The sequence below is a fragment of the Myxine glutinosa genome, chromosome 2 (assembly GCF_964187855.1).
Source record: "Myxine glutinosa chromosome 2, kmMyxGlut1.1, whole genome shotgun sequence".
NCBI classification, from domain to species: domain Eukaryota; kingdom Metazoa; phylum Chordata; class Myxini; order Myxiniformes; family Myxinidae; genus Myxine; species Myxine glutinosa.
This window is the reverse complement of record NC_136262.1, coordinates 225,794,182-225,938,360: the sequence shown is the minus strand read 5'-3', so window position 1 is coordinate 225,938,360 and position 144,179 is coordinate 225,794,182. Positions and strand designations below refer to the sequence as shown.

Here is a 144,179-nt window from a genome sequence, read left to right as displayed (position 1 = left end):
CAATCTCAAAAAGGTCGTGGACAGATTCGGACGAAATTTGGTGGAAAAGGTTGGTGTGTGACAAGGACGAAATGATTCCATTTTGGTGAAGATCCAGATCAGATCATATTTTTTCAGTGATTCTTCACCATTGAGTTATAGGGCCAAAAACGAGACATAGCATGATATTTAAAAAAGTAGTGGACCAGTTATGACGAATCTTGGTGAATGTGTTAGGTAGGCGACAAGAACAAGCCGATTCGATTTTGGTCCAGGTCCGTGTTGTTACTTGCTCCTCCCCAAACCCTGGTCACGGTGTACCTCCGAGCCCCAAAAGGAGTCACGGCAGAAAGATGTGTTATTATGTGTGCCAATGACCAATGGTGAAACCATACCAATCAGTTGATACCAAAAACCAAGTATTGTATTAAGATCACACAATAATAACAACTTGCACAAGTACAATATAACAACAAAATACCATATAATTCCTTTGATGATACCACCAGTTTCTTAACTCAATAACTCACGGTGCTCCATGTGACCGAAATGTAACACCCCCAAAGTCACTGTCCCGGCACCAGGCCAAAGTCGATCCACGCTCCGGTGATCACAAGAAAAAGGTCGTATTGAGACCAGAATCCAGGACGGCTGACAGTCGACGCTGCCGAAGAGCCGCTGGGTGGGTGTCGGGCCGACGTCGGTCAGGCAAATGTGCACCCAAAAGGCGACTGGGAATTCACACCTTCGGTTCACCAGACAATGACGCTGATATGAACAAGCAGCGGCTCCCCAAGCGGAAAACCACGAATTCCCCAAACGAAATCCACGACACACACGCGAACCAGGCTAACGGCTGGGGCGTGGTGAAATGGCTGGAGCGAGGTGAAATGGCGGACGGGCCCGTAATTAAGGCGTACCTGCTCTCCAACAACGATTCACTTTTGGAATCAACCGCAAAACCCGTCACGCAGGTTTATCTGCCACAGCAATATCGACTCTGTCACAGGAATCCCTTTCCAGGGGAAACCAATATTCGCTCGTGACCAACGTTCGCCAGCATCTGCTCGATACCTCAAAGCAGATCGGCCTTTCTCTCCCGACCTCACTTGCTCCACTTCCGCCTCCTCCTCTTCTTCTTCCAGTTTCTCCCGATCCATTTCGTTTTTCTTTTAAAACACTAGTTTTTACCTTTGAAGACAGTTATCTCCATTTTACTCAAACTATAACAATAATAGTACAAGGAACTAAAAATGTTTCCAGTGGATGAAAACCACAAAGACGGAAGTGACGAATCCGTAACAGTGTCCAGATCCGACCTATCACTATCAGTATCAGTGGGATACAAAACGTAAACTGGTCAGCCTGGTGGAGGTATTTGGCTTTACCGAGCCGAGTACCATTCTCGTGCTTCCCTGTTTGTGAAGTTTCACTATTTTTCGAAAACCTGCAAAAAAATTTTTTTACATCTCTGCACTGTCTATCAAATCACAGGAAAGCTGACGTTGGAAGGGACAAAAAAAGAAAACAATCAAAACTAATGAAGCATTTTGATATTTAAAAGCATACTCTTTGTTATACAGAATGACAGGAGCTGCATCTAATGACGCTTTTCCATTGCACAGTACGGTTCGGTACGGCACTGCTCGGTTCGGTACGGTACGGTAATCCCTGTGTCGTTTTTCCATCGCACAATAGAACAGTGAAAATAGGCGGAGTTATCCGAAGTGACGAAAACAAAAACGCGACCGCTGTGGTGACGTAATTACATCCGTCACCAAAGGTAGATGGAGGTTATGTTTTCACCCGTCTGTATGTTTGTCTGTCTGTGAACAAAATATGTCAAAGTTGTGGATGGATTCGGACGAAGTTTGGCAGAAATGTAGCGTATGTCACAAGGACGAAATGATGAGATTTTGGTGAAGATTCGGATCCGGATCTGGCCAATATAATTTTTTAAGTGATTCTTCACCATTGGGAGAAAGGGCCAAAAACAATAAAAAGCAGGATATCCCAAAAAGTTGTGGATGGATGATTTTGATTCAATGTGATTCTGTATTGTGATTTTCTGGGATACAAAACGTAAACTGTTCATTTGGCGGAGGTATTCTCTCTACTGAGTGACGTTCTAGTTTCTCATGCGACACTAAACTGTAAACAGCTCCGCAACTATGGAGGAACTTGAAGCTGTGTTTTACTTCTTCGTCGGGTTTTGGTTTTATCTGAACATGTTTTTTTTAGCGAAATGCAAAAAGAGAGGACGTGTTTGAGAAGAAGCTGAAAGACGCCAAAACCTCAGATATTTACAACTTTGAGGTTGTGGGTCCATTGATGTTGAGTAATCTACTGATGATGGCAGGAACCAAATTTATCACGGGTACTTAGGTGGTGCTTTTGGCCATTACTGCGCTTTTCTACCGCGGTACCGTACCGTACCGTACTGTAACCAAAAATCCGCTTTTACCTTTTTCCATTGCCAAGTGAACCGTACCTAAGTCTAAGTACCTGTGATAAATTTGGTTCCTGCTATTGATAGGTACCAAGCGAGCCGAACCCGGACCTATGGGTGGAGCTAGCAATACTGCAGACTGTTGATTGGTCAATCGCAATCGTCACAAAACCGTTTCAGCCCAGAACTCAGAACACCTCCAAACGGCAGATCCACAACCCTGACTGTAGGTCCACATGAGTAGATTATTCAACATCAATGGACCCACAACCTCAAAGATGTAAATATCTGAGGTAAATTCAGGAAGAAAATGAAAGGTAGTCGTAATGTTACTAGCTATGTATGAAGGCTAACGTTACATACTGTACCTGTATTCTTTGTTTGCTCCGACGAGCAAGGTCCAAATCTTCGTTGTCGGTCTTCATAATTGTCTGCAAAAGCTTCTTTCTCTTTTTTGGCGTCTTTCAGCTTCTTCTCAAACACTTCCTTTCTCTTTTTGCATTTCGCTAAAAAACTCAAGTTCAGATAAAACCAAAACCCGACGAAGAGGTAAAACACAGCTTCAAGTTCCTCCATAGTTGCGGAGCTGTTTACAGTTTAGTGTCGCATGAGAAACTAGATGGTATTTATAGAATACTATCGCGTGGATGGCTCTATTAAAATGGAGCACACCAGGAATTACCAATTGAGCGTTAACTGGAGCGTTAATGGCGGATTTCACTCGACAAGTACGGGAGGAAAAGAGAAGAAGAAGAGGCGGAAAGCTTTTACCTGTAGCGATCTCGCCAGGCAGTTTTCAAAGCCTGCAGGAAATAAACTCAAAGGGGAATCCGGGTTCAAAATGTACAGTGAAAATAAATAAGGCTTTATTGCCACGGATGCCAATAATGGAACACGCCGGTAACTTAAACCCCCTAATGAGCGCTCCTACACACAGACGTTCAACACACAGACGAAGGGAAGATAAACGAAAAGAAATGTTGTGTTTGTGTTTGTGTTGGGCTTAGCTCTGTCTGGCTGAGGTGTGTTAGGGATCATCAGGCTCCTTTGGCGGGAAGAAGCCCTCGACTCGCACCCGTTCACGAGGCCTCGACAAGGCTTCCCGCGTGAAACGGGCGGGCGTGCGTGCGTGCAACCCGCTTCCCCCAGCCGTGCAATGTCCTCACGGATTTGGCACGGAACTGCGATGCACCCAACGTTCAGGTCAGAAGGGAGAGATTGTCGAGGGTGAAGGAAGGCGTGAGGGCAAGAGGTCGAGGTAGAGGAATCGCGAGGGCAGCAGGGAACAAGGTCCAGGTACCAAGGTCTCCAACAACAAGAGAGGAAGAAAAGAGAAAATGTCGGCCTCCTCTAACCTTTAACGTCAGCTCGTGATGTCCCGGCGCTTCTCCTCCAATCAGCGCATCGCTTCTTGCTCGCCCTTCACGTCCTCCAATCCGATGGACGCTTCTTGCCCTGCCCCTGGCCAATCACGAGCTTCATCCTGCCTCGTCTCCCTATTGATGGTGTCTTGTCCAATGGTGTTATCTCCCCCATCAAACCCTTCGACCAATCCTTCGCGAGGTGGGCGTGGCCTCAGCCCGCCTGAGCAATGTGTGTCTGCCAAGTCAGGGTTTTCAGCCCAAGTGCGTCATCTGGGTTCCGGTTAGTTTTATTGTTGGGGGATTTAATTAGTGTGTGTGCTAATGGGCCTAACTACTCTACGTGTCTGTGTGCGTTGACATACGGGATAATGGATAGATCACAGGTTTCACACACGGGAATTAGCATAATCCCTACTCTATTTAACACAAGGTCATCCTTGTATGACCACAAATATACTGTTGCGGATATGAGGACTGTAAAATTTTTTTGATTGTGTGAATTATTATTATTGTTTATTCTGCGCCTCCTGCCTCCGGAGCTGTGTAAAGGTCAAAGGGCATCCCATAATTAGTCCATAAAGCATCCACACCACAGCCAATCATAGAATACCCCTGTTCAATAGTTATATCTTATTATGTGTTTTAGGGTAAGGCTGTGTCTCCCATTAATTGAAATACTCCATTGCACCAGTGAAAGAGATAAATTCCCTTCATTCCCACTCCCAACACTTCCATTCCCCCCTTTTCGTCAATTGCAATTCGCATTGCCAACTGCATGTTGGGCGGTTTTCCCTTCATCCGCCATTGACCACGAGGCAGGGTTGGGGAAGAAAGGCGGGTCCCCACCTCGTCATAGAGGGGAGGAGTGAGTCAGCCCCACTCAACCAACCACGAACAAGGGGTTGGACTTGGAGAGGGTGTGGAGAGAAACATCGAGGAGGTTCGCGAAGATTGAGGGGCGGGGCCTATATAACCCGCAGGCAGGGCGTGTCCAAGGCAGATGAGCTTTGACGGGATGAGCTACGACAAGAGCGGAGTGTGTGGTTTTTTTGGTCAGAGCTGGGTTGGTCGTCAGTGGTGGTCAGTGTTTGCAGAGAGTGGAGGGGTTGCGTTGAGTTGTCGGTGGTGAGGAAGAGTTGGACTAAGCAAGAGAGAAAGAGTCCTGGAGTTAGTAAGAGAGAGAACCCGTCACGCGAGAGAACCCGTCACGCCAGACCCCCCACCAGCAGCGTTGGCTTGGCTCCACCAAGCAGCTCCGACCCGCTACCCCGCGCACACGACAGGATCGGTGGCATTGGCGGCCGTCGAGGTCCAGCCCGACGTCCCGTGCGAGATCAAACTCCAGCCAGCTCCGGGCCTTCCTCCAGCCACCCACCTCCTGTCATTCCTGCCTGCAATTTCCATCCATTTGCGTACGTGAGTTTGTTTTGTTCGTGCTGTCCTGGGTAGTAACAATAAGTCTGTATAAGCTAAAGATTGCACTGTGTCACCTGCGTCTCATGTCCCTGTAAATAAACGTGACTGCTTGCTTCCTACTTATATGTGTAAATAATAAATCCAATTACTCTTCTGTCCGTCTTCTCGTCTTATTCCTTTTCCTCTTTGCATTCGGTCGTTTTAGAGTTTTCCAGATTGGGCAGCCGCGGTGCGATACGGCCAAAGTTTGGGTGGAATCGGGTTCTAGTCGGGGAATAACTTCGGTCGCGGTCATACCAACCGCTCGGTCAAAATAACATCTTAACCGCGTCCGCAACAATACATTTAATCCGACATCCGGGCTAGACAGGTCCCTGCTTATGTACATCGAGATAGTTCTTCTTCTTCATGACAGTTGGAGCATGATACCTACACAGATCTACCTGATCTACATATCACTACCCCAAAATTCATAACAATACTTACCCTGCGCAGTCAACTTGTTGCGAGCCAACTCTTCTGTTTTTGTACATTTTTTTTCTCTTTGATCTAATATGGCTGCCAGAGCACGTGAGCGATGATATCATTGAAATATCTATAAAGCTCAGTTGACATTTTGCTCCACCAAATAACAGCGAAACGGAGTTGAGTAAAAGGGTGAAAATTCTACAGATGCTGTGATAAATAACTACCTCTGTCAGTTTGAATGTTTGAAAGAGAATAGACGTCTGGATCAATTTTTGAATTAAATTTAAATCCCGATTTATATATATATATATATATATATATATATATATATATATATATATATATATATATCTGTGAGAAATAGTAGAAACTCCACAGTACGAGCAGGGCATCTCATTTGCATTAAATAAATAATTGGGAGATTCAATCGGACGCGGACGTAGCTTCAGGACGTCGATCTTTAATTTCCGACAAGCTTTCGACCAACAAAGGTCTTCTTAGTCGTCCCCAAGTTCAACTTCCGTAGCCTGGTGGAACTTACTTGTCTTTACTGGGCCTGGCGGAACCGAGACTTATTACGTCCCTCCCGGGCACACGCGGCGTAGGGTTTCGGGATGACTTTTCGCTCGTAACTAAGTCCCCGCGCTGCCCTGGGAGTGAGGAAACAAGCCTCGCACGAACCACGTGTGGTTTGGTACGCCGAGCGGATTGCGTACACGTGGTCCGCGCAGTCTTACTTAGTGGAACCCGATTGGAGCGATCTTATTCGTGCCACGCTTAGTCAATGGAGGAAACCACAGGAACAATTGAATCAGAAAGAAAGAACAAGGGTTTAATTATTCCCACACATATTTACAAGTTCAAGGACGAAGAGACACAGAATAGCCTTATACAGTCTTAACTTATCCCTGGGACAACGGGCCTGTCTCACTCACACTCACACAGGGGATTGCAGATGGGCAGGTGTTCCCCACGCGTCGATGTCGTCGTCCAGAGACGGCCTCCGTCCAGCTCTCCACGGCCCCCGGCACGTCCCGCGAAGATGGTGTCAGGCGAAGGCAGGGACTCGTGGCGCGTCTCTCGTACAAAGCAGATGTTGGGGCGAAACGGCAGAGGGCGGACTTAAGCGCGGCTGGCGGTTACTCAGCCTCGTTCACTCGCATGGCTGAAATGCGCTATAATCGTTATCAGCGCTTCTGGCTGCGCCCGCGTATATGTAGCGACCAACCCCTCTTCTTCAATACACTTGGTGTTGGTTAGCGCGCGTTCTCGTGCAATGGTCAAGTTCATCAGGCAGTACAACGCGAGTCCTTTTATCTCCCTCTCTCCTCTGTGAGTCAAGTCCTGTCGAAGGCTTTGCGCAGCGGGTTTTATAGCTACGCCCCCCGAACCTTCTGGAACTCACCCGACTATTCTCACCACGCCCTCTGACACCACGCCGCCGCCACCACCCTCGAGCTCTAATTGGCGGCTCGTGCTTACCGTCATCGCTTCTGCCGCTCTGCCTTGACTCCGCCCCGATCCTTCCTAGGCCTACCTCATGTTAACTCGGCCAATGATCACCCAATGCTTAACAAACTGGATCGAGGCTAGGGTGGCTGGGAAATCGGTGGCAAGTAGGGCCTATTTCCCTGGCTCCTACTCAACGCAGAATTAACACTGGAAGGGAACTAAGCTCACAAATACTAAGACATAACTATACTATTGCGAGGCTTCATGTTGCTTGTGTGACTAACTATGGGGGACAGACTTTAACCTTTATTACACTCACTTACTTTACTAAAACTTACTTTACTCACTTACTATTACTAAAAAATAAAAAAAAATTAAAAAACTTTACAGACAAAACCACAACAATATATATATTGTTGCGGATCTCAGCGCCGGCCTTTCCCCTTACCAAGGGGGGGTTAGTCCCCTTGTCTTTTAGGAGCCGACGGGACCCGGGACCTATGACGTCCTTCCCGGACAGCGTTAAATAGGGTTTTAGGACTATGACTTCGCTATTACCTAAGTACTAACGCTGACCATAAACGAGGAAATAAGCCCCGCCTGAATCACGGGTGTTAGTGGAAACGCCGAGCAGTTGCGACCCGTGACCCGAGCCGTTATCAAGGACTAAACCCGATCCAAGTGGTTCTTAATCGTGCCATGCTTACCCAATGGAGGAAATGACTGAAACGGTCGAATTTGGGAAGAAAAGGAATAACAGATTTATTTACACTTTGTACAATGAAGAAGAAGAATACACAGTGCAGCCTTAAACAGTCTTAACTTATCCCTGGACAAACAGGCCCGTCACACTCAGACACACTCACACGGGGTTGCAGACGAACAAGTCGATGGTCCAAGGATGACGTCCAGGCAGCTCGTTCTCCGGTCCCCAACTCGCACCGCGAAGCAGATGAAACAGACGGCAGCGGCCAGGAGCCATCCATGTGTCGTTTGGCGCGCACGGGATTATTACAGGGCAACGGTAGGCTGGCTTTGGCGGTTACACTCGTGGCTCAACCGCATACGTAATAAGCGGACAGTTCGTACAGGTTCAATAAACGCGAGCAATGCGCTTCTCGCGTCTCAACTCCGCGTCCTTTTCCAACCAGTCCTCTTGATACCAGCGCTTGGCTCCCGTCCTCATCAAGTCCTTTGTAAGCGCCTCTCCCTTCTCCTCTCTCAACCTCAACACCGCGCATCCCTTTCTCAGCTGAGGTGGGGGCCTCGCGCCAAGGATTTTATTGCCACGCCCTTGGAACCCGCTCGAACTCACCAGACGTTTCTTGCCACGCCCTATCAAGCCATGCCCACCGAGCTCTGGTTGGTTGTTGCCCTTACCGTCACCGCCTTCTGACACACTGCTTGACGCTGCCATGCCTCGTCCTCACGCTCCTCCCTCTTTCCAGGCCTACCTCGTGTCATTGGACTAGTTTCGAGCGAAACCAAGGGCAGCGAACGCTGCTGGCGGCCAAAGCGTAACAAACTGCTGCGGGTAGCCCAAAGCGTAACAAATTGAGGGATGCCAAATGGGGCGCGGGATCGATTATGCCCATGATGGAAATTGGAGGGTGGCCGCAAAATGAAAAGGACCTAACCTTATTATTTCTTTACACAACGCAGATGTTTACTCGTGAAAGTGGCCTACTCTAACACATACTATGACATAACTAATTCTAATAGGCCTACGTGTTGCTTGTGGACTAACTATGGGGCAAACCTTTAACCTTTAATGATGTTATATGTGCACTCTCAAAACCGCAACAATATATATAAATGCGAGTTGTCTGTGTGTGTGTGTCCACATTTTATTCAGAGATGGCTGAACGGATCTTCATCAAACTTTCAGAGGTTGATCAGTGAGTGCCTGAGAGTGTTTTAGGGGGGAAAAAATTTTGTGAAAAAAAAAGTTCGTTTTTTTGGAGTTTAACAAAATAAAACAAAATTAAAAATCGCTCGATAGTGCCGAAGCCTTTTTAAATGAATGACAGTTAAATACATGTGCAAATTCGCATAAATAAAAACAAAACAATTACCAGACATTTGAATACAAATAAATCAAACAATTCCGGAAGTGTACGAATTTGGTAGTATGGCTTCTTTTCTTCCTGATCGGCAACACACTTAACTCAGAAACGTGAGCCACATTCACTCAGAAACGTGAGCCACTCCCCTTCCTCTCCTGCCTACCCCCTCCCATCCCCTTCCCTCCCCCTCCTCCCTCCTCCCCCCCTCTCCCCACCTTCCCCCTCCTTCCCTCTTCCTTCCCCCATCCCCTTCCCCCCTCCCCTCCCCACCCCTTCCCCCCCCCCCCCCACTCTCATCCCCTTTAAGATAAAAATTCTCCATAAAAGTTTCCACTTCTGACTGCTCCCCTTCCCCCCATCTGCTCCCCTTCCCCCCCCTCTGCTCCCCTTCCACCCCTCCTCTCCCCTTCCCCCCCCCCCCCTGTTCCCCTCCCCCGCCCCATTCCCTTCCCCTCCCCTGCTTGGCAACGCCGGGTACTTCTGCTAGTAAATTTATATTCTCTAATATAATTGTTGCATTGTTGCATTGTTCTGGCGTCAGGAAGGGCATCCGGCCATAAAAACATTGCCTCAAAAAGAGAACCATGACAATTACAAGTACCAATGGGCAGGGTACAGCCCGAAGTGGAGATCGGTTTCTGAGGTTTGGGACATGGAATGTAGGAACAATGACAGGGAGATCAGGAGAAGTGGTGGAAGTATTGGTCAGAAGAAGAGTGTACATATGTTGTGTGCAAGAGACGAGATGGAAGGGAAGTGGTGTGAGAATGGTGAAGGGTAGGCAGGGACAGAAATACAAGTTTGTGTGGCAAGGGTGCCTGGAGGGCGTGAATGGTGCTGGTGTCCTGTTTTCTGAGGAGTTTGTAGACAGTGTGGTGAGTGTGACTAGAGTGAGTGATAGGTTGATGATAGTGAAAATGATGATTGGAAAGCTCTTGGTGAACGTCATCTCGGAATATGCTCCGCAGGCTGGTCGGAGTGATGAAGAGAAGGACAAGTTCTGGTGTGCGATAGAGAAGCTGATGGAAAACGTGAAAAATGAGGAGGTTGTTGTGGTAGGAGGAGACCTAAATGGACATGTGGGAAGGAGTATGGATGGTTTTGAGGGAGTTCATGGGGGTTATGGATATGGTGTGAGAAATGGAGAAGGTGAAAGGATTTTGGAGTTTGCTGATGGAGCTGATTTGTTGATTTGTAATACTCAGTTCCAGAAAGAGGATAATAAGCTTGTTACATACATGTCAGGTGGGTCGACGACAACCGTTGACTACCTGATGGTACGTAGGCGAGATAGGGGGCACCTCCGGGACACAAAGGTGATCCCGGGGGAGGAGGCTGTTTCACAGCACCACTTGGTTGTCTGCGACATAAGGGTGAAAGGTGCGAGGAGAGCTCGGCGGGTGAAGTACCAACCGAGAATGAAGGTGTGGAGGTTGAAAGAGGTGAAAGTAAGGGAGGCATCAAAAAAGAGGCTGAGTAGGGTAGAGGATGATGTGGTTGAGCTTGAAAGTGGTTGGATGTCAATGAAAGCTAGTCTGTTGGGAGCCGTTGGTGAGGTATGTGGATGGACAAAATGACCACCGAGGCACTCGGAAACATGGTGGTGGGATGATGAAGTTGGAAAGAGGATTGACGAGTGGGAGGAAGAAGTTCAAGGAGTGGCAGAAGGCGAAGGGTACGGGAGCAGAAACAGCAGAGCATGAAAGTCATAAGACAGCCAAGAAGGCTGCAAAGAAAGAGGTAGCAAAGGCGCAGGAGGCATGTAGGAAAATATTCGGAGAACGCTTGGATTCGGAAGAGGGTCAGAGAGCAGTATTCAGGATTGCAAAGCAGATAGCGAAAGAGAGGTGTGATGTGATGGGGGTGAGCTGCTTGAAGGATGACGTGGGACAAATCGTTGTGGACCCAGATGGAATTAAAGGAAAATGGAAAAGATATATGGAAATGCTGTTGAATACAGAGAATGAATGGGATGGCAACATAGAGAGTAACCCAGTTTTAGGACCGGCAGAGAAGATAACTGAGAAGGAAGTTGAGGAAGCGATAAAAGCAATGAAGAGTAGAAAAGCGGGAGGGCCGACAGGAGTTGTGGGAGATATGTTGAAGGCAGCAGGAAGTTGGGGTGTGAAGAGAATGACAGAGTTCTGTAATCTGGTGGTGAAAGAAGGCCCCATTCCAGTGGATTGGGCACTGAGTACCCTCGTCCCTCTATACAAGGGGAAAGGTGACCTTATAGAGTGTGGCTCGTACCGAGCGATAAAGTTATTGGAGCATGGAATGAAGGTATTGGAAAGGGTGTTGGAGAGGAGGATAAGGAAGAAAATAAAGATCGACGAAATGCAGTTTGGATTTATGCCAGGAAGAGGAACGACAGATGCGCTTTTTATTGTGAGGCAGTTGCAGGAGAAGGACATGGCGAAGAGGAAGAGGTTGTTTCTTGGGTTTGTTGATCTGGAGAAAGCATTCGATAGGGTTCCACGCAAAGTATTGACATGGGCAATGAGGAAGTTAGGAGTGGAGGAATGGTTGATCAGAGTGGTGATGGCAATGTACAAAAGAGCGCGCACAGCTGTAAGGACGAAAGACGGGAACAGTGGTGAGTTTGAGGTGAAGGTGGGAGTGCATCAGGGGTCGGTACTAAGTCCACTACTATTTGTAGCTGTGATGGAGGTGCTGGCTCAGAACGTAAAGGAGGGTTTACCGTGGGAGTTGTTTTATGCAGATGATCTGGTGTTGATTGCGGAAAGTATGGATGGACTGAAGGAAAAGATGAACAAATGGAAGGAATGTATGGAGACAAAAGGTCTGAAGGTGAATATCGGAAAGACCAAGGTGATGGCAAGTGGTAAAGCATGTGGTGAGGTGGAAAGAACTGGGAAGTGGCCCTGTGCTGTGTGCAGGAAGGGTGTCGGAGTGAACTCCATTCAATGTACAATGTGCGCTGAGTGGGTTCATCAAAAATGTAGTGGTCTGAGATGGTCATTAACCAGTGTGGCAGCTACATTCAAATGTAAGGTGTGCACAGAGGGAGCTGCAAATGGAGGAAAAGTTGAGTTGGATCTTGGAGACGGCGTGAAGCTGGAAGGTGTGAAAACATTTTGCTACCTCGGAGACATGCTGAATGGAGAAGGTGGATCAGACTCGGCAACGGTTGCTCGAGTGAGATGTGCATGGAAGAAGTTTCGGGAACTGAGTGGCATGCTAATGAGGAGGGGAGTGTCGTTGAAGCTGAAGGGAAAGGTGTATGCTGCATGTGTTAGAAGTGTTATGATTTTTGGGAGCGAGACATGGGTAATGAACGTAGAGCAGCAACGAAGGTTGGAAAGGGTGGAAATGCGAATGGTTCGATGGATGTGCGAAGTATCGTTGAGAGAGAGGAAGACAAATGATGAATTGCGAAAGATGATGGGAATAGAGCCTGTGATTGATGCTGTGAAGAGGAACAGGTTGAGATGGTTTGGTCATGTGTTGAGGAAGGATGAAAGTGACTGGTTGAGATGAGTGATGGAAATGAATGTAGAAGGAAGTAGAGGACGGGGAATACCGAGAAAGACTTGGCTAAAGATGGTGGAAGAAGAAATGCGGGCAAGGGGGTTAACAAGGAGCGATGCAGAAAATAGGGCAAGATGGAGAAGATTGTCATGGGGACCGCAAGGCTAACCCCCGCTCTAGCAGGGAAAATGACCTTAAAATGCATGTTGTGTTGTGGTTGTATAATTGTTGCATAGATCACTATTTTTTCTTTTTTTCCATTCAGCGGATTTGGAGATATAGAGGTGCAACATTTTTTGGTTTTTCCATTATGGCGCCTGTACCACATGACCTATGACATGATTATCATTAAAATATTCTACAGGAGGAGGCGCTCCTATGGTGAAAATTTTGTGCCCATCAGACCAACAGTTGCTGAGAAAAAAATTTCACAATGATCAGATAAGTGTTGTGCTTGTCGAATTATGACGACATAACGAAGGCACCGGTGACATCATCATTAACCTAACTTATTCCACAAGGGCAGTACTTGACAATGAGCCATGTTTCCATTTTTTCCATGGAGCGGTTTCGGAGATATAGAGGTGCAACTTTTTCGATTTTTTCCAAGATGGTGCCTGTACCACGTGACTTATGACGTTATAATTATCATTATCAAATTCTACAGGAGGAGCCGCACATATTCTGAAAATTTCGTGTCCATCGGACTAACAGTTGCAGAGTAATTTTTGTTTTATTCATACTGATCAGATGAAGCATTGTACTTGTCGAATTATGACGTCATAATTAAGGCATGAATGACATCACCATCAACATATCTTAATCCCCATTGTGAGTACTTGACAATGAGCCATGTTTCAATTTTTCCATTGAGTGGTTTGGGAGATATAGAGGTGTAACGTTTGTCCAAGATGGCGTCCATACCACGTGACCTATGACGTCATAATTATGAATAAAAAAATTATACAGGCAGAGGTGCTTCTATGGTAAAATTTCATGCCATCGGACCAACGTTGCCAAGAAAATGAATTTTTAAAATGCAGACACGTACGGCACACACACGTATGGCACATGGCACAGGTATGCACCTGAATGCTTAACCCCGCTTTTCGCTTCGAGAGCGCAAGGTAATTATAACAGCACTCAGTGGAGAGCATACCTTTGCCTGGTTGGCCATATCACTCAATGGTGAAGAATCACTTTCAAATTAAATAATTCTCATATCCGAATCCATATTAAGATCTTCACCAAAATCGAATCTATTTGTCTTGTAACACACCCAACCGGTCCACCAAGTTTCGTCCAAATCCATCCACAACTTTTTGAGATATCCTGCTATGTATCGTTTTTGGACCTATCTCCCAATGGTGAAGAATCACTTTAAAAATTCTAGGAGCCAGATCCGAATCCGGATCTTCACCAAGATCTTATCATTTCGTCCTCGTCATGACGTCACATGCGCTACATCTCTGCCAAATTTCGTCTGAATCCGTCCACAACTTTTTGAGATATTTTGTTCACAAACAGACAGACAGACAAATGAAAAATCGGTCAAAGACCGAGGACTTGCCAGAATGTACTTTTTTATCGGCCATTTTGGGCAAATATGGCGGCCGAACCACGTGACCGATGACGTCATCATTATTTGTTTTTTAAACTAATTTATTCCGAGATTATGCTCAAGAAATTTCATCTTGATCGGATGAAGTTTTGTACTTGTCGAATTATGACGTCATAATGGAGGCACCTATGATATCATCAATGACATATTTTATTCCCCATGGAGAGTTCTTTACAATGAGCCATGTCTCAATTTTTTCTATTCAGCAATTGAGAGATATAGAAGGGCAAAATTTTTCGTTTTTTCAAAGATGGCGGCCGAACCACGTGACCGGTGACGTCATCAGTTTGTTTTTTTTCTCCACCAGTTTATGCCGACATGGCGCTCAAGCAATTGCATCTTGATTAGATGAAGTTTTGTACTTGTCGAAATATGACTTCATAATAGAGGCCTTGGCCTAGAGAGTTAAAAATTTGGCACAGTCTGTTCCAGGGCAAGGCAAATATGTGTGTAAAGTATGGCGATGCTATGTGCAACGATGTAGACGTAGTACTGCGCACAAACAGACAGACAGATGGACAGACAAACCAACCAACAAACATATTTGCTGGAATCCATTCTGGCAAGTAACAAACAGACAAACCAACCAACCAACATACTTGCCGGAATCTTTTTCGGCAAGTACAAATGAAGAATCACTCATAGAGCGACACTTGGCAAAACAGAACAAAGTAGAATGGCACTCAGTAGAGTCGAGTAATAGTTGGTGGTTGAATTCAGTTCGTCAACATGGGCCAAAAATTGGAAATCCTATTGAAATTTCAATTCAATTGGATGAAAATTGAGGATTTTAGAAATTTGAAAAAAGTGGTTGACCTTTGCCCTATGTTGACCTTTTGGCCTCTGCTGATCTCAAAAATAGTTGGTGGTTGAATTCAGTTTTCCGATATGTAAATCCCATTCAAATTTCAAGTCAATCGGATGAAAATTGAGGATTTTAGAGATTCGAAAAAAAGTGGTTAACCTTTGGCCTATGTTGACGTTTTGGCCTACACTGTTTCAAAAATAGTTGGTGTTTGAATTCAGTTTGCCCATATGTAAATCCTATTCAAATTTCAAGTCAATCAGATGAAAATTGAGGATTTTAGAAATTTTTAAAAAAGTGGTTGACCTTTGACCTTTGGCCTATGTTGCCCTTGTGACCTATGTTGACCTCAAAAATAGTCGTTGGTTGAATTCAGTTAACTGATATGTAAATCCCATTCAATTTTCAAGTCTATCTGATGAAAATTGAGGATTTTAGGAATTCTAAATAGTTGATGACCTTTGGCCTATGTTGACCTTTTGGCCTACGGTGATCTCAAACATAGTTACTGGTTGAATTCAGTTAACTGACATGTAAATCCCATTCAAATTTCAAGTGAATTGGATGAAAATTGAGGATTTTAGAAATTCGAAAAAAGTGGTTGACCCTTTGGCCTATGTTGACCTTTTAGCCTATGTTGACCTTTTGGCCTATGGTGATCTCAAAAATAGTTAGTGGTTGAATTCAGTTCGCTGATATGAAAATCCCATTCAAATTTCAAGTCAATCGGATGAAAATTGATGATTTTAGAAATTCGAAAAAAAGTGGTTGACCTTTGGCCTATGTTCACCTTTTGACCTTTTGACCTCATAAATATCTAGGATTTTGTCTGACCACAAACTCTACCGTTTGGTGAAGTTTCGTAAAGATCTGTTTAAAATTGTAACCTGTAGGCAAGTATAAGTGAGCAGACAGACAAACACACAAATGAAAAATCACTCATAGAGTGACACTTGGCAAAAGAGAACAAAGTAGCATGGCACTCAGTGGAGCATCCTTTTGACCTCAAAAATAATTAGTGGTTGAATTCAGTGACCTGATATGCAAACCGTCTTCAAAGTTTAGGTTAATCGGATGAAAATTGACAATTTTAGAAATTCGGCCTATGTTGACCTTTTGGCCTATATTGACGTCAAAAATAGTTGGGGGTTGAATTCAGTGACCAGATATGCAAAGCCTCTTAAATATCATGGCAATCAGATGAAAATTGAGGATTTTAGAAACTTGGCCGATGTTGAGACCTCAAAATAGTTTGTGGTTGAATTCAGTGACCATATTTGCAAATCGTCTTCAAATTTCAAGTCAATCGGATGAAAATTGAGGATTTTAGAAATGCCAAAAAAGTGGTTGACCTTTGGCCTACATTTACCTTTTGGCCTACGCTGATCTCAAAAATAGTTGGTGGTTGAATTCAGTAAGCCGATATGTAAATCATATTCAAATTTCAAGTCATTCGGATGAAAATTGAGGATTTTAGAAATTTGAAATGGTTGTTGACCTTTGGCCTATGTTGACCTTTTGGCTTATGCTGATATCAAAAATAGTTGGTGTTTGAATTCAGTTTGTCGATATGTATATCCTATTCAAATTTCAAGTTAATCGGATGAAAATTTAGGATTTTAGAAATTTGAAAAAAGTGGTTGACCGTTGGCCTATGTTGACCTTTTGACCTTTCGACCCCAAGAATATAAAGGATTTTGTCTGACCACGAACTCTACCATTTGGTAAAGATTCGTGAAGATCGGTTCAAAATTGTGACCTGTAGGCAAGTATAAGTGAGCGGACAGACAAACACACACACAAACAAACAAACACACACACACATACACACACACACACACACACACACACACACACACACACACACACACACACACACACACACACACACACTGTGTGAGCAACATACTTGCAAAAAAAAAAAAACAAAAATCCCAAGTAATGAGAAATCATTCATAGAGTGACACTTGGCAAAACAGCACAAAGTGGAATGGCAGTCAGTAAAGCATCCTTTTGACCTCAAAAATAATTAGTGGTTGAATTCAGTGACCTGATGTGCAAATCGTCTTCAAAGTTTAAGTTAATTGGATGAAAATTGATAATTTTAGAAATTTGGCCTATGTTGACCTTTTGGCCTATGTTGACCTAAAATAGTTGGTGGTTGGTTTCAGTTCACTGATATGTAAATCCTATTCAAATTTCCTGTCAAATGGATAAAAATTGAGGATTTTAGAAGTTTGAAATTGTTTCTGACCTTTGGCCTATGTTGACCTTTTGGCCTATGCTGATGTCAAAAATAGTTGGTGGTTGAATTCAGTTAGCTGATATGACAATCCAATTCAAATTTCAAGTCAATCGGTTGAGAATTGAGGATTTTAGAAATTCGAAAAAAGTGGTTGATCTTTGGCCTATATTGACCTTTTCGCCTATGTTGATCGCAAAAATAGCTGGTGGTTGAATTCAGTTCACTGATATGAAAATCCCATTCAAATTCCTAGTCAATCGGATGAAAATTGAGGATTTTATAAATTTGAAATTGTTTTTGACCTTTGGCCTATGTTGACCTTTTGGCCCATGCTGATCTCACAAATAGTTTGTGGTTGAATTCAGTTAGCTGATATGAAAACTCTATTCAAATATCAAGTCCATCGAATGAAAATTGAGGATTTTAGAAAGTCGAAAAAAAGTCGATGACGTTTGGCCTATGTTGACCTTTTGACCTCAAAATATATATCTCCCGTTTGGTGAAGTTTCGTGAAGATCGGTTTAAAATTGTGACCCATAGGCAAGTATAAGTGAGCGGACACACAAACACACAAACACACAAACAGGTGATCAACATACTGTACTTGCAAAAAAATAAATAAATAAATTTTGCTAAGTAACAAACAGACAGGGATGAAAACATAACCTCCATCTGCCTTTGGTGACGGATGTAATTACGTCACCACAGTGGGCGAGTTTTTGTTTTCGTCACTTCAGATAACTCCGCCTATTTTCACGGTTCTGTTGTGTGATGGAAAAACGACACAGGGATTACCGTACCGTACCGTACCGTGCAGTGCCGTACCGTACCGTGCAATGGAAACGCGCCATAAGAGCACAAAGATTACATTCGCATGCATACTCCTGTACTGCTTCGGAACGGTAAATTTGTACAGTACTGCTGTACAACGTCTCACAAGGTTTAAGCGGTGTTGTAATCCCTGACAGTATAAGCTGTTTCAGTATTAAGGTCGTTACGCCCACGGAAATGTTCAGTGCCACGCGAATCAACTGAAGTTCAAAAACGGCCAAATAATTCACATTATTTTACTTGGTTTTTATTTGAATTGTATATTTGATGTGCGAACAATTTAATATTGACATTCTGTGGCATTGCGTCACTTCCGTTGTTGGACAGATGTACCTCCCCAGCTTGTAAGATCATATAAACCAAACGATTTTTGCATACATAACCGGATAACTTCACTGTGAATAAGGAAGCGTTATCGGGGGGCACGGAGGGGTGTCCATAAATTTGTGAAACACCCTTTTGAAATACAGTTACTCAGTATATTTACAGTATAGGCGGTGTATAATCAAATGCCCTTAAAATTTAATTTTTGGGCTTCTACATTTTTTGTGTTAAAATATTCGGATTTGTCAGCAAAGTTTTAAAATGTTTAATCTAATAGTTTTTAATTCATGGATTTTGTTTAATCAAGGGAAGAAGCAACCGTCTTCGACCCGAGGAAAGGAACATGGCGGCTTTTCGGTTACCGCATCTGGTAAGCACTTTGCACACTTGCCATTCGGCTTCGGCAATATGATTTGATGTGTTGTGTTTATCCTTCAGATATCGGTTCATAACTGGCTAGGTAGGTTTGTTTTACGCATTTATTTAAGAAATGTTAAAGCTTTATTTGATATTTTCCTGAAGTGACCGGGATATGAAGCCTGAGGTGACCTTTCGTCGTCGTGTAGTTAGGTCAAAGACGATCGGTTGTGAATGCTACAAACAAACCCATTCACCGTTATCATGGCGCAATTGTCAGATTACATCATGACGAAGTGATTGTTCTGTGAAGTTAATGTTGGATTGTAGCAAAACGTCAGTAACACGTTAATGAGATGTTTCATAACAAATTGGTGTATTCGGTGTAAAGTAAAATGTACCTCGATTACCTTGCTTTCTCGTACCCAGGTTATCGTAGTTTTAATCTCAAGACGCTTTGTTCGGGTAGAAGGAAGAGTTAAACTGTGCACTGTATAACTGCCATCCATGTCTCACCTGTTCCCTTTTCACCTTTACCTGTATTCCTCCATCCTGTTGCTTCCTTCCAGGCTCGCAGCTTTACTACCTCTGCTTCCGTCTGCAAATTGGTTCGGGTGAGCTGCATCGTTTGAAACTCCATGTAAAGTCTGGAATTTCCTTTTTTGCGTTTGTCCACATGATGGATTTGATGTCTTCAAAAACGATGATGACACTTAAGATTCCCTCCTTCTTGTGATTTATTAGTCGTACGAAGCCTGGTTTTGGTTTAACAGTTAGGCCCCAGTCACACCGGGCCTGCGACCAGGTTACGACATAGCTGCGACCGAAAAATGTTGGAATCGCCGGCAAATCGTAGAAAGAGCGCGCGACTGGTCGCAGAGGTCGTGGGTGATCGCCAGAGCAAAATCAGTCGCAGCAAGGTCGATGGTCATGTTCAAAACTTCTGACCTGCGATTCCAAATCGTAAGAGGTCGCAGACAGGTCTTACATGGTCGCACCACCAGTCGTGCATGATCGCGGGTCAAGTAGTCGCACGATTGGTCGTGCTACTGGTCCTGCCACCTGACGATTGGTGGTGCCACCTGTCGTACGACCTCACGATCGGTAGTGCGACCAGTCACGACCTGTCCCGACTGGTTGCACGACCTTACGATTGGTGGTACCACCAGTCTATAGCTAGCAGCTCGCAGTCTTTAGCTCGCCAAGGCTGTGTGCGTTTACCTCAAGCACTACTACAACAACGTCGGCAGTGTCCCATGGCAGGATAACATGATCTCAGAACTGTTGTGTGAATGTTGGAATTTTGATATATTTTTTGAGATGTGTATCATATTATATGCTATGTGTATGATCTATTTTTGCATATCTATTTTGCAATGAACTTGTACAATAAACATGCTATTTCATGGTATGTCAGGAGAAAAAGTAATAATTAGTTGTCTTGTGTGTGTATGGTCTGAGTAATAAATGACTGGTTTATATTACAATGGAAAAAATTATTATTTTAAATACAAATTAAATCAATACATGTATACACAAACAAAGTTCTTTGTCAAAGTAAAATCTTTAACACAATAAAATAATGTGCAGAACTAAGCTGCCAGGCCACAGCTCCCTTCTTGAGAGGCATAGCGAATTATAGTTTCAGTTGAAAAGTTCGACGAAGTGTACTCCTTGAGAGGTAGGTGACTACTGATGCACGATCGCGAGCCTTTAGATCTGATCGAGCGACCCATCTCACGACTGGCTGCGACTGGCTGCGATTGGCTGCGATCGATCGTGCGAGTGGTCGCAGGTCGCCACGATTGATCGTACGATCGGTCGCTGATCGCCACCACTAGTCGCACGATTACCTACGATTGATCTTGCGATCGATCTTCTCCAATCGTTGGTGATCGCACGACCACGCATACCACCAATCGTACGATGACCTACCACCAGTCTTAAGAGCAATCGCAGTATGCGATCGCAAATGGAGATCGTAGCAAACATTGCCGATTGGTCGTACCTCGGCCAAATTGCCACCAATCGCACGATCCAGAAAACGTATGATCCAGTGTGACTGAGGCCTTAAGGTGGCTGGCTTGAGATCTTAGGCCTTGGGTCTTGAGTTCGAGCCCCTGTCGATCCGTTGCAATAACACCAGGTGGGTCGACGCAGCCTGTCGTCCTTCCAAGGTCGGCAAAAATGAGTACCAGCTTACTGGTAACGGGGGCACTGCATCAGCAGCACAGCTGGCTCCCAGTGATGCAACCAGCTGCATATGAAATAATAATCAGTTGTATGGTGTGTCCCAGAATTCACTGTGGAATATTTTTTTTTAAACATTAAAGATTCCATTTAATGTTATTAATAACAGGTAATATGATTTGTTAAATCAATTAATGAAATAATTCGACACTTTCACGACACCAATCAAGTGACGAAATAATTCGTCACTTGATTGGTTGACAGCGTTTTCAATACAATTTTTTTTTTACTACTTTTACATTGCATAGCGATTTCTGGAACATTTTTGGGACATCTGGGACAACTCTGGTATTTGTATTACTATAGATAAATACCATGTGCCATTTCCTGGTATGTTGCAGCCTCCATTGCAAGTTTATGGAGTGGAAGGACGCTATGCCACGGCCCTGTATTCTGCGGGCAGCAAGCAGAAACAGCTCCCACAGCTGGAGAATCAGATTAACAACTTGATGGTAAGAGGGTAACGGATGGGCACTTGGAATCTTTCTAGTCTCGGAGAGCAGGGGTTATGGGTAGAGTTGTGAGCGGAGGTAGCGAACCAGGATGGTTTAGCAAGATGGTTAATTAAACTCGGAAGGCCTTTGTAGTTATGGAGGTTGAATATTTTCAACCAAAGCAAGATTTTTTTTTCTGCTTTTAAAAAGAATAAGCGTTACGCCTAGGTCCTCTGTCGGTGAAGTGATGTGAGTTGACAAAGTGGAAGACGCAAGGCGGCCATCTTGGATTTTGACGTGGCGACCCAATTTTCAATAGCGTTCTTCCTTATGCGTAGATACACCCACACACCAGATTAGAAGTTAGTAGTTCGTTTATTTTTCAAGATATTTCGCTCACAGGGTTCAGACATTTACTTTTCAAGCTATCGCGCTCACAAGGTTTAGATATGGTGACAGCCATCTTGTATTTTGACGTGGCGACTTAATTTTCAATAGGGTTCTTCCATATGCCGAGTTGCACCCACACACCAAATTATAATTCGGTCCTTCCCTTACGCACAGACGGACGGACGGACACACGCACGGACGGACGGATGCACACACGGACGGAGGGGAAAACCATAGTCCCCCTTTCGCTCCGCAGTGTGACGGGGGACAAAAATGGATGTTTTTTTCCCCAAATCCGAACCTACACTCTGTTAAATTGATGCCTTCCACAATATTGTAATGTTGAAATATCTTCCTCAGTTTTTTTATCATTATTAATTAATTTCGCTTTTTTTTTTTTTTTTAATACAGTTAAATCTGGATCTCTGCACAACACCAGAATGGTTGCAATTCAAAAAATTAAATAAAACCAGTCTAGTTCCTTCAATCAATTTTCATGTAAAACCACCAAATCTGGTATTTATTTTGAACATGATCTCTTAAACCTAAATGGGGCAAGGGAGGCGCTGTGAGGACAGCCTCAAGGTAGTCGCGCTCGCTTCTGAGCTATCTCATTTGGGTTCGAATCTCGGCCTAGCTATAAACTGTCACCCTGGTTTTTTTCAGAGGCAGGGCGAGGCATTGGTGTATGTGCCGTCCTTCGGACGGACGTAAAGCTTGGATGGTCCCCTCTGCTAGTATTAGTTGATGGATCTTAAAGATCCTACAGTGTCTTCTGTGAGGAGTTGGCGAGCTATCGCCGGCACTGTGAACAAATTACAAATCCCTGCCCTGATTAACTCAGAGGAGGCAACGGCAAACCACCGAGCATAACCCATGCCAATAAACTGAGTATGGTACATCTCATCTCGGTTGGAAGTTACAATTTTAAATGTGCATTGCAGGTTTCACTGAAGAGTTCTCAGCTGTCTTACCTTGTAATGAATCCACATATCAAAAAGAATCAGAAGATACAGGCTTTCAGCCAATTGTTGACGAAGGATAAAGCTTCTCCTCTGCTTGTCAACCTTGTTTGTGAGTCTTCTGAGTTCTACCAACATACCTGAAAAATTTTCATTTGATGTGCCCTGGATTTTTGATGCAATCTATGTTTGATACATTTTGCCTCTTTATAAGGTTTCTTAACGTTGCTCGTTTCCTTTCTGATTCCCCAACACCCAAACAACTTCAGCTCTTCTTGGAGAAAATAGTCGTCTCCCTCTACTTCCACAAGTTGCTTCAGCTTTTGCAAAAATCATGGCTGCCCATCGTGGTGAAATATCATGTATAGTCACCACTGCGCAGGTAATGAGATTGCAAATATCGTCATCTATTCTTTTTTTCTTTTTTTCCTGCACAAGAGTGAGGTGACAAAGAAAGGGCAATGCACTGACCAAATGGGATAGCGGGTCCAAAGTTGGTACAGAAAAGTATAGAACTCAGGACTCAATTGTACTGGGGGAGCTTTGGAGGATCGGAAGGCTGAGAAAGCAGATCGAGTTAAGACCAGAGAAACAGTTAAAAAAAAAAAAAAACAGAAACAGAGGCCACCGACCTGCCGGCGATCTATGAGCATCGGCCTTGTGCTTCGGCCTCATTCCAGAATTTCCAATAATGTTGATTGGTTTTGATTGTACAGATTCCATGAGAGTGATTTGAAATGATTGTACAGATGAGATGCTTGGCCACCAGCCCATTAGCACTTTGACGTCCCATCAATTTTACACTTAGGAACTGAGACAGCGAACCTCTCAGTGTTTGCTTATTGTCATATTTTCCAGCCTTTGGAGAAGACAATTCAGACAGAACTTCAGACTGTGCTGGAAGGCTTCTTGGAAAAAGGCCAGGTGATAAAAATGGAAATGAAGGTTTGTGATACTTAACTCTTCTGCTGTATTTGTTACTTTTTCATTCAATTATTTTTTGTCACGTGCATGTGTTTAGAGCAATTTCTTACCTGAAGAGCACATCACGTGATCTCAAAAAAAAAAAAATTCCTCGGCTGACGGTCTCCCAGAGGCTTCACGTCTTCGGATTGACCGTCTCTCCATGAATCCTTGATAGGTTTACATTACCACGATAACTTGAGAAAGGCTGAAGGGACCCAAGTCAAACTTGGTACAAGTATGTATAATGATGTAAAGATGAACTGATTAGATTATGGGGTCAAAGGTCAGATGTCCTGTTGAGTAGAAATTCTGTTAACGAGCCAACTTGTGAACCAGTCATGGGATTTTGACCAAACTGGATATAAGTATATATTATGATGCAAAGATGAACTGATTAGATTTTAGCATCAAGAGATCAAAGGTCAGATAACATGTAATCGAGGTATGGATTTGAACTAAACTCTGCATGTATTATGATACAGATTACATATTGAAGTGAAATGGTCTTGAGGTTTTAGGTCAAATTAGAGTAAGCAAAAACCTGATGTGCGTGGAGGCATATCGGTCGACATCACGATGGTGAATTATGTGTTTTTTTTGTCTATGGAAATGAATGGGCGTTTGGTAAATATATTTTGATTTTTTTTTTTTTGATTTTTTTGAACAGTCACCAGCTTATCTATTTATTATAACACTCGATAAAATCCACTTTCCTGACTTTAAATCGCTGATGCAGAGCATTTCCAAAGGTATGTTTTTATGTATCATGGTTGCTATGATGTAAATCTTTCATTTTCACAAAGTACTATGATAAAACCTGGGAGCCTGATCCCAGGAATATGGAGTTTCTGCTGACCTTTTATTTCCGGTTTCTGCCAAGGATCTTGTGACACCTGTCACATCTTCCAGAGAAGCGGTTTAAAAAAATTAATAAACAGAAACCACTGATCTGCCTGTGATCTATGAGCATCAGACCTTGTGCTTCGGCCTCATTCTGGAATTCCCAATGATGTTGATTGCTTTCGATTGGACAGATTTCAGGAGAGATTAATGTGATGCTTTCAATACTGGGCCTCTCGCTCTCCCCACTCTCTCACCCACCCTTAATTTCCTTGCTATATTTGTCCGTCATGAGCCAATTTATAGATCACCTCTTCCAACTTGTTGTACACCTCCTCCTCCATATCATTCCTTGCCTTATCCACAGCTCTCCTTGCTGCTTTCCTCTTCTGCCCATACAGGTGCAGCAACCCTGCATCCGGCTGTCTCCCTCTATCCTTGATCTTCTCTATCCTCTTCTAAACATCCTTTTCACCAACTCCCTTAGCTGCTTCCTCCATCCACCATACCTGGTTTATACCCCTCAACAATGCACCTTTTCCTGACGTCCTTCCGCACAACACTTCTACAATTCCCCTAAATGCCTCTCCGTACTTCTTGCACTCCCTCTCCAAGCCTTCCGCCTCTTCGCTAAGTTGCTCATACCTGGCCCTCACCCTCTCCTTGTACTCAACGGCGACGTTTCCCCAACATTTACCCCACATATTAATTCAGCTTCTGACCTCTGCTTTTAATTATAAAATTTACATTTTAAAAATTAATTATAATTTTTCATTGTTGTTTCCATTGAGTTTAGTTTGAGTACAAAGTGGCTGCGGATGGGCTTTGCTTTTTGAGATGCTTTCTTGTTTTATTGTGGCTCGGCATGGCACTGCACCTGTGCATGTGGTTGATGAAGGTGTGCAGTACAAACGTTTGGTGTACTCTTCCTGGTTGAGATCATTTCAGAAGGCAGGTCATGCTTGACTTGTTATGGATAAAGCACTTGCCTCAATGTTTTGCTTGAAACACAATATCTGTCCTTGATTATTACGTTTTTGTGACAGTATTGGGTCATCATTAAATTTTTCTGTTTCTTTCCACAAAGCCCTCATTCTCACCAATCCCCGTTTGCAGATCGATTCCTCCATTCTTGGTGGGATGGTGGTGAGCCTGGGAGATCGTTACGTAGACATGTCTACTAAAAGCAAAGTGCACAAATTGACCTCCGTACTCAGGCAGGCCGCTTGAACGGTTTTGCAAACAGCATGTGTTCCTCCTCTTACGAGCAATCTCCTCGTTTATACCGGCTGTTGTTCTGACAGTAATGTTGCAGTTTTATTGAAAATAAAACCTCCAAACATTTTTTTGTTGTATTTACAAACTTTTCTGCACATTTATTCTGACTGGATCTGTTTTCCTTCCTGAACCCTCAATGTGCCCTCTGGTGTAGCCATTTGATTTGTTCCAATAATATGGCTGTGCTTTACTTGTATCCGTTCTGGGTGTCCCACCGCTTGTGTAAAATATGACGAATGAAGCATCACTGCTTGCATTATTTATTACTTGCAAAATCGAAGATTTTTCAAGTATACACAAAGAATTAAGTTAAGCACCCCTACACAACGAATTAAGGTAAGCACCCCCTAATATATATTCTTTGTGTATATGTATACATTGGCATATATTCTAAGGTATGTGAGATCAAATAATGATTGGTATGACAATAACCTGCCACAGCAACGCATACGACGGCTTACAGGGTCTATGAGACGTAGGGTTGAGTCAGTGATCCGATCACGTGGGTCCTACACACGTTATTGACGCAAAGATCGCTAGAGGTCTTCTCAGAACAATGACTGTACATTAGAAAACATAAACGTCATCCACACTGTCCGTGATGGACCTATAGCTCCATACTTAAATTGAGGTGAACATATGCCTAAAATTCCCAAAAAATTTCACCTTAAATTATTCAGAATAAAATATTGAAAACGGCATGATTGTTATGTTTTTATGTGACCATAATATCACTTCTCCAGAAAATATAGCAATATCATGGGTATATTACACTGTTTTGACGACAACAAACTTGTAATGTGCGAGGTTGTAAAAAAACGGGGGGGGTGCTTAACTTAATTCTTTGTGTATATATTGGTCGGTTGTGTTTGTGACTCTGTCTGTCTGTTTGTTTGTTTGCTTGTTACTTGCAAAATCGAAGATTTTTCAAGTATATTGGTCGGTTGTGTTTGTGACTCTTGTTTGTTTGTTTGTTTGTTTGTTTGTTACTTGCAAAATCGAAGATTTTACAAGTATATTGGTCGGTTGTGTTTGTGACTCTGTCTGTCTGTCTGTTTGTTTGTTTGTTTGTCACCGGCCGACAGGTCACAATTTTCAACCGATCTTCACCAAACTTCACCAAGTGGTAGAGTTGGTCAAATGCCAGAAGCCTATTGTTTTTGGGGTCAATAGGTCAAAAGGTCAACATAGGCCAAAGGTCACCAACTTTGCTAAATTTCTAAAATCCTCAATTTTCATCCGATTGACTTGAAATTTGAAGACCACTTGCATATCTGGTCATTGAATTCAACCACCAAGAATTTTTGAGGTCAACATAGGCCAAATGGTCAACATAGGCCAAATTTCTAAAATCCTCAATTTTCATCCAATTGACTTGAAATTTGGAGAGGACTTGCATTGAATTCAACCACCAAGTATTCTTGAGGTCAACATAGGCCAAATGGTCAACATAGGCCAAATTTCTAAAATCCTCAATTTTCATCCAATTGACTTGAAATTTGAAAAGGACTTGCATATCTCGTCACAGAATTCAACCACAAATTATATTTTAGGTGAACATAGGTCAAAAGGTCAACATAGGCCAAATTTCTAAAATCCTCAATTTTCATCCAATTGACTTGAAATTTGAAGAGGACTTGCATATCTGGTCAGTGAATTCAACCACCAAGTATCTTTGAGGTCAACATAGGCCAAAAGGTCAACATAGGCCAAATTTCTAAAATCCTCAATTTTCATCCAATTGACATGAAATTTGAAGAGGACTTGCATATCTGGTCACTGAATTCAACCACCAAGTATTTTTGAGGTCACCATAGGCCATCATGTCACATTGAAAACTTTTGGGGGAGGGCGTATTTTGCAATTATCGTGCTACGCATGACGTTTTCTTGTTTGTTTGTCACCGGCCTACAGGTCACAATTTTCAACCGATCTTCACCAAACTTCCCCAAATGGTAGAGTTGGTCAAAAGCCAGAAGCCTATTGTTTTGGGGTCAATAGGTCAAAAGGTCAACATAGGCCAAAGGTCACCAAATTTGCAAAATTTCTAAAATCCCCAATTTTTCATCCGATTGACTTGAAATTTGAAGACCACTTGCATATCTGGTCACTGAATTCAACCACCAAGTATTTTTGAGGTCAATATCGGCCAAATGGTCAACATAGGCCAAATTTCTAAAATCCTCAATTTTCATCCGATTGGCTTGAAATTTGAAGAGGACTTGCATATCTCGTCACTGAATTCAACCACCAAGTATTCTTGAGGTCAACTTCGGCCAAAAGGTCAACAGGCCAAATTTCTAAAATCCTCAATTCTCATTCAATTGACTTGAAATTTGAAAAGGACTTGCATATCTGTTCACTGAATTCAACCACAAATTATATTTTAGGTGAACATAGGCCAAAAGGTCAACATAGGCCAAATTTCTAAAATCCTCAATTTTCATCTGATTGACTTGAAATTTGAAGAGGACTTGCATATCTGGTCACTGAATTCAACCACGAATTATATTATAGGTGAAGATAGGCCAAAAGGTCAACATAGGCCAAAAGGTCAACATGGGCCAAATTTCTAAAATCCTCATTTTTCATCTGAAAAATGGTCACTTTTCATCCTGTTGACCCGAGCTTTGATCAAGATTGTAAATTTAAATCTTCATGAAATGGACAATTTGCTGTATCAATGGTAAACTTTTGGGGGGGTGGGGGAGGGCGTATTTTGCAAGTATCGTGCTACGCATGACGTTTTCTTGTTTGTTACTTGCAAAATCGAAGATTTTTCAAGTATATTGGTCGGTTGTGTTTGTGACTATCTGTTTGTTTGTTACTTGCAAAATCGAAGATTTTTCAAGTATATTGGTCGGTTGTGTTTGTGACTCTGTCTGTCTGTTTGTTTGTTTGTTTGTCACCGGCCTACAGGTCACAATTTTCAACCGATCTTCACCAAACTTCACCAAGTGGTAGAGTTGGTCAAATACCAGAAGCCTATTGTTTTTGGGGTCAATAAGTCAAAAGGTCAACATAGGCCAAAGGTCACCAGCTTTGCTAAATTTCTAAAATCCTCAATTTTCATCCGATTGACTTGAAATTTGAAGACCACTTGCATATCTGGTCATTGAATTCAACCACCAAGAATTTTTAGGTCAACATAGGCCAAATGGTCAACATAGGCCAAATTTCTAAAATCCTCAATTTTCATCCAATTGACTTGAAATTTGGAGAGGACTTGCACATCTGGTCGCTGAATTCAACCACCAAGTATTCTTGAGGTCAACATAGGCCAAATGGTCAACATAGGCCAAATTTCTAAAATCCTCAATTTTCATCCAATTGACTTGAAATTTGGAGAGGACTTGCACATCTGGTCGCTGAATTCAACCACCAAGTATTCTTGAGGTCAACATAGGCCAAATGGTCAACATAGGCCAAATTTCTAAAATCCTCAATTTTCATCCAATTGACTTGAAATTTGGAGAGGACTTGCACATCTGGTCGCTGAATTCAACCACCAAGTATTTTTGAGGTCACCATAGGCCATCATGTCACATTGAAAACTCTTGGGGGAGGGCGTATTTTGCAAGTATTGTGCTACGCATGACGTTTTCTTGTTTGTTTGCTTGTTTGTTTGTCACTGGCCTACAGGTCACAATTTTCAACCGATCTTCACCAAACTTCACCAAATGGTAGAGTTGGTCAAATGCCAGAAGCCTGTTATTTTGGGGTCAATAGGTCAAAGGGTCAACATAGGCCAAAGGTCACCAAATTTGCTAAATTTCTAAAATCCCCAATTTTCATCCGATTGACTTGACATTTGAAGACCACTTGCATATCTGGTCACTGAATTCAACCACTAAGTAATTTTGAGGTCAACATAGGCCAAATGGTCAACATAGGCCAAATTTCTAAAATCCTCAATTTTCATCCAATTGACTTGAAATTTGAAAAGGACTTGCATATCTCGTCACTGAATTCAACCACAAATTATATTTTAGGTGAACATAGGTCAAAAGGTCAACATAGGCCAAATTTCTAAAATCCTCAATTTTCATCCAATTGACTTGAAATTTGAAGAGGACTTGCATATCTGGTCAGTGAATTCAACCACCAAGTATCTTTGAGGTCAACATAGGCCAAAAGGTCAACATAGGCCAAATTTCTAAAATCCTCAATTTTCATCCAATTGACATGAAATTTGAAGAGGACTTGCATATCTGGTCACTGAATTCAACCACCAAGTATTTTTGAGGTCACCATAGGCCATCATGTCACATTGAAAACTTTTGGGGGAGGGCGTATTTTGCAAGTATCGTGCTACGCATGACGTTTTCTTGTTTGTTTGTTTGCTTGTTTGTTTGTCACCGGCCTACAGGTCACAATTTTCAACCGATCTTCACCAAACTTCACCAAATGGTAGAGTTGGTCAAATGCCAGAAGCCTATTGTTTTGGGGTCAATAGGTCAAAGGGTCAACATAGGCCAAAGGTCACCAAATTTGCTAAATTTCTAAAATCCCCAATTTTCATCCGATTGACTTGACATTTGAAGACCACTTGCATATCTGGTCACTGAATTCAACCACTAAGTAATTTTGAGGTCAACATAGGCCAAATGGTCAACATAGGCCAAATTTCTAAAATCCTCAATTTTCATCCAATTGACTTGAAATTTGAAAAGGACTTGCATATCTCGTCACTGAATTCAACCACAAATTTTATTTTAGGTGAACATAGGTCAAAAGGTCAACATAGGCCAAATTTCTAAAATCCTCAATTTTCATCCAATTGACTTGAAATTTGAAGAGGACTTGCATATCTGGTCACTGAATTCAACCACCAAGTATCTTTGAGGTCAACAGGCCAAAAGGTCAACATAGGCCAAATTTCTAAAATCCTCAAATTTCATCCAATTGACTTGAAATTTGAAAAGGACTTACATATCTGGTCACTGAATTCAACCACCAAGTATTCTTGGTCAACTTAGGCCAAAAGGTCAACATAGGCCAAATTTCTAAAATCCTCAATTTTCATCCAATTGACTTGAAATTTGAAGAGGACTTGCATATCTGGTCACTGACTTCAACCACCAAGTGTTCTTGAGGTCAACATAGGCCAAAAGGTCAACATGGGCCAAATTTCTAAAATCGTCAATTTTCATCCGATTGGCTTGAAATTTGAGGAGGACTTGCATATCTCGTCACTGAATTCAACCACCAAGTATTCTTGAGGTCAACTTCGGCCAAAAGGTCAACAGGCCAAATTTCTAAAATCCTCAATTCTCATTCAATTGACTTGAAATTTGAAAAGGACTTGCAAAGCTGTTCACTGAATTCAACCACAAATTATATTTTAGGTGAACATAGGCCAAAAGGTCAACATAGGCCAAATTTCTAAAATCCTCAATTTTCATCTGATTGACTTGAAATTTGAAGAGGACTTGCATATCTGGTCACTGAATTCAACCACGAATTATATTATAGGTGAAGATAGGCCGAAAGGTCAACATAGGCCAAATTTCTAAAATCCTCAATTTTCATCCAATTGACTTGAAATTTGGAGAGGACTTGCACATCTGGTCGCTGAATTCAACTACCAAGTATTCTTGAGGTCAACATCGGCCAAATGGTCAACATAGGCCAAATTTCTAAAATCCTCAATTTTCATCCAATTGACTTGAAATTTGGAGAGGACTTGCACATCTGGTCGCTGAATTCAACCACCAAGTATTCTTGAGGTCAACATAGGCCAAATGGTCAACATAGGCCAAATTTCTAAAATCCTCAATTTTCATCCAATTGACTTGAAATTTGAAGAGGACTTACATATCTGGTCACTGAATTCAACCACCAAGTATTCTTGGTCAACTTAGGCCAAAAGGTCAACATAGGCCAAATTTCTAAAATCCTCAATTTTCATCCAATTGACTTGAAATTTGAAGAGGACTTGCATATCTGGTCACTGACTTCAACCACCAAGTGTTCTTGAGGTCAACATAGGCCAAAAGGTCAACATGGGCCAAATTTCTAAAATCGTCAATTTTCATCCGATTGGCTTGAAATTTGAAGAGGACTTGCATATCTCGTCACTGAATTCAACCACCAAGTATTCTTGAGGTCAACTTCGGCCAAAAGGTCAACAGGCCAAATTTCTAAAATCCTCAATTCTCATTCAATTGACTTGAAATTTGAAAAGGACTTGCATATCTGTTCACTGAATTCAACCACAAATTATATTTTAGGTGAACATAGGCCAAAAGGTCAACATAGGCCAAATTTCTAAAATCCTCAATTTTCATCTGATTGACTTGAAATTTGAAGAGGACTTGCATATCTGGTCACTGAATTCAACCACGAATTATATTATAGGTGAAGATAGGCCGAAAGGTCAACATAGGCCAAAAGGTCAACATGGGCCAAATTTCTAAAATCCTCATTTTTCATCTGAAAAATGGTCACTTTTCATCCTGTTGACCCGAGCTTTGATCAAGATTGTAAATTTAAATCATGAAATGGACAATTTGCTGTATCAATGGTAAACTTTTGGGGGGGTGGGGGAGGGCGTATTTTGCAAGTATCGTGCTACGCATGACGTTTTCTTGTTTGTTACTTGCAAAATCGAAGATTTTTCAAGTATATTGGTCGGTTGTGTTTGTGACTATCTGTTTGTTTGTTACTTGCAAAATCGAAGATTTTTCAAGTATATTGGTCGGTTGTGTTTGTGACTCTGTCTGTCTGTTTGTTTGTTTGTTTGTCACCGGCCTACAGGTCACAATTTTCAACCGATCTTCACCAAACTTCACCAAGTGGTAGAGTTGGTCAAATACCAGAAGCCTATTGTTTTGGGGTCAATAGGTCAAAAGGTCAACATAGGCCAAAGGTCACCAGCTTTGCTAAATTTCTAAAATCCTCAATTTTCATCCGATTGACTTGAAATTTGAAGACCACTTGCATATCTGGTCATTGAATTCAACCACCAAGAATTTTTAGGTCAACATAGGCCAAATGGTCAACATAGGCCAAATTTCTAAAATCCTCAATTTTCATCCAATTGACTTGAAATTTGGAGAGGACTTGCACATCTGGTCGCTGAATTCAACCACCAAGTATTCTTGAGGTCAACATAGGCCAAATGGTCAACATAGGCCAAATTTCTAAAATCCTCAAATTTCATCCAATTGACTTGAAATTTGAAAAGGACTTACATATCTGGTCACTGAATTCAACCACCAAGTATTCTTGGTCAACTTAGGCCAAAAGGTCAACATAGGCCAAATTTCTAAAATCCTCAATTTTCATCCAATTGACTTGAAATTTGAAGAGGACTTACATATCTGGTCACTGAATTCAACCACCAAGTATTCTTGGTCAACTTAGGCCAAAAGGTCAACATAGGCCAAATTTCTAAAATCCTCAATTTTCATCCAATTGACTTGAAATTTGAAGACCACTTGCATATCTGGTCACTGAATTCAACCACCAAGTATTTTTGAGGTCAACATAGGCCAAATTTCTAAAATCCTCAATTTTCATCCAATTGACTTGAAATTTGAAGAGGACTTGCATATCTGGTCACTGACTTCAACCACCAAGTGTTCTTGAGGTCAACATAGGCCAAAAGGTCAACATGGGCCAAATTTCTAAAATCGTCACTTTTCATCCTGTTGACCCGAGCTTTGATCAAGATTGTAAATTTAAATCTTCATGAAATGGACAATTTGCGGTATCAATGGTAAACTTTTGGGGGAGGGCGTATTTTGCAAGTATCGTGCTACGCATGACGTTTTCTTGTTTGTTTGTTTGTTTGTCACCGGTCACAATGTGTTTGTGTGTTTGTGTTTGTCACAGGTCACAATTTTCAACCGATCTTCACCAAACTTCACCAAGTGGTAGAGTTGGTCAAATGCCAGAAGCCTATTGTTTTTGGGGTCAATAGGTCAAAAGGTCAACATAGGCCAAAGGTCACCAACTTTGCTAAATTTCTAAAATCCTCAATTTTCATCCAATTGACTTGAAATTTGAAGACCACTTGCATATCTGGTCATTGAATTCAACCACCAAGAATTTTTGAGGTCAACATAGGCCAAATGGTCAACATAGGCCAAATTTCTAAAATCCTCAATTTTCATCCGATTGACTTGAAATTTGAAGACCACCTGCATATCTGGTCACTGAATTCAACCACCAAGCATTTTTGAGGTCAACATAGGCCAAATTTCTAAAATCCTCAATTTTCATCCAATTGACTTGAAATTTGGAGAGGACTTGCATTGAATTCAACCACCAAGTACTCTTGAGGTCAACATAGGCCAAATTTCTAAAATCCTCAATTTTCATCCAATTGACTTGAAATTTGAAAAGGACTTGCATATCTCGTCACTGAATTCAACCACCAAGTATTCTTGAGGTCAACATAGGCCAAAAGGTCAACATAGGCCAAATTTCTAAAAGCCTCTATTTTCATCGAATTGACTTGAAAATTGAACAGCATTTGCACATTGAGTCACTAAATAGGGAAACTAACTATTTTTGAGGTCAAAAGGTCAAAGGTCAACCTTCCAAAATCATCATTTTTCATCTGAAAAATCGTCACTTTTCATCCTGTTGACCCGAGCTTTGATCAAGATTGTAAATTTTAAACTTCATGAAATGGACAATTTGCTGTATCAATGGTAAACTTTTGGGGGAGGGCGTATTTTGCAAGTATCGTGCTACGCATGACGTTTTCTTGTTTGTTTGTTTGTTTGTCACCGGCCTACAGGTCACAATTTTCAACCGACCTTCACCAAACTTCACCAAGTGGTAGAGTTAGTCAAATGCCAGAAGCCTATTGTTTTGGGGCCAATAGGTCAAAAGGTCAACATAGGCCAAAGGTCACCAACTTTGCTAAATTTCTAAAATCCTCAATTTTCATCCGATTGACTTGAAATTTGAAGACCACTTGCATATCTGGTCATTTAATTCAACCACCAAGAATTTTTGAGGTCAACATCGGCCAAATTTCTAAAATCCTCAATTTTCATCCAATTGACTTGAAATTTGAAAAGGACTTGCATATCTCGTCACTGAATTCAACCACAAATTATATTTTCGGTGAACATAGGTCAAAAGGTCAACATAGGCCAAATTTCTAAAATCCTCAATTTTCATCCAATTGACTTGAAATTTGAAGAGGACTTGCATATCTGGTCAGTGAATTCAACCACCAAGTATCTTTGAGGTCAACATAGGCCAAAAGGTCAACATAGGCCAAATTTCTAAAATCCTCAATTTTCATCCAATTGACATGAAATTTGAAGAGGACATGCATATCTGGTCACTGAATTCAACCACCAAGTATTTTTGAGGTCACCATAGGCCATCATGTCACATTGAAAACTCTTGGGGGAGGGCGTATTTTGCAAGTATCGTGCTACGCATGACGTTTTCTTGTTTGTTTGCTTGTTTGTTTGTCACTGGCCTACAGGTCACAATTTTCAACCGATCTTCACCAAACTTCACCAAATGGTAGAGTTGGTCAAATGCCAGAAGCCTGTTATTTTGGGGTCAATAGGTCAAAGGGTCAACATAGGCCAAAGGTCACCAAATTTGCTAAATTTCTAAAATCCCCAATTTTCATCCGATTGACTTGACATTTGAAGACCACTTGCATATCTGGTCACTGAATTCAACCACTAAGTAATTTTGAGGTCAACATAGGCCAAATGGTCAACATAGGCCAAATTTCTAAAATCCTCAATTTTCATCCAATTGACTTGAAATTTGAAAAGGACTTGCATATCTCGTCACTGAATTCAACCACAAATTATATTTTAGGTGAACATAGGTCAAAAGGTCAACATAGGCCAAATTTCTAAAATCCTCAATTTTCATCCAATTGACTTGAAATTTGAAGAGGACTTGCATATCTGGTCAGTGAATTCAACCACCAAGTATCTTTGAGGTCAACATAGGCCAAAAGGTCAACATAGGCCAAATTTCTAAAATCCTCAATTTTCATCCAATTGACATGAAATTTGAAGAGGACTTGCATATCTGGTCACTGAATTCAACCACCAAGTATTTTTGAGGTCACCATAGGCCATCATGTCACATTGAAAACTTTTGGGGGAGGGCGTATTTTGCAAGTATCGTGCTACGCATGACGTTTTCTTGTTTGTTTGTTTGCTTGTTTGTTTGTCACCGGCCTACAGGTCACAATTTTCAACCGATCTTCACCAAACTTCACCAAATGGTAGAGTTGGTCAAATGCCAGAAGCCTATTGTTTTGGGGTCAATAGGTCAAAGGGTCAACATAGGCCAAAGGTCACCAAATTTGCTAAATTTCTAAAATCCCCAATTTTCATCCGATTGACTTGACATTTGAAGACCACTTGCATATCTGGTCACTGAATTCAACCACTAAGTAATTTTGAGGTCAACATAGGCCAAATGGTCAACATAGGCCAAATTTCTAAAATCCTCAATTTTCATCCAATTGACTTGAAATTTGAAAAGGACTTGCATATCTCGTCACTGAATTCAACCACAAATTTTATTTTAGGTGAACATAGGTCAAAAGGTCAACATAGGCCAAATTTCTAAAATCCTCAATTTTCATCCAATTGACTTGAAATTTGAAGAGGACTTGCATATCTGGTCACTGAATTCAACCACCAAGTATCTTTGAGGTCAACATAGGCCAAAAGGTCAACATAGGCCAAATTTCTAAAATCCTCAAATTTCATCCAATTGACTTGAAATTTGAAAAGGACTTACATATCTGGTCACTGAATTCAACCACCAAGTATTCTTGGTCAACTTAGGCCAAAAGGTCAACATAGGCCAAATTTCTAAAATCCTCAATTTTCATCCAATTGACTTGAAATTTGAAGAGGACTTGCATATCTGTTCACTGAATTCAACCACAAATTCAACCCCACACACTTCCCCTGCCTGGATATGCACGCACGTGCTCCATGAAGGGACGTTCTGGAACTAGGACCTTCTAATCATGAAGTTGTGATCATCATGTTCGTCCTACACTGAAAGCAGCTCGTGCAGGTGGGGGCCATTGTGGAGGTTTGGATACTTAAGGAGAAACTCGTGGAACAAATTTGGGTTTCTAACAATGATGAAATACAGTATATGAGGACCGAGGCCCTCACTTTTTTTTTTTTCTTCCGACCTCACTTTTTCACCTTTATTTGCTTTTAAAGTCGTTTTCTCTGCAAACGCGTGAGCGATTGACATGGAACTTTCAATATAGGAACGCCCACCCATGGAAAATGTGGCCGGCATTCCAAAAAAAGTCTTTTGTGCAGACATGGGTGTTCCATGTACCAGGAATAATCGACCTCGCTTCACTCGGCCTCTGCGGAATTATTTTTCCAGTCGAAGTGAATGAATGGAAGAGCTGCTGCTGACTTTGTGTTCTATTCAGTACAAGATGATGGATAAATCAACATATGGGGTGGCTCAAATTGCCTAAGATTATCCTTATTTTGGGGGATCAGACAACTATGGCATCATCCTGGCCTTTCACTGGCACAGTGATTCATGGACGTGTATGTCTACACGCTCGATTTGAGTATGCAGACATTGCATCGCAATTCATACTCGATTCGGGATTCGAACGTCGTCTGGACAGGTGAAAAGGTAAGTGTGCTACCTCTGCGCCAAACTGTCGGTCCATTCTGTCGTTGCGGACTGAGACGTCGGTCCTGGAAATTCAAGATGGAAATTGTCCGCGATTTTCCTGCAAGGTGAGTGAGTCCAAGGATTTTGTTTCGTTTTCACGTCGCAATTGCTGAGTTTAAGAGAGCTTATCTGACCTCGTTACGTTACTGACCGCACTAATGGTGTCCCAAACCAATCAGAGACTCGATTATGGGAGAGAATGTTAACTCAGATTAAAACCATGCCTCCGCTAGAGACCCAGCCAAGTTTGATTTATTGGAAGATGACAAATCAAACACATGATACCATATACAACTCCAACACTGGAAGAGCACGGGATGGAGCGCATACCTCCTCTAGTCTGAAAAGTTTATGTTTTGTATCCCAGTGATAGGCAGGATCTGGATTCGGACCTGAACCAAAATCAAATCGTTTCCTCCTTGTCACACACCCATCCTGTCCACTAAACTTCGTCCGAATCTGTCCATAACTTTGAGATATCCTGTTCACAGAGAGACAAGCAAGCAGGGAGGCAGACAGACACAGACATGGAGGCAGGTAGACAGGTGTGAAAACACAACCTCCCCCCACCTTCGATGGTGGAGGTAACAAGTACACAACTACTTATAAATCACGGCTCAGTTTAAGTGCACCTGCTACTTGTTCTGTTCCCCCTTATTACCCTGCGCTCACGAAGAGAAAAGTAGGGTTAGGTGTTCGGGTGCGTACGTGTCTGCATTTTTAAAATGCATTTTCTCGGCAACCGTTGGTCAGATTGACACAAAGTTTTACCATAGGAGGGCCTCCTGTAGATTTCTTTATTCATAATTATGACGTCATAGGTCACGTGATACGGGCGCCATCTTGGAAAAAACTTCGCACCTCTATATATCTGAAACCGCTACATGGAAAAAATTGAAATGTGTCTGTAAACATCTTTCACTCACTCACCGCAGGCAGGTAGGTGGTCTTTCTGTCTTCTACCGACTCCTCTCCGGCCTTGCTCCCCCAGCTCTCTCTGTGCTCTGTCCCCCAAATATTCCTACAGGTCGCACAAGATCTGCCAGCAAGCCTCTGATGGTTAAACTGCCGAAATCTCGGCTCTCTGCTCACCTTCACTCTTTCATTCCTCTTTTCTCCCGCCTCTGGAACAAACTCCCACACTCCCTTCAATCCCTCTCCTCCCTCCAGGTCTTTAAAACAGCTGTTCACCACCATCTCTTATCTTCCCCCATCCAAAACCTTGATCTTTTCTACCCCCACTAATTCACCCCAGATCCACCTTGTTTGAAATTCCAACTTCTTTCCTGGAAATCCTGGCAGTGTCCATATGTTCATACCTCTCCCACACACCCCCCCCCCCCTTCACATGCCTCCCCCCCAAAGCCCTCTCCCTCCCACAGATCTCTCGATGTCTCCATGTCTCTCGGTCCCTGCTCTCAAATGTTGTGTTTGTGTCCTTCCCCCTCTCTCCCCATCTTGTCTACCGCTCCCGATGTTATTTGTTTTATGTGTCTGTTTGTCTTTCTGTGTGATTTATGTTCGCTCTTCCACGAGCCTCGATCTTGTATACAAAAAAAAAAACAAAAAAAAAAAACTACGCATGGGGAATAAGTGTTGTTAACGATGATGTCATTGGTGCCTCAATTATGACGTCATAATTCTGCAGGGACAACCCTTAATCTGATCAGATTGAAATTTATTGAGCGTGACCTACACAACAATTATATTAGAGAATATAAATGTATGATGTCTGCTCACGTGGTCTGGCAGCCATATTGGATGAAAGAAAAAACTTCAAAAACAGAGGAGTTAATCGATATGTGTGTGCAAGGTGTATAGATAGCCGGACAGGGATGGACGGGTTGGAGACGAGGTCATTCAAAACCCGAGTCCAGATATCATTATCACGTGCTTTGTCAATACAGATTCCGGGAATATGAAAAAGCTCCGGAATCGGCACGTGTTCTTAATTGATACGGTTATTATATCCACCAAAGTGGAAGTTTTCTTTGTCGAATCACAAATAATGGACATGACCCGATCGATGCAATATTAATTGCCCTCTTGGTCTGGAGAAAGGCACGAAACTTCACCCAAAGATCCTTCAGTTAGTACAAGGGAGTCGCTCGACTCATTAAGGGGCGGAGTTTACGCTGGAGCTCATGTTTATTAATTAACTGATAGCCAATCAGCGCTCTGCTCGGCGTATACAGGGCGTTGCTGCGGTTGCACTGCTCGGCTGGGGGGAGGAACGGCAGAAATGGCGACTGATGCGGCTGTGGCCGATACGCGGCGCCTGATGAGCAAGCGCCAGGATCTGACGGATGCTTATGGTCCTCCCAGCAATTTCCTCGAGATCGATGTGTGTGACCCGCAGACTGTGGGGATCGGACGCGGACGGCACACAACTTATGAGATCCGGATGCGGGTAGGCATTGGGCGCTACCACAGCTAGGCCGGGACAAACTACTTCCGGTCGATGTGACTGGCGTCTAGACGGCTCTATTCTTTCGCACCTTGTAATTATACGTTTAGAGTGTTTGTACCTTTTTATCTCGTATTAGGAGTTTCATGTTCGTCTCCCGAGTGAACTCTCACCGACATTATTTATATTTGCACAATTGATGTTTCTTCTATAACTATTAACTATAATTTATAGTTAATAGTTATAGAATTAGAAGAAACATCAATTGTGCAAATGCAGGTAGGTGCAGGCGTGACCTGAGCCCCTACCTGACGCATCGCCCCTGGACCCCCACCCACCTGACACATCGCCCTGGACTCTCACCCACCTGACGCATCGCCTTGGACCCCCACCCACCTGACGCGTCGCCTTGGACCCCCACCCACCTGACTCATCGCCCTGGACCCCCACCCACCTGACGCATCGCCTTGGACCCCCACCCACCTGACTCATCGCCCTGGACCCCCACCCACCTGACATCTCCCTGGACCCCCACCCACCTGACATCTCCCTGGACCCCCACCCACCTGCCATCTCCCTGGACCCCCACCCACCTGACATCTCCCTGGACCCCCACCCACCTGACTCATCGCCCCTGGACCCCCACCCACCTGACTCATCGCCCCTGGACCCCCACCCACCTGACACATCGCCCCTGGACCCCCACCCACCTGACAGATCACCCTGGACCCCCACACACCACTCACTTCCCCTGCCTGGATACCTACCCCACACCACTCCCTTCCCCTACCTGGACACCTACCCCACACCACATCCTTCCCCTACCTGGACACCTACCCCACACCACATCCTTCCCCTACCTGGACACCTACCCCACACCACTCCCTTCCCCTACCTGGACACCTACTCCATGCCACTTCCTTCCCCCACCTGGACACCACCACCCCACTCCCTTACTTGACCACCTACCCTACCCCACACTCCTACCTGGATACCTACCCCACACCACTCCTCACCCTCGATTCCCACACCACCCCATGCACCTGTCGGCGGCACCATTTTGTCTTTTGTATGTAATGTGTAAATACGTTGCATCTCGAGTTTCCTGATCCGGTTGCAACCAGGAGTGATGATCAGGAAGAGCTGGAATTGCTTGGGTGGAAAATAAAGGACTGACACGGATCCCGAAGGTCTCGGGCGTCTTTTACTTGCGTGCTAAACACCTTTTCATACTTTTCTATTAACAAGCAATGTGGAACCCCTGGCCCTCCCTCTTCCACCATTACATTGGGTTATTGGCCTTCTGTTTGTGAATGTGTTGCTCTCCCGCATTCATTGGTGAGCGTTAAAGACTCCATGGTGTCCATCAAGAGTAGACGAGCTATTACCGGTGCTGTGATCGAATTCTAAATTCCTGCCCGATCCGGCAGGGGGCACTGCATCAGCAGCACAGCCGCACCCTCGGCCAATGATGCTACCCCACAACCTTGTGCTGCATGCAAACAAATAAGTTTAGTCACATGTGAGTCCTTTAACTTTGTTCGACAATGGAACGATGAAGAAAATGGCAATTGTTCATTGCAAGTGTCTTGTCTTTCTGAGAAGCCAAACGGAATGACGAACAGAAGAACTTGTCCCCTGTTTTCAAGTTTGTCTGATTTCTGTTTTTGTTTGGTTTCTTTTCCCTAACCCTAGTAAGGGTGGAAAGCACCACTGACTTGTACTTCGAAATTCTACTTTCTCACCTTTCACGACCTGGTTGTTTCAACCAACGAAAGCCTTTTAAAATGTCCCTTGGTATGAGGGGCTTGGACACGGCCATTTGGCCCCATCGTGTTTATTCCTTGTCGATGCATCATTGATTTCGTCTTGGTTTATTTAATTTGGGAGGTGTGTGATTAATAGCTGCCAACAGCACATTTCATTCGTCCTTTGATCTTTCCTAGACATAATGATCATTAAACATGTATGCAATAACTCATACATTCGTCATCTGCCTACCAGTCTCTCTCGCCCCCAATCCTTGTATAACCTACCAGTCCTCTCGCCCCCAATCCTTGTATAACCTACCAGTCCTCTCGCCCCCAATCCTTGTATAACCTACCAGTCCTCTCGCCCCCAATCCTTGTATAACCTACCAGTCCTCTCGCCCCCAATCCTTGTATAACCGACCAGTCTCTCTCGCCCCCAATGCTTGTATAACCTACCAGTCTCTCTCTCCCCCAATCCTTGTATAACCTACCAGTCTCTCTCGCCCCCAATCCTTGTATAACCTACCAGTCTCTCTCGCCCCCAATCCTTGTATAACCTACCAGTCTCTCGCCCCCAATCCTTGTATAACCTACCAGTCCTCTCGCCCCCAATCCTTGTATAACCTACCAGTCTCTCTCGCCCCCAATCCTTGTATAACCTACCAGTCTCTCTCGCCCCCAATCCTTGTATAACCTACCAGTCCTCTCGCCCCCAATCCTTGCATAACCTACCAGTCTCTCTCGCCTCCAATCCTTGTATAACCTACCAGTCCTCTCGCCCCCAATCCTTGTATAACCTACCAGTCCTCTCGCCCCCAATCCTTGTATAACCTACCAGTCTCTCTCGCCCCCAATCCTTGTATAACCTACCAGTCTCTCTCGCCCCCAATCCTTGTATAACCTACCAGTCTCTCTCTCCCCCAATCCTTGTATGACCTACCAGTCTCTCTCGCCCCCAATCCTTGTATGACCTACCACTCTCTCTCTCGCCCCCAATCCTTGTATAACCTACCACTCTCTCACCCCCAATCCTTGTATAACCTACCAGTCTCTCTCGCCCCCAATCCTTGTATAACCTACCAGTCTCTCTCGCCCCCAATCCTTGTATAACCTACCAGTCTCTCTCGCCCCCAATCCTTGTATGACCTACCACTCTCTTGCCCCCAATCCTTGTATGACCTACCACTCTCTCGCCCCCAATCCTTGTATGACCTACCAGTCTCTCTCGCCCCCAATCCTTGTATGACCTACCACTCTCTCGCCCCCAATCCTTGTATGACCTACCACTCTCTCGCCCCCAATCCTTGTATAACCTACCACTCTCTCGCCCCCAATCCTTGTATAACCTACCAGTCTCTCTAGCCCCCAATCCTTGTATAACCGACCAGTCCTCTAGCCCCCAATCCTTGTATAACCGACCAGACCTCTAGCCCCCAATCCTTGTATAACCTACCAGTCTCTCTAGCCCCCAATCCTTGTATAACCGACCAGTCCTCTAGCCCCCAATCCTTGTATAACCTACCAGTCTCTCTTGTCCCCAATCCTTGTATAACCTACCAGTCTCTCTAGCCCCCAATCCTTGTATAACCTACCAGTCTCTCTTGCCCCCAATCCTTGTATAACCTACCAGTCTCTCTAGCTCCCAATTCTTGTAGAACGTACCAGTCATGTAGCGTCCAATCCTTGTGGAACCTACCAATCGTGTAGCGTCCAATCCTTGTGGAACCTACCAGTCATGTAGCGTCCAATCCTTGTAGAACCTACCAATCATGTAGCGTCCAATCCTTGTGCAACCTACCAATCATGTAGCGTCCAATCCTTGTGGAACCTCCCAATCCATGTAGAAACTACCAGTCCTGCAGCTCACAATCCTTGTAGAACCTCCCAATCATGTAGCGTCCAATCCTTGTGGAACCTACCAATCATGTAGCGTCCAATCCTTGTAGAACCTACCAATCATGTAGCGTCCAATCCTTGTGGAACCTACCAATCATGTAGCGTCCAATCCTTGTGGAACCTACCAATCATGTAGCGTCCAATCCTTGTGGAACCTACCAATCATGTAGCGTCCAATCCTTGTGGAACCTCCCAATCCGTGTAGAACCTACCAGTTATGTAGCGTCCAATCCTTGTAGAACCTACCAATCATGTAGCGTCCAATCCTTGTGGAACCTCCCAATCCGTGTAGAAACTACCAGTCCTGCAGCTCCCAATTCTTGTAGATGCCTACCAGTCTTCTAGCTCCCAATCCTTGTATAAACTACCAGTCTTCTAGCTCCCAATCCTTGTATAAACTACCAGTCTTCTAGCTCCCAATCCTTGTAGAAACTACCAGTCTTCTAGCTCCCAATCCTTGTATAAACTACCAGTCTTCTAGCTCCCAATCCTTGTATAAACTACCAGTCTTCTAGCTCCCAATCCTTGTATAAACTACCAGTCTTCTAGCTCCCAATCCTTGTATAAACTACCAGTCTTCTAGCTCCCAATCCTTGTAGATGCTTGTATAATTCCCATTTATGCTGCCACTATCTTTCCTGGGAGACAATCTCGTGCATTAACTGAGTGAAACACCCCTACCTCACTCCAATCCTGCCACCTCTTCACTGCGACTGACGCCTCGTCCATTTCTGTATTTTGTCTGTAGTCTTGATAGGTTAAAATTATCAGATCCCCTTCTAATCTGCTTTATAACAGTCATGCTTCCTGAGCTGCTGCTCATAACTTAGCTGCACCCAGATTCAATTCGGTGGGTCTATGCCGAATCGTGTCTGGTTGCCGTCCTTCCTCAGATGTGATTAAAACTGAACACTTTTCTGGGTGAAGCTTCACTAAAATCCTGTACAGTTTTAACACCACTGTGATCATTCATTCCCCGATAAATAAAACCTTAAATCCATATCGGCTCTACTTGTGGCGGTGGTGGCACTGCCGTGTCCATACCCCCTCTCACCTCTAACCCCCAGGTATCAGTGACATTCTCTGATACTATCCCTTGCATTATAAAGCCCCTATTGTCTTTACCATTACTATCCATTTGCATCCCCGGAACCTTGCATTTCCCAATGTTAAACTGTATCTGTTCATCATTTGCTTTGACATCTAGTTTTCATCAAGTTTGGGTGATGGATTCTCAAAGCCTGTGCCACAAACTTTAGTCGTGTTCTTTACTGTGCTCTGCTGTGAAATTTGCATGCAAGGTGGCAAACGTCTCCTTGATCCACGAGGAGGGTCTAAAGGAGTATGCATGTGACTGCGGATTGGTCATCCAGTTTTGCTTTGCATTGCGATGAAGTTTGCAAGTCCAGATGTCAGCTGAATAACAGTTTGCAGCTGGTAGATTTGCTTGCAGCAGGATAAAGGGGGACAGTTCATGTTATTCATGCATTAGTTATTATTGGTTATTTTGAACTTTGTATTGTTCATCAACTTTGAACTTGCAACCTTTATTGTGGTGAGCTGACTTGTGGACCCTGAAGTGGCATTTTAAGACTTGCTGCGTTTTTACAACATCCTCGCACCAAACTCTGCTTGTCGCAGCACATTAATTATTGGGTGTGATTAGGCTGTCCTGATTTAGAAATGTTTTTTATTTACTAGTACACCCGCACACTACGGGAGCTGCAGAAAGTGTCATTCCTCTTTGGGGTATATAGATTACATTCGATCTATGGACGGATCTCAAGAACATTGTGTGTGTGTTCATTTGCCAAGTTTCTTGTGGAGAGAATGCCAAGTGGTTTAAGCATTTGAGCAAGCACTCAATTCAAAACCGTTAAGGAACAGCTGGCTTGGCAAGCGCTAGCTAGCTGCTTGGTAAATGAGCACATCCCGGTCTTCCTCTTTGTTTCGTATTAAACAGTGGGAGCGAGTTTCAAAAGTTCGCTACAAAAAATGCCACGGCAGTGGTAGGAAGGATCATGTTATGAACTCGACATTTGTGGGTTATATAGAGTACCATAAATCTTCGCTCGGTAAACCTTACTTCATGGATGTCGGGATTCCTCCAAATTTCTTCATTTAGTGTTATAAACAGCATTAGCGACTGCTTAAAAAGCAAATCATACGTGTTTGTGGTTTATAATATTTTTTTCTTCCTGCAGAAGCCGTTGCTCACACGGAAACGCCATTATAAAGATAAGCTATTTAAACGTTATCACTGCAGGAAAAACACCTTGGGGAAGTCGGACATTATTAGTATTAATATTGTTTTGTAATAACATTAACAATATGTGTATCAATTTTGTTATTCAAAGCATCTTTGGAAAAACGCCACGATAAATCTTCTTTGGACAAACGGCATGATAAAGCTAACTTAATACAGCTATACACCTCAACATGCAACCCATTGCCGGCAACGGTGGAGAAAACCCCCTTGAAGGGGGGCAAATGAATGTGGTACAACCTTCATTATGTCGTCCTTGGTCATCCTGTCAAGTTTGGTTGAGTTTGGATAAGTAAGGACGGAATGTATTGGCATCAAAAAAAAATTCATCAGACGGACAGGCACAAATGGTGTATTTTAGTATGATTTTTAGTTTTATTTATTTTGTCTCCTACAATATCCCATTTGTTCCTCGTCCTTTACGTAACCCTCTTATTCGTCCCCTATGCGGAAGGGACTATAGGTTTGCTCTCCATCTGTTTTGTGCCCTTTTTCCCCATACCCTTTAACGTATTCAACTGAAACTTGGTATATAGCTTTGTTGTGATAAGTTGCAGGAGAAGTTTGAGTTTTGGGGTGTTTTGCCATTTTATTATTTTTTTGTTTTCATGGAGTTATGCCCTCTTTTGACTTGCAAAGTACCACATATTACACATGGGTTCGTTTTCCAGACTTTTCCTTACCCATTTACCCTGTGTTTAACTGAAACTTGGTAGGGTCATGTATTGCAAAGCGATTCTCGTGTTTTATTTATTTATTTTCAAACAATGAGTGCAAGGTGGAGGCCTGCTGCCATCCAGGATCCTCGTACAGTCGTGACCAAAAATAATGGCATCCTTGTACTTTTTTCAAATAATGCACCAATTCCTCTGGAAAATTGTTCAAATTAATAAAATATTTTGGTATCCACATATGTATTTCTTTGGTTTACAGTGGAACAAAACAATAAAAAGCTGAAAAACAATACTAAATCTTGGCTTGTTCCACACAGAACTCCTAAAATGGCCCAGACAATATTGTTGGCACCTTTTGGAAGTTGTTAGAAATAATTAGATTTCAAGCAGGTGATTGATTCTCCTTTACTTTGGAATTGAACTCACCTGTGGTAAGTTGCAGATGCCTACAATATAAACTATAACGGCACTCAGTAAGCATACCTCCGCCAGGTGAACAGTTTACGTTTTGTATCCCAGTCGATCAGAAAATCGCAATACAAAATCACATTTAATCAAAATCATCTGTCCATAACATTTTGAGATATCCTATCTTCCAATGGTGAAGAATCACTTAAAACATTCTCCTAGCCGGATCCGGATGTTCACCAAAATCTAATAATTTCGTCCTTGTCACATACGCTACCTCTGCCAAATTTCGTCAGAATCTGTCAACTTTTTGAGATCTTATTCACAAACGGAGACAGACATACGGAGAAACAGACAGGGGTGAAAAGATAACCTCCATCTACCTTTGGTGGTGGAGGTAAAAATCACTTATTCAACCGGTTTGAATAGAGAAAAGGAGTCATTCTGCTGTTTTGTGTCACTGTACCACAATGTGCATGGAGAAAAAGAAAACTAGATAATTGTCTGAGGAGGTCAGACAAGATTGTAGCCAAGCATGGACAATCTCCAGAGACCTTGATGTTCCTGGGTCCACCGTACGCAATGTTATCAGGAAGTTGAAGGCCCATGGTCATGTAGCCAACCTCACTGTACGTGGCCACAAGAGAACTTGATCGAAGATTGCAGCGAAGGATTGTTTGAATGGTGGAGAAAGCACCTCGATAAATTGCCAAACCGATTCAAGCTTGCCTTTAGACAACGTACGACAGTTTCAACGCTCACCATCCGTCACCAACTCAATTAAGGGGGGGTTTAATGAGGAGACCCAGGAAGACCCCACTGATAAAGCCCTACTGGAGTTTGTCAAAATCCTTCTGGGAGAATGTCCTGTGGACAGATGTGACAAAATTAAAGCTTTTCAGTAAAGCACATCATCTGTTTACAGAAAACAAAATGAAGCCTTCAATGAAAAGAACACCTTCCCTACAGTCAAACTTGGAGGAGGTTCAGTGATGTTGTGGGGTTGTTGTGCTGCCTCTAGCACTAGGTACCTTGAATGTGTGCATGGCATCATGAAATGAGATTACCAAGGCATTTTGGAGTGCAATGTTGAACCCAGTGTCAGAAAGCTGTGTCTCCGTCGAAGGTCATGCGTCTTGCAGCAGGACAGACCCCAAACACACTTCAAAAAACACCCAGGAATGGTTCAAAACAAAATGCTGGACTGTTCTGAAGTGGCCAGCAATGAGTCCAGATATAAATACCATTGAACACATGTGGGGAGATCTGAAAACAGCAGTTGGGAGAAGGCACCCTTCAAATCTGGGAGAACTGGAGCAGTTTGCACAAGAAGAGTGGGCCAAACTGCCAGTAGAGAGGTGTAGGAAGCTCATTCATGGCTATAGGAAGCGCTTGACTGCAGTTATTTTGTCCAAAGGCTGAGCTACCAAATATTAAGTGTTGGGTGTCAATAATTTTGTCAATGCCATTTTTCTATTTTCTCATTTAAAAGGATATATGTATTAAGTTCTGAATCAAAAACAAAGGTTCTGTAATAACGGTGAAATAAAGAATTGTGGAGACCAAATACTTTTGTCAATTTAAACTTGTTTTCGAGAAATTTGTGAGTCATTTGAAAACGGTGCAAGTGTGCCAATATTTTTGGCCACGACTGTACATTCCGACGATCCCTTGTCTTGATTCTTGCATATTTTCCTACAAACCTTTTTATTTGTATCGATTGGACCGAGTACATGGGAGACAGTACGTCGCCAGAAAGTTTTGTCCTTGCACACGTGCAATAGGCATTTCGACCCAGCTGTGCGGTGAGATGAAAAATTACAATGGGGAATGATCAGGAATGCCAGACAGATGCCAGGGTGCCAATGGGCTTTCCAAACACCTTCTGGTGATCACTTTTCACTTGTTTACAAAATGCATATCCTGACTGATTATGACATCATTAATTGATAATTTATTACCCCTTCCCTTCAAACTCTGTTATAACTGCACACAAGGATGTAGGCTTGATGTGCTATTTTTCCTACATTGCATAGTGTTTTATCTGTGCAAGCAAACTGTCAACGTGTGGTTTCTGAGCAATTGGTTTCAAAGTGCATATTTTTATGTTAACTTTGACTGGCAATGGGAAAACAAACAATTGGTAACTTGTAATGAATGCTAATAGTGCAGTTCTAAACTCCATGGAGTCTGATTTCTGTTGGATTTTCCTTGATGGCAGTAACATTTTAGTGAATATAAAGGTAGTTTTCATCTGTTTGCTGCAAGAAGCAGCCATCGTGTTTGTACCATGAAAGGCTTCCAAGTTGCCTGGAATGAGGCAAACTAAACCGGATGTTTGAGATGCTGTGTGACCATTTCTCTCTGTGTGAGGGGGCTGTGCACAAAATGACTATTTGGGGCATTGGGGGGGTGGATTTTGACATTTCCCCTCCCCATGCCACTGCTGTTCTGCAAGTTGTTAATATTTGGCATCCAACTGCTCGGTCAATAAGATTGTGTTTTCCTTCTGCTCTCTCCAAATTTTACAAGCTTGTAGTTAAAGTTCCTGCTATATATATATATATTTTTTTTTTTTTTTTTTTTTTTTTTTTTTGAATTGCCCTCTCCGTCATTTCAAATTGATCTTAACAGCACCTCTGATGTTTTGGGACTACCAGTAATTCAACTGAAAGCAGTAGTTTGAAAAATGACACGTCCTGTTGTGGTGAAGGGAAATCTAAAATGACTGCACCCATGAAGATTGTCATGTGACCCCTCCCCTTTCTTTCCACTCCAAAAAATGTCGTTTTTTTTTTTTTTAAGTATGCCCCATACCTAACTGTAGTGCTGGGCAGGACTTGAACTGAACATTCAACTAAATCATCCATGTTTTTGCACCAGAGGCGGGTCTCTTACTGTCTGATTCAACACGGACAGTTTAATCAAGTCTAACCGGACACAATGTCTGTCTGGCTTCTGTAATGTCATGCTGGTGATTAGGGTGCCACTTTTCTACCTTTAATAAATGCTGCTTTGAGCGATTCACCTTTAAAATCCATTTTATTTTTTTATTTTTGCAGTGTCGTGCCATCGGATGTTGTTTTTTACTAATCATTGGTGCAGTTTTAAACGAGGTGGTTAAAGCCTTTTAACAAACTTGTAATTTATTTTTTTTTGTGCTTTGTTTTATTTATAGTTAACACCACGGGTCCTAAAGTAGTTTACTTTTTAAAGCCAGCATCACGAGTGTCCACCAGTTCATCTTTGGCTTTGTGTATTTTATTGGTTTGTGTGAAGCTTCAATGAACATGTCCTGTTGTGGTGAAGGGAAATTTTAACTGTACACCTTCCAACCTGCCCTGAGGATCCACATGACCATGTGGTGTTCAGGCAATTTTGAAAAGGGAACCAAAGTGAATTAAATGGCATGTCATGTGGGGGTAAAGACAATGTGTCTTTTGAGAATGCTAAAGTACATATATAACGATATATTGTAATGAATGTTGGGGTAGGGACATATAGTTAGGTAGATCTGCATCGGTAGGTTCTCCGACTGTCAAGAAGAAGAACCATCTCTGAAAATAAGTAGAGGACCTGTCTAGCCCATATGTCGGATTAAGTATCTTTGTGGTCATACGAGGATGGCTTTGTGATAGAGTAGGGATTATGTTGATTCCCTTGTACGTTGTTCCCTCTGTGATCATTCCTTTGTCCTGTATGGCAACGCACCATAGACATTAGTTAGGCCCATTAATTTCACCACACACACACTACTTGAATTCCCATCCGCCACAATGACAATAAAACTCACCGGAAGCCAGTTCGGGGCACTGCCGATAGAACTGCAGCCAACTACATCACAAACCTGCATTGCAACACTCATTGCTCAGGCAGGCTGAGGCCACTCCCACCTTGCGAAGGATTGGTCGAGGAAGGGCCAGTGACATCAGGCGACGAGCGATAAAACAACTCGCGAGCCGACATTTTGCCCCTTCTCTCTTCTGATTCTGGACACCATAGCGAACGGTCGCATTTTGACTGTCGGCATCGACGTCCCCTTCTTGTTTCTGGATTCCTTTGTGCCTGGATGTCCTTCCCCTCGCTGTTGACACTTTTCTTTGGTTCTCCTGCTGCCCTCACGTCTTCCTTCACCCTCGACTCTCTTCCTTCGGATCCGAACATTGGGTGCAACGCCGTTCCATGCCGAATCCGTGAGGACATTGCACGGCTGGGGGAACGGGTTGCACGCCCGCTCGCTTGGCACTAGAGGCCTTATCGAGGCCGAGTGAACGGGGGCACGTCGGGACCTTGTTCCCGCCTACCGGAGCCGCGCCGGGCGACTGACCTCGGAGCCTGACGATCCCTGGACGACTACAGACAAGAACACTCCAGCGAGGAGAGCTAAACCAGCACAAACACACACCCGACGCGTTTCTTTTATTATCTCCCCATTTGTCCGTGTTCTAAGTCTGTGTGAAGGAACGCTCATTAGGGAGTTTAGTAACCGTCACGTCGTGAAATCAGCCATTGAATAACGCCTCAAAGTAAGCTCAATTGGTCATCCGTGGGTGCTCCGTCTTAACAGCCATCCACAGGACGATATATATATATATATATATATATATATATATATATATATATATATATATATATATATATATATATATATATATATATATATATACTAGTGGGGTCACCCGTGGGAATCCCACGGGCATGGATGTGTGTGACGAATTTTAAATATATGTCAACTTATTTTCGGCGGTGTATTTTCGTTTATCATGGCGCAATTTTAAAATATATATCTCTGCATTTTCCTCTCCAATACCTCCTCACACTTTACACACACACACCGGCCCATGTTTACATGCACACGCACACACATACATATATATATATATATATATATATATATATATATATATATATATATATATATACACACAGACATATATATATATATATACACATACAACAACAACATGCATTTTAAGGCCATTTTCCCTGCTAGAGCGGGGGTTAGCCCACACACACACACACACACACACACACACACACACACACACACACACACACACACACACACACACACACACACACACACACACACACACACACACACACACACACACACACACACACACACGTCGCACATGTATATACATGTTTAAAGTGTACGTGCCCTTCCCCCCTCCCCCGCCCGCCAACGCTGGGTACTTCGGCTGGTAACTAATAAAATAAAAACGAAGAAATATCTCTCGGTAATTTCATGAAATTCGGTGGAATTGGATGACATTCGCTCGGTGAATTCACTCGGTTTATTCAGTTCGGCTCGGTTCACTCAGTTTAAAGAAAAAGCGATAATGTCGACATGTTGCCGTCTGTCATGTTGGGCGGTGTATGATACTTGTGGGCGGTGATGTGGTGTATTTTTAAAAATATATCTCTGCGGTTTCCCACGTTGCTGACACCGAGTCTAAAACCATCAATAAAAATGAAATCAGATGGTGAGTTAGATTGGAGATAAAGGCGTGAGAGAGACTCAAGATCCGAAGGATCGGATTTTCTTCCCGTTTTTTTTCAACCGAGTCTAAAACTATGTTAGCGACTGCGAAAAATGAAATGATATATCGAATTAGAATTGAAATAAACCTGTGTGAGAGAGACAGCACGGGCCTAACTAAACAGGCCTCAAAGCTATTCGAGAAGGAGTGGCTGGAGCTACTCTGCAAACTGAGTAAGCCACACCCCCGGACAGACGTCCAACAGACACTCACCTCCGGCTAATATTATATATATATATATATATATATATATATATATATATATATATATATATTCAACAAGTTTGCAGTGATTTAACTGTACACAATCCAACAATGTGTGACCCGCTGCCCCCCTGTGTGACGGATGAGGGCGGGTACAGAGGATTTGAGCTCTTGAAGTCACATTTTACATAAGGTGTAATGACACATTTAAAACTATTTCCCATGTGCACACGAGGGTGGCCAATTTTTATATAGTATTTTATTTTTAATTTTATATTGCACACCCTCTCATTTTAGGGGGTTAGATGAAAAATAAAGCAGTAAAATTTTTAGGGCAATCCAACAAGATTAAGATACCTCTATTAAGAATTAAGATTAAGATAAGATTAAGAACTAAGATTAAGATTAAGAACCCTCTCCCAGAACCCTCTAAAAGTACTCTGTGACAGCATTCGGTGAAATTTCTGGTGTCCATAACTGTTTCTTCTCGGACAATTCTTGTCAAATTTACACCAGCCTCAATGAAGACCAAGATCTTACTTTCCACATAGAATTCCACTATGTGGAGCACTCGTTCAATCGATGGCTGCTCTTTCTCGCATGCCATCACCATATGTTTGAGATATATGCAGCCGCTGTGTTCGATACTTTGTTTACCTCAAAGGGACCAGAGATTGAGCTTTTTCGTCTCAAGTCACAGTGGGATGTTATCGACAAGTCGAAGTTTGATGCTCTTGATAGCGATGAGGCTGGTGCATGTAGTTTGAGTGCATCAGAGAAAGCATGGCTGGAATCTCGCCGTCCTCTTGTTGTCCATAACCTTCAACAACACCTGGAGACTGTCCAACCTCGTGAAGACTACCTAGAGTTCTCGAGACTCGCACTTTGGCTCCTGGGAGAGGATATGATATGGACATTGGTACAGGATTTTGTGCTCCTGGTGCTTATCACCGCATGAGATGGATGGCAAAAGGGATTTATTGTCTTAAAATCTTTGGATTTCGCCATCAATTCCACATGAGCAAGCACGAGATGGACTCATTGCGACGAATTTGCTTGTTTGTTAGTACAATCTATGCAATCTTCTGGTTTGCAGCACCTTTGGCGACAGCTGCTCCTACAAATGACTTGTTAATGCTTCAGCTGATCGAAGATTACCAAGAAGTTGACAGCAAAATTGCCAGTCGCAGAAAATAAAATGCAGCTGCACTTGTGGTACCTAAGTGAGGACCTTGCAACACTGCATTTGCTCAGCGATGACAGCACTGATGAAGATAAGGGGGCTATCGTCGATGCGCTGCAGAGATCCACTCCCAGAAGATGTTTGACGTATGGCTCCAAACAAGATCCCTGAGTTCCGGAACCTTTCCGTGGCGCAGTTTGTCACACAGCGCTCGCTCAACCTCTGAGTCACTTCATTTGTCACAGGAGTTCCTGACGGCCGCAGTCGACACATGGTTCGAGCGTGATGACTACATTGCAGCGTTCAAGACTGTTCGTGCGTTGAAGGTGGTGAACGACTGTGCAGAACGTGCAGTCAAATTGGCTACTGACTTTAATCAAGTCCTTACCAAGTATGACCAGCAGCGCCAGCTCCTCTACCAGGTCGTTGAGCATCACCGGAAGCTTCTGCCAACCAGTGCCACTAAAAATCAACTGGTCAAGAGCACCAAGTAACACTGATGGCCTGACTGCCCTGGCACCATTGTTTTGTTACTAAACAGATTTTGTTTTTAAACACTGTTTTTGTTTGTGTTAAAATAATGCAGTTCCACATTCACAATTATTTAAATTAAGTGTTTGGTTTTGGACTCGATGATGTTGTTCATGGGGGACTTTGGGGGCCATTTGTGGGTCAATGGGGATGTTTTTTTAAATATGAAAGGACTTATTAGATCAAGCTAAAATTTGGGTCCACATGGAGGCTGGTGTAGATTTGAAAATAATTGGCCCAGAGAGAAAAAAGTTATGGACACCAGAAATATCAACGAATCCGGTCTTGCAGAGTACTTTTAGAGGGTTGTGGGAGACTGCTTACTCTTGTTGGATTGCCCTAAGATTTTTACTGGGCTATTTTTCCATCAGGCCACCTCAAATGAGCACGTGTGCAATATAAAATTCAAAAATCTAATTTTTCGGGCCACCCTGGTGCACACACATGCATTCACATGTTATCAGAAGTAAATATATTGTGCAGATTACATCATTTGTGGATCTGATAAATTGCCAGTAACCATTTTGTAAAACTGAATGTGCAGCATCGAAATGAAGATGTCCAAATGTCACACACATCCATTCCCGTGGGATTCCCACGCGTGCGCCCACTGGTATTATCTATCTATAATTCCAGTAATCTCTGTGTGTCTGTCTGTGTGTCTGTGTGTCTGTGTGTTTGTCTGTGACCGCTGTTTCTCGACAACCACGGGTCCGATATACTTGAAACTTGCCAGGTATATTGCTGGGGACCCGAGGATGTGCCTTTTCAAGGTTTGAAATTAATCGGACAAGTACCTACCGAGCTATGTCCAAAAAACGCTTCAACCAATCAGAGAGCAGCGAGCTATCACGTGTGCCGAACCGTTAATGCAATGCAAGCGTTAATGCGTTAATGCAAGGCTTTTCTTTTTTTCCCTCTTCTCTTTCTACTTTTCCTTGCGATTAAATTGCAAACAGCCAAAATACGTTGGCGCTAATTGAATAATTGGCCATTAACACTAAAATAATCGTAACTGCGATATGCCAACTTCCGGACAGTGCAGCCTTCCCTGTTGTTGTTGTTTGCAGCAGCTGTTTGCAGCAAGGCAAGGCTTTTCTTTTTTTCCCTCTTCTCTTTCTACTTTGCCTTGCGATTAAATTGCAAACAGCCAAAATACGTTGGCGCTAATTGAATAATTGGGCATTATGTTTTACAACTAATAAAAACGAATTTGCGATTCATTCGCTTTCCTGCGCGTTTGTGTACGCGATGGCGATTTCTTTACCAAACTCCGGAAGCCGTTCGCTTTGGACCGAACCATTGCATGTAAATAGAGGGGGGGGGATTGTCACCACTCGCAAGCCGTTCGCTTTGGACCAAACCATTTCATGTAAATAGGGGGGGGGGATATAATTTTAGATATATATATAGTACGGGCATGCCCTAGTATAGTTAAATGAATTATTAATGCTCTGTGTCCATTTCAGACAAACCTGCCCATTTTCAAGCAGAAAGAATCTATGATTCGTCGGAGGTATTCTGATTTTGAATGGCTGAAGAATGAGCTTGAGAGGGAAAGCAAGGTATTTTTCTCTTGTTTTGTAGTTCCGAGTATTCCCTGGTGTTCGCCACCTTTCCCCTCATTGAAATACTTGATCTATATGGCACGCACTCGTGACACACGAACGACTAACCCATTCCCAACCATGTTTTTCAGATTGTTGTTCCACCGCTGCCAGGGAAGGCCTTGAAGAGACAGCTACCATTCCGTGCTGATGATGGAATTTTTGAGGAAACTTTCATTGAAAACAGACGTCTTGGCCTAGAACTGTTTATCAACAAGTGAGCTTAACTTTGCTTTCTTAATTTTTATTTATTTGGTGGATCAGTTTAACATTTCCTTTTTGGGGTGGGATGGGCTTGTACTCAAATTGATGTCGATGTGAAAACACTCTGCACTTTATTTTGAAGGTTATAAATCTGGATCATGTAGTTTGTGGACGATGTTATTCACTCAAATTCCTGTGGACCCAGTGAACACCTTTTTTCACCCACCAGTCTGCATCCATGGCAGGTTAGCATTTTCATGAATGCAGATTTGGCCTTTCTTCACCAATTAAAGAGTACGATCAGTACTCTTTAATATTGGTACGTTTGTAGGGGGGTGGGGATACCATAGACCAGGTAGAGTGCATAAATTGGCATGCTCCGCATGGCACGATGAAGAAGAATCACCATGTAATGGAATTTGTATTAGCCCGGATGTCGTGTAAGGTGGATCTTTGTCCCCATTACGAGGAGTGGGGTATGTTAATTAGCTCGGGGATTATGGGTAATTTGTCCCTTGTATGTCATTACCTCTAATTTATTTCTTATGTCCCTTTTGGCACCACACCATAGACACTAGCCAAAATTAATACTCACTAATAATAAAACTAGCTCTCATAATAAAACCTACTGGAAGCCAGGACATTGAGTGCTGCTGCTGATGACCGACTTTGGAAGCGCACAGGATGGGCGAGCAGAGGGCCACGCCCAGAAGGGCAGTGATTGGTCGGGGTTTTGATTGGCACAAGGCCGGGGTAAGATGGGACTTTCTGATAGGAGTGGGGAGCGACTCGCTGATTGGCAAAGCACCCCAGATGACGTCAAAGCCTGGGTGATGAAACAGCGCACTAGCGGACATCTCTCTCCTTGGCTCCTCGCTGTGACCGAATTCCCTCTTGCGCTTTTTCTCGCCTGGGCCTCATACGAGCGGTGGCATTTTTCTCTCGGGCTCAAGGGAGCGATCATGAACGGCCATGTTTGGAGATCTTGCTGGTCGTGAGGAGGAAGAGGCATGGCTTTCCAAGCAAGAGCGATGGGTGGACGCTCGCCAACGAGTGTGCGGTTCTTGCCAAGCTCCCAGATGATTTTGACTATTACTGACGAGATCCCACCATCAATCAGTTAAGTGCACACAAACGCTATTTATTTGCAGTCATTTTATCCTTTGTCTGTGTTTGGGAGCGCTCCAATTTAGGAATTTATTATTATTTGACAGTTTTATTTTGTTACCGGCATTTCTTAAATCCGGCATTTTCTTGTACATTTTAAACTCTGCTCGGTTTGAGTTGATTTGTTGCACGTTTGAGGACTGCCGGTGGGATCCGTGAAGGTATGCGCTCCGGTTTCTCCCCCTCCTCCCCCTCCCTGTTGTTTCCCCACGCATATTCTCCACAATTTGAACTGAATGCCTCGGAGTAACAGCTCGTTTTGTCATCCGTGCTACCCGAAGGTGTTCACAAAGGGTAGTCACATGACAATATAATACACATACAATATTCCAAAAAATTTTTTGTACAATCCAATTGAATAAATCGGTGACTATTCATTGCTGTTTCTCAAAAAATGGATTGCTTTTGTCGGGCAGTTTTCTCGATCGTCTTCCCTGAGAAAGACACATTGGAATTGCATCAGGCTGCTTGCAATGTGCTGGTTAGAAGTAAATAATCTTGATAGCTTGTCAGTTCCCAGGTATGTTATTCCACATGATTACCCATTCCAGTCGTGATTAAGACTGTTCATTTACTGCTTTCATCATTTAGTTTATTTTCAACAATCGGACCTTTGAATTTACGAGTTGGTCCATTGGACCACATTTTCATTGGTCATACCGGCCTGCTATCCTGCTTGAGCAAATTAGCACACCTTTCACCAAACACCGACTTCATTCTACTTACCTATTTTGTAAGTAGAATGCCATGATGTGAAAGGATGTATTCAGCTGCTCTATTCACCTTAATGTGGCGTCCATATAAAATGTGGGAATGCTTCTGGATTCTGTCGTTGGTTCGTCTAATCAACACAGGAGATTATAACGATCATTTTGGCGTTTCACATTCCACATCAGAGCTCCTGTACAACTCCACAAAAATAATCATACATACATGCATATATACACCCACACACACACATGCATATATACAACCACACACACACATGCATATATACAACCACACACACACATGCATATATACAACCACACACACACATGCATATATACAACCACACACACACATGCATATATACAACCACACACACACATGCATATATACAACCACACACACACATGCATATATACAACCACACACACACATGCATATATACAACCACACACACACATGCATATATACAACCACACACACACATGCATATATACAACCACACACATGCATATATACAACCACACACACATGCATATATACAACCACACACACACATGCATATATACAACCACACACACACATGCATATATACAACCACACACACACATGCATATATACAACCACACACACACATGCATATATACAACCACACACATGCATATATACAACCACACACACACATGCATATATACAACCACACACACATGCATATATACAACCACACACACATGCATATATACAACCACACACACATGTCCATCTGTAGTTGATTCAACCGTTTTTCAACTTTCTTGATCACTGACAATTTGCACAAGATAATGGGATCTTTGACTTTCACAAGCTAGTCAGCCTTGTCTCTTGGTTAATGGAAGGAGGTTTGGGCAGATGTAATTGTTAGACCACATGACGATATTGATGTAACTAATTGCTTTGACTGCTGCGATAGCTGAGCGTACTCGTCTTTGAGCTCTCTGGTCTGATTCTCATTCCTGACCCGATTGTAAACAAACTCGGATGTCGCAATCGGGGCATTGCGTTCGTGTGCCATCCCTCGACATTAAACTGGGGGACAGTCAAACTGGGATTAAACTGGCTGTCAGCACGAGCTAGTTTGTGGTTGATTGCTTTGAATAAAATAGGTGAGTTGTCACCAGCACACTGACTAGGCACATTGTGAAGCAACCCAGCTGCCTTTACACGGTACTCTGCTGTGCTGGTGCATGTTTGGGGTCAAAGTTGTGCGAAGGGCGATTTCGATTCAAGGTGGTTCACCGAGGGAGATTGAGGGTTATTGCCGACTTCTCTTGTCAGTCCTTGATACATGTGGTTATCTTCCACATTCAAACCTGGAACTTTCCTCTTGCATTTGTCTGAGCTCATCTTCTATCTGCTTGGAAGTCGTCTCACATCACCTTAGTCTGCCAACCTTGCCGCCTATATATGGCGTGAGCAGAAATCGCTTTTCCTTCGCTGCGAAACGACATTGGGTGCTTTGGTTTTTAACCTCCGCTTAAAATTAATGAAATGAAACTTCTTGGAAATTTCGAATTATTTGCGAATGTCAACATCACCGTTATGTATATTATCAAGTTGGCTTTTACACGAGTTGTAATACCGACTACCACCAAGTGGAGCTATATCCACATGTCGATAGAGAGAATTGGGGTCTGCCCCCCACCTTGAACCCCCTCTCCCAGATATTCTACCCAGACAAACCATTCTTGGGTTACCCTAAACATGCAAAATTTGGTTCCATATATATATATATATGTATATTTTATTTTTTTTGAAGCAATTGCATATCCAGTCCCTGTAGAAAGTCTCCACTCCCTTTAAAATTTTTCTTAGTTTTTATACTTGGTGAAGCACCTTTGACAGCAATTACAGCTGTGAATGTTAGGATAGGTCTCTCCCAACTTTGCACACCTTGATTGGGCAATATTTACCCATTATTCTGCACAAAACTGTTCAAACGCAGTCAAGTTGTGTGGGGAGTGTTGATGGGCAGCAATCTTCAAGTCGTGCTGCAGCTTTAAGATTATATTTAGGTCGGGGCTCTGACTGGGCCACTCAAGGACATTTATCTTTTTATTCCTTAGCCACTCCAGTGTAGCTTTGGCTGTGTGCTTCGGGTCATTGTCATGCTGAAAGGTGAACTTCCGTCTCGATTTCAGCTTTCTTGTGGAGGGCAGTCGGTTTTCCTCCAGGATTTTTCTGTATTTTGCTCCATCCATTTTCACTTCCATCCTGACAAGTGCCCCAGTCCCTGCTGATAAACATCCCCACAACGTCATGCTGCCACCACCATGCTTCATAGTCGGGATGGTGTTATTTGGGTGACGTGCTGTGTTTGGTTTGATGATTGATGCCTGATTGATTGATCCACTGATTGATCCACTGATTGATGCTGTGAAGAGGAACAGGTTGAGATGGTTTGGTCATGTGTTGAGGAAGGATGAAAGTGACTGGTTGAGAAGAGTGATGGAAATGAATGTAGAAGGAAGTAGAGGACGGGGAAGACCGAGAAAGACTTGGCTAAAGATGGTGGAAGAAGTAATGCGGGCAAGGGGGTTAACAAGGAGATACAGAAAATAGGGCAAAATGGAGAAGATTGTCATGGGGACCGCAAGGCTAACCCCCGCTCTAGCAGGGAAAATAGCCTTAAAATGCATGTTTGTTGTGCTGGGTTTGGTTTGCGCCAAACGTAACGTTTTGCATTTTGGCCAAAAAGTTCAGACCACAACTTTTTGCCACATGGCTTAAGAATCTACGGAGTGGTTTTGTGCATACCTCAAATGGGACTCAAGGTGGGCTTTTTTGAGTAATGGCTTCCTTCTTGCCACCCTACCGTACAAGCCAGACTTGGGGAGTGCTTGGGATATTGTTGTCGCATGCACACACTGACCAGTCTTTGCCATAGAGGCCTGTAGCGCCTTCAAAGTTGCCATCTGCCTCTTGGTGGCCTCTCTGATAAGTCTCCTCCTTGCTTGGTCATCCAGTTTGGAGGGACAGGCTGATCTAGGCAGGGTCTTAGTGGTACCATAAGCCTTCCACTTCTTGATGATTGTCTTGACTGTGCTCCAAGGGATATTTAAGGCCTTCGAAATATTTTTTTAATAGCCATTCCCTGATCTGTGCCTTTCCACAACTTTATCCCGGAGATCTTTTGAAAACTCCTTGGTGCTTATGGTTGTCTTTGCTGTGAAATGCACTACCCAGCAGAGGAAACATACAGGAACACCTGATTTTATTCTGAAATCAGAATCGCTACAATTTAATACAGGTGGAGACCAATTAACTTGGTGTGATTTTGAATGTGATTGGTTACACCTGAGTTTATTTACAATTGGTATTACAAGGGGGGTGGACGCTTGTCCAACCAATATAATCTAGTTTTGCATTTTTAGTTCCATTGGTCGGGTCCTTTGGTCGAAGACGTGATAAACATATAATGCGTCAAGAATGGTGTGTTTCCTCCCTTTCAGTTGGGTGTTAAACACCAGTAGCAACTGTTTAAAAAGGTAATCATGCATGTGGGTGGTTCAATGGTTCATACATATATCTAGAATTTCCAGTGTGGGTTCCACAGAAAACGGCACATTAAGCTTTTATACATGTTAACACGGCATTTGGCCAAGGAGGAAAACCCCTTTGGGGAAGGGATATTAATGTGGATGGATTCCGACAATTTGGTGCACAGGTTGGGTGTGGTGAGGATGACATGAGATTTTGGTGAAGATCCTAATCTGGATCCAGATGAGGATTTTTAGCCCCTGTTGGACTTAAGTTCTGAAACGGGGACTTATTGATTGGGTCTTGTCGGTCCGTGCATTCGCAACCATATCTCGGACATGTATTTACAAATCATATTCGAACTTGGCACACAAATAATGGCTTCCATCATTTTGTTTCGAGATCAGATCTAATATGGCCGACTGGCGGCCATTTTGTTGCTGAAATGTGGCCCCAACCATTTCTCAGACATACATGGACCGTTGTTGTTCAAACTTGTCGCAAAGACAATATATGAGAATATACATCTGCAGGATTTTTGTTTTTTTAATCCAACCAAAAATGGTCGACTGGTGGCCTTCAACTCCATAGAGCAAAGTTATTAAAACCATAGGGCTATGACATTTTGTTTTTTTTTCTCCTAGTTTATAGAGCTTCGTAAGCGAACCTCTATGCCAATTGCATGTATATGTAAATCCATTCAAATTTTCATTTCAAATTTCCCCCCAAAAAACCAAAAAACCCCATTCCCTTGGGAACAAAATTTCATGTCATTTGAAATGTCCCTTCCATGATCCGCCATATTGTTCCTTCCATGATCTGCCATCTTGTCCCTTCCATGATCCGCCATCTTGTCTCTTCCATGATCGGCCATCTTGCTCATCCGCTTGCTTTGGTCTGGCGCGACCGATAAATTATTTTCACCTGGTGATTAAAATCAATAAATTACAATACAATACAGTACTGTACAGAACGGATTTTGATTTCGAAACCGCTCATCATTTACGCCAGCTACACTGACTTCATTTAAGCCAGGTACACCGATTTCAGTACGTCTCTGCCAGTCGGACCTACGTACCTGGTCCAGTCGACTAGAAGTCTAGACTATATAAATATAGTAGGTACGTGACTATCAGATGCTGAGTAGCGTGTCGCTGTGGCACCAATACCTGGTCTGCCAGTGATCTCGGCTGTCTGCACAGCCCTCTATTACTATCGCTGCATAGATTGTATTTGTTATTCTTAGATGAACCGGAAATACTTATGAGGTAGTTCAGATTTTCCCCTTTGACCTCGTCTTCCAACCTTTATTTTCCGAGTTCAAGAAGTAGGTGAATTTATTGCCGCAAGTTTGGGTTGTCAAAAGCATTCACCGATTTTGACGAAGGCAAGTTGATATCGTTCTGAAACCAATTTATTGTTAGTTTATATATTTATCCACATCTAGTTTTAATATTTAGTTGATTTGAGCACCGAAACCTTGTTTTTGACGATAATAAAACGTGTTGTGGATGGAAATTCCAAAATATGTCGTCGCGGTGCATCGTGTGCTCACAGCTCATGCATGCGTATTCATAATATGACCCTACTGCGCCGCAATGAGCCGGCGAAGCTAAAGCCTCTATTGAACTTTTTCGCAATATTGTTTGTGCATACTTCCGCATCCGCAAGATGGCGGCCTCCATGGAGCGATTTGGTGCGTCAAAGCTTCGAAATTCTCAAAGGATCCAGCAAAATCTGGCTTTTCAACGTAATACGTACGCGTTCATTCACAACACCGGCTTCGCCGGCTATTAAGTGATTCTTAACCATTGAGATGGGGCAAAAAAACTATATTTGACAGGTTATGGCAAAACAAGGTGAACGAGTTGGTTTGGTGACTAGAACAAGCCAGTTAGATTTCGGTTCAAGTTCGGATGCAGATTCTGCCCATCAGTGGGATACAAAATGTAAACTGTCTTGAGTGCCATTCTTGTTAATCTGCAGATGCAAGTTCTTGAACTTCAACTTCCTTCATAGTTTGCATGCAATGATGAATTGTTAAATTGCATCTGTTAATCTTGATCGGCCCTCATTATCTTGCCAAAACGAAGTTTTTGCAAGATGTATTAGTCAGCTTGTATGTTTGTTTGTTTGTTTTTTTGTTTGTGGTTAATCATTTTTTTTCACGTTTAGATCACTCTGTAGACCACAGTTATTATTGGAAACTCCTGTAACTTCGCATATCAGAGTCCTATAGAGATACCCTTCAGCACACAAAATTTTGAAGGTCAAAGGTCAAGGTCACTTTGTGGTCAATCATGGAGGTCGACGAAACACTAATTTTTTGAGTAACTTTGATCGGATCGTCTCCAAACTTCATGGGAATCTAGTATATGGTCCGGCGCTCAGCTGATTAGTTTTTGGTGGCGATCGGCCTTGACCTTCATGGTTAGCGCTGGAGGTCGAAAATTATTGACCCCAAGGTCAAATTTTGAAATCGTAGGTACCATATCGAGTAATACCTCATATGAATGCCCTTGATGAGTGCTTCCCAGATCTGTAAACAGTTTGACGCTATGACGTCATTTGATGACGTCATGACGAAAAAACGGAATTTTCACTTTGGCAAGATACGGTTCACCCTGTGGGTGACATATGTTCATTTATTTTATTTTTTATTTTTTTCAGGCTGAACTTGCCACTGCAGAGATGTAGCTAATTAATTGCTTGCTTTATTCTTGGACTGATCATTTATTTGGAGGTGTTTTCCATATGTGCAATGCATTTACCTAATTGTTGACAAACATAACTTTGCCAGATGGAACAAATGCTTGAATATCTAGTTCAAAACTCATTTTATGTCCTCTCAAACCCCTCCCCTGCCCCCTCCACCCCACAGGCTGGCTGGTCATCCCTTGGCACAAAATGAGCGTTGTCTGCACATGTTCCTGCAGGATGAGATGGTAGACAGGAACTACGTCCCCGGCAAAGTCAGGCACACGTAAACTAACAAACTAGTGTCGACAGATGCTGACAACTAACACAGATTTCTATATTGATGTATGTGGGAGGAAAGGAGATGAACGATGAACATTGCTGTAAATTGGAGGAATGCAAGCAGATCGATGTTCGGGTGCAAATCTATAGTTGGATATAACTTGGCATAATGTTTCAAGCAACAGATTGCAGTGTGTGCAAATGTGGGCAATGCATGGATATGGTCAAATTGAACAAATTGCCTAAACTCCTAGTCACTCACATCACCCCTGTAAGCTCCACCGTTGTTTCCCACCTATCTGTCCATTTTTTTTTTTAATTATTATAATTTTTGCTCACTGCTGTATTCCTGATTTCATTGGAAATAAAACATTTTTTTCAAGTGTATCTGCCTGTTATTTATTTAAAGGCTTATTTGGTAGTTTGTTCAATTGTGTGGTGTTTAATTTACCTTTAAATTGACCAATAATTTTCTATAGATTTGATCTTTAATAAAAGGATGCTGTCTATCAATTTCTTGTCTTCTCTTGCCATTGTGTACATTTTCACCAAATTTTGGCATAATCTCATTGCTTGCTGCCTGCATTGATAAAATCACAAACTTGTCAAACACTTGGAACTTGTCCTTCAAACCTGACAAATCTCTCTCACGATCTCTTTTCAAAAGGACCATCTGGCAAACCCTGCAATCCACTTTCTGAACAATTTTGTTGTCATTCAAACTCGAGTCTCGGTGTCAGCCATGAACTTTCTTGGGCAAACCACATTTCAAAATTGGTCTCCAAAGCCAGCTGCTGACTGCATTCTCTGTCGCACAGTCCTTCCCTGGCACACCTGAACTCCTATCCACCTGCAAGGCTTTCATTCATAGCTTGGAGTACTACTCCCCTCTGGGCTAGCTCCCCTGCTTCACATATTGGTCAGCTTGACACTGGAAACCAAGGCCTTCAAGATCATTGGAATCTCCAGCGCTGAAGCTGACATTATTGATTCACCACTTCGCCATTGCAGCCCGGTCTGTGGTCTGTCTTCTGCCACCTCTTTTCTCTGGTCTTGTACCTTCTGTGCTTCGTCTCCCCCAGGTTTCGGCAGGGCTCACATGGTCAACCATCAACCCCCTTCAGGTGAAACTACCTAAATCCAGGATCACCTCCACCAATTTGTTGCTCTTTTTTTGTTCCTGCCTGTGGAACCTTCCCTCCAGGTGTTCAAGGCAGCTGTTCATCTCAGATCATCCCCAATTCAAAGCCATTATTTTTTCTGCCCTTGTTAACCCACCCCAATCCCTCATCCTTCCAAAGCTACTACACTGGTGATGAAGGAACAAAGACAAATGTCCTTGAGTGGCCCAGTCAGAGCCTTGACTTGAATCCAATCAAAAATCTGTGGCATGAATTGAAGAGTTCTGTCCATCAACGCTTCCCATGCAACTTGACAGCTTGACCAGTTTTGTGCAGAAATGGGCAAATATTGCCCAAACAAGGTGTGCAAAGTTGGTGGAGATCTATCCCAACAGCTGCAGTTGTCAAAGATGCTTCCACCAAGTATTAACCAAGGGGGTGAACACTTATCCAACCAAGATATTCTAGTTTTGTATTCTGTCAATTTTCTGAAATTTGTAGAATTTGTTTTTCATTTGGAAGTTGTGGGTTACGATGTGTAAATAGAGGTGGAAAAAGTGATTTAATTCCAGGTGAAAGGCAATAAAAGGTCAAACTTTTGAAAGGGGGTGTGGACTTTCTATCGGTACTGTATTTGAGCCGTGTGTTATTTGCTGGCCACACCTTTAGACCCACGGGGCTCAAAATTGCCATGGAAACTGTTGACTCCCCAGGGTGGCTTTGTACTAAAATTCCCCCCTCACTCACCCCCACCTCCCACAATGTGATTCCATATACTGGGCACACCTTTTCACCCATTGAACTCACACACTTTGCATAAAGGATGTCTACTCCCCCAGGGTGGTGTTGCACTTTGCACCAACTCTTGCTCCAACCCCCCCCCCCCCCCCCCCAAGTCTCCTTTATCTTTAACTTGGATGAAGATTCAGCTCGACTCGAGTAAGCAGCAATGAGCAATTCCTCATTGACGAACTGATGAGCAATCTTTCTACTTTACATTCCACAAGTATGTCCTTGTTTTGAATGAAATGTTCAGGGAACTTGTTGTTGTATAAACAAATTCTCAAAGCTAGATTTTATAACCTCCATCCACCTTCGGTAGCAGAGGTAATGTTTTCACCTGTTTGTCTGAACAAGATGTCTCAAAGTTGTGGACAGATTCGGACAAAATTTGGTGGAGGTCGTGTATGTGTCAAGGACGAAATTAGATTTTGGTGAAGATTTCAAGCTGGATCCAGATTTATTTTTTTGGGGGGGTGATTCTTCACCATTGGGTGATGGGGCTAAAACCGACACATAGCATAACTCAAAAGGTTATGGGCGGATTTAGACGAACCTTCATGGAGAGGTGTGTGACAAGGACAAATCGATTCGATTTTGGTGAAGATCTGAATTTGGATTCGGATGAGAATTATTTAATTACCTTCACCAAAGATGGATGGTTTTGTTCACAGACGGGGTGAAAACATGATATATCAAAGCTGAGGACGGATTTGCTCGAAATTTTGCAGGGAGTTTGTGTGTGACAAAGACGAAATGATTAGATGTTGGTGAAAATCTGAATATAGATTCGGATACGATAATTGTTTAATTTAAGTGATTCTTCACCATTGAGAGATCAGGTGAAAAGCGATGATAAAACATTTTTTTAAGTTATAGAAGAGTTGGTTAGATGACAAGAACAAGACGATTAAATTTTGGTTCAGGTCCGAATCCGGATCCGGCCCATCAGTGGGTTACAAAACAAACTGTTTACCAGGCAGAGGTATGCTCTACCGAGTGCCGTTTTAGTCTTTCCTCTGCATTATGAGAACGTAACCTCTTTGGGTGGTGTTTATTAAACTGTTGCCACGACCTCTCAGAACAAAACATGCAATACGCACCTCGTTTCCTCTGCATGTGTTGCAATCAAAATGTACCTTTATTTAATATAGAATAGAATGATCGTTTTAAGGCCATTTTCCCCGCTACAGCGGAGCGGGGGTTAGCCTTGCAGGCCCCATGACAATCATGGTTCCCTGTTTGAGGCAATTTTCTTTTATGGCCGGATGCCCTTCCTGACACCAACCCTTGGTCACGCTCTTACGATGCGCAGGGATACGGTGTACCTATTCTAAATCGGAGTACACACCGTGATCATTCATCCCAGCAAGCTGGTACTCGATTTGCCGACCTCGGAAGGATGACAGGCCGAGTCAACCCCCCTGGTGTTAATTTAGCGATCGACCGGGATTCGAACCCAGGATCCTAGGATCCCAAGCCGGCACCCTAACCGCTAAGCCAACACCAGGTACCTTTATTTAATGATAGACAAATTGTTCAGTCTTCAAATGTACAGCAGAGGCCTACACAAAAAATGGTGGTGATTTTTGGCCCGTTGGAGGGAAACACGTGGCCTGGTTAATGGGCGGTGCTTGTGACGCTGGGGGGGAGGAGGAAAGGCATGGCTCGTACAATGGGTGGTGCTTTCAGGAACAGACACAAACTCACCTTTATATGCAAGATAGGTAACATCTACAAAGGTTATGTTTTTTTTTTGTTTTTTTTTAATCAGAATATAATTTTTAACCAGGAATAAAAAATAAATTAAACCTACAAACCAAGGTAATTGAGAGTTGTCTATTATGCACAGTCACACAAGCATTTTTCTTAGTCTTTATCTTGATCCAAATGATGGAACTTGTATACAATTGACATATAGGACAAGGACAGATCATCAGTACTGTGCATTAGTTACAAGGACTTGTCTGAACATAAACCATGCTTTTGAGACAGGATCTTGAACTTCCAGCATCATGTGATATCGGATCAGATGAGAACAGAACAGTCCAACAACAACTGTGATTGGATTTTAAAGAATACATTTAAAAGTCTTCATACAAAACAATCGAATGATGTCTAAAATATTCCAAATTTTATTGTTTTTGAAAACTTCACATTTCGAGTCGACAGGACTGTCGCAGATGAGGCAGATAAGATTATTTTGGAGGCTTGAAGTACAGCCGGCAACGCTCGTTAAAAACCTGGGGGGAGGAGGGTGGGTGATAATGTTACGTCATCGTTTACAATGTTTACTCTTGACCAGTAAAAGGTTGAACATCGTTTTGGTCTGGTTTCACTGCTGCTACATTTATTAGGTCGGTGTATCCCGTTGCTATCTTGGATTAAACGAACAATTAGAAAAATATTTCTCGGAAACCGCTGAATGGAAAAATTTGAAACTTGCACATTGGTCGGTGTGAACTTTGGTCGGTACTCCCAATGGGAAACAAAAGCATGATAATGATATCGGTGAAGTTGTATACCAGCCATAAATGTTTTAATCGAATGCCTCATCCAAAAAATCTGAAATTACAAACACATTATCTCTGACCCATTTGTATTGAAATATGAAATTTATGACATCATCGGTCACATGATTTGGCAGTCACATTGCATTGAAGGAAAATATTAAATATTTATATCATTGAAACCGCTTACCCTATTGATGCGAAATTTTACAAATGTCATTGAACACCATTGTTGCATAAAGTTTAAAAATGATGACATCAGTCACGTGGTTTGGCAGCCATCTTGGATAGAAAAACGAACCTTATCCGATCAACACGAAACTTCACAAACCTGATCCACGACCCACACATATGCGGAGTGCACATTTTTGATGTCATATGTCACGTGGTTTGGCAGCCATATTAGCTTGAAAGCCGATAATTAAAAAAAAAAAAAATCTATTTTGTGTTCTCGCTCTTCCAAGAGCCTCAACTTTGTATACAAAAAGAAAAGTATACCTTCCAGGTTCTGTCGTTAACAACTTCCTCCACGTTCAGCTCTGACTGGAACATCTTGAGCTGGACAAGAAAGAGAATATATCAAGAAGGAAAGTAAATGCCATAAAGCACTCACCCCTTTTCCCCAACCAATCTAAAGCAGCTGAGAAATCCAATAGCTACTAGGTTACACCATAACTCCAGACGTAGTGAACAGTTCATATCAAATATAAATTTTTTAATGAGTCCACTTCAACACAACTGTGCATCCAAAAACATCACCACCAGTAGTGTAACGGAAATCAGCAATTTTAGCCCACTTTTCACACCAAAAAAAACTCATTCACTTTCCACCACTAATTCTTGTTGACGATTGCAAGAGACTTCAGAACCACCCACGCATCGCCAGCAAAACAATTACCACTGCTCTCTGTATCCACAGCTATCAAAATGGCCAATTATGCATGATCCGAGTGTGTGATCACTTGCAATAATTTGGTTTAGTTATGTGTATGGCCAGAGCACACGATCAGATACAATTAGCTTTATGCCCAATGCAAACATCCATTCAGGTTAATGTACTCGATGGTTATGCAGAAACACACTCGATTCTGGCTGGGAGTTAACCCTCTTAGCTGGTTGTTCGTTTGTTTGGCATTTCATCGTGGTCCTCAGCCATTACAAAAGCATGGCATGCTATGTATACAAAAATAAGAGCTCTTTTTTTTGGTTTATTTGAATACGAAGTCGAGGCTCGTGTACGGGCCAACACAGAGAACATATAATAAAGGGAGTGGGAGACAAGAGGGGAAAAGAGAGGGAAGCATTTTTCAAATCTGGCCTCCAAAGCCAGTCGCCGAATGGGCATCCTCCGTCGTGCGAAGTCCTTCCTTGGCACACCTGAGCTCCTCACCACATATAAGGCTTTCCTCCGCAGCTCAATGGAACGCTGTTCCCCCTCTGGGCTGGTGCTCCTGCCTCACACCTAGCTCGTCTTCACGCTGTTGAAACCAAAGCGATCAGAATCATTGGAATCTCCCACGATGAAGCTACCTCCGAGGGCCTTTCACTTACTCACCGCAGGCAGATTGGTGGTCTTTCTGTCTTCTACCTACGCCTCTCTGGCCTTGCTCCCCCAGCTCTCTCTGGGCTCTGTCCCCCAAATATTCCTTCAGGTCGCACAAGATCTGCCTGCAACCCTCTTATGGTTAAACTGCCAAAATCAAGACTCTCTGCTCACCTTCACTCCTTCATTCCTTCATTCCTCTTTTCTCCTGCCTCTGGAACAAACTCCCTCACTCTCTTCAATCCCACTCCTCCCTCCATGTCTTTAAAACAGCTGTTCACCACCATCTCTTATCTTCCCCCATCCAAAACCTTGATCTTTTCTACCCCCGCTAATTTCACCCCAAATCCACTTCTTCTTTTTTTTTTTTTGTACACAGAGTCGAGGCTCGTGAAAGAGCTAACATTTATCAAACAAACAAGCAAACAAAGTATATAAAAATGGGAGCGGTCGACAAGATGGGGAGAGAAGGGGAGGAAGCACACAAACACAACATTTGAGAGCAGGGACATCGGGAGATGTGTGGGAGGGAGAGGGCCTGCGGGGGGGTGGGGCAGGATAGGTATAAAAACGCAAGGACACCAAGGACTTCCAGGAAAGAAGTCGGCACCTCAAAAAGTGGATTTGGGGTGAAATTAGCAGGGGTAGAAAAGATCAAGGTTTTGGATTGGGGAAGATCAGAGATGGTGGTGAACAGCCGTTTTAAAGACCTGGAGGGAGGAGTGGGATTGAAGAGAGTGAGGGAGTTTGTTCCAGATGCGGGAGAAAAGAGGAATAAAGGAGTGAAGGTGAGCAGAGAGTCTTGATTTTGGCAGTTTAACCATAAGAGGGTTGCAGGCAGATCTTGGCGACCTGTAGGAATATTTTGGGGACAGAGCACATATAGAGCTGGGGAAGCAAGGCTGGAGAGGAGTCGATAGAAGACGGAAAGAACACCAACCTGTCTGCGGTGAGAGAGTGAAAGGCCCTCAGAATCAGCTTCATCGCAGGAGATTCCAATGATTCTGAATGTTTTGGTTTCTACAGTGTTTTATTATCGGTAACCCAAGTTGTGTAGACAAGTGCACCAACAGCTCAACCTCATGGGGAACATTCTGCAAGTACTATGCTACGAGTCAATCGTGAACGGCCATTTCAATTCTGATTGGGAAATCAAAAGCCACGCCAACCAATGGAGCCTACTATATTTAATGACATCTTTTAAAAATGCATTTGCAATTAATCACCAAATGTAATCTTTAAAGACATTTCTGTTTTGATTTACCTTGAAAAATAAAAACCAAATCAAATATATATATATTTTTTAACCATAATGGAGAAAAAGAAATGGTTGAAAAGGTGTTTGATTGAAAAAAAGGAGGGAAAAAATGCCTGATTCCTTGCCTGGTGCTCAGCATTTAAAAGGAATAGAGCACAGAAGCAACCATTACATAAGCTTGATGGGCCAAATGGCCTGCATTGGAGTTCCTTGAAAGATAACTCAAATAAAGTTAAAATTCTTACTTTGAGCTGCTCATTCCGTAGTTCCTTCCTAAGTGTCAAGTCGTCATAGTCGCCAACGCGTTGATCATTCAGTTCATTAATATGCTTGGAACTCAGAGTAACGCATGCTCGGATAGCAGCAGCTCTTGTTTGGTGAGCCTCCTGCAGCTGGAACACAAAGGGTTAATCAACTTCACATTTACAATACACTAGATCATCAATAAAGTGACCAACTCGAACGGCACTCTGCAGAGCGCATACCTCCATCAAGCTGAACACTGAACAGTTTACGTTTTGTATCCCACTGATGGGCCGGATCTGGATCTGCACCTGAACCAAAATCTAATCGGCTTGTTCTTGTCACCTAACCAACTAGTTTTGTCATAACTTGTCCAGAACCTTTTGGAATATCATGCTTTATATAGTTTTTGGCCCAATTTCTCAATAGTGAAGAATCCCTTGAATTATTCAAACATTCTCAAATCTGGATCCAGATCCTCACCAGAATCGAATCAATTCATCCTTGTCACACACCCCACCTGTCCACCAAGTTCTTTCCGAATCTGTCCATAACTTTGAGATGTGCTATATATCGTTTTTAGCCACATCTCTCAGCGGTGAAGAATCAATGCCAAAACTAGAACGACATTCATTAGAGAGCATACCTCCACCAGGTGGGAAGTTTACGTTTTGTATCCCAGAGTAGACTATCCCCGGTGTATACCCCGGTTTAGAATAGGTACACCGTATCCCTGCGTGTCGGAAGAGGCGACTAAAAGGGTTGGCGTCAGGAAGGGCATCCGGCCATAAAAACATTGCCTCAAAAAGGGAACCATGACAATTACATATGGGCAGAGTACAGTCCGAAGTACCCCGTGGGGGACCTCACTCCCTCTCGTCAAAACTCAAGGTGGGGAACCCGATCGAAGCAAGGGTGGAAAATGGAAATCACTCCATTTATGACGACGAAACGTCTGATGCCCGACGTGGAGATCGGTTTCTGAGGTTTGGGATATGGAATGTAGGGACGATGACAGGGAGATCAGGAGAAGTGGTGGACATATGTTGTGTGCAGGAGCCGAGATTGAAGGGAAGTGGTGTGAGAATGGTGAAGGGTAGGCAGGGACAGAAATACAAGTTTGTGTGGCAAGGGTGCCCAGAAGGCATGAATGGTGTTGGTGTCCTGTTTTCTGAGGAGTTTGTCGACAGTGTGGTGAGTGTGTCGAGAGTGAGTGAAAGGTTGATGATGGTGAAAATGATGATTGGAAAGCTGTTGGTGAACGTCATCTTGGGATATGCTCCGCAGGTTGGTCGGAGCGATGAAGAGAAGGACAAGTTCTGGTGTGCGATAGCGAAGCTGATGGAAAACGTGAAAGATGTGGAAGTTGTTGTGGTAGGAGGAGACCTAAATGGACATGTGGGAAGGAGTATGGACGGTTTTGAGGGAGTTCATGGGGGTTACGGATATCGTGTGAGGAATAGAGAAGGTGAAAGGATTTTGGAGTTTGCTGATGTAGCTGGTTTGTTGATTTGTAATACTCAGTTCCAGAAAGAGGATAATAAGCTTGTTACATACACGTCAGGTGGGTCGACGACAACCGTTGACTACCTGATGGTGCGTAGGCGAGATAGGGGGCCCCTCCGGGACACAAAGGTGATCCTGGGGGAGGAGGCTGTTTCACAGCACCACTTGGTTGTCTGCGCCATAAGGGTGAAAGGTGCGAGGAGAGCTCGGCGGGTGAAGTACCAACCAAGAATGAAGGTGTGGAGGTTGAAAGAGGTGACAGTGAGGGAGGCATTAAAAGAGAGGCTGAGTATGGCAGAGGATGATGTGGTTGAGCTTGAAAGTGGTTGGATGTCAATGAAACTTAGTCTGTTGGGAGCCGTTGGTGAGGTATGTGGATGGACTAAAGGACCACCGAGGCACTCGGAAACATGGTGGTGGGATGATGAAGTTGGAAAGAGGATTGACGAGAAGAGGAGGAAGTTCAAGGAGTGGCAGAAGGTGAAGGGTACGGGGGGAAGAAAAGGCAGCACATGAAAGTTATGAGGCAGCCAAGAAGGCTGCAAAGAAAGAGGTAGCAAAGGCGCAGGAGGCATGCAGGAAAATGTTCGGAGAACGCTTGGATTCGGAAGAGGGTCAGAGAGAGCAGTATTCAGGATTGCAAAGCAGATAGCGAAAGAGAGGTGCGATGTTATGGGGGTGAGTTGCTTGAAGGATGAAGTGGGGACAAATCGTTGTGGACCCAGATGGAATAATAGGAAGATGGAAGAGATATATGGAAATGCTGTTGAATGCAGAGAATGAATGGGACGGCAACATAGAGAGTAACCCAGTTTTAGGACCGGCAGAGAAGATAACTGAGAAGGAAGTTGAGAAAGCGATAATAGCAATGAAGAGTAGAAAAACAGGAGGGCCGACGGGAGTTGTGGGAGATATGTTGAAGGCAGCAGGAAGATGGGGTGTGAAGAGAATGACAGGGATCTGTAATCTGGTGGTGAAAGAAGGCCGCATTCCAGTGGAATGGGAACTGAGTACCCTCGTCCCTCTATACAAGGGGAAAGGTGACCCTCTGGACTGTGGCTCATATTGAGCGATAAAGTTATTGGAGCATGGAATGAAGGTATTGGAAAGGGTGTTGGAGAGGAGGATAAGGAAGAAGGTGAAGATCGACGAAATGCAGTTTGGATTTATGCCAGGAAGAGGAACGACAGACGCGCTTTTTATTGTAAGGCAGTTGCAGGAGAAGTACATGGAGAAGAGGAAGAAGTTGTTTCTTGGGTTTGTTGATCTGGAGAAAGCATTCAATAGGGTTCCACATGAAGTAGTGCCATGGGCATTGAGGAAGTATTGTCATGGGTTAGGAGTGGAGGAATGGTTGATCAGAGAAGTGATGACAATGTACGAGAGAGCGCGCACAGCTGTAAGGACAAAGGACGGGAACAGTGGTGAGTTTGAGGTGAAGGTGGGAGTGCATCAGGGGTCGGTACTAAGTCCACTACCATTTGTAGCTGTGATGGAGGTGCTGGCTCGGAATGTAAAGGAGGGTTTACCGTGTGAGTTGTTGCATGCAGATGATCTGGTGTTGATTGCGGAAAGTATGGATGGACTGAAGGAGAAGATGAACAAGTGGAAGGAATGTATGGAGACAAAAGGTCTGAAGGTGAATATCAGAAAAACGAAGGTGATTGAAAGTGGTAAAGCATTTGGTGAGGTGGAAAGAACTGGGAGGTGGCCGTGTGCTGTGCGCAGGAAGGGTGTCGGAGTGAACTCCATTCAATGTACAATGTGCGCTGAGTGGGTTCATCAAAAATGTAGTGTTCTGAGAGGGTCATTAATCAGTGTGGCAGCCACATTCACATGTGAGGTGTGCACTGAGGGAGCTGCAGATGGAGGAAATGTTGAGTTGGATCTTGGAGACGGCATAAAGCTGGAAGGTGTGAAAACATTTTGCTACCTAGGAGACATGCTGAATGGAGAAGGTGGATCAGACTCGGCAACGGTTGCTCGAGTGAGCTGTGCATGGAAGAAGTTTAGGGAACTGAGTGGCGTGCTGACGAGGAGGGGAGTGTCGTTGAAGCTGAAGGGAAAGGTGTATTCTGCATATGTGAGAAGTGTTATGATTTATGGGAGCGAGACATGGGTAATGAACGTAGAGCAGCAACGAAGGCTGGAAAGGGTGGAAATGGAAAATGGTTCGGTGGATGGGCGGAGTATCGTTGAGAGAGAGGAAGACAAATGATGAATTGCGAAAGATTATGGGAATAGAGCCTGTGATGGATGCTGTGAAGAGAAACGGGTTGAGATGGTTTGGTCATGTGTTGAGGAAGGATGAAAGTGACTGGTTGAGAAGAGTGATGGAAATGAATGTAGAAGGGAGTGGAGGACGGGGAAGACTGAGAAAGACTTTGCTGAAGGTGGTGGAAGAAGAAATGCGGGCAAGGGGGTTTACAAGGGGAGATGCAGAAAATAAGGCAAAATGGAGAAGATTGTCATGGGGCCCGCAAGGCTAACCCCCGCTGGCAGGGAAAATGGCCTTAAAATGCCTGTTGTTGTTGTTGTTGTTGTTGTTGTTGTAGTAGTAGTAGTCGTAGTAGTAGTAATAGTCCAGAAAATCACAATACAGAATCAAATCATCCATCTACAACTTTTTGAGATATCCTGCGATATGTAGTTTTTGGCCCGATCTCCAAATGGTGAAGAAACACTTTTAAAAATTCCAGTCACCGGATCCGAATCCGCATCTTCACCAAAATCTAATCATTTCGTCATTGTCAAATACGCTACATCTCTGCCAAATGTCATCCGAATCCGTCCACAACTTTTTGAGATATCTTGTTCACAAACAAACAGACAGACGGGTGAAAACATTACCTCCATCCATCTTTGGTGGCGGAGGTAATTATGAGATCCGGATCTTCACCAAAATCTAATAATTTGGCCTCTATACAAACCAACTTGTCCACCAAATTTCGTCCAAATCCGTCCACAACCTTTTGAGATATCCTCCTCACAGACAAACAAGCAGACAGACAGACAAACAGGGGTGAACACACAACCTCCGTCCACCTTTGGTGGCGGAGGTAACTAGGAAGACAGCTGATACAGATTGCAACATGGGTGGTGCACCTTATTCTTGATAGTGACCTGCTGTCCATCACACTGAAGATCCACTCTTAAATCATATGGACTCGACACTGGACACAGGGCTGGTGTTGCATGTGTGCTGAAACATTTATTTAAACTGTGGTTTTTCTAAATCGCTACCTACTGGTCGGTGACCCCTCAGTTGCGTATCTGTTCTCAATCAGCATCCATCAAACTCTGTGTTCAAAGCATAATGTGGATGATAAGCCAGGGTGCATTTGAACAATAATCAGCGAGTGAGTCGTCGATCAGTAAAAGAATACCAAATGAAACTGATTGGTGCATTAGCAATACACATTCGGAATCCAAACAGCAAAAGTCGGCATGAAAAAGTTTAAAAGGAAGAAAGATTGAGCAAATCTAACAGCACCAACTCATGGATGAGGGAGTGGTGAGAAAAATGGTCAAATACCACTAACCCATTCACTTCTTTTCCACCTTTCATGACCTATACATGCACCCTCCCGCTTTATCTAACTCGTACTCATCGCTTCCCAATTTTTACCTTTCCTCACCACTCCTCCCAAACTCCTCGACCCACAAAGTACTTCCTTTCTTTCCTCAAAATGTAACCCATCCCACTCCCTCATGTATTTGCATTACTGATGGATACGATGGAGACAATGGGTTAAGAAAAGGGCTGACACACCCGAGTGAAGGATACAGACATATATTATAATAAACATTTTTCTATACCTTCATGTACAGCTGTTTGCACGTTGTTGTGGGGTCCACCAAAGCAGAAATAGATGCAGTAGGGACAGAGACATTTAGTTCATGGACAATCCTGTCGTCCGTGGTCCGCAATCGATTTAACATCTCCTGAGATGGATAAAAAGAAGAAAAAGATGAGTCATCCTCAAAATATTCCTCCTCGATGAAAAATAATGAATACCCCTGCCAATACATCAATGGCTCCATACATTACTCCTCCCCTCCCTTTCTCATATCTCCGGAACTTCATTTCCTATTTTCATTTCTCATCAATCCTATTACAACTCTTCCTTTTCCTCCCCTCACCTACAATGGCTCCATCCTTTTTCCATTCCTTTTTCTCATCCCACCTTCCCTCCCATCAACTTTCACACATGATTTCTTCCTGCTCACTAAATATGTAGACAGTCCATAACATACAACATCGTCAGAAAACGTGTAATTTTGAAAACTAAACATGGATCATCCATTCTTCTGTGCGGCCTAGTATGCTACATCTGTAAATAAGTAACTCCAAATGCCGGCACTGTCTGTCGTTTAAATGAATAGAGAAAAGTTTTCATTTTCATTCGATGACATCGCCATGGTATCAAATAATCATTGTTGCAAACATAATTCAAAATATTAAGTGAAAACAAACTTGTTGTATTAGTTTAATAAACATGTTTGATATTACCATCTGAGTACACAGATCAGATCATGAAACTTGCTCCATACAGAGTGTCGGTGCTGCCGAAGCAGTTTATACCACTTGGGTTACAATCCTGGACAGGTCACCACTCCGACGCAGTAAGTCAAGGCAGGAATTGGGAATTTGTTTCAGTGCTGGTGAGAGCTCGCCTACTCTTTGCAAAGGACACCGTGGGATCTTTAACGTCCATCAACTAATGCTGGTAGATAGGACACCCAGTTTAACGTCCATTTCAGCGAGAGCACACACATTGTTGAAACACCCTGCCTGCGAAACACCGGGATGATGGTTTATAGCTGGGTCGGGATTCAAATCCAGGCTACACAGCTTAGAGGCGAGTATGCACACGTCGAGGCCAACCTGCCAACATAAGTATATAGCTCAGTTTAAAATATTGATACGGTTCTGAGATTTGTAAATATGACATCATTAAAGGTTAAAGGTTTGCCCCCCATAGTTAGTCCACAAGCAACACGTAGGCCCACTTAGAGTATTAGTTATGTCATAGTATGTGTAAGAGTAGGCCATTTCCCTAGTAACATCTGCGTTGTGTAAAGAAATGAGCTTAGGTCCCTTTCATTTTGCGGCCACCCTCCAATTTCACCAATGGGCAAACTCGATCCCGCGGCCACCCTCCAATTTCACCAATGGGCAAACTCGATCCCACGCCCCCATTTTCGCTGATCCCTCCATGTGTTTCGCTGCCCTTTGTTTGCTCGAAACTAGCCCAGTAACACGAGGTAGGCCTAAGAAGAGGGAGGAGCGTGAGGGTCGAGGTGTGGCCACGACAAGCAGCACATCAGAGGCGATGACGGTAAGGGCCATCAGCCAATCAGGGCTCGAGGGGCACGGCGTGATAGGGTGTGGCAAGACGCGTCTAGTAAGTTCCAGAGGGTTCCAAGGGCGTGGCAATAAGACCCTCTGCGTGAGGCCCCCACCTCAGTTATGAGAAGAGAGAGGCAGGCGCTTGAGTCGAGGACTGATGAGAACTGTATGAGGAGGACTCGTTGGGTGAAAGAATTGCACTGTGTAAGAGGACTTGTTGGAGAGGATTTGCACGAGCACTTGGGGAATTGCAGAGCGCATTGTGACCGTATATTGAACTATTACATACGCAGCCACGCGAGTGATTAACCGCCAAAGCCAGCCCTACCGTTCGCCCTGTAATAATCCCGTGCACGCCAAAGACACGCGGAGAGCTCCTGGCCGCTGTATTCATCTTCTTTGCGGTGCGAGCTGGGGAGAGCTGCCCAGACGCCATCCCTGGACCATCAACCTGTTCGTCTGCAACCCCGTGTGAGTGTGTCTGAGTGTGAAGGGGCCCGTTTGTCCAGGGGATAAGTATAAGACTGTTTAAGGCTGCACTGTGTCTTCTTCTGCTGATCATTGTACATTGTATAAATAAATCTTGTTATTCCTTTTCTTCCAAATTCGACCGTTTCTGTGATTTCCATCATTGGGTAAGCGTGGCACGATTACGAACCGCTTGGATCGGGGTCTAGTCATTGATCACGGCTCGGGTCACGGGTTCGCTACCGCTCAGCGTATCCACCAACACCTGTGATTCGGGCGGGGCTTATTTCCTCGTTTCTGGGCAGCGCGAGTAATTAGGTATTAGTGATTAGTCCTACGACCCTACTTCGCGCTGTCCGGGAGGGACGTCATAGGTCCCGGGTCCCGTCGGCTAGTCAAAGACAAGGGGACTAACCCCCCCTTGGTAAGGGGAAAAGGCCGGCGCTGAGATCCGCAACAATATCATATCTGTGATGATTTGTCCATGTGCATGGGAGAATTCCCAATCGATAAAGCATAGCATTTGTATTTATTTATTGGCTAAGGGTCGTAATAGAGCTGACACAGACACAGACACAGACACTGAGCTTGGGGGAAGTGCTGTCACTACCGTTCACTTCCCGGGTTCCGGGATACTCTGGGTAACAGCGACGTCATAATAATGGCGCCACTTTTCTCATCGTACTCAGCAGGGCATTTCCTCAAGAGGAATTTCCTACTCCCTGTGGATGCCAACCGATGGGGATTGTCCGTGCTCTATCCTTTTAAAGCAAAGAAGCAGCACGAACCATTTTTAAAGTCTTTGGTATGACTTGGACCGGTCCATACTGAATGAATGAATGAATGATCGTTTTAAGGCCATTTTCCCCGCCAGAGCGGGGGTTAGCCTTGTGGGCCCCATGACAATCATGGTTCCCTGTTTGAAGCAATGTTTTTATGGCCGGATGCCCTTCCTGATGCCAACCCTTGGTCGCCTCTTACGATGCGCAGGGATACGGTGTACCTATTCTAAACCAGGGTACACACCATGATCATTCATCCCAGCAAGCTGGTACTCAATTTGCCGACCTCGGAAGGATGACAGGCTGAGTCAACCCCCCTGGCGTTAATTCAGCGATCGACTGGGATTTGAACCCAGGATCCTAGGAATCCAAGCCGGCACCCTAACCGCTAAGCCAACACCAGGCTATAGCACCAGGTCCATACTGGATGGGCGTTGGCTCCCAACGGGAGCTCATCCGCCCTTTGCCAGGTGTTGTTTTTGGTCCTGGCAGGGTGTCATAGTCACCCTTCCCATTAGCAAAAATAAATGTCGTGTGTACCTATGTACATGTATGTATGGTTACAGGTTACACTACACTGGATATGAAGCAGTTTGCAAGATGTCTATGATTGTGCATAAATGTGCTGGACCACATGATGCCTGCTTAACTAGTTTGGGCCTAGCATCACAGGTAGATGACAATAAGTTGCATTTCAGTCAGCCATGTGCTTTCCTCTCCATAGCAGCAAAACGTTATGCTCAGACATGTGAACGGTCAAATTTCTCCAATGGAGTACAATCAATCATTTGAGGAAAGGGGGAGAGAGGGTCTCTCGAGATATTCTGGCCTGCTCTGAGTGCTTTCTAAAGTTCTTGTCTAATTTAGAGCTGGAGGTTGAGCATAAACTCGAACAAAAATCTGTTCCAATCTGATCTATTTTATTTTGTTGCTACACAATGTTCCCACATAAGTTCAATGACATTCTTTCATACACAAACATCATTGCAAAGGATTGTGGTACGACAACATCCAGCCCACCTGTTGCTCGTTATATGCACTCTATATGGCAGTGGGCCCATCTGCAAATCAGGTTGTGACAACCATGCCTAGTGCAACAAAGGTGGCTGGATGAAGATCTTCGGGTATTGAGTTCTGGAGCCCTTGTAGTGCCGTTGAAATAACACCAGGTGGCTTGATTCAGCCTGTCATCCTTGGAAGGTTGGCAAAATGAGTACCAGCTTACTGGTAAGAGGGGCACTGCATCAGCGGCACAGCAATGGTTCCAGAAAATGATGCAACCAGCAGCCATAGGCTGCATACGAAACAACAACAAGCAGGGCGATTCATCAAGGCGTGTGCCATCCCTCGGATGGACGTGAACCTGGGAGTCCCACCTGACGCATCAATTGGTGACGCATCTCCTCCTAAAGATCCCACAGTGTCCTTTGCAAAGGATAGGTGAGCTATCACTAGCACCATGGCCAAGTTCCAAATTTATGCTCCAACTACTTCTGGGAAGGCAATGGCAAACCACCAAGTATCACCTTTGCCAAGAAACTGCTTCGACAGCACCGACACTCTTACAGAGTATGGTACTGTGCCTCAGAATCAGAATAGGCAAAGCTGCTCATCACATTGCTAATAACCTGATAATCACACAACTTGCATAATGGTTACCTCCAACTTTGTGACACTGTACTGTTCAGAATTGGAAAAGGAAAGTTATTTTTAAAAGTGAAGTTGAGGTTCATGGAAGGCCTAATTAAGTGAATATGAGTACAGTATCAGGCAAAATAGGGAGCAAGTAATCATGGAAAAGCTCAGTTGTACGTATGGGAGAGAATAGTGACTAAAGGCTGCATCAAGGGCTGGTGGGAAGACTTGGGGGTTCTCTTGACAAAATAATGGGGGGTTGGGAGGGGGTAGAGTGAACGAATGCATGTGCGCATGAAGCTATAAATATAAATTGTGGAGGCTATTGGTTTCTGGAATTAAGCGTGCGACTTGCAAGGGCAGGGATTTGGTTGAGAAAGGAACACAGCAATACCTCCAATCAGCCTGCAGCAAAACAGAAGGAGAAAGGGAAGCATGTACCCTGAGACAGCTTCCTGCTGAAAGATGCCAAAGACTCGGACAGCCTTAGATTGCACTGCCTCTATAAGGGCAAGGGAGGTAGCTGAATGGGAGGTATGGGCGGTAGCTGCACCAGCCCAGAGAAGGGAACAATGCTATCCAATAATATTATAACGCACGTTTTCATCGTCATGTTAGTTTGAAACCTATCAGTTCAGTCCAAAGACGATAACAAAGTATTTCCCCTTAAGATTATATTATCGGCAAATAATTCGACAGGATTTCGTTTTTCCACCAAGTTTGCAACTAGACGAGATGGCATCAGCCCCCGGGTCCTAAAATCCTGCCCTGTCGCTCTATCACACACTCTCTCTATTCTCGTCACCCACTCTTTTGCTCAAGGTCATCTGCCATCTGCTTGGAAATCAGCCAACATTACCGGTTTACACAAAAAATGTGCAAAAACAGATCCTTGCAACTACAGACCAATCAGCCTGCTCCCAATAATTATCAGCAAGGTCATGGATTCCATCATTGCTTCTGACATCAAATCCTTCCTCTACTCCAATGGGTCATCTCGGATCATCAATTTGGATTCAGACCAGGTCCTTCTACTCTGGACATGCTGCTTCTGCTGTCTCAACAATGGATGGAGGTCCGCAATGCCAAACAGGAAATCAGAGCAGTCTCCCTTGACATATCACGTGCCTTCGATATGGTCTGGCACCCCGCCCTGCTCACCAAACTCTCCTCCTACGGTATCCATGGAAACCTCCACACATGGCTTGCCAATTTTCTCTGCAGTCACAGTCAACATGTGGCCCTGAATGGAATTCTCTCATCTCCCCTTCCTGTCCAGGCTAGAGTTCCACAAGGCAGTGTTCTGGGCCCTGTGCTTTTTCTGGTCTTCATCAATGATCTCTCCGACTCTCTTGAAAATCCTCTCTATCTCTTTGCTGATGACTCCACTCTCTGTCGCTGCATTCCTCATCCCTTAAATCGGCAGGCAGCAGCCTCTTCACTCTCTGCAGAACTGGACAAAATCACAGACTGGTTAAACAAGTGGAACATGTCTTTCAATCCTGACAAATCTCACACTCTCACTTTGTCTCCCTGAAAAGACCATCTGGACAACCCTCCCATCTACTTTCTCAACAATCCTCTCAAAGAAGTTCTGTCACTCAAGCTTTTGGGTTTCTATCTGCCATGATCTTTCCTGGGAAAACCACATTTCCAAGCTGGCATCCAAAGCCAGTCGCCGTCTGTGCATCGTCTGTCATTCGAAGTCCTTTCTGGGCACTTCTGAGATCCTCACGACATACAAGGCTTTCATCCGCAGCTCAATGGAGTACTGCTCTTCTCTCTGGGCTGCTGCTCCTGCCTCACACCTAGCTCGGCTTCACGCGGTTGAAACCAAAGCTTTCAGAATCATTGGAATCTCCTGCGATGAAGCTGATTGTGAGGGCCTTTCACTCACTCACCAAGGCAGGTTGGTGGGCTTTCTGTCTTCTACCGACTCCTCTCCAGCCTAGCTCCCCCAGCTCTGTCTGTGCTCTGTCCCCCAAATATTCATTCAAGATGCACAAGATCTGCCAGCAACCCTCTTCTGGTGAAACTGCCAAAATCAAGACTCTCTGCTCACCTTCACTCTTTCATTCCTCTTTTCTCCCGCCTCTGGAACAAACTCCCTCACTCTATTCAATCCCATTCCTCCCTCCAGGTCTTTAAAACAGCTGTTCACCACAATCTCTTATCTTCCCCCATCCAAAACCTTGATCTCTTCTTCCTCCATTAAAACACTCCAAATCCATCTCCTTCAAATTACGTTTTCTTTCCTGAAAGTCCTAGTAGTGTCCATCCTATTTATCCCATTTACCCTGTCCTAGCAGCCTCCCTTCCACAGATCTCCTGATGTCCCTGTTCTCTACTGTTGTTGTGCTTCCCTCTCTCTCTCTCTCTCTCCCCCTGTTGTCTCCTGCTCCCTTTATTATATGTTCTATGTGTTAGCTCTTATGGATCTGGATCAAAAAATCATTTTTGGCCCCATCTCAAAGGTGAAGAATCACTTAAAATAAAATTAATAAAAATGCTCAGATCTGGATTCATATCTTCAGCAAAATCGAATCAATTCACCCTTTTCACATATCCAACGTGTCCACCACATTTCGTCGGATTCCGTCCACAACTTTTTCAGATATCCTGTTCACAAACAGACAGAGAAACAGACAGTGTTGAAAACAGGAGAGGAGTTGTGGATCCTGTAGGTTTGGAGAAGTTTATGGACCATGAATGAAACGTCACATGAAGTAGGGGCGGGCTTCGTTCGTATTGAAGTGTCTGTATGTGTGGTATTACCTCCGCCACTGAAGGTGGATGGAGGTTGTTTTCACCCTGTCTATCCCTTTGTGAAGAGGACATCTCAAAATGTTCTGGACGGATTCGGACAAAACTAGGTGGATGAGTTGAGTAAGTGACAAGAACAAGCTGATTCGATTTTGATTCAGATTTTTTTTTGTTTGTTTGTATACTGAATCGAGGCTCGTGAAAGAGTTAACATTTATTTCACAAACAAATCAACCAAACAAACAAAATATACAAAAAGAGGGAGCGGAAGACAAGATGGGGAGAGAAGGGGAAGCACACGACCACAACATTTGAGAGCAGGGAGAAGTGTGGGAGGGAGAGGGCTTGGGGGCAGGAGGCGTGGGAAGGGGAGGGGGGGTGGGGGGGGAGAGGTATAAAACACAAGGGGACAGACGTACATAAGGTAAACAGTGTAACTGCCCAAGAATGCCAGGTTGTTTGTACGAGCTGCGGAGTGGAGCAGAAGTTCGACAATTTCTAGATTTCTCTGGAAATAACTTGCAAAGTGATAATTGCTGAGATAAATGACGTCACTATTTTAAATTCAGGAATCGTATTTTGCTTTGATCCTTAAAGTGAAAAAAAAAAACAAAAAAAAAACTTTTGCCTTTTGTTATTTTGCCTTTTGTCTTGTCATCCATGATATACCTTTTAATAAAACCAATCTGTTTCGGTTTTCCTCAAACCCATAGAATCCCTTTCCATATTTTCCTCTTCATTCCCTGTCCTATTCAATTTGTTAATCTTCACCATCCCCATTTTTCCCCTATTTACCTTTCTCTTCTTGTTCTGTTACCTTTTTCATCGATTACAAGACAACGATGTAGAGCGTAATATTCAGCATATCACCGGTTATTGAAGCTCACCATGAATGCTGCCCAGTCCCCACACGCCTCTGAGGGCGCCGCCATCTTTCAAACCCCTCTTCCTCTCACACCTGACCTGACACCCAATCGGCGAAATGTCCTTGAAGCGTCTTTATGCTCGTGTAGAGTTAAACAACATTTCTGATCATTAATCGATATAAGTATCAATTTTCAAGCCAATTATCGTGAATGAAAATTTTATTTTGGAAACTTCGTTTCAATTATATATATATGAGAAGTGCTCATACACCGCCTAAATCTCTTTCATCCGTGTCGTTGATTCTTCTTTTTAGTTAAACATCACAAACGTTAAATAAGCATTGATTATATAGCGCACATACGATTAACATGTCTTTAGTAGATGAAAAAGGTTTAAAAAAAAAACTCGTTTAATACATGAAATGTTCTCGCTATTCTTTTTTTCATGTCTTCCTAAGCGACAATTGCGAAGTCAATGTCTATTTTTCCAATTTTAATCAATTAAGTATGAACTCTTCGGTATATGTGAAATATGAAAAAATTAAAAAAAATTAATGAACAGCCTGTAGGGAATCCGAATATTTATCTCACTTATTTCTGGTATGCCGCCTATATGACGGACCTAGGTTACTCCTATTTAAAATCGTTAGAGAGGAGGGGGTCGGTGGGTCTGGCCTGCCCGGCATTTTTGGTCATTTAAACCAGAAGCATCCTCGTTTGTGCAAGGCGGGCCTCAACTTTGTGAAAGCGTGTGGGAGACCTATGTAGTTTTATGGATATCCCATAGGCATAGGCCTCCTTTTCAATATATTTTCTTTGCAACACAGTTATGATCAGAGCGTGGCGTGTATAGAGCCTCGCGTCTCTGAACATGACATAAAACTCATAAGAAGAAGAAGATTAATGAACAAATGTTTGTACTGCGCATGCGCGATATTGCTTTTTTCTCGGGCAGAGTGCGTGCGCTTCCATCTCAAACGAGAACTGTTGATCGCTTGGTGTCATCTTTCGCTGGGTTTCCACATTTGCTTTCGAATCTTCCTCCCATTTTGTTTAGCTTCACTCTCACGTCAACATGCCCAAGAATAAAGGTAGGTGGCGAGATTGTTGAGATTTTGAGTGTACGATGAGAAAGGCTAGCTCTGCTTTGACTAGGCCTCGGTGACTTTTCAGCGTTCCGATCATAGTTGCTGTGCAAGTTGTTAACCCAACGCCGTTATCTGCATGAACTGCGTGTTAATGCCTACCTGATCTCTTGCTTAACTGGAATTCATTGTTTTTAATCTTCATTTGCTATTTTAAAGTTCCAAACTGTTGGATTTGTACAGCTGTTCTGGTTAGTGGTTGTGTCTCATTTTCAAAGAAAAGAGGATTGTTTATAAGAATGACCTCATTCCCTCGCATATCGACACAAGGAGGAAGAGATAGGAACTGAAGGGTCGAGTTGGGGAGGAAAGATATAGAGAAAAGAGGGGAAAACATGGGGTTTCTTCCCCAAAGGGGGAAAAGGAGGGACAGATGTAAACATCTCTGGTAAGTTAGAGACTGCTTTATATCGTAGATATTCCTGTGTCTTCCATACCAATCGTGATGTCAAAGCATCCCCATGGCAATGACTTCATTGGGTGGTTTGCCTTTGCCTTACCTAGGGGTACTCGGAGAGGGAATTTGTAATTTGTTCAGGGTGCCGGTGATCACGTGTGTACTCATCACAGTAGGGGAAATGTAGATTTTCCTATGTCTTCAGTAGGGGAAAATTCAGTACGAAATCACAGTAGGGGAATTCAGTTTTTCAGTAGGAAATTAGGAAAATTTTTCAGTAGGAAAATTCAGAAGGAAATCACAGTAGGGGAAAAGGAGGGACGGATGTAAACATCTCTGGTAAGTTAGAGACTGCTTTTTATCGTAGATATTCCTATGTCTTCCATACCAATAGTGATGTCAAAGCATCCCCATGGCAATGACTTCATTGGGTGGTTTGCCTTTGCCTTACCTAGGGGTAATCAGATTCGGACAATTTGGTGGAGAGGTTGGGTGTGTGATGAGGACGAAATTATTAGATTTTGGTGAAGATTCGGATCCAGCTACTCAAATCCTTCCAGTGATTATTCCCAATGAGACAACATGCATTTTAAGGCCATTTTCCCTGCTGGAGCGGGAGTTAGCCTTGCGGTCCCCATGACAAAGGTTAGCCTTGCAGCTAACCATGACAATTATTCCCAATGAGAGATAGCGTCAAAAACGATACATAACACAATACCCCGCAAGCCTGTGGTGTTTGTGATACGGATGAAGAAAAGGAGGGAGGTCGGCGTAGGAAGATTATTCGGTGGGGAAGTGTTGGGGAAACATCATCATAGAGTACAAGGAGAGGCTGAGGGCCAGGTAGAAGCAACTTGGTGAAGAGACGGAAGGTTTGGAGGAGTCGAAGAAGTTCCGGAGAGGCGTTTTTTTTTTTTTGTGTTGTATACGAGATCGAGGCTCATGAAAGAGCGAACATTAATCACACAGAAAGACAAACAGACAAACCGACACATAAAACAAATAACATCGGGAGCGGTAGACAAGATGGGGAGAGAGGGGGAAGGACACAAACACAACATTTGAGAGCAGGGACCGAGAGACATGGAGACATCGAGAGATCTGTGGGAGGGAGAGGGCTTTGGGGGGAGGCATGGGAAGTGGGGGTGGGAGAGGTATAAAACATATGGACACTGCCAGGACTTCCAGGAAAGAAGTTGGAATTTCAAACAAGGTGGATCTGGGGTGAATTAGTGGGGGTAGAAAAGATCAAGGTTTTGGATGGGGGAAGATAAGAGATGGTGGTGAACAGCTGTTTTAAAGTCCTGGAGGGAGGAGTGGGTTTGAAGGGAGTGTGGGAGTTTGTTCCAGAGGCGGGAGAAAAGAGGAATGAAAGAGTGAAGGTGAGCAGAGAGCCGAGATTTCGGCAGTTTAACCATCAGAGGGTTGCTGGCAGATCTTGTGTGACCTGTAGGAATATTTGGTGGACAGAGCACAGAGAGAGCTGGGGGAGCAAGGCCGGAGAGGGGTCGGTAGAAGACAGAAAGACCACCTACCTGCCTGCGGTGAGTGAGTGAAAGGCCCTCAGAGATGGCTTCATCGCGGGAGATTCCAATGATTCTGAAAGCTTTGGATTCAACAGCGTGAAGCCGAGCTAGGTGTGAGGCAGGAGCACCAGCCCATAGGGGAGAACAGTATTCCATTGAGCTGCGGATGAAAGCCTTGTATGTGGTGAGGAGCTCAGGTGTGCCTAGGAAGGACTTCGCACGATGGAGGATGCCCAGTCGGTGACTGGCTTTGGAGGCCAGCTTGGAAATGTGGTTTTCCCAAGAAATATCATGGCAGATTGCAGAAGGGCAATTGCAGAAGTTTTGTGTGGAAGGTCGTCAGGAAAGGTGCATCGCCAAGGGATAGAAACCAGCTACGGTGGACGGAGGAAGTAGCAAAAGTAGTTGGTGAAAAGGTGTGAAAGAGGATAGAGAATATCAAGGATGGAGGGAGGTAGCCAGATATGGGGTTGCTGCAGTTATATTGGCATAAGAAGAAAGCAGCAAGGAGAGCTGTGGATTAGGTGAGAAATGATATGGAGGAGGAGGGGGAGTTGTCCAATAAATTGGAAGAGGATGGTGGGAAGAAGATTATCTATAAATTGCCTCGTGACAGGGATGGGGATAGTAAGGGCATGAAGGGTGATGCGATGATTAAGGATGGGAGTGGAGGCGAGTGACAGAGAGGGGGTAGTATTGAAGTGTAGGAAGGATATTTTGGGGGGCTGTTGAACCAGGGAGGGGGCACCGGCCGAGCTGAAGCTGTCCTTCCTGCTTATCAGCTCTATCACCATGCTAAACATGAACGGGCCGAGAGCGCTTCCCTGCCTCAAGCTGATGTTCACACTGAATTCCTGCGACATCCCAGGACCAACCAAAGCGTTTCCCTTCGTTGCCTTGTACATCCCTTTCACCAACTAACCCTGCTTCTCGCACTCCCATCCATCTCTGTGTTGCCATCACCATCTCTTGGGACAGTGTCATCGGCCTTCTTCAGATCACAAATCCCAATGCTATTTCACCTTACACCTCCAACCTCTTCTCCACCAGCTGTCTCAGGATGAACATCCCATCTGTTGTCCCCCTACCCTTCCTAACCACTGCTGCTCCACACTGATCTCCATCTCCACATTCTTCCTTATCCTCCCATCCAGAATCCCATCCAGCATCTTCATTACATGACTTAGGAACCGTAATGCCCCAGTATTTCCCCGGATGTTGCCTTCCATAATCGGCACGATTAACCCTGTCCTCCAATACTCTGGAACGGAACCCTCTTTCATACATACATTCAACAACCTCTCATCCAACTGACTAACTTATCCTGCCACAATTATCCTCTGCACACAACTCATCAATGCCTGGCGCCCTTCCTTTCATCCTCTTCAATGTCATCTGCACCTCCTCCTCTGATCCCCACCAACTTCACTTCCCCTTCCACATAACTCGACAGCTTCAGCTTGCTGGTGCCCCCTCCCTGGTTCAACAGCCCCCCAAAATATCCTTCCTACACCTTCAATACTGCCTGCTCTCTGTCACTAGCCTCCACTCCCATCCTTAATCATCGCATCACCCTTCATGATACAAACACCTCAGGATAAAATGCAATTTTTTTGCTGCAGGAAAGGGAGGAAAAAATCGGCGAAGGGGGAAAAATGAGAACGAATCTGACAAGAGAGAGCTGGTTTTCAAGGAGGATGGACAAGGTGAGAATATTATGAATACATTTTTATTTATTTCATTGTTTAACTTTTTTCATTTCTGATGTCTAACAGCCAAGACTACTTGGACACTGAACATTTGTTATCAATTATAAAAAATTGACCACTGTTAAAACTAGATGGTATTCATAGAATACTTACCCCACACAGTCAACTTGGTGTGAGCCAACTCTTCTGGTTTTTTTCAGGGTTTTTTTTCTCTTTGATCCAATATGGCTGCCAGACCACATGACCGATAACTTCATAAATTTACATTCTCCAATATAATTGTTGCGTACATCACACTCAATAAATTTCAAACTGATCAGACGAAGCGTTGTGCTTGTCAAATTATGACATCATAATTAAAGTAGTAATGACGTTATCATTAACAACACTTATTCCCAATGCAGAGTTCTTTACAATGAGCCATGTTTCAAATTTTTCCATGGAGTGGTATCGGAGATATAGAAGTGCAACGTTTTTCGTTTTTTTTTTTTGCCCAAGATGGTGCCTGTACCACATGACCTATGATGTCCTAATTATCATTTAAAAATTCTACAGGAGGAGGTGCTCCTATGGTGAAAATTCAGCATCCATCTGACCAACAGTTGCACAGATAAAAAATATTCTTACTGATCAGATCAATCGTTGTACTTGTCGAATTATGACGTCATAATGAAGGCACTGAAGACATCATCATTAACGTGTCTTATTCCCTATGGGAATACTTGACAAGCACAGAGGCGAACCAATCTACAGAAGGCGCTCCTGTGGTGCAACGTTTTGTCAATCGGACCAAGGCTTGCTGAGGAAATAAATTTTAAAAAATGCAGACGTACTTATGTATGCCATACGTATGTACGTACACCACGCATACACGCGCAACCTATTGCTTAACCCCACTTTTCGCTCACGAGCGCAGGGTAACAATGCTCTGTTTTGTTGGTGTTTATTTTCAGTCCTACTTGCAGGACATACTCCTAGATCTTATTTACTTTCTCTTGCATACTTTGCTTGGTATCCAATGGGAAACATGTCATCTGCAAAGCTGAGCTCCTCCAGATGATCACCATGAGCCCACTCAATTCCGCATTTGGCATGATATGTAGTCCTTGTTAATACCCAGTCCAATACAAGGTGAAACATTGGTGGAAACGGCATGCATCACTGTCTGACTCCTGTTGTGACCTACAATTCTGGCGACTTCTTTATATTACACTTCACGCTGTGTTTGTATCCATTGTCTGTTCTTTATCATTCTGAGGAACTTTCTGGGTATTCCATACCCTTCTATAAATATATTGCACATTGTATCCCTGTTTACGCTGTCAAATGTTTTTTTGGCTTTAAATGTACAGGTCCTCAATTGATTCATGGTAACATGTAATCAATTTGTGATTTCTCAAAGATCCAATAGAAGTACAAAATTGCCACTGAAGATGCACTGGTTCTGAACTTACCAGAAACTTATGGGACTTTCCCAAAGGTTTTCTTGTGATGATGAGCGATGAGGGGAGAGGGCCTTGAAGCAATGATGGAGACTGCAGAAAATATGCCATGAGAGGCTACGTGAAATCGTCTTCAGGCACTGTGGTTTAGAGACATGTTTATTGTGATTTGTCTCAGTGTGTGATTTTGGGAGATTGTGTCAATGATCTGCTAAGAAGCAACAAAGCAGCATTGTTGCATTGTTCTCGCTTGGAGCCAGTCAGGAGTTTGTGAGCAATTTGCTCACCTGCCCGAGTGAATTTGTGATTTTGCTTGCATGGCATACCTAGTTTAGAGAGGTTCCTTGGAGCACCACTCTAATTTCGCTATGTGGAGTCAGCCAGGATTTTGTGAGGTAGATGCTCGTCTGCCAAAGTGCATTCTGCGTTTTGCTGGAGCGGTGTGCCTTTCCTGGCAAGTTCTTTGTGTTGCTGATGTTGTGCACTGAACCATCACAACTATCCTAATGTCGATCCTCGACAAGACTTGTTGGACCATGGGCACCGAGGAAGAACGCTCTATCGGGACTGCATTTACGTTTGCGGTTGGTACCTTTTTGAAGACTAAAGAGGACATATTATTCATATAGTTTTACCTTTATACTTACTGCACCACAGGTAGTTGGTGTATATAATAAAGTAGTGCTATCAGTTTTGATGTGTAATTAAATTGTTTTTATTAGACAAAACCATTCTACCTGTACAATCATTCATGACTTGATTGATCTTGCGTCAGATCTGGCGTTTGTTTAATTGGTTCAATTCTGCTGTGTTCATTGCCATTTATAGAGGCATCTCCTTGGACGATCGTTATTCCAATATTCTTTCGGTTGGTGTGCTTCTTGTCACGCCTCTCAAGATCCCACTCAGCTTCATGATGCATTTAATTTAAAAAAAATTGTGAGGGTCGGGGACGGGAGCGGTGGGGTTAGGGGTGCATTGGAAAGTGATGTCTGTGACTGGTCTTCTGGATTTGTGGGGCTTTGGTAGGTGAACGGATCAAGTGAATCTCTGCTTGAGAAATTTGAAAGGGATGATGTGAATTTTTAAAAATTCTTTTTCTTTCAGAGTATGCTCAGGTTGTCAAAATGTTGGGGAATGGTCGATTGGAGGCACTCTGTTTTGATGGAGTAAAACGTCTTTGCCACATTCGCGGAAAACTTCGGAAAAAGGTATCGTCTCGGTTTTCCCGGTTAAGGTGAAGGCTCTCAGAAGGATTGGTGTCTCTTCACTAAAACCTTTTGTTTGTGCTCAGGTCTGGATAAACATGTCTGACATCGTTCTCGTTGGCCTGAGGGACTACCAGGTAAAAATGGCGTTTTAATTTTTGTTTTCTAAAAGTTTGTTGCTTATCTTCCAAACTTTGATTTTGATTGTTGTACATTTATAATTAAATTAATTGCATAGTAATGCCAACGCTATAGGGACTTTCAGGAAAGAAAACAGAATTTGAAAAAGGTGGATTTGGGGTGTATTAATGGGGGTAGAAAAGATCAATGTTTTGGATGGGGGAAGATAAGAGATGGTCGTGAACAGCTGTTTTAAAGACCTGGAGGGAGGAGAGGGATTGAAGAGTGTGGGAGTTTGTTCCAGAGGTGGGAGAAAAGAGGAATGAAGGTGTGAAGGTGAGCAGAGAGTCTTGATTTTGGCAGTTTCACCAGAAGAGGGTTGCTGGCAGATCTTGTGTCCCCTGTAGGAATATTTCAGGGACAGAGCACAGACAGAGCAGGGGGAGCAAGGCCAGAGAGGAGTCGGTAAAAGACAAAAAGACCACCTACCTGCCTGCGGTGAGAGAGAGTTTTTAGGCCCTCAGAGTCAGCTTCATGGCGGGAGATTCCAATGATTCTAAAAGCCTTGGTTGCTACAACGTGAAGCTGAGCTCGGTGTGAGGCAGGAGCACCAGCCCAGAGGAGAGAGAGCAAAGTTTTTCTGACGTTAAAAACAAATGTTTTTTCACTTTAATAATAAGTTGCATAAATGTTGTTGTTTAGCATTTATTCACCATTACATAGTGAAGGAGTGAGTCTTGACATTGCAGAACTGTGGGTGTTTGTGTCTGTGTCAGTCTTATATATATACAGTGGGGAGAACAAGTATTTGATACACTGCCGATTTTGCAGGTTTTCCCACTTACAAAGCACGTAAAGGTCTGTAATTTTTATCATAGGTACACTTCAACTGTGGAAGACGGAATCTAAAACAAAAATCCTGAAAATCACATTGTATGATTTTTAAGTAATTAATTTGCATTTTATTGCATGAAATAAGTATTTGATACATCAGAAAAACAGAACTTAATATTTGGTACAGAAACCTTTGTTTGCAATTACAGAGATCAGACGTTTCCTGTAGTTCTTAACCAGGTTTGCACACACTGCAGCAGGGATTTTGGCCCACTCCTCCATACAGATCTTCACCAGATCCTTCAGGTTTCGGGGCTGTCGCTGCGCAACAGACTTTCAGCTCCCTCCAAAGATTTTCTATTGGGTTCAGGTCTGGAGACTGGCTAGGCCACTCCAGGACCTTGAGATGCTTCGTACGGAGCCACTCCTTAGTTGCCCTGGCTGTGTGTTTCGGGTCGTTGTCATGCTGGAAGACCCAGCCACGCCCCATCTTCAATGCTCTTATTGAGGGAAGGAGATTGTTGGCCAAGATCTCGCGATACATGGCCCCATCCATCCTCCCCTCAATATGGTGCAGTCGTCCTGTCCCCTTTGCAGAAAAGCATCCCCAAAGAATGATGTTTCCACCTCCATGCTTCACGGTTGGGATGGTGTTCTTGGGGTTGTACTCATCCTTCTTCTTCCTCCAAACACGGCGAGTGGAGTTTAAACCAAAAAGCTCTATTTTGGTCTCATCAGACCACATGACCTTCTCCCATTCCTCCTCTGGATCATCCAGATGGTCATTGGCAAACTTCAGACGGGCCTGGACATGCGCTGGCTTGAGCAGAGGGACCTTGCGTGCGCTGCAGGATTTTAATCCATGACGGCGTAGTGTGTTACTTATGGTTTTCTTTGATACTGTGGTCCCAGCTCTCTTCAGGTCATTGACCAGGTCCTGCCGTGTAGTTCTGGGCTGATCCCTCACCTTTCTCATGATCATTGAGGCTCCACGAGGTGAGATCTTGCATGGAGCCCCAGACCGAGGGAGATTGACTGTCATCTTGAACTTCTTCCATTTTCTAATAATTGCGCCAACAGTTGTTGCCTTCTCACCAAGCTGCTTGCCTATTGTCCTGTAGCCCATCCCAGCCTTGTGCAAGTCTACAAATTTGTCCCTGATGTCCTTAGACAGCTCTCTGGTCTTGCCCATTGTGGAGAGGTTGGAGTCTGAGTGTGGACAGGTCTGGAGACGGCTTTGCGGTCGGTCTTTGTGGTCGGAGACGGTCTGGAGACGTCTTTTATGCAGATAACGAGTTCAAACAGGTGCAGTTAATACAGGTAATGAGTGGAGAATGGGAGGGCTTCTTAAAGAAAAAACTAACAGGTCTGTGAGAGCCGGAATTCTTACTGGTTGGTAGGTGATCAAATACTTATTTCATGCATTAAAATGCAAATTAATTACTTAAAAATCATACAATGTGATTTTCAGGATTTTTGTTTTAGATTCCGTCTTCCACAGTTGAAGTGTACCTATGATAAAAATTACAGACCTTTACGTGCTTTGTAAGTGGGAAAACCTGCAAAATCGGCAGTGTATCAAATACTTGTTCTCCCCACTGTATATATATTTTTTTTTTTACATGGTATAGGCTCGTGGAAGAGCTGGGGCACATGAGCAGATCAGGACATGACTTAAGTTAACAAAGGAAACGGCAAGAGACAGGGGAAACACCAATAGCAGGGTGGAGGGAGAAGGTAGACGGAGACAGACAAAGAAGGGATGCAGACGACGAGATGTAGGGGAGAACACAAGGGGTGGACAAGATGGATACATAAGGAAAATTCTGAGAGGACTTGGGGTGGTTTAACAGGTGGATAAAAGATCATGGCTTGGTCTTGCATTCCCATGCCAATATGCAGATAATAATCCTACTATTAATTTGCAATTGTTCACTGCCTTTGACAGCAATAGAATACAAATTTATATTACGGACCCTAGGCATCAGAAAGCTACACAGCTTATATTGAACAAGCGGTTCAAATGGAGCACATATAATATATGAATGATCGTTTTAAGGCCATTTTCCCCGCTAGAGCGGGAGTTAGCCTTGTGGGCCCCATGACATTCATGGTTCCCTGTTTGAGGCAATGTTTTTATGGCCGGATGCCCTTCCTGACGCCAACCCTGAGTCGCCTCTTACGATGTGCAGGGATACAGTGTACCTATTCTAAACCGGGGTACACACCGGGATCATTCATCCCAGCAAGCTGGTACTCAATTTGCCGACCTCGGAAGGATGACAGGCTGAGTCAACCCCCCTGGCGTTAATTCAGCGATCGACCGGGATTCGAACCCAGGACCCTAGGATCCCAAGCCGGCACCCTAACCGCTAAGCCAACACCAAATGGAGCACATCACCACCATTATAGCATTTAAATACCTCATCACCATAAGAACATTTAAATACCTCATCACCATTACACAACAACAACAACAACAACATGCATTTTAAGGCCATTTTCCCTGCTAGAGCGGGGGTTACCCTTGCGGTCCCCATGACGATCTTCTCCATTTTGCCCTATTTTCTGCATCTCTCCTTGTTAACCCCCTTGCCCGCATTTCTTCTTCCACCATCTTTAGCCAAGTCTTTCTCGGTCTTCCCCGTCCTCTACTTCCTTCTACATTAATTTCCATCACTCTTCTCAACCAGTCACTTTCATCCTTCCTCAACACATGACCAAACCATCTCAACCTGTTCCTCTTCACAGCATCAATCACAGGCAATATTCCCATCATCTTTCGCAATTCATCATTTGTCTTCCTTTCTCTCAACGATACTCCGCACATCCATCGAACCATTCGCATTTCCACCCTTTCCAGCCTTCGTTGCTGCTCTACGTTCATTACCCATGTCTCGCTCCCATAAATCATAACACTTCTCACACATGCAGCATACACCTTTCCCTTCAGCTTCAGCGACACTCTCCTCCTCATCAGCACGCCACTCAGTTCCCGAAACTTCTTCCATGCACATCTCACTCGAGCAACCGTTGCTGAGTCTGATCCACCTTCTCCATTCAGCATGTCTCCGAGGTAGCAAAATGTTTTCACACCTTCCAGCTTCACGCCATCTCCAAGATCCAACTCAACATTTCCTCCATCTGCAGCTCCCTCTGTGCACACCTTACATTTGAATGTAGCTGCCACACTGGTAAATGACCCTCAGACCACTACATTTTTGATGAACCCACTCAGCGCACATTGTACATTGAATGGAGTTCACTCCGACACCCTTCCTGCACACAGCACACGGCCACTTCCCAGTTCTTTCCACCTCACCACATGCTTTACCACTTGCCATCACCTTCGTATTTCTGATATTCACCTTCAGACCTTTTGTCTCCATACATTCCTTCCACTTGTTCATCTTTTCCTTCAGTCCATCCATACTTTCCGCAATCAACACCAGATCATCTGCATACAACAACTCTCACGGTAAACCCTCATTTACATTCTGAGCCAGCACCTTCATCACAGCTACAAATAGTAGTGGACTTAGTACCGACCCCTGATGCACTCCCACCTTCACCTCAAACTCACCACTGTTCCCGTCCTTCGTCCTTACAGCTGTGCGCGCTCTTTTGTACATTGCCATCACTACTCTGATCAACCATTCCTCCACTCCAAACTTCCTCAATGCCCATGTCAATACTTTGCGTGGAGCCCTATCGAATGCTTTCTCCAGATCAACAAACCCAAAAAACAACTTCTTCCTCTTCTCCATGTACTTCTCCTGCAACTGCCTCACAATGAAAAGCGCGTCTGTCGTTGCTCTTCCTGGCATAAATCCAAACTGCATTTCGTCGATCTTCACTTTCTTCCTTATCCTCCTCTCCAACACCCTTTCCAATACCTTCATTCCATGCTCCAATAACTTCATCGCTTGGTACGAGCCACACTCCAGAGGGTCACCTTTCCCCTTGTATAGAGGGACGAGGGTACTCAGTTCCCAATCCACTGGAATGCGGCCTTCTTTCACCACCAGATTACAGATCTCTGTCATTCTCTTCACACCCCAACTTCCTGCTGCCTTCAACATATCTCCCACAACTCCCGTCGGCCCTCCCGCTTTTCCACTCTTCATTGCTTTTATCGCTTCCTCAACTTCCTTCTCAGTTATCTTCTCTGCCGGTCCTAAAACTGGGTTACTCTCTATGTTGCCATCCCATTCATTCTCTGTATTCAACAGCATTTCCATATATCTTTTCCATCTTCCTTTAATTCCATCTGGGTCGACAACGATTTGTCCCACTTCATCCTTCAAGCAACTCACCCCCATCACATCACACCTCTCTTTCGCTATGTGCTTTGCAATCCTGAATACTGCTTTCTGACCCTCTTCCGAATCCAAGCGTTCTTCGAAAATTTTCCTACATGCCTCCTGCGCCTTTGCTACCTCTTTCTTTGCAGCCTTCCTGGCTGCCTTATAACTTTCATGCTCTGCTGTTTCTGCTCCTTGAACTTCTTCCTCTTCTCGTCAATCCTCTTTCCAACTTCATCATCCCACCACCATGTTTCCGAGTGCCTCGGTGGTCCTTTTGTCCAACCACATACCTCACCAACGGCTCCCAACAGAATAGCTTTCATTGACATCCAACCACTTTCAAGCTCAACCACATCATCCTCTATCCTACTCAGCCTCTCTTTTAATGCCTCCCTTACTGTCACCTCTTTCAACCTCCACACCTTCATTCTCGGTTGGTACTTCACCCGCCGAGCTCTCCTCGCACCTCTCACCCTTATGTCGCAGACAACCAAGTGGTGCTGTGAAACAGCCTCCTCCCCCGGGATCACCTTTGTGTCCCGGAGGTGCCCCCTATCTCGCCTTGAGGTTGTCAACGGTTGTCGTCGACCCACCTGACGTGTATGTAACAAGCTTATTATCCTCTTTCTGGAACTGAGTATTACAAATCAACAAATCATCTCCATCAGCAAACTCCAAAATCCTTTCACCTTCTCCATTTCTCACACCATATCCGTAACCCCCATGAACTCCCTCAAAACCATCCATACTCCTTCCCACATGTCCATTCAGGTCTCCTCCCACCACAACAACTTCCTCATCTTTCACGTTTTCCATCAGCTTCTCTATCGCACACCAGAACTTGTCCTTCTCTTCATCGCTTCGACCAACCTGCGGAGCATATCCCGAGATGACGTTCACCAAGAGCTTTCCAATCATCATTTTCACCATCATCAACCTATCACTCACTCTAGTCACACTCACCACACTGTCTACAAACTCCTCAGAAAACAGGACACCAACACCATTCACGCTCTCCGGGCGCCCTTGCCACACAAACTTGTATTTCTGCCCCTGCCTACCCTTCACCATTCTCACACCACTTCCCTTCCATCTCGTCTCCTGCATACAACATATGTCCACTCTTCTTCTGACCAATACTTCCACCACTTCTCCTGATCTCCCTGTCATTGTCCCTACATTCCATGTCCCAAACCTCAGAAACCGATCTCCACTTCGGGCTGCGCTCTGCCCATATGTAATTGTAATTGTCATGGTTCTCTTTTTGAGGCAATGTTTTTATGGCCGGATGCCCTTCCAGACGACAACCCTCTTAGTCGTCTCTTACGACACGCAGGGATACGGTGTACCTATTCTGACCAGGGTACACACTGGGAAACGTTTAAAACATGGAAATTCTGGGGGGGGGGGGGGGGGGGGGGGGGGTTAGCATCACGGCTGCGGTTTAAACATATTGCAACAATATCCAAACAGAACCATGAAAACCATGAAAAACAATCTGGGAAAAGTCTCCAAGCGAGAACGTGGATTTGAGAAAGAAGGAGCAGAGGCAGAAGAAAAACGAGATATAGGGGGCGGGGCACAAGTCGAGACGAGGAGAGCGAACAAGCACGTGTCCGGGAGGAGAGAAAGAATCAATATAGAATTCTTTGTCTATCCGTTTGTCCTGTTTTTAAAAACGCCGGACAAAGGGTAAAATGCCCGCGAGAGGCAGGGGGGAGAAAAGAAAATCAAAGAAACAAGCAAATACTTTGAAGGAAAGAACTTACACTCTCAAAACACCAACGGGGGAAGGGAGCCCGGAAAGACCAGGCCGCGCACGACGCGCGAATAAAAAACGACCAATCACACACAAAGCCGCAACAACCACAAAACCAAAACTAAACAGAAACACACAACAACACACACACAACAAAACAACCAGCGGAAACCCGACAAAGACACGAATGGGAAAACACTCAAACTTCGATGCCGTGGAGACCTCGAAGCAAGCCTCGTCGCCCGAGGGACCGGAAGTCTCTTTCACCATTAGAGCATTTAAATACCTCGCCACCATTAGAGCATTTAAATACCTCGCCACCATTAGAGCATTTAAATACCTCGCCACCATTAGAGCATTTAAATACCTCGCCACCATTAGAGCATTTTAATACCTCACCACCATTAGAGCATTTTAATACCTCACCGCCATTAGAGCATTTTAATACCTCGCCACCAATAGAGCATTTAAATACCTCGCCACCATTAGAGCATTTAAATACCTCGCCACCATTAGAGCATTTAATTACCTCGCAACCATTAGAGAATTTAAATTCCATCAGATGTGACAATAAATGCAAATTGTTGCTCACAGCTTTCTGGCTCTGACAGAAGGGGCCATTTGCATTTTTGCCACCTTCATCCCCACCCTGTTTAGAATCACTTGTGGGCACGGGCAACTTGCTAGTTATCTTGAATTGAAGAAAGAAAGGGGAAAAAGCTTTCCTCGTTATTCATTGTTGATAAGGGACTGAGTTAGCATATAATTGGTGATAGGATAGTTCAGTGGATCTCTTTCCATGCCCTTAATTAGGTTTGCCCACCTGAAACATCAATTTATCTGAGTAATGCAGCAACCTCTCATTGGTGGTCAGGGACCATGCCGTTAAAGCTGCTGTATTACTTAACTGGAGTTATAATTTGGGCTGTAATTTTTCCAAGGTACCGGCAATAACCCGCTACTTTTCGTCAAAAGACGCCTTGGGATCTTTAATATCGTCCAGCTTAACATTCATCCTAGGTACTGTGCACTCATTGATTGTTGCATCTACCCGTAAACTCTACCCGTGAAACACCAGGGCAGTTTGTTGTCCGGAATAAAATTAAGTGGGAATAAAATCCAGATGGGATAGCTCAAAGGTGAGTACGAATATGCTACGTCTAAGTAAGCTATTCTGCCACCATGGCTCATTATGCTCATTGCTCACCTTTATTATTTGACAGGTTTCTTTTTATTTCACCAAAACCGCTGTTATGGTCTGGTGCCAACAGAGGGCACTGTATCGTAAGGCTTTTTCATTTTTCCAATGGAAATCCAAAGTTGTCTGCCTCATTTATAATCAGAGGAAAGGAAAGGATCCAATGGTATTTTTCTCAAAAGTATTTCTTCATTACCTCCGCCACTGAAGGTGGATGGAGGTTATGTATTCATCCCTGTTTGTTTGTCTGTTTGTGAGCAGGACATCTCAAAAGGTTAGGGATGGATTTGGACAAAATTTGATGGACAGGTTGGGTGTGTGATGAGTACATATTGATTAGATTTTGGTGATCTGGATCTGGATACTGGAATTTTCTGAAGTGGTTCTTCACCATTGAGAAGGTGTTCGATGGGGTTGAGGTCAGGGCTCTGTGCAGGCCAGTCAAGTTCTTCCACACCGATCTTGACAAACCATTTCTGCATGGACTTCCCTTTGTGCATGGGGGCATTGTCATGCTGAAACAGGAAAGGGACTTCCCCAAACTGTTGCCACAAAGTTGGAAGCACAAAATCGTCCAGAATGTCATTGTTTGATGTAGCGTTAAGATTTCCCTTCACTGGAACTAAAGGGCCAAGCCCGAACCATGAAAAACATCCCCAGACCATAATTTCTCCTCCACCAAACTTTACAGTTGGCACAATGCATTTGGGCAGGTAGCGTTCTCCTGGCATCCGCCAAACCTAGATTCGTCCGTCGGACTGCCAGATGGTGAAGCGTGATTCATCACTCCAGGGAACGCGTTTCCACTGATCCAGAGTCCAATGGCAGCGAGTTTTACACCACTCCAGCTGACGCTTGGCATTGCGCATGGTGATCTTAGGCTTGTGTGCGGCTACTCGGCCATGGATACCCATTTCATGAAGCTCCCGATGAACAGTTGTGCTAACATTGCTTCCAGGGGCAGTTTGGAACTCGGTAGTGAGTGCTGCAACCAAGGACAGACGATTTTTATGCGCTACGAGCTTCAGCACTCGGCGGTCCCGTTCTGTGAGCTTGTAAATGCTACTTCAGGGTGATTAACATTGTCAAAAGTATTTTGGCTCCCAGACAATTGCAAACCCAATATAATATTGCAAATGCATAGCGTTTTAAGTGAGAGAAATCCCACTGTAACTTAAGTTATGTTGCAAACTTGTTCTTGGCTTTGTCACGAGCCATAAGGAATTGAAAATATTTGCACATTCCTAAATAAACTGGGATATGGTGTATTTTGTAATGTATAACATAATAGCATTTTAATTGTAATTAATATTAACCATTTTGTGCAAATGTTTATTTTGTGGAGCAGGTCAAAATTATCTCCATACTTGCACCGACAATTTGTATTGACAGGACGAGCCGCTAAGGCATACTTGGACATTATGTGAATGATTTTGAGTTTAACGAGAATTTGTGAGAAATTGTTCCTTTTTGCTTGCTTTAATGATCCATACATTTTTTTGCTAGGACACCAAGGCAGATGTAATTCTCAAGTACAATGCAGATGAGGCTCGAAGCTTAAAGGCATATGGAGAACTGCCGGAGCATGGTGAGAATGGGTTGTTCTCTTTTCTTCTTTTCTTTCTTTTCTTATTTGGAGGTGGTCTTGTGGGGGGGTGGGGGAGTGAGGAGGATGGACGTAAGTCAGTGGTTGTGAATTATCTTCTCAACCCATTTGTAACCATTCGTTACTATGTCTAAATTATTGTCCATTACCCACATTTTTGCCCTCTCAAATTTCCCTTCCATCTCTTATATTTCTTTGTTTCCTCCTCCTCAGCCAAGATTAATGAGACGGACACGTTCGGGCCATGTGATGAGGATGGCATCCTTTTCGATGACATGGGGGATGACGAGGAAGACATTGATGATGTAAGGATATTTATATTGGTATTACCATAATGGGATTAATCTTGCATTGATCCTACAGTGGTGGATGATTGTTGAACTTGATATTTGGAATGATGGCCAGCATCTACATTTTTATTGCAATCATAATCTGCATGAGATACTGCAATAATACCTTGACTTTAGTGTAAAAGGAAATGGTCATGGCTCACGTGTGAACTTGAAGCAACCACTATCGTTTCATGCCACACTATAGAGTGGTGGGGAGATTCCAAAACTTCTGCAAACGATTGCTCACAATAGTATAAGAAGTGCAAAAACGTATTGAGGTGTATATATAAATTAATAAGATTTAATATTGTCAATTTTCTTGCTGATTACATATTTGGTTCCAATATATTGAAAAATTAGAACTGTTGGTGTATTTTAGACAATTGTGAGTACCTTCCCCAGAAGCTCTTGAACACCCCTCGTGGTTTGTGTTTGAAAGCAGCCTTGGAGTTTGTGACCACCTCTTCCTTTGTATTTGCAGATCTAAAGATGAACTTTGGCTGCAGCCATCATGGCATTGCTTTTCTTGATAATCGCAGTGTCGGTACCATCCACAATCGCAGATATTTTCTGTTGCAGAAGAATGAAGAAATCACTGTAGTGAATAACATTGTAAATGAGTGGATACAGCAACTGCTTGCACCCATTCCGTTTGTCACCGTTTTAGATTTTTTTGGGGGAGAGGTGAAGGGGGAGAAGGAGATGTACGTGTAAATGGAAATTAAAAGGTTATGACTATGTAAAATGATCTACATTATATTTACATCTTAATATTGTTTAACTTTTGCACAATTTTGGAGCTGGTTGTTCAGACGGAAGTTTGACCTTTTTTTTTTTTTACACATAATTCTGCTTGTACTTTTTGCTGCTTTTCAAGATTATGCATCGAAATATGAATTTGCTGCACAAATTTTATTTGGTTTTGTTTTGTATTCTACTTGCAGGTACACTTTAGATTAGAGGTTGTTCATCTTTCTCAATTGAGGATGTGACAACAATAACATATTCACCGTGAAACTTCCGAATTGTTCACAGGATGATCTATTAAGCTGACTGTCCAATTTTAAGGCTGTTAAAGATACCATACCTTTAGAAAGGAGTCGACCCTTTTGTAAGTGAACTATGGCCCAATTCTGATTTCATTATTTGATCAATGCAGAAAAATGCATTGGCTGTGTTGCCATGCCTCCACAAGTTCCGGTTCCTTGAGCTGATCGTGCTGATTAATTGGCTCCTCTGGTATCCTCAAAGATAAGTTCTCCCAATTGTTTTTGTCGAATTTATAGTTTATTTTGCTGTGTATGTGTTTCTAGTTCGATTTTGTTTTGTAATTCGTGCAAATTTGTGTGTATTAGTTGGATTTTTCATAGTTTATTGAGGCCAACCCAGTAGACTCATTAGTCGTTGTGTGTCCACGATTGTCCTTTCTCTGTACAACCTTTTATTTTCGCCCCTTATTCCCTCACAACTTTATATCCTAAGTTTAATGTCTTAAATACAAACAAACACACAAAAAAGATTCCTCCCCGCCTCACACCCAAAACCCCATCCACCCCCACTCCCCATACTCCTTCACCATACTCCTTCATGATCTCTTTCAACCTTTCTATTTTTACTCAAATCTGCTTTCACATAACCTTCAAAGAAAAATCTCTTAGTTCTTCCTTTCATTCCATCCCTTCTCTGACGTTTTCAAACGTATCTCTGACTTGAAAATCTCAAGAACCCCAGTTTGCATTTGGATGTTTGTATTTCGTTAATTGTTCCTTTTGTACATCTTCCCTGTCTGTTCTCTCCTGCACTGATACTTGCCCCTACATTAAATCCTTTCTCTTCTCCAATGGCTTAATCTCTGATCATCAATTTGGATACAGACCAGGCCCCTCTACTCTGGACATACTGTTTCTGCTGTCAACAATGGATGGAGGTCCTTAACGCCAAACAGGAAATCAGAGCCGTCCCCCTTGACATACAGTCACGTGAAAAAGTAAGTACACCCCATGTAAAGTTTTGACTTTTTCAACATATTTCAACATACAGCTATTTGATCTTCATTTCAACAATATTGACAGATAAAGGTAATATAATATAACAAATATCATGAAACATTTACATTTTGTAGTCCATTGTATAATTTCAATAAACATAAATGCAAATTTCGCATGTGGAAAAAGTAAGTACACCCTTGGCTCTAATAAGTGGTATTGCCCCCTTTGGCAGAAACAACCTCAAGTAGGCGTTTCTTACAACTGTCTGGCATCGACTGGGAGAAATTTTTGCCCACTCCTCTATGCAGAATTCTTTCAGCTGTGTGATGTTTGAGGGTTTTTTTTGCATGCACAGCTCGTTTCAAATCCCCCCACAACATCTCGATGGGATTTAGATCCGGGCTTTGACTTGGCCATTCCAGAACCCTCCATTTCTTTCTTTTCAGCCATTCCTTGGTGGATTTACTGGCATGTGTCGGGTCATTGTCATGTTGCAAGGTCCACCTTCGGTTGAGCTTCAACTTTCCGACAGATGGCCTCACATTATCCTCAAGCACCCTCTGGTACAATGAAGAATTCATAGTGGATTATATGATGGTGAGCTGCCCAGGCCATGATGCAGCAAAGCTGCCCCTAACCATAATATTTCCACCACCATGCTTTACAGTTGGTATCAGGTTCTTGTGGTCAAATGCTGTCTTTGGTTTTCGCCAAACATGTCTTCTTGTACTGTGGCCAAATAGCTCCACCTCTGACTCATCTGTCCAGAGCACATTGTTCCAGAAGTGCTGGTCTTTGCCAAGGTGTTCATTGGAAAACTTTAGTCTTGCCTTGATGTTCTTTCTGGACAGCAAAGGTTTCCTCCTGGCACACCTCCCATGTAGATCAAATTTGTGCAGCCTCTTTCTCATTGTAGACTCGTGCACTTTGACATCAACAGTGGCAAGAGCTACCTGTAGGTCCCGTGATGACATTCTGGAGTTCTTAGAGACTTCTTTCAGCATCTTGCGGTCTGCTCTCGGGCTGAACTTGCTGGGGCGGCCTGGCCTGAACAAGCTGGCAGTTGTTTGGAATCTTCTCCACTTGTAGATGATCTTCCGGACAGTCGAATGATTGATTTCAAATTGTTTGGAGATCTTTTTAAATCCCTTCCCAGACTCGTAGGCATCTATAACCTTCTTTATGAAGGCCTCAGAGAGCTCTTTTGATCTAGGCATGGTGATGCCACACACTTCAACAACAAAGAGCAAACCAAACTAAATGTCTGAGGTTTAAATAAGAGAGTTTCCTCCAAAATCCTCTCTGACGATGTTCTAATCATTTGCACCTGAGCTGGTGCACCTGATTCTAATTTTTGGTATTTGAAGTAGTGATAAATGTAGGGGTGTACTTACTTTTTGCACATGCGAAATTTGCATTCATGTTTATTTAAATTATACAATGAACTACAAAATGTAAATGTTTCATGATATTTGTTATATTATGTCACCTTTATCTCTCAATATTGTTGAAATGAAGATCAAATAGCTGTATGTTGAAATATGTTGAAAAAGTCAAAACTTTACATGGGGTGTACTTACTTTTTCATGTGACTGTATCTCGTGCCTTTGATAGGATCTGGCAGCCCACCCTGCTCACCAAACTCTCCTCTTATGGTATCCATGGATATCACCACACATGGCTTGCAGACTTCCTCTCTTGTCGTAGTCAACGTGTGGCTCTCAATGGAATTCTCTCATCTCATCTTCCTGTCCAGGCTGGAGTTACTCAAGGCAGTGTTCTGGGCCCTGTACATTTTCTGGTATTCATTATGATCTCTCCAACTCTGAAAAATCCTCTCTATCTTTTTGCTGATGACTCCACCCTCTGCCGCTCCATATCTCAACCATCAGATCGGCAGGCAGCAGCCTCTTCACTCTCTGCAGACCTGGACCAAATCACAAACTGGTCAAACAAGTGGAACGTGTCTTTCAATCCTGACAAATCTCACACTATGTCTGGAAAACCTTCCCATATACTTTCTCAACAATCCTCTCCAAGAAGTTCTGTCACTCAAGCTTTTGGGTCTCACTATCTGCCATGATCTTTCCTGGGAAAACCACATTTCCAAGCTGGCCTCCAAAGCCAGCCACCAACTTAGGCATCCACCGTCGTGTGAAATCCTTCTTCAGCTCTCCTGAGCTTTTCACCACTTACAAAGCTTTTATCCACACCGTGATGGAGTTCCCCTCTGGGATTGCAACCCCTGCCTCACATCTTGCTCAATTTGAAGCCATGGAAACCAAGGCCTTCAAGATTACTGGAATCTCCCGTGATGAGGTAGAGTCACCATCACTCTAACCTATCACTCTGCCATCGCAATTTCGGCAGGGTACACACATTCCACCATCAAACCCCTTCTGGTGAAACTACCTGAATCCAGGAATACTGCTCACCTCCACTCATGTGTTCCTCTTTTCCCTCTTTGTGGAACCAACCTCCATATCCTCTTCAATATCATTCTACCCTCCAGGTCTTCAAGACAGCTGTTCAACCCCATCTCAGATTGTCCCCCAATCCAAAACCATGGTATTTCCTGCCCTCGTTAACCCCTTCCACCCCACTGCAATCCTTCTCCTTCCAAATTTCCAGTTTTCTTTCCTGACAGTTTCCTTCTGTATCCATCTTGACCACCCCATGCATCCTCTCCTTCCCGCCATTCCTCCCCTTACATTATTTGTCCAATTCTGCCTCTATCTTGGCCTTTTACTCTGCTGTTGGTGTCCCTCCCCTCTCTGCTTTTCCTTTTATCCTGTTGCACCCTGATCCGTTGAGTGTACGAGTACTAGCTCATGCATGAGACTCAATTAGGAATTTTCAGCATTACACAATAAGATGCAATGAGGAAAGAATTTTGTGTTGAGTATTTCCCCAGTTCAGGGGTGTCGAGAGTGGGCTTTGTGATTGATTTGTGACAAATATAATTTGTGGATGTGAAGAGTGGGTTATATTACATCATTCAAACACCTAATAATCCAAAAGAATCTGACCAGGTTGAGATTGTCGGGTTTTTTTGGGGGTTTTTTTTTGTTTTGTTTTTTTGTATACAAGATCGAGGCTCGTGTAAGAGTTAACATTGATCACAAAAAGAGAAACTGACACATAAAACATAACGTATGATAAAGGGAGAGAGAAACAAGGTGAAGAGCAGGGACATCGGGAGATCTGTGGGGGGAAGGGGGCGGAGGGGTGGGAGAGGTATAAAACATATGGACACTGCTTGGACTTTCAAGAAAGAAGTCGGTATTTCAAAAAAGTAGATCTGGGATGAATTAATGGGGGTAGAAAAGATCAAGGTTGTGGATGGGGGAAGATAGATGGTGATGAACAGCTGTTTTCAAGACCTGGAGGGAGGAGTGGGATTGAAGAGAGTGAGGGAGTTTGTTCCAGAGGTGGGAGAAAAGCGGGAATAAAAGAGTGAAGGTGAATAGAGAGTCTTGATTTTGGCTGTTTAACCATAAGAGGGTTGCTGGCAGCTCTTGTGTGACCTGTAGGAATATTTGGGGGACAGAGCACAGAGAGAGCTGGGGGAGCAAGGCCGGAGAGGAGTCGGGGAGAAGGCAGAAAAACCACCAACCTGCCTGCAGTGAGTAAGTGAAAGGCCCTCGGAGTTAGCTTCATCGCCGGAGATTCCAATGATTCTGAAAGCTTTGGTTTCAACAGCGTGAAGCCGAGCTTGGTGTGAGGCAGGAGCCTTCTCCCCCAGAGGAGAGAACAGTATTCCATTGAGCTGCGGATGAAAGCCTTGTATGTGGTGAGGAGCTCAGGTGTGCCAAGGAAGGACTTTGCACGACGGAGGATGCCCAGTCGGCGACTGGCTTTGGAGGCCAGCTTGGAAATGTGTTTTTCCCAGGAAAGATCATGGCAGATAGTGAGACCCAAAAGCTTGAGTGACAGAATTTCTTGGAGATGATTGTTGAGAAAGTAGATGGGAGGGTTGTCCAGTCGGTCTTTTCAGTGGTTTTTATTTATTTATTTTTACCAAGTTGAGTTGATGAAAGTGATTTATCACAAATGAGAACACAGGAAGAGGGACATGATGTTGAGGCTCGTGCTTGTCCGCATTGGCAGACAGTGTGAATGATGGGTTTTATTTATTTATTTGTAGTTGACAAAGGTCTGCCAACTGCCACGTGAGAAAAGTAGTCTTGGTGCAAATTGCAAAGAGCTGAACCAATTGGAAAGATGGATGTTGATATTTCCCAAGCAATGACTTCCGAAGTTATGCAAGCCTCTCTGAAGGTGATTATAAAAAAGAAAAGTGAAAGTGCGAAGACGCTAAGAGAGACTGCTGCTCGTGAAATGCACCAGGCATGGAAATGTTGGTTGAAGTCTCTCTGCCATTGAAGGTGGACAGAGGCTATGTTTTCAGCCGTTTTTCTGTCTGTTTGTTACTTGTGAAAATCGAAGATTTGTCAAGTATATTGGTTGGTCTTGTGCGTTATTCTGTATGTCAGTTGCCTACAGATCACAATTTTCAAGCGATCTTCACAAAACTTCACCAAACGGTAGTGTTGGTCATAAGCAAGAAGCCTCGTGTTTTGCAGTCAAAAAGGCCAAAAGGTCAACATAGGCCAAATTTCTAAAATCCTCAATTTTCATCCAATTAACTTGAAATTTGTAGAGGATTTGCATATCTGGTCACTGAATTCAACCACCAATTATTTTTGAGGTCATCATAGGTCAACAACCTAGTTTAGCGATTTCGCAAGTGTTGTGCTATGCACAACATACAGACTTGGCATTTAATATGGAATATTTTTTTTGTGGGGGTGAACTCACTTTTCAAGATGACTTATAACCAAAAGTTCATTGGAATTATATTGAAATTATTCTAGATTTTGTTAATGTGACCTTTAAAAGAAACAAAAACCACATTTTACATTTCGAAACAAATAAATTGATCCTTGAAAGTGATGTAAACTGATATCGAACTCAATTCATGGACAGTACTGTGTTAAACTTCTGTACGTTTTCCAGAAGTATCTCTTTATTTTGCACATTAGCCAAATTTTTTTTAAATAAAAACAAAAGTTAAATTACGACTGGGATTACGGACAGTAAAATTACAGTTCAGTACTTCGTGTAACCCCCATGAGCATTCAGGAGAGCACGTACACGTTGAGGCATGCTGTTCAGGAGATTTTCCAAGGTTTGGACAGGAATCGCTTGACATGCAGTGACAATAGCCTGCTGCAATTCACGCACAGAGGTCGGCTGCTGGTCCAAGTGGTCGATTTGACGTGTTAATTCTGCCCACAAGTTCTCTATCGGATTCATATCCTGGGACATGGCAGGCCACTCCATATGCTCTGCACCACGGTCAGCAAGAAAGTGTTGGATCATGCGAGCATGATGAGGCCGTGCATTGTCATCTTGGAAGACAAAGTTTCCTCGAAAGGCTGCACGAGCAAATGGAAGCAATGTTTCTTCCAGAATGGCCCTGTACTTGAACTGGTTCAGGTTTCCATTCAGAACAACCAGGTCAGTTTTACCCCCTGCATGAAAAGCAGCCCAAACGGTCACCCCACCACCTCCAGCTTGGACTCTTGGCACTATACAATCTTTGTTGTAGGCTTCATGCACTTGTCTGCGCACTCGGACGTGGCCATCTTGACGATAGACCAGAAATCTAGACTCGTCACTGAAGATCACGTGATTCCAGTGTCCTGGCTGCCATTGACGGTGCTCTCTGGCCCACTGCAATCTGCGCTGGCAGTGTTGACTGGTCAGGTGTGGCTTTCTCAGGGGACACCTGGCACGATAGCCTGCTTGAACCAGTCGTTGGTTGACTAGCCTTCTGGATACAGGCACATTTGTCAGTTGCTGCCACTCAGCCCTAAGCCGATTAGCTGACTTGGTACGGCCATTGCGGACTAACCGGTGCAGCTGGCGATCATCCCTCATTGTGGTTCTGCGGGGACGTCCTGGCCTCGGTATTGGAGTAGGGACACCCCTCTGAGCATTTCGTTTCAGGATCTTTGACACCTGACCTTGAGTGATGCCATACTGCCGAGCAATAGCACGCTGTTTCATGCCGTAATTTCGTAAAGCCACCACTCCATGACAAACAGCATTGTCGAGTTGACAGACCATCTCCAGAGGAAGCGGCAATAACTTTTGGAGACGTGCAGCAGTTGTTTTCCACTAATACAGAACGCAACAACCCTTATATACCCGATTGTGAAGCCAATCATCAAATGCACCTGTCCGTACATTTTGCCACGCCACCTGTGATATAATCCTGTTGTTGACTTCTTGCTGCGACAGACAATCAGTGACATGGTTCTTTTAACAAATAAATTACCAAAGTGTAAAAGAAACTCACCAGATTGATATACTGAGTTAAGAAAGTAAACCCAAGTCAAGAAAAAAAAAATATTCCATATTAAATGCCAAGTCTGTATTTCTTGTTTGTTTGTGAGCAGGATATCTGAAAGGGTATGGGTGGATTTGGATTAAACTTAATGGATGAGTATGTTGGTTGGGTGACAAGAACAAGCCTATTAGATTTTGGTTTAGGTCTGTATCCAGATCCGGCTTTTCAATGGGATACAAACCATAGTATTTAGCCTGACGGAGGAATGTGCTCCACCAACTGCCGTTCTATATACCTGTGATATCTCAATTGTGTATGCTAACTTTTATGACTTGGATCTGAAAATGTTAGATAAAAATTACGGAACAGTAGTTTCCAAGGTAATGAAACTAAAGTTGGCTCATAAAAGTGCAAACAAGTCCCGTGGAAGTGTTAAAGAAACTGACTGAATATGAAACCCGTCCTTGAGAAAAGGTGCTCCTGGGTGAAACACCAGGGCACCCAAATAAAATGGGCCACGTGTTTGTAAACTTGAAATGAACACCCTCCTGAGCTGCAGGTGCACATTTTATCACACGTTTATATAGGTTTGCAGTACACATTGTCACCTAGTTGCAATCAGGATGCCATGAGAAGTTGGTTGACCTTCTAGGTAGAATGGTTATTTGGTTGCCAGAGCTGGTTCATTACATTTCTTCACAGCAGACCTTCCCAAATCAACTGTACATTATGGTCTTGGGACACAGTTGGTGCAAATGGTGAAAACAGGAAAGGCAGGTGAAGATTATTAAATGATTGGGTTGTAATGATGAACGATCTCTGCTCATTTGGATCAATTCGTAGCCATCTATGATCCATCCGAACTGTGCTCCTCTGTCGTGACTTAAACTGCTGCCATGTCAGCAAAATGCTCATTTGAGAAGTTTGAAATGCTATTTTTAATTAATTACCAGGATTGATGACCAAAATGGTTTACGCACAAGTGCGTAAAAGGAGGAATTGTAGGGAAATTAGAGCTATTGAAGCCTACATAATGACGAAACGCTAATTTGAGGAGGAAATCACTGAACCACCTTTGGAGGCCATTTTTCCCCACAGAGCAGGGGTTGGCCTTTTTCAGGCACCATGGTCCCCTTTTTGAAGCAATGTTTTATGACCTGATGCCCTTCTGTTGCCAACCCTGTTAGTCGCCTCTTACTACACACAAGGAATTACCAGTGAACTCGTGCTCAATTTGCCGACCTCGGAAGGATGACAGGAATCTTTAAAGATTCAGCGATCGACTGGGATTCGAGCCCGGCACCCCAACCGCTAAGCCAACACCAGGCTCGAGGCGAAAATCACTGAAATGGTGGAAATGTTTGGTGAATTGTTGGGTCAAACTTGTATCGAAATAGGGGTTGGTGCAGAATCCGCACAAAGCTGGCAGGATGGACTAGATTGGAAGTACGTGGTGTTCTGGTGGGTTCAAATCCCGACCCTGCTATAAACTGTCATCCTAGTGTTTTGCAGGCAGGGTGATTCATCAGTGTGTGACGTTCCTTGTATGGATGTGAAATGGCGTCCAGTCTGCCGGTATATTCGTTGGTGGATGTTAAAGCTTTAAACTTAAATTTGGTCAGTATTTTCAAGGTGTCCTTCGCGAAGAGCGGGCGAGCTATCGCCGGCACCCTGAACAAATTACAAATTCCTGCCAATATCATCAGAGACATTATGGGGTCGCCCCACTTATATTTATAGCACACGCACAGGTAAATCATGTTTTCTTTTTCATTGATATGTCAATGTCACTTTAAAACATCGACTGCCTTATGTATTATATATTTCCTAATTTGCCAGCTCGTCAAAATAAAGACGAATAAAACGGCGTGCCTCGGGGTTCAGCGCCAGGTATTGGAACATTTCAACCAGTGTGTCGGCAGCAGTCGCAATTTACAATCCAGTTTGCAGCCAGATCGCCATAACTCGGAAATCTAACATGAATTACACCGTACTTGGCGAGACTTTACTATTATTGTGCTATCGACGTCGTTTCATAATCGTTTCTTTGGACAGAACAGTAAATTTATTAATCGGAATCTTTGGACGGTGTGTGGACAAAATTATTTTCACAGAGATCTATTTTTTTTCTCAAAAACTTTCATCGTCAATTATAAATTATTTAAATGATATGTGCATAAGTTACAAAAAAATTCAATATTACTTTGGTCGAGTGGGAGAGAGAGAGAGAAGGAAAAATAAAAAGCTTGCCTCAAAGGCGAAGAAGAAGAGGCACAGTGACGTTTGCGGAAAAGCGAAGCGCTGTGTGAGGACTGAGGAGGAGCAGCGAGTGCGGTTCTTCACTGTTGCTGATTTTATTTCGGTCAGTATCTCCAGTTTTTACTATCTTTGTGAGCTGTTTAATCTCGTACCATTTGATCAATATGATTTGATTGTTTGTTTGAATTTGATGTTCTATATTGTTTGATGGTGTTATTCACTTATACTTATAGTTATTGTAATCAATCACTTTGCCTTTAAAGTTGTTTTTTTCTTTTGTCTTTCCTCACCAAAGCTGATTTGTTGATCCGTCTAATTTGTATGATAGTTATTAATATCGTTTTACGAATGATACTTTCATTTAAAAAGAAAGTTCTATAAATTAAAATGGAAACGCATGAAGTATATTTGCTTTGAAAGTTATTCCACCATAATAATGTGCATGCAGGTGCGCTGTATCCTCTATTATTATAATTGTGGGTCTTCCAACTGTCTGGATAGTACTTGTTTCAGACTTGTGGAAACTACTTGGACGAGCAAGCAAGCACAATGATTCACCTGTGGCAGACTTTGTGCATTTTGGCCCTCTCTACTGTGTTTGCAGGTAAAGTAATGGATGATGATGATAAATGATATTGATGTATTTTCTTTTTATACCACCTTTTTCCATCCCTCTAGGGTCCAGGCTGTGTTACTTACATCTGCATATTTACTTGTTTTGCTTTGACTGCTGAAATGGCAGTTTGCTTTCTCATCGCACGCCATCTGCATTAATTTAATGTGTCAATGGCTCAAGACAAATGTTCTATTTTGTGCTCATTCGGTTTTTGGAATAGGCTACCAAACTAGAACGGCACTCGGTAGAGAGTATACCTCCGCCTGGTTGGCCATATCACTCAATGGTGAAGTATCACTTTTAAAAATCTACGAGCCGGATCCGGATCCGGACAAAAATTGAATCGATTCTTCCTCGTCACACACGCGCAACTTCTCCAACAAGTTTCGTCCAAATCCATCCATAACGTTTTGAGATATCCTGTTGTGTATAGTTTTTGGCTCTATCTCCCAATGGTGAAGAATCACTTTAAAAATTCTAGTCGCTGGATCCGAATCTGGATCTTCACCAAAATCTAATCATTTCGTCCTTGTCACATACCTCTCTGCCAAATTTCGTCCAAATCCCTCCACAACTTTTTGACATTTTGTTCACAAACAGACAGACAGACAGGGGTGAAAACATAACCTCCGTCCACCTTTGGTGGCGGAGGTAAATATTTTTTCATATCTTGGGTTGGCCTATTTGGCATTATTAGTCCCCTACCGGTGTACACCGGAGGGGACTATAGGTTTGCACTCCGTCCCTCCGTCTGTCAGTCTGTCCGTCTGTCAGTCCATCACGCAAAGAACAGTTTTCCGGACTTTTTTTCTAAACTCTTAATGCTAATGATTGCAAACTTGGCACATGGTTTCCTCATGATAAGTTACAGATCAAGTTCGAACTTCACTTTCGTTCGAACTTTCGATCATTTTTGACAAATTTATGGCACTTTGAACTTTGGTAATTCCCCAACAGTTTTCCGGACGACAGACTGCTGGTATGGGACATGTATTGCAGCGCAATATTCAGAATGCTTGTTATCTGGAGCAATGGCTCCTGAATGAAGGCCGGAGCGAAGGCTCTTGATTAAATATTTTACTCCCCAAGTTTAAATTCCCTTTTACTCTACACATTTGTCCATTGTCTGTCAATGTACACATTAAAGTACACATTTTCGTTGATGTTCATGTGTAACGTCTGGAGCATGTCATGTCCTTTAGAATTCTTGCATGTGATTCACATACAAACTACAGTACGAGTCTTGGATCAATGTAAAAATTACCGAAATTTTCTTAATAGAATACGCACCTTCAAATTTGTTATGAAATACAGTGTATGGAATTTGTTTGTTACCATGTATAATACACACCGAGACCTTTGCAATATTGTGGTCAAAGTAACCCTTTCATGACCAGGATGTTAGCATGTCCGTTAAATTGTGAATTGTGAGTTCACCTTTGCATTTTAGCATGGCAGCAGGCAAATAAACGTTTTCAAAACCCCGATGTAACATTTCCTCATTGCATGTTCGTAAAGATGGCTGGTAAAATACACCATTAAATCAAAGCCTATTACAATAAAGCCACGTTGGCTGCTTAGGGTCAAGGAAGTACTGACACATTGGATTTTACATTAACGGCGCATAAACACAAGCATTCAGTGAAATGCAGTAACCAAGGAGACAGCGTCAAGTTGAAAAGTTAACGTAGATTGTGCGGGTTTCAAGTCATGCATGATGAAGGAAGGCCGACATTCGCATTTGTTTTTTCTTGTTGTTTTCTTGCGAATTCCCTTTTTTCTTTTTTGCTTTTTCTTTTTTTGTATACTGAATCGAGGCTCGTAAAAGAGCTGACATTTACTTCACAAACAAATCAACCAGACAAACAAAATACAGACTTGGCATTTAATATGGAATATTTTTTTTGTGGGGGTGAACTTACTTTTCAAGATGTCTTAGAACCAAAAGTTCATTGGAATTATGTTGAAATTATTCTAGATTTTGTTAATGTGACCTTTAAAAGAAACAAAAACCACATTTGACATTTCGAAACAAATAAATTGATCCTTGAAAGTGATGTAAACTGATATCGAACTCGATTCATGGACAGTACTGTGTTAAACTTCTGTACGTTTTCCAGAAGTATCTCTTTATTTTGCACATTAGCCAAATTTTTTTTTAACAAAAACAAAAGTTAAATTACGACTGGGATTACGGACAGTAAAATTACAGTTCAGTACTTCGTGTAACCCCACGAGCATTCAGGAGAGCACGTACACGTTGAGGCATGCTGTTCACGAGATTTGCCAAGGTTTGGACAGGAATCGCTTGCCATGCACACACAATAGCCTGCTGAAATTCACGCAAAGAGGTCGGCTACTGGTCCAAGTGGTCGATTTGACGCGTTAATTCTGCCCACAAGTTCTCTATCGGATTCATATCCGGGGACATGGCAGGCCACTCCATATGCTCTACACCACGGTCAGCAAGATAGTGTTGGATCATGCGAGCACGATGAGGCCGTGCATTGTCATCTTGGAAGACAAAGTTTCCTCGAAAGGCTGCACGAGCAAATGGAAGCAATGTTTCTTCCAGAATGGCCCTGTACTTGAACTGGTTCAGGTTTCCATTCAGAACAACCAGGTCAGTTTTGCCCCCTGCATGAAAAGCAGCCCAAACGGTCACCCCACCACCTCCAGCTTGGACTCTTGGCACTATACAATCTTTGTTGTAGGCTTCATGCACTTGTCTGTGCACTCGGACACGGCCATCTTGACGATAGACCAGAAATCTAGACTCGTCACTGAAGATCACGTGATTCCAGTGTCTCCTGGCTGCCATTGACGGTGCTCTCTGGCCCACTGCAATCGGCGCTGGCAGTGTTGTCTGGTCAGGCGTGGCTTTCTCAGGGGACACCTGGCACGATAGCCTGCTTGAACCAGTCGTTGGTTGACTAGCCTTCTGGATACAGGCACATTTGTCAGTTGCTGCCACTCAGCCCAAAGCCGATTAGCTGACTTGGTACGGCCATTGCGGACTAACCGGTGCAGCTGGCGATCATCCCTCCTTGTGGTTCTGCGGGGACGTCCTGGCCTCGGTATTGGAGTAGGGACACCCCTCTGAGCATTTCGTTTCAGGATCTTTGACACCTGACCTTGAGTGATGCCATACTGCCGAGCAATAGCACGCTCTTTCATGCCGTAATTTCGTAAAGCCACCACTCCATGACAAACAGCATTGTCGAGTTGACGGACCATCTCCAGAGGAAGCGGCAATAACTTTTGGAGACGTGCAGCAGCTGTTTTCCACTAATACAGAACGCAACAACCCTTGTATACCCGACTGTGAAGCCAATCGTCAAATGCACCTGTCCGTACATTTTGCCATGCCACCTGTGATATAATCCTGTTGTTGACTTCTTGCTGCGACAGACAATCAGTGACATGGTTCTTTCAACAAATAAATCACCAAAGTGTAAAAGAAACTCCAGGTTGATATACCAAGTTAAGAAAGTAAACCGAAGTCAAGAAAAAAAAATATTCCATATTAAATGCCAAGTCTGTATATAAAAAGAGGGAGCGGAAGACAAGAGAAGGGGAAGCACACAAACACGTGAGAGCACACAACATTTAAGAGCAGGGAGATGTGTGGGAGGGAGAGGGCTTGGGGGGAGGAGGCGTGGGAAGGGGGGGGGGGTGGGAGAAGTATAAAACACAAGGACACCAAGGACTTCCAGGACAGAAGTTGGTATTTCAAAAAAGTGGAATTGGGGTGAAATTAGCGGGGATAGAAAAGATCAAGGTTTTGGATGGGGGAAGATAAGAGATGGTGGTGAACAGCTGTTTTAAAGACCTGGAGGGTGGAGTGGGATTGAAGAGAGTGCTGCTCAAGTGACTTGACTAAAAAGAATGCTGCTAAGAATGTGACATTTGTGATTTGGGTGGGGGATGAAGTAAGTTACCCAGGAATGAAGTATGGCATCCCCAAGGCTATTGTGTCAATTGTACACCGCACCTATCCTATGCCATCTCCAGGTGCTGCATTACGTCTGCCGGGTACCGAAGGGAGCCCGGCAATGACGCACGCTGAAAGGGAGTACTCAGTTTTCACTCTGGTTGTTTGTTTGTTTTCTTGGTTTTCTTGGTTGTCCGGGCGATATCTCAGCCATCCTTTGAGCTAGGAAGCTGAAATTTGGGCACAATAGTGAGTACGTACTTTCTCAAAAACGGTGTTTTTTTGTTTTTTGATTAATCATTTTGTTGATTATAGTTACTTAATTATTATCGATTAATTAAGTACTTATTTATTTCCTTTCTCTTCTGGGCATTATCTTAGGCACCTTTTGAGTTAAAACCACCGTTTAGAGGCCATTTTTCCCCGCAAAGCGGGGGTTGGCCTTTTCGGGGACCGTGGTAGTTGTTGTTTTTTTGGTCCCCTTTTTGAAGCAATGTTTTACGGCCGGATGCCCTTCCTGACGCCAACCCTTTTTGCCGCCTTCAACGACAAACAGGGAATTACCAGTGAACTGGTACTCGATTAGCCGACCTCGGAAGGATGACAGGCTGAGTCAACCCCACTGGCATTAATTCAGCGATCGACCGGGATTCGAACCCAGGATCCTAGGATCCTAAGCTGGCACCCTAGCCGCTAGCCCAACACCAGGGATTTTGAGTTATTTGAGTTAGGTAGCTGATATTTGAACATGCCAATGACCAAGTGATTTGGCTGTAAAGACTATTTCAGATTTATTGATTAATAAATTAATTATTTAATTATTCGATTAATGACTTTCTTTAAGTTAGTCGGATGAAATGGTGGTGGTTTATGTATTCTATTAGCCAATTGATTAATTATTTTTTTTAATGATTATTATCATTAATTATTTTTCATAAATAATAATAATATTTTAATGATTTATAAATTATTTTATTTAAAAATAAATAAACATAATATTATTTTAATGATTTATTTATTTTTATAACTAGTCATTTATTTATTTTATTTCTCATCTGGGCGATATCTCAGGCACCATTTGAGCTCGGAAGCTATTTGGACACGACAGTGACCAAGTGATGTGGCTATAAAGGATATTTTTGATTTATTGATTAATCAATTAATTACTTTTTTTGATTAATGACTTATTTAATTAATTTTTCAAAAAGTTACTGCTTCGGATGAAGTGCTAGTGGTTTAGGTATGCTCTTAGCCAATTGATTAAGAAAATATTTTATGGTCATCATTTCTTGATTTTAATTATGCAATTAACCAATCAATTATTGTACACCTCTCTCACCCAATACAGTCTCTATGAGCTGCATGGCGGTATTGCTGGGTGCCAAAGGCTCCCCGGCAATGCCGCGCTGGAGGATATTTAATTATTTGGCATGGGGCGGTTGCACTTTGAATGTATCTGTACTTGTTTTAGTCTTTTCTATGGATGACTGTCTTGTAATCTTTTTGTTTACCATGTACTCGTATTTCTTTGCTTCACCTAATGGAATCTTAGTTTTAGAAACATTTTCTCAGAAATTGATTACTTTTTACAAATTGGTTATTTCCTGAAGAGGAAAGAAGAGAGAATGCACAGCTAATGCGCTACTTTGCGTTTTATTTGTTTGTTTGTAAGTCTGTTGCACCTATTTTCTTGGGTTTGATGCAAATTTTCGTCATTGTAATTATGGGGGGTTTTTTTCCCCCTTCATTTTTTTTTTTGCTTTTTGTTTAGGCCAAGAATTAGTCATTTTTACCCCGCACGTGCAAAACGAAAAGCGGGGTTAACCAAGTGAAGTCCCAACTGGAAGAAGTACTTAAGTCACAAAACAACTCTGCAAAATGATCAGACATAGATTGTTACCATACTGTAGAGTGTAGATGGAGTTCCTGTTTCTAGCCCATTTATGTGACTTAAGTACTACTTCAACTCAGGTCTTCAATTGGATCATGTCTGTCCGTCTGTCCAAAAATGTCAGTTTATGATTGAGGAACAACTTATTTAAATTCAATGTTATCTATTTGAACATGAATCGAAAAACAAACCTGCCGTTTAGTAGTACTTTGTCTCCGAATTTGACCCAATCGCACATGCTCAGAAAAGAGTAAGATACCATTTATTTATTTTTTTTACTCCATTGTCTGCCTGCCTGGCAGTCAAACAAAATTTAAACTCATTCCAAACAGGAAACTTACTGTTTTAAGTACGTCATGAAGGACACAAACAGGCATGACTAACTAATATAATGTGTTAGATAGGGTGGTGTAATCGACAGTGTCGATGGTGGTACAGCGGCAGTAAATTCCAGTATTAATTTATTTATACAACTTTTACAATCTTTATTTTTATTTAAATTGAATTACATACTTGAACAGGCTAACCCCCGCTCTAGCAGGGAAAATAGCCTTTAAATGCTTGTTGTTGTTGCGCTGTACATACTTGAACACTGAAGAACAAAAAAATCGCCTTCTTTGCACTCCAAAGAACCTCCATTTTAGCACTTATTGGACATGTTAAATAAGATAAGGTGATGTGTAAGACTGATTCAATAGTGCTAAACGTCCAACACACGAGCTTTTTTTTTTTTAACTATCTTTAACATCTTTATTTTATTGAAGTAGAAGTACATAATTGAACACTGCGTGGGGTAACTTGTTCTATGAACTCTAGTTATCATGAGGGTTTTTTAACTACTACCAAGTTTGAAATTGATTTGCTTTGAGATAGACAAGATCAGACAATTTCTGATTGTCTTCATGGTAAACTTCAGAGCTTGAAGTTTACCATGAAGACAATCAGAAATAATGTTATTGTCCTGTCACCCGCGATTAACACCGCAGGATGACGGATAGCCGTCGGTCTTACTCGATCCGAAACTCAAATCCGAACTCAAGGCGATCAAGCCGAAAATTGGCAGTACTTTTATGGTGCACACGGGATGTAACCAAAGTGCTTACCTTCGATGGCCACCACACAAGTTATTCTCGGACCCACGGACAGAGAAACATGACACAACAAATAGAATGCAACACGAGAATTTAATGGAAATAAATGCAATACGATAACAAGAATGTTGAGGTAAATTAATCCTACTTTGAGACATCTCCACTCAAACAGCCGTGGTGGGGCAAGGTTTAGCCCGATCGGGAATGTTCGGGTTTCTGTCGGCATTTATGTCGGGAGTTGTTGTTGTTGTTGTTGTTGTTGTTGTTGTTGTTGTTGGTTAACGAAGTGGGTTTTTATGGCCGGCTTGTTATAATTGTAAGAACATAGGGGAAATCACAGGAGGCAATCACATACTGGAGAGATTAATCTTAAACCCCTGTGTGAAAAAAACATAAACATCCTTAAGCTCACAGTTTTTCTACTCGGCTCACAGGCTTCCGACTCACACGCGGTCCATGCTACCCCACACCGTTCTATCTCCACTATGGTATGTCATCACCTACCCCCACAAACGTAACATTATCCTAATATGCAAGTTAGCAACAAAGGAGATATAGATGTTAAATCGGAGTAAAGTAATGCTAAGATCATCCCCCATCCAAATCCATGATCTTTTCCACCCACCGTTAACACTCCACAACTCCACCTCCTTCCGAATTTCCAGTTTTCCATTCCTGAAAGTTTGCTTCTGTATCCATCTTGTCCACCCCGTATGTTCTCCCCTATCTCTCATTCCTCCACACACCCGTTGTTTGTCAAATTATATGTCTCTTGTATCCTTCAACCTTGCTGTTGGCATATCCCCCTCATCTTTCTGCTGTTCCTTTTGTTCTGTTGCGTTCTCATCCATTCTGTGTTATAGCTCTTCAATGAGCCTCGACTTTGCATACAAAAAAGAACGATGTCAGTACATTCGAAAACTAGAACAGCACTCGGTGGAACGCATACCTTCGCCAGGCTGAACAGTTTTCAGTTTGTATCCTCTGATAAGCCAGATCTAGATTCGGACCTCAACCAAAATCAAATCGGTTTGTTCTTATTATCTAACATTCTAAACTCATCCCCCAAGTTTTGTCATAACTCGTCCCTAACTTTTTGAAATATCGTTTTTGGCCCCATCCCTCAATGGTGAAGAATCACTGAAATGGAAAAAATATTTTATCCGGATCTAGATCTTCACCAAAATCTAATAATATCGTCCTGGTCATACATCCAACATGGCCCCCAAATTTCGTCTGAATCCATCCACAACTTTTTGAGATATCCTGCAAACAGATAGGGGTAAAAACATAAGCTCCACCTTCGGCGGAAGTAATAAGTAGGTCGATAGATAAAATTTTAGTGTGATTATAGCTGTGACATGATTGACCAAATGACATCCTTATTTGTCCAACTTACTTCTTTGTCATTGTGTATGTGTATATATATATATATATATATATATATATATATATATATATATAAAATATTGTTTCTGGCCAGCTGTTAATGGCAGTCGCGTATTGGCATTCTGCCTTGAAAAGATTTGTTATGAAGTGACACAAAATGTATTTTCTAGTACATTAAACCATTATGAATGGCCTCTAAAGGTGGTTATTAAACCATTAACTTTAAGATGGGCAGGGAGAAAAAATGCAATTTTTAATCACTGCAAAATGGAGTTCAGAAATGTTTTAACATTCAACAAAATGGAGAGGTTTAACATTCCATTAGAGGCTGATTGAGCTCTTTTCAACAAAAAAAAGAAGAAAAAGAATTCAAGCTCTGGAGGCATTTATTACGTGGCAGAGAATTATTACTGAGGCTTTGCTTTTCCTGCAGGTCAAATAACCAGTAACTACCACACCCAGATTTTTGACGTTTGTACAAATAAAACGTAGGTGTGTGTGTGTGTGTGTTAGTTGGAGTACCTGTTCTTCGCATGGGTAAACCTTATTTTAAATAGTCAGAAAGTCAAAACCTGGTGAAGAGTAGGAAATAGTTTTGATTTTGTGTATCACGAGTAAGTGAACTGAGGATGAGGTGTAACTGGCTTAGTCTCGTGAAGAACTTCCTATTAAACATTATCGTATTTTCTTTTCATTACAATGTAATGCATCATCTCCTGAAGTTGTAGTTCAGACCTCTGCTGATTTGGGAGGACCCCCCCTGATACAAAATGTAAGACCAAGCAATCCTTCGGACTATCGGGTTTCTGAGCAACCGGTGGGTAAATATGGGACAAGTGGGGAACCAAAGTTTCAGGGCATAACCCAATCGAAAAATCAAAGCCTGGGTGATTGTGTGCTCTACTTTCTTGTGTTCATGCGTCAAGTTTCAGAACAACCAGCCGGGTGGCAGGGGAGGAATAACAAAAACAGCAAAAGGTTAATGGATGGATGGACAGATATCTGGACATCATGACCCATTTTATAAGTTAAACTCTTCGAGAATCGAGATGAGTTGACCTAAAAAGTCATTTGGGGCTTCCCACTCTGCTTGTCGACACGTACAGCTGACTGTGTGTGAATGTGAGCTCTTGAAGATTTAGACCGATAACCTTGAGGCTCTCCTTGGGACTGGTTGATTGTCATGCCGAAGCAAATTCTGACTTGAAACTGAATTCACCGAAAGACAAAAGGCAAGCCTGTGTCTGATGAGATGATGGGTATCCTTGGAATCATGGCTTGCTCTCCTTTGTTTGGTCCAGTTATGGTGACATGTACATAGCAATTCGGCAGCACCTGTTTGATGATTCCTTGAGTTCCGTTGCAAAGCCTTGATATGTCGAGGTTGCGTAAGAGCATGACTGGCACTCTTTTTTCAGAAAGATGTGGTGGAGTCTGGAGTGGGAGGGGTGGGTAAGTGTCCATAAGTGTCCCACTCCTCCTTCCTCCCCCCCCTCCCCTTCCTCTTATAATAGCAATTGTAAATTAGCTCAGGTGCAACCAATCACCTTTAAAAAATCACACACCAAGTTAATTGGCCTCCACCTGTGTTAAATTGTAGTGATTCTGATTATTTCAGAATAAAATCAGCTGTTTCTGTAGGTTTCCTCTGCTGGGTAGTGCATTCACAGCAAAGACTCAACCATGAGCACCAAGGAGCTTTCAAAATATCTCTGGGATAAAGTTGTGAAAAAGCACAGATCAGGGGATAGGTATAAAAAAAAATTTCAAAGGCCTTGAATGTCCCTTGGAGCACAGTCAAGACAATAATTAAGAAGTGGAAGGTGTATGGTACCACCAAGGCCCTGCCTAGATCAGGCCATCCCTCCAAACTGTATGACCAAGCAAGGAGGAGACTGATCAGAGAGGCCACCAAGAGGCCAATGGCAACTTTAAAAGATCTACTGGCCTTGATGACATTCTGGGGTTCTTAGAGACTTCTTTCAGCATCTTGCGGTCTGCTCTCGGGCTGAACTTGCTGGGGCGGCCTGGCCTGAACAAGTTGGCAGTTGTTTTCGAATCTTCTCCACTTGTAGATGATCTTCCGGACAGTAGAATGATCGATTTCAAATTGTTTGGTGATCTTTTAAAATCCCTTCCCAGACTCGTAGGCATATATAACCTTCTTTCTGAAGGCCTCAGATAGCTATTTTGATCCAGGCATGGTGATGCCGCACACTTCAACAACAAAGAGCAAACCAAACTAAATGTCTGAGGTTTAAATAAGACAGGTTCCTCCGAGATCCTCTCCAACGATGTTCTAATCATTTGCACCTGAGCTGGTGCACCTGATTCTAATTTTAGGTATTTGAAGTAGTGATAAATGTAGGGGTGTACTTACTTTTTCCACATGCGAAATTTGCATTTATGTTTATTTAAATTATACAATGGACTACAAAATGTAAATGTTTCATGATATTTGTTACATTATATCACCTTTATCTATCAATATTGTTGAAATGAAGATCAAATAGCTCTATGTTGAAATATGTTGAAAAAGTCAAAACTTTACATGGGGTGTCCTTACTTTTTCACATGACTGTATCTATCTTCTATCTTCTCTTCTGTCTTCTATCTATCTTCTATCTATATCCCTATTTGTGAACGTCTGTTTGATCGGTTGTGCTGCATGGACAGCCTAAGGAAATTACTTAAAGAGGGGTGACGGGGTCCATGGGGGGATAACTTTTCACGACAAAAGACATGGGCACATAAGATTTAGACTCGGGGCTTGGGGCGTGACCAAGGGGTGTGGCTTCCTCTGACTATAAAAAACCTACGACAAATAAACAGAATATCAAAACTAAATTGCGTGACTGACTTTATTTTCCGGGTAACGCTGGGTAACCCTGCTAGTTTACAATATATGCTTTTTAAACACATGGCAAAATGCATTCCAACTATTCTGTTTTTAGTCTTAGCTCTACAAGAGCTCCACATGGCTGGTAGTGGTGTTGTGGTTCTTGTTAAAATATTTGAACTTCAATTACATTTAATTTATTTCTTTGTATACACCTTCACAAAAGAAGACTTCTAAACTATGGTTTAAAGAAGTTTTAGGCATATGAAATGCATAGAAAAATCTTCTTCTTTTTGTCTTGGTTGCACAACATTTGTTTCGCGATGGATTACATTGTTTGAAATGAGAATTTTGACGTGAGCAATGAAATCTGCAACTTGAGTCTTTGGGAGGAAGGGAGATTTAACTTTGAGTTGAGCATCAATTTGAATCTGTTACTTTTAAAAGCATAATTATTGTATGCTGAAGCAAATCATGTTTTGCAAAAGAAGCAGGCACCTCTGTATTAACTTTAGCACCTTTCCTCTTTGTCAAACAAATCCTTCTCAGTCCCTGCATTGAGCACGACAGCATCACTTCCTTCCACTGAATTGACCTCTGCATGGAACACGACAGCATCACTTCCTTCCAATGAATTGACCTCTGCAAGCAACCCGACAGCATCACTTCCTTCCACTGAAATGATCTCTGCAAAAGGTATCCGATTAGATTATTTTGTATACAGTATTCTTTCTACCATTGAAGAAAATGGTCTTCTTGCAGGGTGTTTATAAAAATAAAAGTGCACATATATATGTATATCTATCTTCTATCTATCTATATACAGTGCATTCAGAAAGTATTCAGACCCCTTCACTATTTTTCACATTTTGTTATGTTGCAGCCTTATGCTGAAAACGTTTAAATTCATTTTTCCCTCATCAATCTACACTCAATTACCCCATAATGACAAAGAGAAAACAGGATTTTAGAAAGTTTTGCAAATTTATTAAAAAGAAAAAACTGAAATATCACATTGACTTAAGTATTCATACCCTTTGCTATGACACATTAAATTTAGCTCAGGTGCCTCCCATTTCTCTTGATCATCTTTGAGATGTTTCCACACCTTGATTGGAGTCAACCTGTGGTAAATTCAATTGATTGGACATGATTTGGAAAGGCACACTCCTGTCTAAATAAGGTCTCACTGCTGACGATGCATATCGGAGGAAAAACCAAGCCATGAGGTCGAAGGAACTGCCTGCAGAGCTCAGAGACAGGATTGTCGAGGCACAGATTTGGGGAAGCCTACAAAAAAAATTTCTGCTGCATTGAAGGTTCCCAAGAGCACAGTGGCCTCCATAATTCTTAAATGGAAGAAGTTTGGAACAACCAGGACTCTTCCTAGAGCTGGCCGCCCGGCCAAACTGAGCAATCGGGGGAGAAGGGCCTTGGTAAGAGAGGTGACCAAGAACCCGATGGTCACTCTGGCTGAGCTCCAGAGATCCTGTGTGGAGATGGGAGAAACTTTCAGAAGGACAACCATTACTGCAACACTCCACCGATCTGGGCTTTATGGCAGAGTGGCCAGACGGAAGCCTCTCCTCAGTGAAAGACATGAAAGTGTTACGAATTCATGTGAATTACTATTCAGGTCTTTGCTTATCAATGTGTAGTCGATTAAAGGTTGTTGTGATTAAAGGGTCAGGAGCCCTTCTGGGAAAAAGGAGACCGGAAACGGAAGGAAAAAGACACGAGGTCCTGGAGAAGCGACGATCTTCTTCTTCTTCCTCGCCGAGCTCCGAGGCGAGGGTATCGATATCGAGCAGCGTCTGACGCTGCGTTGGGAAACCCATCTGGCGAAAGGAATTACCCCTTGACACATCAAGTTGCCGTGGGTTCGTGCACGGAACCAAGCGTCCTACACAGTTCGCCTCACCGTCTACAAGGACGCGTACGGGTCGCACCTTGGGCCTCGCGCGCTGGACAAGCCGCGCGTTGCTTTGCCCGCTTTGCTTGGCAAGGAGGTGCGCGCTGCAACCGTTGTTCCCGGTACGTGACGTGCACGTTTGGGAGCACGTCAGCCAGGGGTTCGTTCAACCGCCCGTGTGCGGAGAAGCCGACCATCATCTTGGTCAGGAGGGACCCAGAGACATTGTGAGGGACAGAGACCAAAGGGGTCGTGAGTACCCAAGGGGTCGGGAGTGGGGAAAGGGGACACACATATATAAGATGGCCATCTTAATCATATTGGTGATTGATTGTTGATTGTGGATTGTTGATGGTTGTTGATTGTTGATTCCTTGGGGGAATATATTATTGATTACTCTGGATCCTTGGTGTGGGGTTTCTTATTGACTGGAATTCATATTGATTGCGTTACTCAAGTGTATAAATCATATATCTTTCTGGCGGGGTGCCTCCCACGGTCCGGGGGTCACCGAGACCAGGTAGTTACCGGGAGGACCACGTAACAAAAGCCTGCTTGGAGTTTTGCAAAAAAGCACCTAGTGTTGTGTTGCAGTGATGGTTGTCCTTCTGAAAGTTTCTCCCATCTCCACACAGGATCTCTGGAGCTCAGCCAGATTGACCATCGGGTTCTTGGTCACCTCTCTTACCAAAGCCCTTCTCCCCCGATTGCTCAGTTTGGCCGGGCGGCCAGCTCTAGGAAGAGTCCTGGTTGTTCCAAACTTCTTCCATTTAAGAATTATGGAGGCCACTGTGCTCTTGGAATCCTTCAATGCAGCAGAAATTTTCTTGTTGGCTTCCCCAGATCTGTGCCTCGACACAATCCTGTCTCTGAGCTCTGCAGGCAGTTCCTTCGACCTCATGGCTTGGTTTTTGCTCTGATCTGCATTGTCAGCTGTGAGACCTTATATAGACAGGTGTGTGCCTTTCCAAATCATGTCCAATCAATTGAATTTACCATAGGTGGACTCCAATCAAGGTGTAGAAACATCTCAAAGATGATCAAGAGAAATGGGAGGCACCTGCACTAAATTTCCAGCGTCATAGCAAAGGGTATGAATATTTATGTCAATGTGATATTTCAGTTTTTTCTTTTTAATAAATCTGCAAAACTTTCTAAAATCCTGTTTTCTCTTTGTCATTATGGGGTATTGAGTGTAGATTCATGAGGGAAAAAATGAGTTTAAATGATTTCAGCATAAGGCTGCAACATAACAAAATGTGATAAAAGTGAAGGGGTCTGAATACTTTCTGAATACACACACACACACACACACACACACACACACACACACACACACACACACACACACACACACACACACACACACACACACACACACACACACATACACACACACACACACACTCTTAAAAAGTTGTGTTATGACAAAATCTGATGGATGAGTTGGCTATGTGACGAGAACAAGGCAATTCGATTTTGGTTGAGGTCCGGATGCAGATCCGGCCTATTAGCGGGATACAAAAGGTAAACTGTTCAGCCTAGCAGAGGTATGCGCTCTACCAAGTGTCGTTCTAGTTTAGCTGTTGTTTTCATAAAGTTCAAGTACAAAGCAGAACATTTGGCTTTGCATTTTGAGATGCGTTCTAGTTGGCATATTTTAATTGCAGTTTCCCTTGCTCACATCCTTGATTTCGATTTGTTATGATATTGTATTTCCTTAATGGTCCTTGCATATTGTCCATGTATGGTGTAAGCTCCTCCCATGGTTTCAAGTATTTCTTCGTAAACCACATTTAATATTATGGCACATGCTTTTGGTTCAAAGAGCCTACTTTAAGTCATACTCTCGCCTGTGGTACATTCTTTCTCCTCTCCTTCCTTTCAATACGAAACTGTTGTATTAAATTTTAACAGCTCATTTTTAAATACTGCGGCGTAATGCATTCTTGTACGATCACTTCCGGTCCCTCGGGCGACGAGGCTTGCTTCGATCTCTCCACGGCATCGAAGTTTGAGTGTTTTCCCATTCGTGTCTTTGTCGGGTTTCCGCTGGTTGTTTTGTTGTGTGTGTGTTGTTGTGTGTTTCTGTTTAGTTTTGGTTTTGTGGTTGTTGCGGATTTGTGTGTGATTGGTCGTTTTTTATTCGCGCGTCGTGCGCGGCCTCGTCTTTCCGGGCTCCCTTCCCCCCGTCGGTGTTTTGTGAGTGTAAGTTCTTTCCTTCATAGTATTTGCTTGTTTCTTTGATTTTCTTTTCTCCCCCCTGCCTCTCGTGGGCATCTTACCCTTTGTCCGGCGTTTTTAAAAACAGGACAAACGGATAGACAAAGAATTCTATATTAATTCTTTCTCTCCTCCCGGACACGTGCTTGTTCGCTCTCCTCCTCGTCTCGACTTGTGCCCCGCCCCCTGTGTCTCGTTTTTCTTCCGCCTCTGCTCCTTCTTTCTCAAATCCACGTTCTCGCTTGGAGACTTTTCCTAGATTGTTTTTCATGGTTATCATGGTTCTGTTTGGATATTGTTGGAATATGTGTAAACCGCAGCCGTGATGCTGACGCTGCCCCCCCCCCCCCCCCCCCCAGAATTTCCATGTTTTAAACGTTTCCCAGTGTGTACCCTGGTCAGAATAGGTACACCGTATCCCTGCGTGTCGTAAGAGACGACTAAGACGGTTGGCGTCTGGAAGGGCATCCGGCCATAAAAACATTGCCTCAAAAAGAGAACCATGACAATTACAAGTACCAATGGGCAGGGTGCAGCCCGAAGTGGAGATCGGTTTCTGAGGTTTGGGACATGGAATGTAGGGACAATGACAGGGAGATCAGGAGAAGTGGTGGAAGTATTGGTCAGAAGAAGAGTGGACATATGTTGTGTGCAGGAGATGAGATGGAAGGGAAGTGGTGTGAGAATGGTGAATGGTAGGCGGGGTCAGAAATACAAGTTTGTGTGGCAAGGGTGCCTGGAGGGCGTGAATGGTGTTGGTGTCCTGTTTTCTAAGGAGTTTGTAGACAGTGTGGTGAGTGTGACTAGAGTGAGTGATAGGTTGATGATGGTGAAAATGATGATTGGAAAGCTCTTGGTGAACGTCATCTCGGGATATGCTCCGCAGGTTGGTCGAAGCGATGAAGAGAAGGACAAGTTCTGGTGTGTGATAGAGAAGCTGATGGAAAACGTGAAAGATGAGGAAGTTGTTGTGGTGGGAGGAGACCTGAATGGACATGTGGGAAGGAGTATGGATGGTTTTGAGGGAGTTCATGGGGGTTACGGACATGGTGTGAGAAATGGAGAAGGTGAAAGGATTTTGGAGTTTGCTGATGGAGCTGATTTGTTGATTTGTAATACTCAGTTCCAGAAAGAGGATAATAAGCTAGTTACATACACGTCAGGTGGGTCGACGACAACCATTGACTACCTGATAGTGCGTAGGCGAGATAGGGGGCACCTCCGGGATACAAAGGTGATCCCGGGGGAGGAGGCTGTTTCACAGCACCACTTGGTTGTCTGCGACATAAGGGTGAAAGGTGCGAGGAGAGCTCGGCGGGTGAAGTACCAACCGAGAATGAAGGTGTGGAGGTTGAAAGAGGTGACAGTAAGGGAGGCATTAAAAGAGAGGCTGAGTAGGATAGAGGATGATGTGGTTGAGCTTGAAAGTGGTTGGATGTCAATGAAAGCTAGTCTGTTGGGAGCCGTTGGTGAGGTATGTGGATGGACAAAAGGACCACCGAGGCACTCGGAAACATGGTGGTGGGATGATGAAGTTGGAAAGAGGATTGACGAGAAGAGGAAGAAGTGCAAGGAGTGGCAGAAGGCGAAGGGGACGGGAGCAGAAACAGCAGAGCATGAAAGTTATAAGGCAGCCAGGAAGGCTGCAAAGAAAGAGGTAGCAAAGGCGCAGGAGGCATGTAGGAAAATGTTCGGAGAACGCTTGGATTCGGAAGAGGGTCAGAAAGCAGTATTCAGGATTGCAAAGCAGATAGCGAAAGAGAGGTGTGATGTGATGGGGGTGAGTTGCTTGAAGGATGAAGTGGGACAAATTGTTGTCGACCCAGATGGAATTAAAGGAAGATGGAAAAGATATATGGAAATGCTGTTGAATACAGAGAATGAATGGGATGGCAACATAGAGAGTAACTCAGTTTTAGGACCGGCAGAGAAGATAACTGAGAAGGAAGTTGAGGAAGCGATAAAAGCAATGAAGAGTGAAAAAGCCGGAGGGCCAACGGGAGTTGTGGGAGATATGTTGAAGGCAGCAGGAAGTTGGGGTGTGAAGAGAATGACAGAGATCTGTAATCTGGTGGTGAAAGAAGGCCGCATTCCAGTGGATTGGGAACTGAGTACCCTCGTCCCTCTATACAAGGGGAAAGGTGACCCTCTGGAGTGTGGCTCGTACCGAGCGATAAAGTTATTGGAGCATGGAATGAAGGTATTGGAAAGGGTGTTGGAGAGGAGGATAAGGAAGAAAGTGAAGATCGACGAAATGCAGTTTGGATTTATGCCAGGAAGAGGAATGACAGACGTGCTTTTCATTGTGAGGCAGTTGCAGGAGAAGTACATGGAGAAGAGGAAGAAGTTGTTTTTTGGGTTTGTTGATCTGGAGAAAGCATTCGATAGGGTTCCACGCAAAGTAATGACATGGGCATTGAGGAAGTTAGGAGTGGAGGAATGGTTGATCAGAGTAGTGATGGCAATGTACAAAAGAGCGCGCACAGCTGTAAGGACGAAGGACGGGAACAGTGGTGAGTTTGAGGTGAAGGTGGGAGTGCATCAGGGGTCTGTACTAAGTCCATACTATTTGTAGCTGTGATGGAGGTGCTGGCTCAGAACGTAAAGGAGGGTTTACCATGGGAGTTGTTGTATGCAGATGATCTGGTGTTGATTGCGGAAAGTATGGATGGACTGAAGGAAACGATGAACAAGTGGAAGGAATGTATGGAGACAAAAAGTCTGAAGGTGAATATCGGAAAGATGAAGGTGATGGCAAGTGGTAAAGCATGTGGTGAGGTGGAAAGAACTGGGAAGTGGCCGTGTGCTGTGTGCAGGAAGGGTGTCGGAGTGAACTCCATTCAATGTACAATGTGCGCTGAGTGGGTTCATCAAAAATGTAGTGGTCTGAGAGGGTCATTAACCAGTGTGGCAGCTACATTCAAATGTAAGGTGTGCACTTAGGGAGCTGCAGATGGAGGAAATGTTGAGTTGGATCTTGGAGACGGCGTGAAGCTGGAAGGTGTGAAAACATTTTGCTCCCTCGGAGACATGCTGAATGGAGAAGGTGGATCAGACTCGGCAACGGTTGCTCGAGTGAGATGTGCATGGAAGAAGTTTCAGGAACTGAGTGGTGTGCTGATGAGGAGGGAAGTGTCGCTGAAGCTGAAGGGAAAGGTGTATGCTGCATGTGTGAGAAGTGTAATGATTTATGGGAGCGAGACATGGGTAATGAACGTAGAGCAGCAACGAAGGCTGGAAAGGGTGGAAATGCGAATGGTTCGATGGATGTGCGGAGTGTCGTTGAGAGAGAGGAAGACAAATGATGAATTGCGAAAGATGATGGGAATAGAGCCTGTGATTGATGCTGTGAAGAGGAACAGGTTGAGATGGTTTGGTCATGTGTTGAGGAAGGATGAAAGTGACTGGTTGAGAAGAGTGATGGAAATTAATGTAGAAGGAAGTAGAGGACGGGGAAGACCGAGAAAGACTTGGCTAAAGATGGTGGAAGAAGAAATGCGGGCAAGGGGGTTAACAAGGAGAGATGCAGAAAATAGGGCAAAATGGAGAAGATTGTCATGGGGACCGCAAGGCTAACCCCCGCTCTAGCAGGGAAAATGGCCTTAAAATGCATGTTGTTGTGTTGTTGTGTATTGCATTCTTATACGACTGTTAGTCTTTGTTAATGAAAGTATTTTTAAAAGAAATTACCACAGTAATATCCACAACAGAATGTCTCACCAGATTTGAAATGCAAAGCGGTACAGAGGGTGGCTTTGCTCTTCCCTGACTTTAATATTATGCAAAGACAATTTTTTTTCAATATGCACACCAGTTTTTCTGTTAAATCTTCTTTTCACAGTTACGCCCACAACAGAACAAGTCACTCCATATACGACAAATGGTTCAACAACAGCTGCAGCACCGGGTAAATTGCCTTTGACATCATTATTTTTTATTGTTGATGTTGTAACTGTTTTATTACTGTTTGCTTTTCTTTTATATCTACAATTTCCTGTCCTTACCATTAATTCTAATCTTTCAGTTCTCATTTTATTATCATCATTGTTACCCTCGCCAGAAGAGAGTCCGTTTGTCTCTGTTTGTCCGCACAGAATAAATATGATTTTCTCTGCAACTGTAGATCCTATTGACAGTAAATTTTCACTGTCGGTGCAACTCCACCTGTAGAATTTTTAAAATGATAATTATGACGTTGCCGGTCACGTGATTCGGCCGCCATCTTGGAAAAACCGAAAAACCTTGCACCTCTATCTCCGAAAGCGCTGCATCTATCTATAATTCCAGTTGTGTGTGTGTGTGTGTGTGTGTGTGTATGTGTGTGTGTGTGTGTGTGTGTGTGTGTGTGTGTGTGTGTGTGTGTGTGTGTGTGTGTGTGTGTGTGTGTGTGTGTGTGTGTGTGTGTGTGTGTGTGTGTGTGTGTGTGTGTGTGACCGCTGTTTCTCGACAACCACGGGTCCGATATACTTGAAACTTGCCAGGTATATTGCTGGGGACCTGAGGATGTGCCTTTTCAAGGTTTCATATTAATCGGAGAAGTAGTTACCGAGCTATGGCGATTTAGCCGTTCGCCGTTCGCTTTGGCTTTGCGAATGGACCAAACCATTCATGTAAATAGAGGGGGGGGGGGGTTCTGTGGTCGTTCGCTTTGGCTTTGCGAATGGACCAAACCATTTTATGTAAATAGAGGGGGGGGTTCTGTGGTCGTTACTGCCACGCGGTTTGGAATGTTTTTCCGAACGGGCACCCACGTACGGGCACGTCCTAGTATAAACAATTGAGACATTGCTCATTGTAAAGAACTCTGCATGGGAAATAAAATGTGTTAATGATGATGTCATCGGTGCCTCCATTACGACGTCATAATTCGACAAGTACAAAACTTCATCCGATCAAGATGAAATTTCTTGAGCGTCATCTAGGCATAAATTGGTGGAGGAAAAAAAACAATGATGTAATCGGTCACGTGGTTCGGCCACCATATTTGTTTTTCACACAAAAGCCTTAACCACTGCAAACACGACCTGGCGAGGGTCTGCAATCTCTGATTGCTCTTTATAGTTATTAATTGGATTTTTGGTTTTTGGTGAAGTTTTTAAAATCCCATTATTACTTGCAAAATCGAAGATTTTTCAAATATATTGGTTGGTTGCGTTTGTGGTTCTGTCTGTCTGTTTGTTTGTCACCGGCCTACAGGTCACAATTTTCAACCGATCTTCACGAAACTTCACCAAATGGTAGAGTTGGTCAAAAGCAAGAAGCCTATTGTTTTTGGGGTTAAAAGGTCAACAAAGGTCACCAACTTTGCTCGATTTCTAAAATCCTCAATTTTCATCCGATTGACCGGAAATTTGAAGAGGACTTGCATATCTGGTCACCGAATTCAACCACCAAGTATTTTTGAGGTCAACATAGTCCAAAAGGTCAACCAACATAGGCCGAATTTCTAAAATCCTTAATTTTCATCCAATTGACTTGAAATTTGAAGAGGACTTGCATATCTGGTCACTAAATTCAACCACCAAGTATTTTTGAGGTCAACATAGGCCAAAAGGTCAACATAGGCCAAGTTTCAAAAATACTCAATTTTCATCCGATTGAATTGAAAATTGAACAGCATTTGCACATTGAGTCACGAAATAGGGAAACTAACTATTTTTGAGGTCAAAAGGTCAACTCAAGGTCAACCTTCCAAAATCATCATTTTTCATCTGAAAAATCATCACTTTTCTTCCTATTGACCTGAGCTTTGATCAATATTGTCAATTTTAATCTTGATGAAATGGACAATTTGCTGTATCAATGGGATTTTTTTTCTTGGGGGGGGGAGGAGGCAGATTTTGCAAGTATCGTGCTCCACATGACGTCTTCTTGTTTTTACATTTGCTTTTTCTTAGTTCTTTATTTACTTTTATTTTTTTTGCATACAAGATGGAGGCTTGTGTAAGAGAAAAAAACATACGACTGTTAAAAGACTAACATCAATCACACAAAAAAAAACCCGACACAAAACAAAGGGAGCGGGAGACAATATGGGGAGAGAGAGGGAAGCGCACAAGTACAACAGCAGAGAACAGGGACAACGGAAGATCTGTGGGAGGGAGAGGACTTGAGGGGAGGAGGCATACGAAGGCGGGGGGTGGGAAAGGTATAAAACACATGGACACTGCTGGAACTTCCAAGAAAGAAAGAAGTCGGTATTTCAAAAAAGTGGATCTAGGGTGAATGAATGGGGGTAGAAGAGATCAAGGTTTTGGATGGGGGAAAACGAGAGATGGTGGTGAACAGCTGTTTTAAAGACCTGGAGGGAGGAGTGGGATTGAAGAGAGTGAGGGAGTTTGTTCCAGAGGCGGGAGTAAAGAGGAATGAAGGAGTGAAGGTGAGCAGAGAGTCTTGATTTTGGCATTTTCACCAGAAGAGGGTTACTGGCAGATCTTGTGCGACATGCAGGAATATTTGGGGGACAGAGCACAGACAGAGCTGGGGGAGCCAGCTCGGATAGGAGAGGTAGAAGACAGAAAGACCACCTACCTGCCTGCGGAGAGTGAGTGAAAGGCTCTCAGGGTTACCTTAATTGTGGGAGATTCCAATGATTCTGAAAGCTTTGGTTTCAACAGCGTGAAGACGAGCTAGGTGTGACGCAGGAGCATCAGCCCAGAGGCGAGAACAGTATTCCATTAAGCTGCAGATGAAAGCCTTTTATGTGGTGAGGAGCTTATATAAAGGGAGGGGTGTTTTCCGCCTCCCTTTGATAGAGCCAACTTCATCATGAGAAATTCCAATAATCTTTGAGGCCTTGGTTTCCATGGCATCAAGCTCAGCAAGATGTGAGGGAGGGAAGCCAACCAAGAAGGAGAGCAGTACTCTATCAAGCTGCAGATGAAAGCCTTGGAGCTGGATTGGAGTTCAGGTCTGCCAAGGAAGGACTTCGCACTACGGAGGATTCCCAGTCGGCGACTGGCTTTGGAGGCCAGCTTGGAAATGTGGTTTTCCCAGGAAAGGTCATGGCAGATAGTGAGACCCAAAAGCTTGAGTGACAGAACTTCTTGGAGAGGATTGTTCAGAAAGTATATGGGAGGGTTCCCCAGTCGGTCTTTTCGGAGAGACATTGTAAGACTTAAGAGTGTGAGATTTGACAGGATTGAAAGACATGTTCTACTTGTTTGACAAGTCTGTGATTTTGTCCAGGTCTGCAGAGAGTGAGGAGGCTGCAGACTGCCGATCTGATGGGTGAGGCATGGAGCGGCAGAGAGTGGAGTCATCAGCAAAGAGATAGAGAGGATTTTCAAGAGAATCAGAGAGATCATTGATGAAGACCAGAAAAAGCACAGGGCCCAGAACACTGCCTTGGGGAACTCCAGCCTGAACAGGAAGGGGAGATGAGAGAAACCCATTCAGGGCCACACGTTGATTATGACCAGAGAGGAAGTCCGCAAGCCATGTGTAGAGATTTCCATGGATACCATAGGAGGAGAGTTTGGTGAGCAGATTGGGGTGCCAGACCGTATCGAAGGCACGTGATATGTCAAAGTATAACGACAACAACATGCATTTTAAGGCCATTTTCCCTGCCAGAGTGGGGGTTAGCCTTGTGATCCTCATGACAATCTTCTCCATTTTGCCCTATTTTCTGCATCTCTCCTTGTTAACCCCCTTGCCCGCATTTCTTTTTCCACCATCTTTAGCCAAGTCTTTCTCGGTCTTCCCCGTCCTCTACTTCCTTCGACATTCATTTCCATCACTCTTCTAAACCAGTCACTTTCATCCTTCCTCAACACATGACCAAACCATCTCAACCTGTTCCTCTTCACAGCATCAATCACAGGCTCTATTCCCATCATCTTTCGCAATTCATCATTTGTCTTCCTCTCTCTCAACGATACTCCGCACATCCACCGAACCATTCGCATTTCCAGCCTTCGATGCTGCTCTACGTTCATTACCCAAGTCTCGCTCCCATAAATCATAACACTTCTCACACATGCAGCATACATCTTTCCCTTCAGCTTCAACGACACTCCCCTCCTCATCAGCACGCCACTCAGTTCCCGAAACTTCTTCCATGCACATCTCACTCCAGCAACCATTGCTGAGTCTGATCCACCTTCTCCATTCAGCATGTCTCCGAGGAAGCAAAATGTTTTCACACCTTCCAGCTTCACGCCGTCTCCAAGATCCAACTCAACATTTCCTCCATCTGCAGCTCCCTCTGTGCACACCTTACATTTGAATGTAGCTGCCACACTGGTTAATGACCCTCTCAGACCACTACATTTTTGATGAACCCACTCAGAGCACAATGTACATTGAATGGAGTTCACTCCGACACCCTTCCTGCACACAGCACATGGCCACTTCCCAGTTCTTTCCACCTCACCACATGCTTTACCACTTGCCATCACCTTCGTCTTTCCGATATTCACCTTCAGACCTTTTGTCTCCATACATTCCTTCCACTTGTTCATCTTTTCCTTCAGTCCATCCATACTTTCCACAATCAACACCAGATCATCTGCATACAACAACCCCCACGGTAAACCCTCCTTTACGTTCTGAGCCAGCACCTCCATCACAGCTACAAATAGTAGTGGACTTAGTACCGACCCCTGATGCACTCCCACCTTCACCTCAAACTCGCCACTGTTCCCGTCCTTCGTCCTTACAGCTGTGCGCGCTCTTTTGTACATTGCCATCACAACTCTGATCAACCATTCCTCCACTCATACCTTCCTCAATGCCCATGTCAATATTTTGCGTGGAACCCTATCAAATGCTTTCTCCAGATCAACAAACCCAAGAAACAACTTCTTCCTCTTCTCCATGTACTTCTCCTGCACCTGCCTCACAATAAAGAGCGCGTCTGTCGTTCCTCTTCCTGGCATAAATCCAAACTGCATTTCGTCGATCTTCACTTTCTTCCTTATCCTCCTCTCCAACACCCTTTCCAATACCTTCATTCCCATGCTCCAATAACTTTATCGCTCGGTATGAGCCACACTCCAGAGGGTCACCTTTCCCCTTGTATAGAGGGACGAGGGTACTCAGTTCCCAATCCACTGGAATGCGGCCTTCTTTCACCACCAGATTACAGATCTCTGTCATTCTCTTCACACCCCAACTTCCTGCTGCCTTCAACATATCTCCCACAACTCCCGTCGGCCCTCCCGCTTTTCTACTCTTCATTGCTTTTATCGCTTCCTCAACTTCCTTCTCAGTTATCTTCTCTGCCGGTCCTAAAACTGGGTTACTCTCTATGTTGCCATCCCATTCATTCTCTGTATTCAACAGCATTTCCATATATCTTTTCCATCTTCCTTTAATTCCTTCTGGGTCCACAACGATTTGTCCCACTTCATCCTTCAAGCAACTCACCCCCATCACATCACACCTCTCTTTCACTATCTGCTTTGCAATCCTGAATACTGCTCTCTGACCCTCTTCCGAATCCAAGCGTTCTCCGAACATTTTCCTACATGCCTCTTGCGCCTTAGCTACCTCTTTCTTTGCAGCCTTCTTGGCTGCCTTATAACTTTCATGCTCTGCTTTTTCTGCTCCCGTACCCTTCGCCTTCTGCCACTCCTTGAACTTCTTCCTCTTCTCGTCAATCCTCTTTCCAACTTCATCATCCCACCACCATGTTTCCGAGTGCCTCGGTGGTCCTTTTGTCCATCCACATACCTCACCAACGGCTCCCAACAGACTAGCTTTCATTGACATCCAACCACTTTCAAGCTCAACCACATCATCCCTGACCCTACTCAGCCTCTCTTTTAATGCCTCCCTTACTGTCACCTCTTTCAACCTCCACACCTTCATTCTCGGTTGATACTTCACCCGCCGAGCTCTCCTCGCACCTTTCAGCCTTCTGTCGCAGACAACCAAGTGGTGCTGTGAAACAGCCTCCTACCCCGGGATCACCTTTGTGTCCCGGAGGTGCCCCCTATCTCGCCGACGTACCATCAGGTAGTTAACAGTTGTCGTCGACCCACCTGACGTGTATGTAACAAGCTTATTATCCTCTTTCTGGAACTGAGTATTACAAATCAACAAATCAGCAAACTCCAAAATCCTTTCACCTTCTCCATTCCTCACACGATATCCGTAACCCCCATGAACTCCCTCAAAACCGTCCATACTCCTTCCCACATGTCCATTTAGGTCTCCTCCTACCACAACAACTTCCTCATCTTTCACGTTTTCCATCAGCTTCTCTATCGCACACCAGAACTTGTCCTTCTCTTCATCGCTCCGACCAACCTGCGGAGCATACCCCGAGATGACGTTCACCAAGAGCTTTCCAATCATCATTTTCATCATCATCAACCTGTCATTCAGTCTAGTCGCACTCACCACACGGTCTGCAAACTCCTCAGAAAACAGGACACCAACACCATTCATGCCCTCCAGGCACCCTTGCCACACAAACTTGTATTTCTGTCCCTGCCTCCTGTGGCCAAATGCAATATTTTTTTCTGTGAGAAGTAGAACAGGTCAGTATTGATATACTTGCTTTGGAGTTGAGCTGTGGGTTTCATCTTTCACCAAGTTTGGCTTGTCTGCTGCATGGTAACATGAGTTTTGGCCCCACTATCCCATCTACAATTTTCTGAACCTTAGTGTAACTTTTGTTCCAGGAGCTTAGCCATATAACCTCATGGGGGCTTGAAAGTAAAGATACAAATTGACTCTCACGCGCTTGTTTTGCTTTTGAGTGTTGAACTTCAATGGCTAAGATTTATCATGTCAAAATCAACACTTATTGTTTTTGATAAATCAAAAGATTATGAATGTTAACCCTTTTAGTTTGGCAGCTTAGCAATTTTTGGGGGAACGACTTTACAAAAGCACCATTTTGATTTTCGTGGTTCATTGGACCATATGCAATAGAATTAGGACTGGAGGCAAGACATATACAGTGTTTGACTTTTGTGCAAATACGACTCGCACAGCATAATATCGAGCAATACATTTATGCAATTAAATCATCAGCTATTGGAGTTGGACTAAAATCGTAAATACATAAATTGCTGGACAAATTACCTTGAACAACATGTCTGTTCTAAAGCTATATTGTTATTACATCCTTGTCGTTGCGTACATGTTAGATATATGAGAGGTGCGCGAGTCACAAGTATAACACATTTGTATAAACACTCGGTATTATATTACTAATTATTATTACATGGAAGCGTAAGATTTATTATGCAGGCATGCATACGTTTTACAAATAACACTGCATGTAATGAAATAAAAGTTAGCCTCCTTGTTGAAAATATATACATAATTGGTTTTTGTCCTTGGTTTTTGTCCAATAAAAAGGTGAAGAACACTGTATATTTCTTGCCTCCGGTCCTAAATCTATTGTATATGGTCTAATGGACCACCAAAATAAAAATGGAGCTTTTGTCAAGCCGTTCCCCATATTCGATAAATATGCTGCTAAGCTGCCTGACTATTTGAGTATGGATGACGTCCAGTGCCGCAATCCGCGAAAAAGTTTTGTGTACGGATGACGTTACTACACGTCATCGACTATACCTATAAATAGATCGTCAGTAAGTGGTTGCATTCCTGGTATGTACCAAAATGCCAAATTAATCCCGTACCGGGGGTATTTTTGTCCCCCGTCGCACCGCGGAGCGAAAGGGGGACTATGGTTTTCCCGTCCATGCGTGTGTAAGCGAAGGACCGAATTCTAATTTCGTGTGTGGGTGCAACCCACGTCAAAATCCAAGATGGCCACCGCCTTGTATGTCTGAACCTTGTGAGTGGAATATCTTGAAAAATAAGCGAAGTACCAACTTCTAATCTGGTGTGTGGGTGTATCTCGGCATAAGGAAGAACGCTATTGAAAATTGGGTCGCCACGTCAAAATCCAAGATGGCCACCGCCATGTATGTCTGAACATTGTGAGTGGAATATCTTGAAAAATAAGCGAAGTACCAACTTCTAATCTGGTGTGTGGGTGTATCTCGGCATAAGGAAGAACGCTATTGAAAATTGGGTCGCCACGTCAAAATCCAAGATGGCCGCTTTGCGTCTTCCACTTTGTCAACTCGCATCACTTCACCGATGGGGGACCAAGGCGTCATGCTTGTTATCAAAAAAAAATCTTACTCAAAGGGTTAATCTTGCTTTTCTGAAATAGTCTAAATGTTTTCACTCAATTTTATTCTCATTTCTACTGTGAAGCCAAGGCCTGTGAGAAGATTTATTGCAAGCCCTAGATAAATGATGAACATTTATCATCATTCTTCCACATTCAATAAACTCTCTCTCCTCAACTTTTCCCACAGGTGGTTCCACATTTGATGTCCCTAGTTTCATTGGGGGCATTGTTTTGGCTCTTGCTGTCGTCGCCATCGCTGCTCTGATTTATAAACTGTGCAAAGACAGCAAGCAATACAATTCACTGTGAGGCGAAAGTGAAGAAGAGGCAAAGCAATGGGGTCTGTGGTATGTGAGAAAGGAGCACAGCACGAGGTTATGAGAACAAAAATTGCCCATTGTATTTGCCATGATTTTCAAAAAATTTCCAACATGCGTCAAACCCTCCATCTCTTCTGCTTTTTCTCTTTGTTTGGTGGTAATTGTAGTTTATGCTCCATTTCATGTCAAACCTTATCTTTTGACCTTTTTGCTTCATGTTTATCTTTGTTTATTCGTCATCCTCCATGATAATTTTTGGGGTGGTTCGTTTGCTGCTTTGATTGTTAAGGTACATCGAGATCGTCCAAAGCACTGGGTCCGCCAAGCAATCTATTTTCCTTTCCATATGAAATCACATATTAGACTCGATTGCTAGAGTCAGAGTTTGCTGCTGTCTTGAGGTTATTGGATTTTATTTTTTGTGGGGGGACAGGGCGATAGCTTTGAGAATAAAACACTGGTTTATATTTAAAGGAAATGAACAGTTGGTAATGTCATTACTATTGAATGTTTCTGTTTGTGTACATAATAAAGTTTTGCTGGGTATTTTTTGATCTTTTCATTATTTCATACCTATGCAGTGTTTTTTCCTTTCAGAAGTATTTTACTCTTGTTTCTTCTCATTTTATATATATTTTTTATTTGACTGTTTTTATACTTGGTGATCAATTCCTTCTTGATTCTAGTTATTTAAAGTGTTCCCGATACCGTGCAGATTGGGAGCACTGAATCGGCCAGGTGTTATACCACCATACAACAACAACAACAACAACAGGCATTTTAAGGCCATTTTCCCTGCAAGAGCGGGGGTTAGCCTTGCGGTCCCCATGACAATCTTCTCCTTTTTGCCCTATTTTCTGCATCTACCCTTGTTAACCCAGCTTGTTAACCCACCTTGTTATACCACCATCTCATATCTAAATTAGGCCGAGCAAGTCTGACTCGCATGGCACTGTCTTTAAATGCGGCTTTAACTGCCTTCACCAATTATCCCTCAACGGGCTTTCGTTAATTACCAGGGGAACCATGACAACCTGACTTCATCCCGAGACAAGTTTATTGAATTATGCAATCGATGGTCATGGGGAAGGAAGCATGCAATCGTACTAAAATACGCCATTTTGTGTCTGTCTGTCTGTCTGAATTTTTTGACGCCAATACATTCCGTCGTTACTTATCCAATCTCAAGCAAACTTGACAGGATGACGAAGAGTTACATAATGAAAGTTGTCGCGCATTCATTTCCCCCCCCCCCCCACCCCCTCGGGGGTTTTCTCCCCCGAGCAGGTTTTCCCTTCCATTGCCATCTGGCGTTGCGTGTTGAGGTGTATATCAATGTTAAATTAGCTTTATCGTGGTGTTTGTCCAAAGAAGATTTATCATGGCGTTTTTCCAAAGACGCTTTTAATAACAAAATTAATGATAATCGCATATTGGTAATGTTATTACAAAACAATATTAATAATAATAATGTCCCACTTCCCCAAGGCATTTTCCCTTCCCACTTCCCCCAATCCCCCTGGTGTTGGGCTAGCGGCTAGGGTGCCAGCTTAGGATCCAAGGATCCTGGGTTCGAATCCTGGTCGATCGCTGAATTAACGCCAGGGGGGTTGACTCAGCCTGTCATCCTTCTGAGGTCGGCTAATTGAGTACCAGTTCACTGGTAATTCCCTGCTTGTCGTAAAAGGCGACAAAAAGGGTTGGCGGCAGGAAGGGCATCTGGCCGTAAAACATTGCTTCAAAAAGGGGACCAAAAAACAACAACAACCACGGTCCCCGAAAAAGGCCAACCCCCGCTTTGCGGGGAAAATGGCCTCAAAAGGTGTTTTTTTTTTTTTTTTTCTCCCCCAAGGCGTTTTTCCTGCAGTGATAACGTGTATACATAGCTTATAGTTATAATGGTGTTTCCGTGGGAGCAACGGCTTCTACTGGAAGTAAAAATATTATACACCACAAACACGTATGCTTAGCTTTTTAAACAGTTGCTAATGCTCTTTATAACACTAAATGAAGAAATTTCGAGGAATCCCGACATCCGTGAAGTAAGGTTTACTTATAGAACTGAGCGAAGCTCTACTGTACTCTATATAACCCACAAATGTTGGGTTAATAAGATGGCCCTTTCTGCCGCTA

General features: G+C 43.3%; 5 protein-coding genes across 7 annotated transcripts; 4 read left to right on the top strand and 1 right to left on the bottom strand.

Moving 5' to 3' along the window:
- The first annotated feature begins 18,512 nt into the window (after positions 1–18,512).
- ATP5PO (ATP synthase peripheral stalk subunit OSCP) lies at positions 18,513–26,056 on the top strand. The gene is made up of 8 exons (XM_068106118.2): positions 18,513–18,532; positions 18,820–18,882; positions 19,439–19,483; positions 21,461–21,571; positions 22,888–23,017; positions 23,175–23,287; positions 23,764–23,850; positions 25,828–26,056. The coding sequence occupies exons 2-8, from the start codon at positions 18,856–18,858 to the stop codon at positions 25,939–25,941; spliced, it is 627 nt and encodes a 208-aa protein (XP_067962219.2). The 5' UTR covers positions 18,513–18,532; positions 18,820–18,855; the 3' UTR covers positions 25,942–26,056.
- A 13,796-nt stretch (positions 26,057–39,852) lies between these two features.
- Positions 39,853–65,093, top strand: LOC137420772 (sorting nexin-12). Its single transcript, XM_068106119.2, has 4 exons — positions 39,853–40,069; positions 55,995–56,090; positions 56,225–56,349; positions 64,609–65,093. The coding sequence occupies exons 1-4, from the start codon at positions 39,902–39,904 to the stop codon at positions 64,712–64,714; spliced, it is 495 nt and encodes a 164-aa protein (XP_067962220.2). The 5' UTR covers positions 39,853–39,901; the 3' UTR covers positions 64,715–65,093.
- Positions 65,094–68,432: 3,339 nt separating this feature from the next.
- Positions 68,433–85,656, bottom strand: MIX23 (mitochondrial matrix import factor 23). Of its 2 annotated transcripts, none has more exons than XM_068106122.2 (5): positions 85,486–85,656; positions 77,487–77,612; positions 72,164–72,310; positions 69,616–69,675; positions 68,433–68,850 (listed from the first exon to the last, which is right to left on the bottom strand). In XM_068106122.2, exons 1-5 carry the CDS (start codon positions 85,492–85,494, stop codon positions 68,806–68,808), a joined length of 387 nt encoding a protein of 128 aa, XP_067962223.1. In that variant the 5' UTR covers positions 85,495–85,656; the 3' UTR covers positions 68,433–68,805. The 2 variants fall into 2 exon arrangements, with proteins under 2 accessions (XP_067962223.1, XP_067962222.1); XM_068106121.2 differs by having other exon boundaries at positions 85,556–85,628.
- A 526-nt stretch (positions 85,657–86,182) lies between these two features.
- Positions 86,183–104,032, top strand: LOC137420775 (eukaryotic translation initiation factor 1A, Y-chromosomal). The gene is made up of 7 exons (XM_078772331.1): positions 86,183–86,625; positions 90,225–90,308; positions 92,861–92,964; positions 93,048–93,098; positions 102,686–102,767; positions 102,999–103,090; positions 103,599–104,032. The coding sequence occupies exons 1-7, from the start codon at positions 86,610–86,612 to the stop codon at positions 103,602–103,604; spliced, it is 435 nt and encodes a 144-aa protein (XP_078628457.1). The 5' UTR covers positions 86,183–86,609; the 3' UTR covers positions 103,605–104,032.
- A 9,586-nt stretch (positions 104,033–113,618) lies between these two features.
- On the top strand, positions 113,619–142,592 carry LOC137420776 (uncharacterized). Of its 2 annotated transcripts, none has more exons than XM_078772299.1 (5): positions 113,619–113,825; positions 114,224–114,326; positions 126,032–126,178; positions 133,459–133,524; positions 141,914–142,592. In XM_078772299.1, exons 1-5 carry the CDS (start codon positions 113,634–113,636, stop codon positions 142,033–142,035), a joined length of 630 nt encoding a protein of 209 aa, XP_078628425.1. In that variant the 5' UTR covers positions 113,619–113,633; the 3' UTR covers positions 142,036–142,592. The 2 variants fall into 2 exon arrangements, with proteins under 2 accessions (XP_078628425.1, XP_078628426.1); XM_078772300.1 differs by having other exon boundaries at positions 113,766–113,825; positions 114,171–114,326.
- Positions 142,593–144,179: the final 1,587 nt, after the last annotated feature.

What these genes read in the sequence shown, in the direction of transcription:
- MIX23 (XM_068106121.2), bottom strand. Translation starts at nt 85,600, where the DNA reads ATGGCGGCGCCCTCAGAGGCGTGTGGGGACTGGGCAGCATTCATG. An exon ending in GGGACTGGGCAGCATTCATG is followed by an intron (nt 77,613 to 85,555) that starts GTGAGCTTCAAT and finishes TATCCATCTCAG; the next exon opens with GAGATGTTAAATCGATTGCG. An exon ending in TTAACGACAGAACCTGGAAG is followed by an intron (nt 68,851 to 69,615) that starts GTATACTTTTCT and finishes TCCTCCCCCCAG; the next exon opens with GTTTTTAACGAGCGTTGCCG.
- LOC137420772 (XM_068106119.2), top strand. Translation starts at nt 39,902, where the DNA reads ATGGCGACTGATGCGGCTGTGGCCGATACGCGGCGCCTGATGAGCAAG. An exon ending in AGCTTGAGAGGGAAAGCAAG is followed by an intron (nt 56,091 to 56,224) that starts GTATTTTTCTCT and finishes CATGTTTTTCAG; the next exon opens with ATTGTTGTTCCACCGCTGCC. An exon ending in CTAGAACTGTTTATCAACAA is followed by an intron (nt 56,350 to 64,608) that starts GTGAGCTTAACT and finishes TCCACCCCACAG; the next exon opens with GCTGGCTGGTCATCCCTTGG.
- LOC137420776 (XM_078772299.1), top strand. Translation starts at nt 113,634, where the DNA reads ATGTGCATAAGTTACAAAAAAATTCAATATTACTTTGGTCGAGTGGGA. An exon ending in CTGTTGCTGATTTTATTTCG is followed by an intron (nt 113,826 to 114,223) that starts GTCAGTATCTCC and finishes CTGTCTGGATAG; the next exon opens with TACTTGTTTCAGACTTGTGG. An exon ending in CCTCTCTACTGTGTTTGCAG is followed by an intron (nt 114,327 to 126,031) that starts GTAAAGTAATGG and finishes AATCCTTCTCAG; the next exon opens with TCCCTGCATTGAGCACGACA.
- ATP5PO (XM_068106118.2), top strand. Translation starts at nt 18,856, where the DNA reads ATGGCGGCTTTTCGGTTACCGCATCTG. An exon ending in CCGTCTGCAAATTGGTTCGG is followed by an intron (nt 19,484 to 21,460) that starts GTGAGCTGCATC and finishes GGTATGTTGCAG; the next exon opens with CCTCCATTGCAAGTTTATGG. An exon ending in TCTGCTTGTCAACCTTGTTT is followed by an intron (nt 23,018 to 23,174) that starts GTGAGTCTTCTG and finishes AAACAACTTCAG; the next exon opens with CTCTTCTTGGAGAAAATAGT.
- LOC137420775 (XM_078772331.1), top strand. An exon ending in GCGGAAAACTTCGGAAAAAG is followed by an intron (nt 92,965 to 93,047) that starts GTATCGTCTCGG and finishes GTTTGTGCTCAG; the next exon opens with GTCTGGATAAACATGTCTGA. An exon ending in TGGAGAACTGCCGGAGCATG is followed by an intron (nt 102,768 to 102,998) that starts GTGAGAATGGGT and finishes CCTCCTCCTCAG; the next exon opens with CCAAGATTAATGAGACGGAC.